General features: G+C 36.5%; 8 protein-coding genes, 2 long non-coding RNA genes and 1 pseudogene across 24 annotated transcripts; 2 read left to right on the top strand and 9 right to left on the bottom strand.

Annotated features, from left to right (window-relative positions):
* Positions 1–9,439: 9,439 nt before the first annotated feature.
* On the bottom strand, positions 9,440–18,802 carry LOC121756993. Of its 12 annotated transcripts, none has more exons than XM_042152443.1 (20): positions 18,473–18,802; positions 18,299–18,394; positions 16,177–16,376; positions 15,689–15,781; positions 15,390–15,457; positions 15,155–15,223; positions 15,006–15,066; positions 14,698–14,763; positions 13,860–14,067; positions 13,640–13,730; positions 13,296–13,400; positions 12,083–12,775; positions 11,885–11,977; positions 11,277–11,629; positions 10,854–10,925; positions 10,411–10,475; positions 10,110–10,266; positions 9,942–10,031; positions 9,768–9,857; positions 9,440–9,687 (listed from the first exon to the last, which is right to left on the bottom strand). In XM_042152443.1, the coding sequence occupies exons 14-20, from the start codon at positions 11,565–11,567 to the stop codon at positions 9,559–9,561; spliced, it is 894 nt and encodes a 297-aa protein (XP_042008377.1). In that variant the 5' UTR covers positions 11,568–11,629; positions 11,885–11,977; positions 12,083–12,775; positions 13,296–13,400; positions 13,640–13,730; positions 13,860–14,067; positions 14,698–14,763; positions 15,006–15,066; positions 15,155–15,223; positions 15,390–15,457; positions 15,689–15,781; positions 16,177–16,376; positions 18,299–18,394; positions 18,473–18,802; the 3' UTR covers positions 9,440–9,558. The 12 variants fall into 12 exon arrangements, with proteins under 12 accessions (XP_042008377.1, XP_042008374.1, XP_042008375.1 ...); XM_042152440.1 differs by having other exon boundaries at positions 11,885–11,934; XM_042152441.1 differs by having other exon boundaries at positions 11,885–12,968.
* Positions 18,803–42,281: 23,479 nt separating this feature from the next.
* Positions 42,282–45,411, bottom strand: LOC121757551 (zinc finger MYM-type protein 1-like). Its single transcript, XM_042153078.1, has 2 exons — positions 43,214–45,411; positions 42,282–42,399 (listed from the first exon to the last, which is right to left on the bottom strand). The coding sequence occupies exons 1-2, from the start codon at positions 45,409–45,411 to the stop codon at positions 42,282–42,284; spliced, it is 2,316 nt and encodes a 771-aa protein (XP_042009012.1).
* A 5,232-nt stretch (positions 45,412–50,643) lies between these two features.
* Positions 50,644–51,937, bottom strand: LOC121757550. Its single transcript, XM_042153077.1, has 4 exons — positions 51,908–51,937; positions 51,595–51,807; positions 50,783–51,499; positions 50,644–50,694 (listed from the first exon to the last, which is right to left on the bottom strand). Exons 1-4 carry the CDS (start codon positions 51,935–51,937, stop codon positions 50,644–50,646), a joined length of 1,011 nt encoding a protein of 336 aa, XP_042009011.1.
* An 86-nt stretch (positions 51,938–52,023) lies between these two features.
* On the bottom strand, positions 52,024–52,698 carry LOC121757549. The gene has a single exon (XM_042153076.1). The coding sequence runs from the start codon at positions 52,696–52,698 to the stop codon at positions 52,024–52,026; it is 675 nt and encodes a 224-aa protein (XP_042009010.1).
* Positions 52,699–55,089: 2,391 nt separating this feature from the next.
* LOC121757548 (troponin C, slow skeletal and cardiac muscles-like) lies at positions 55,090–57,108 on the top strand. The gene is made up of 3 exons (XM_042153075.1): positions 55,090–55,264; positions 55,447–55,557; positions 56,681–57,108. The coding sequence occupies exons 1-3, from the start codon at positions 55,090–55,092 to the stop codon at positions 57,106–57,108; spliced, it is 714 nt and encodes a 237-aa protein (XP_042009009.1).
* Positions 57,109–59,026: 1,918 nt separating this feature from the next.
* Positions 59,027–60,794, bottom strand: LOC121758079. 4 transcript variants are annotated; one of them, XM_042153517.1, is made up of 6 exons: positions 60,677–60,794; positions 59,934–60,161; positions 59,729–59,791; positions 59,608–59,655; positions 59,486–59,526; positions 59,027–59,368 (listed from the first exon to the last, which is right to left on the bottom strand). In XM_042153517.1, the coding sequence occupies exons 2-6, from the start codon at positions 60,093–60,095 to the stop codon at positions 59,230–59,232; spliced, it is 453 nt and encodes a 150-aa protein (XP_042009451.1). In that variant the 5' UTR covers positions 60,096–60,161; positions 60,677–60,794; the 3' UTR covers positions 59,027–59,229. The 4 variants fall into 4 exon arrangements, with proteins under 4 accessions (XP_042009451.1, XP_042009453.1, XP_042009452.1 ...); XM_042153519.1 differs by having other exon boundaries at positions 59,027–59,371; positions 59,485–59,526; positions 59,934–60,158; XM_042153518.1 differs by having other exon boundaries at positions 59,027–59,351; positions 59,485–59,526; positions 59,934–60,158.
* A 1,104-nt stretch (positions 60,795–61,898) lies between these two features.
* LOC121759703 (photosynthetic NDH subunit of lumenal location 2, chloroplastic-like) lies at positions 61,899–62,773 on the bottom strand. Its single transcript, XM_042155380.1, has 2 exons — positions 62,227–62,773; positions 61,899–62,069 (listed from the first exon to the last, which is right to left on the bottom strand). The coding sequence occupies exons 1-2, from the start codon at positions 62,668–62,670 to the stop codon at positions 61,971–61,973; spliced, it is 543 nt and encodes a 180-aa protein (XP_042011314.1). The 5' UTR covers positions 62,671–62,773; the 3' UTR covers positions 61,899–61,970.
* Positions 62,774–66,724: 3,951 nt separating this feature from the next.
* Positions 66,725–68,103, bottom strand: LOC121759702 (annotated as a pseudogene).
* A 6,352-nt stretch (positions 68,104–74,455) lies between these two features.
* LOC121759735 lies at positions 74,456–76,342 on the bottom strand. Its single transcript, XR_006041707.1, has 3 exons — positions 76,013–76,342; positions 74,836–75,899; positions 74,456–74,734 (listed from the first exon to the last, which is right to left on the bottom strand). It is a non-coding gene; the product is annotated as an uncharacterized LOC121759735 (long non-coding RNA).
* Positions 76,343–83,855: 7,513 nt separating this feature from the next.
* LOC121759705 lies at positions 83,856–85,742 on the bottom strand. Its single transcript, XR_006041703.1, has 2 exons — positions 84,236–85,742; positions 83,856–84,134 (listed from the first exon to the last, which is right to left on the bottom strand). It is a non-coding gene; the product is annotated as an uncharacterized LOC121759705 (long non-coding RNA).
* A 47,889-nt stretch (positions 85,743–133,631) lies between these two features.
* On the top strand, positions 133,632–135,388 carry LOC121757134 (transcription factor MYB106-like). Its single transcript, XM_042152634.1, has 3 exons — positions 133,632–134,054; positions 134,132–134,261; positions 134,589–135,388. Exons 1-3 carry the CDS (start codon positions 133,922–133,924, stop codon positions 135,205–135,207), a joined length of 882 nt encoding a protein of 293 aa, XP_042008568.1. The 5' UTR covers positions 133,632–133,921; the 3' UTR covers positions 135,208–135,388.
* The last annotated feature ends 8,791 nt before the right edge of the window (positions 135,389–144,179 follow it).

Below are 144,179 nucleotides of genomic sequence, written 5' to 3'. Positions count from 1 at the left end.
ACAAATTATAATTTACTTTAATGAATATTATACGGAAAACGAAAGGCAAGAGTTTGGGCGGTGATATTAAGAGCATCCACTATAGGGGAGCCGTGGCTCGGCCGTGGCCACCTATAGTGAGAGCCATGGAATTCCATGGTGGGGGGGAGTGCCCAGGAGGGAGCCACGCCGGTGGTTCGGCCGCGGCGCTTGGGCAGGGGCCGCGGCTCCCCCAATTTCAATTTTTTTAAATAAATATTTTCAAATTTTTTATAAATACCTCATTCCACTCTTTTTTTTATCTCACACACATTTTACCCCATTCTCTTCAATTTTTATACAACTTTCGAAAAATGCAAGGAGGAGACGGCAGTGACTGTGTTTTTTCGGTGTTTTGTTAGTGTTTTTAAAAAAATTTCGTTGTATAATGTTACCCCTTTCTATCATACAATGAAGATTTGATTTTAATTTTAATTTTTATTAAATTATACATTTTTTATAATTATTATAGTCCGATAATTTTTATTATAATTAACTTAAAATACCTCAAAAAATGAAAAAAATTAATATTTGGTGGTTTGAATTTGTCCACTATAATGTGAACAAGTATTTTGATGGCCCGGCCAAGTTTTGTGGCTTGGCCCAGGACCACGGGCTCTACTACTGTGGAGACCCTAATTGCTGCATATCCACGCGTTTCATGTCACTCTTTAGTTGACTCTTATAGTCCAAAGTTGAGGGCCAAAATTGTTAATTAGCTCAACTAAGATACTTTTATTTCTTTTATAATCTAGCTAATAATTAATTAATTATTCAAGTTTCTCGTACTCGTCTTCATCACCCAAGAGACATTTCAGAAACCACAATAAATAAATTTCGTGCTTGATATTAACTATAGTCAATAAATGATCCCTTAATTTAAATTACTATATTCTTACCCTTTCATAGTCTCAACAGTTATAATTAATGCAATATTGGAGTATATAAAAATATTGGCCGCACGCCCCAAAACAACCAATCTTAAATAGTTTTATTGTACTATTGTTACTTAACAAGTAACAATTGCATATAATATTAGTCTTCACTGTCCTGCGTAGATGGTGATAGTTCATCGAGCTATTAAACATTTTATCTGTTCCGTAGAAATAGAGATTTTAGAAAATACAAATTTTAATATAAAATTGGTAAAGTATGAGAGATAGAAAAAAATATAAGTAAAGTATTATTTATTAGTAAAAAATGAGATTATAGAATTTTTTTTACCAAATATAAAAATTAAGGGAAGTGATTCAGTAATTAAACCTTCATGAATCCATTTTTGTTCTTTCATTCCAGGTAAAGCCTCCTTGAGGTATCAACTAATGGAGGAGAAACGATATTAGACAACTCACCCCCATATACTTGAATGAGGAAGTAAATCATGTAATACTAAATTTTTTTTTCATTTTATATTTGTAATAGTAAAAAAATATTATCCTACATACTTTATATAAGTATTGTTTATTAGCATCCCTCTTGTTTACTTCATTAATGTTTTCTTATTTTGTTGATATATTTATTTTAATTAAAATTTCTAATAACTCAATATTTATTATTGGTGTTGTTAAATGTTAATTTGACATGAAACTTAAAATTAAAGCTCGATTTACCATTTCTCTATAACTTAAAATAACAAAAAAAAGTAATAAAATGAACTTTAATTTTACATAATTTGTAAAATCAACAATAGGAACATAATTGTTGAGATATATAAATATAAATAAATATATAAACCATAATAAATAACACTAAATGAGGATTAAATGATAGTGTTACTAAGAAATAATAATAGCATAAAATAGTAGCATTACATTTCTACATATCCATTATTTAAGTTGATAAAAATAATATATTTAGTAAACTCAGATATCCATTATTTAAGTTAATAAGAACAATATATTCAGTAAACCCAACAAAACACCAATAAAATCCATAAGGTTGTGGCAATATTAATATTCCATTATGTTACTAATAATCAAACGAATATACACATAATTATGTTGATAAGATGCAAGGAGTATCTAATCTTACCTTTGTACCTTTGTTCACAAAAATAATCTTAGTAATGAACGGCAAAATTGTTAAAATAAGATACTATACCTGTCTTAGAATGTTTCTCACATTTTTTCATTTTCGTTTGTCACATAAAATTTATCATATTTCACTTTTTAACATTTTTAGTAGTGGACTTCATATTCCATTAATTCATTCTCACTCGCATTTTATTATAAAACTAATATATAAAAGTAAGATCCACATTCCACTAACCTTTTCAACTCACTTTCGGTTATATTTCTTAAAATCAGTGCCGAGTCAAAATGTGACAAAATTTATAGGACGGAAGGAGTAGACAAAGAAGAAAAAATGTTGAATTATTGTTAATAACAAATAGAACCCACCTTATTAGAGAGATAAATATATTATAATTACATAGAAACTAATTTTAATCGACCCAAATAGAAAAACAAAAATGTTTTATTATGATAAGCGATAGTGTCTATGTCAACACGTACTATCCCTGTCCGTGATTAGGAGTCCCATTTTTTAATTTCGATCCATCCGCAAATAGGAATCCAGGTTTACTTTTACTATAAATTTTAATAGGCCACGTATTCATTCCACTAACTCATTCTACTCTCATTTCATTTAAAGTTATTGCATACAAATGGGACCCATATTTCCACTAACTTTTTTCTATCCAATTTTCTTAACATTTCTTAAAATTCGTTCCCAAGAAGTGAGACTCCTATTAGTGGACGGAGGGAGTAGCGGGTACATTTGAATAAAGAGTAATTTTGCAAATATATGTCTACCGCGGGATTAAAAATGAGAGATATTAAGAGCATCCACAATGTAGCTCGTCGCTGTCTCGAGCTCGTCTCGTTTGGATGAGACGACAGCGAGCTGACGTTGCGGATGATCTCTCCCGTCTCGCCCCGCGGAGTGTCTCATTCCGGAGAGAAAGATGGCGAGCCATCTCGTGTCCAAACAAGGCGCATTCCTATAGGGTGGTGAAGCCCACCCACCCCCTGCCTTTGGGCTTGTTTTGTCTGATTAAAAAAAATATTTTTAAAATTAAATTTTGTTTAAAAAATATTTTTTAATTATAAAATATTGGTTTTTAATTACCCTCAATCACATAAAAATAAGGGCATTTTTCACTTTTGGATGTCTCGTAAAAATATTATATTTTTGATAACTTCTTTCTTTCTAATAACGTGGGTCTCATTATCCACGAAAAATATTATATTTACTTTTTCTTTCTATATCTCTCTTACTTTACCAATTATGCATTAATTCCCGTATTGTCCTAAATGTCCATATTTTTGTAGGACGGATGGAGTTTAAAGTTTTGATTTTATTTTTGAAAAATCTATTTTTCAGAAAAAAGTTTAAATTAAATAAAACAGTAATTTTATAAAGATCCATTTGAATATTAATTTGAAATTTTAATTAAAATTAATTTATATGTAAATATTTTTTTTAATAAATCTTGTATTTCAATTAAATTGAAAATGTAACTCAATGAAAGTTTTATAATAAATAAATTAAAATTGAAAAAAAATAATGAAATTGTGAGACTCATGAATAACAAGGAGAAGAGATGAGATGAAAAATTGGAGTTGCAACCTCTTAATTAAGAATAAAAAGTACAGTCGGACTCATAAATAATAAAAAGATGAAATGAATAAGAATAAATAAAAGACATAATTGTGGGCTAACCTAACTAGCCTAGGTAAGTCAAAACTCAAAATAATATGCCCCGTCATTTAATGTTGGGCTATATTAATTGGTCTAGCTGAGGGGTTTGGGATCAAATATATTTAAATTTGGAGCTCGAGCATGAGTCGGTAATATACCAATTTGATCATTATCAATACATAAAATGATTTCTTTTGTTTTTGGATACTGTATGACCATAACATTTTTTTTATCATTTGTTTCATTATGTGTTGATGCGTTGGCTCAATAAATTTTTCTCAGATGGCGTGAGGCATTTTTTTTTTTGGCTAAAGTGACTAAAATCTCAAATCTGAGATTATACTAGGGCTCTCAAATTGAAACACTTCCCATCTCCCCAGACTCCTTGATTTCTTTTTTTTTCATTTGTTCTTTCTTTAATAACAACCTTTTTCTCTAATCGCTGTGACGACTTGGAAAATTTAAAAAAAAAAACATTTTTGTCTAACACATTTTTCACACTTTATTATTCTTCATGCTTTGCATGCTTTTTTTTTCTACTTCTCTTTTTTTTCTATCATTTTCTCCTTCTAACCATATCTTCAAAGAGATTTTTCTTAAATTGAAGCTTCTACGAATCCCAACCAAAATATTAGCTCAACAAATAAAAAGGCTTATAGGCTCAAAATTGGCTAACAATGGATTACTAGTACGGGTTAGTGTATTGGTAAAGAGAAGGCTACGAAAGATCGCCTAACGTCTGCTTCTATCTCTAAGGTCACTATGTGGACTTAAGGAGTCTTACGAGCAAGTTCTAGAAACAATGACATAGATGATGATGAATCCCCCATGAACAAATTTAGGCTCAAAATCTCACTCAGGTTACTAGCATGAGGAAAGACAAACAAGCAATTCGCTACGTATGCACCCATTGTTAAAACTTAAGAAATCGATCAAAATAGCTAAAGATGGATGATTCTAACATTAGTAACGACTAGTCATGTTCCCAATGAAAACAAATTCTCCTTTAGTTTATAAATTTCTCCTCTAAACAAAACATCTCCTCACATTCAATTGAACAAAAAACATAAGCAAAAACATAAAAAATTAAGCAAAAACATCAAAAATCAATTAACTATTCAAAAACAAAACAAACCAACAATAATGATAATAAAAAAATGAAAAGCGCAGTAAATGGTATCTCACAAAGACTCACTATCCGTCATATCACTCCCCAAACTTATTTGAAGCAAAGCAGCGAATAAGTTTGCGACGTTGGTGGAAAAGTGAAACTTAGTGGATCACGAATGACCTCATTTGGAGCTTTTCTTCCATTCCGACTCATTCCTCGACCTATTATTGCAACATAAACCTTGTAATAAACAAAATAAAACCAAACCAAAACATAACAAAATTAAAAAAAGAAAACTTAAAAATAAAATGTAGCGTTTAGGGGTTGCCTTCCCTATGGCGCATCTTTTTAACGTCGTTTGCTCGACGTTTCCATGTGAGCTCAATTCTCTATCTTACTCGGATGATGTCGCCGGGCTCCATCTTAGCTAATGCAGCACAATAAAGCTTGGCCAGTCTTCTTCCACCACGTAGCCTTAACCGGTGCCTTGATATCATTGCTCTTGGGTGCAACAAACTCGAGCCTTACTACCTCCTTTTTCTTCTTCTTTTTCATCATTTCTTTGGTTGGTTCATCACAGCTTGGGAGTTCTCCAGTTTCATCGAACATCCACTAAGGAATGGAAATTTCCTTGGAAGGTAGTTTGGACTTGTGATCTTTATGTGTGCACTTTTGTACCTCATGTATGGACTTACATTCCATGACCTTTCCTGGCTCATCCCCGACTATTTTGATCTCTTCCACTCCATAACATTTCATTTTCTTGAACATGCCAAAAATCGCGGACTTGGGCGAAGGGTGAGCTCTCCTTTAGTTATATCAATTAGAGCATTCTCCATTGCGAGGAATGGTCTACCAAGGATTAATGGGAGATGTTGGGATCCTCCTTCATATCAAGAAAAATGAATCCATTGAGAAGATAAAATCATTTACCCTCACCAACACGTTCTCAAGAAGTCAATTGGGATGCTTCAAATATCCATCCGGTATTTGTAGGTGAACCGTAGTTGGGTTCAAAACCCCAATCTTCAATTTTCAAAAAAAGCTTAAAGGCATAAGTGATGCACTTTTTATTAGCACTAAATAAACCTGCAAGTATACAGAGTATATATAGTATAACTAAAGGTTAGTACCGGATATCGAACACGGGGAATAAAGTCACAGACTGGCTACCTTCTACTAAGCTTTGTTCACTATTTGGAAAACCGAGAATTTTGGAATTTTGAAAACTAAAAATAGTTTGAAGGCAATAAAACAACTAATTGCAAATAATTAACGAGGTAAAAGTATGAGAGATAAGAGAATTCCAGGGATGTGCGTTCACAGTTATGGCTATACAAATTCCAACTACAATACCCTAGCACAGTTTATACTTCGATAGAACGAGTCACATAAGTTTTGCCCATGCGGCACAAGCGTAGATTACTAACACTAGGGTTGTCAATCCTAGATCCGTAACTCCTAAATGCTCCTAAGACCCTTGAAAAGTCCTCACTCTCAATTAACAGTGCCGTTTTAAGGGAAGCTAATTATAGTGTCTACTAAGTGGATCTAAGTGCCGTTTTAAGGGAAGCTAATTGTAGTGTCTACTAAGTGGATCTAACTCGTCAACCTCCTCTCACGATTATGTAGCAAGTTATATTAAATCATCACCAATGTGTCACTCAAACTTGAAGTATTATAGAACAACTTAGGGAAGAAACGAAATAAAAACAAAACGGATATTAAATAGCAAAATAGAATTGTGTAACCAAAGTCGTTACTAACACATCCCTAGAATAAGCTAAAAATATAGAATGAAGGGAAAACAAAGTGAACATAAGAACTAAAGCAATAAAACCCAAAGGTTGAATCCTTGTAGCCTTGATCTTCTCTTGATTCCTTCTTCAACCTCTTGCACAACGAAGAACTCTCTCAATTTTATGCTCTAGAATTATAAGGCAAAAAGAAGATCCTAATGAAAAGGTTTGAGGGGATATTTATAGGGGAAAAATCGAGCAGCATGAAATAAGGAAAAAGGTGGCTAAGTTTGGTAAATCTTGGGGAGAAAGTAAGTCAAATTCGTGCGCCGCATTTTCGCAACGGGCCGCTGCACCTTGGCCAGTGGTCGCTGCACAATGATCCGTAGCCTCTGCCTCTTGGATAGCAGTCGCTGCACTGTGTTGCAGCGGTTGCTGTGAATATTCCAGTAGCTTCGGAAACTCTTCGAGCGGACGCTGCGCACTCCCTAGTGGTCGCTGGGCGTATTCTTCGTTTTAGCACAACTTTCTCAGGATCGGACCGCTACTGTTTCGGCGGTCGCTGTGCGTGTTGCAGCGGACCGTTAGGCATCTTGAATGCTCCATATTTCCAAAATTGATTTTTTGCTGTCTTTTTAGGCTCAAATATGCACAAATCTCACAAAACACGTCAAAATACCAAAATAAAGAAAATATGCAAAATATGAACATGAATTATGATTTAGACATTAAAAACGGACCAAATAAAGGCCTTAAAACAATGCAAAATCATTACAAAAGAAGACAAAAACATAGTTGATATCATAAGCCACACCTAATTTTGAGGCTTACAAACACAACTGACAAATTTTTTTTGCTACTTAATCCATTAAAAGCCTAAAGCTTCAGTGATACCTGAAATGTCATAGGCTGAACCAACATTGTTTTGGGGCAGTTGGAGGTATTCTAGAGTGGCCTTAACGATCTCTTCATCAACCTTCAAAGTGATTGGCAGTGACCCCAACCAGGATAACCTCTCTTTATTCATATGTGGAGGTTTATAGCCATTACCCCTCCATACACTTTCATCATCTCAGTTAGACAATTTTGAAGACTAAGAAAGACATAGTTAAGGGTTTGTGCACTAAGTTCTTCGAAGGAACTGTGCACATTCCTCACCAAGTCATCCACTCCCTTAGCCATTTTGTCATCCTGTAGAGATTGGATTGCTCTAAAAAAGCCTAAATCCAAGACGTTAGTGTCTGGGGAATTAGCAGGTTGGCAAATGATCTTGAATGTGATCCTATCTGTGTTTGCAATTGACTGAAAACTTGAATCATTGTGGCTGATATGTGGCCTCACATTGTCTTGTTGAATGAATATCTCCTTGCTTACATTCTGCGGCCATTTGGACTTGATTGCTGGTATGATTTGTACATATATGGTCTCTGTGATGATATTGTCAATGTGTGACAGAAAATTTAAGGAAAAAACAGTGTACCTATTGGATTATGCAATCTCTCATTACTTCCTTGATCACTGATTTGATTGGCTGCTTCCATAGTTGTGAATAAAAATATTCCTATTTTACTATCAAAAATGGTTTGTCCATCTTGTGCAAACTGTGGTCTACACACAACACACATAAATATAACCTTTGTTATGAATCTCTTAGACTTACATGTCCTATAGGGCTTATTCTCATCTGGCAGCAGGTAGTATTTATTAGCACTCTTAATCATGAAAAACCATTTCTCATCAATGTGCACTAAATTGTGCATTGTGTTTTATTTAAGCTTACCATCATTTATGTGTGGTTCAATTTGGCTGAGGCACCATCTCAGTCGTATCCTAATTTGTTTAAATAAGTAAGTGTTGGCTTCACAACATTAGTGTGTGGCCTAATATGCTTTTCCTTCACCATCCTGCCTACTGAATTCTTGCTTATCTCAAGTTGGCAGCCATCTTATGGTAGATCTTTCAAGTACAGAAACAAAGAGTTCTTACCTTGGCAACATTAAGCTTCATTGTATCCATTGTGGTTGTATCCTCTAACACGATCTCGAATGTTGACAGGTAGTCCAAGCTCCATCTGCTCTTTTGCTTCTGCCCAGATTTTGTAAACGGTCCTCCTGCAAACTCCAAACTGCTTTGTTGCCTTCTCATAAGCTCCATATCGTACCTCACCTAAATGGCTTTCTTGTAGAAGGCTTTGAGCTATCATATTTTTGGTGTTCACTTCTACCATGCGCGACTCTTTTTTAGCATCTTCCATAGCCCAGTTATGATATTTTTTCGAGGGCAAGAGTTTCTAAAATGAAAAATTTTGGAGGCTACTTATGCTTTTATAGTTAGTGACAGCTCAAATTTCCTTCCCATATTTTGTGTAAGAAGGCTGTACTTATTTTTGGATTTTCCTCCAACTTTTTCATTAATTAGGGTTGTGATTTTTGGAATTTTCTTCAAAAAAATCCCAAGTGTAATGGATTGGCAGTACCCTTTTGTTAATTTAATGGACTGTTTATTTCTTTATCAACAGTGTTTGCAATTCAATTTATTTTAAGATTAATAGTGATAAAAAAATGTGAATATGAGACCCATATTCCACTACAGACCTCCATTTAATACAAAGTCAAATAATTTCTTAAAACTCGTGCCCGGTCAAACTGTGACAATATTTGGAGGACGGAGGGAGTATTTCTAACACTTGCCACATTACTTAAATATACACATTGGCAGTAATATCCACCACATGACCTTCCGAGGAACATCTAGGCGCGAGGTGCACACCTACTCATCCTACGTGGGACATTGACACGAGCCTTGTAGACCTTCCCGATCATCGGAAAAATAAATTCAAGCTCACTTACCATAAAAATGCGACGATTGCTAGGTTTTCAAGTGCATTATCATATATGTCAATCTGACTAAAAAACATACATATGCATATACACATAGTAACACACTGCAAGGAAATGAAAGAGAAGGTACAACTCCCACTTAAATCAATCAAGCGTTTTCGAAGTGAGGAGTCGCCTGTGAAGCGATTGCGGGTGCAGCTGAGGCAACGAGGAGACCCCTGCTTTGTGCAGCTTGCACGACAATAGCAAACCGAGCAGCTGCCAGAGCCGCAGCCTCCTGTGCCAGAAAAATAGAAGAATTTCATAAATAGAGAGCTCATAGGAATGGAACATGATTTTGGCGTTAGAAGTACTTGCCTGTCTTTGCCTGCGGCGCTGCAAGATACTTATGGCCCAGATCATGATGTAGCAAGGCAAGAGAAAACTGACGGCTCGAAGCAAGAAAAGCTGCATCAATGGGGAGTTCAGACAACATGATACAGAGATTGTGCGGTTACAACATAGATGCATAGTTTTTGCAAATATACTCACCGAGAAAAAGGTGGAAGCGTCATCGTCTCCTTCACCATCTCCATCATCGGTGATGGATAGAGCATGTCTCAGTAGCAGAAGGCCAATCAACTGCCAAAATGTCAGCAGCTAAGTTACAAATATTCGCAGCCGAACGGCAAAGGACAATGTTAGAAATGGTAAGCTTACAATTAGAGCAGCCGAACGGCAAAATGCTGTGCCATTGTTGGTTGCACTGTTATAATCATCATAGTCGGCTTCAAAAAGCTGGCGCTCAGCCTCAGCAATGGCCAGCAGTCGAGGGTCGTGCATATCTAGGGGAGTGCCTGAGATTCGCCAGACACCCCTAGCGAGAGATTAAAACATGCCAAATCAGAATTTGAAATTATACCCTTTACATTAACTGTTAAGCATCGAAAACTTTTACTGAACCACTTTTCTCCTTCTATCTGGTTCAAGTAGCAAAGCTTCTTGCACAAACATTACGCACCCGATATCAATGCTAGTTTCATCCGGTGGAGGACGTGCAGGAGCAGTATAACCAGATTGATATGGCTGCAAATTAACACGAGCCATCATTGAGAGAGAATATTATGCTCCATAAGAATAAAAAAGCATCAGTGAGTAGCAAGGAAACTTACTGTCCTTTTTCTTCGAAATCAACATAGATAAAATTCAACTTCAATTTAGTAAGTGCAGCAAACAAGTGCGTGAGTTAATCACGTCCAAATGAAGAACTAGAAAACTACTGTGATTTCTACTCGATGAATCGAAGCTTGAATGTCTCAAGTAAAATAAAACATACTCTATGGAAACTATCATATTCTTAAAGTTTCAATCAAGTATAGAAAGTTGCGGTGTAATATAAGAAAGTAAGAAACTAAACATACGCTGTTAACTGACAAAAGCGCGGGGTGCAGAATAATCACATACCTGATGGCAGATCTCACAAGTAATGTCTCCTTTCTCATTGCACCAGTGCTGAACACATTTGTGGTGAGCATACTGTGAACAATCAGTTGAAGCAATTAGCTAGGTTAATTTTAACCTCTTGTGAAAATCAAACAGTGCATTTTCTCGATTCCATCCACAACACTGGCTTTAATCTTTTAAATGGAAAATAATGCTACACAATTTTAGAATCATGGGATGATAGAATCAATATTGCAAACAATATATTGAACATTCGAATTGAGAATATCAAGACTCGACTTCGTTCCAAGTTATACATTCGCACTCACTTCACTACAAGGATCAAAACTCGAAGCCCTAACTACAACTAGAAACACATTTCAGGAATATAGTAGTAACACTCAATTTCAACACGGACAATGCGAAAAAGGCCATTGCATTTACCTTGAGGCTCCCGCTGCAAGCACAAGGAGTCTCCAAATGATTTACCGAATCCTCCTCCTGGCAAATCCTGCACTCCCCCATCCCTATCAGAGGCAACTCCTCGTCTGCATCCTCACTCTCCACCACCACTACCACTTTCTCATCCGCCGGTGCTGACAATGATGACGACCCCACCAGCTCAGACTTATTCCCCGCAGAACCACACAAAACGGCATGAGCAACCGGTTGGCTATGTTCAACTACATCAGGTATTGGCAGCTGCTCCATATTCACCACCAAATGCTCACCCATTCACAATTTTTTTTTTACGTTTTCTCTGTTTTTTCTATCTCAATCACCAACCACAAGTATTCCTAAACACAAAATTCACCAAAATCGACCCCTCAAAAAATGTCAATCAAATATTACCCTTTCCTCTAGCAATCATAAAAATGTCATCTTTTTAGCCCCAAAATACAACTTAATTAACCCAAGCCTCAAAATCGAGCCGTTTTTTAATCTTAAATTCAATGAAATCACCTCAACGGAAGACTCTTGAAAGCAATAAACAAAAATTCCACATTAATCAAGATAAAAAAAACTACTGAGACACAAATTGAGTCAATTACCAAATTTTTATAGCTGGGCAGAATCTAAAGCTTCAAATAAAGTGGGCAACCTAGAAAAAGAAAAACCCAATTAAAGAAAATCAACCGATCGCGCTGGAATACGCAGCGAGATCAGAGAAATTCTTTATTTCTTAATCGTAATGAGCTGTAAACGGAATGGAAAATAATGGACGAAGAAAAATACGAGAAAGAATTTACCTGAAAGCAAAAGAAAGAAATGGAAATGAGTGTGCAAAAGAAATCGCGAATTTGTTGCCCAACCACGGGGAAATACAAAGGATTTCTCCTTATCTAGTATACTCCTATTTCTCTATTAAAATTTTCCAAGCGATTATGATATTACTATGAATTTATGCAAAATATCTTCACACTAAAATTCTGTTGATCATACTGACTTATTCACCAAAACTCAGTGTGTACGGATGGAAGTCGATCATATTCTTAGTTTCTTTTTTGAGTAAAAGGTCAATATTGGTCTTAAACATATGACCGAAATACAAATCTATCAATATCTAAAGTGAGAGTTTTTGTGAACTTTTTAAAATGCCATGTTTGCCCTTTTTGACGGGAAACCAGCCATTATAACTGCTGTATTTTGTCATTTTTTTTTCACTTTTAACCTGTTACATATAGCTTGGTTGTAGTATTTTGTGGGAAGTTGTGTAGAGGCAAGCCTATATCTGCCATTTAAATATACTATTCTATTACAATATTTACTATTTACTATTACATTTAAATATAAAATATAACAAACCTCTAAATATATAGTATCATAACAAACTGAAAATGAATTAATATAATAAAAGGATGGGTGGGGGTGGATAATATATGAAATGCTTGCTGCCATTAGACATGCATTATGACCCTAAGCAAACTTTTTGCAATTCATACCTGAAAAATTAAATACATCATTAGATAAAATCTAAGCAAACTTTTAGTATATAGTATCAAAACAAAATGTAAATGAATTAATATAATAAAAAATGGGTGGGGGTGGATAATATCTGAAATGGTTGCGGTCGTTTGATGTATGAATTAATTATAGATGAATTATGACCCTAATCAAACTTTTTGCCATCCATTCCTGAAATATTAAATACATCATTAATTAAAATCTAAGCCAATTTTCAGTATATACTATCAAAACAAAATGTAAATGAAATAATATAATAAAAGATGGATGGGGTGGATAGTAATGTGTGAAGTCATTAGATATGCATTATGACCCTAAGCAAAATTTTTGCAATCCCAGTAGAACTTAGATTCAAATGAAGGAAGACTGTATTGGGAAATATAATTATTCAAGTTGAGTTTGATGAAATTCAATGTGTATATGTTAGTTCTCTACTTATCATGTCTTAAACCAAATAGAAATTCAATTGAAACGACATCAAGTTTGAAAGTCTATTACCTTTTCAGATTATAACTGTTTGATATTTATGTTTGTGCATGTTCTGGAAAGAATTTTTGCTACATCTTCATAAAGCTATGTTGATTTACCTTTAGTCTTTGGTTCCTGTAAGGAGGGAGAATGATGGACTACATGTCATTAAATTTGTCAGTCAGAGATGCTATTCAATGTGCCATTATTTGAAATGTACCTACTACATTTATGAAATGTACATACTACATTTATGAAATGTACATATGAAAAAAGTCATTAGATATGAAAGTCATTAGATATGCATTAAATCCCCTACTTATTAAATACAAATAATCAGTGTAAAACGTATTTGAACAATTATTATTACTTACCTGTTGAAATATATTCTTCTTCTTCCTTCAATTGAATTTCTATTTGGTGTGTAGAGTTGTTCATGTTCTCTTACATTATTATTTACATCATCTGTAAACAAATATGCAAATATCTCTTTCATTAGTATTTACATTATATGTAATCAAGTATGTAATATTAGCATTAGTTGAATCCATATCAAAGTAACAGTAGAGATAATAAATTGAATATATGGCATACCTTTTGTCTGTCTTTTTTCTCTTTTCTTCCTATTTTGAGGTTGTGTTGTAGACCTCTATAGCTCTCATGGTTGAAACAGTCATCAGCAGGCCTATAAAATGATTATATTGTAACCTCCTTTATAATGAAAGATTTCTCTCTCTCCTTTTTCTGCTATAGTATAGGCGGCTCCTCTTTATTAGGGTTTTGTATAAACCTATTGGTATTCCTGCAATAAATGCTATTGTTAAATATTGCATAATTCAAGAAGAAGCTATTTAATTTGGAGCTGATTGGGCATATGTATTGAATATTCAAATGGATTTAGGTTTTAAGTTTCCTTATTATTCAATTAATAAGGATCCGTTTTCTTTGGAATTTGTAGCTTTTTCTAGGTAGTTCATGCCTTTAATTTGATCTCTCTAAAATCTCTCTAAATAGGTAGTTTTTAAATAGTTTATGAAAACAATCTGAAAATGGTTATTTGTTATTTCTTATTTTTTTCATGTGAAAGGGTTTTTCTCATCATTATGTCTTTTTGGGAAGTAGTTTTCTTTTTTTACACGCCACTGCTGCCTAATATTTCTCTATAAATACCCTTTTCTGTTCAAAACCCTTCAAGCTATTCCATTCACTTCATCAGCTCTGTTTATTCGGATTTTAGGTAGCTCTCAAAGATATCAAGCACTGCATTTCTCAAGTTTTGTCCATTCTTAGTTTAATCTTTTTTCCATAAACTTTTTGTATAAATTTATTGTTTTTGGTTTTAAATAGAAACTGTCATTCATTTATATAATCTCCTAACTGTTAATTCAGTTTTGAGCATATCATGCATTATATCTACTGAAAGAGTTCTAACCTCTTTTTATTGCTTTTTTACCATCCTTTTTGACACTCCAATGGGCCTTCTTTCACACCTTAATAGCTGTCAAAAAAATGGTGAATTCATTTACAGACTGAAAATGTATATGGACATAAAAAGTATGAAATGTCTTCATCATTTGTTGCTATCATTTTTTTAATTGGTACTTTGAAATCTATTTGTCACTAGAAAGTCTTTTTGAGAGGTAATAACTTGGCCAACATTTTGAGATCAATACTTTACAGAAATGGTTTTTGTCTAGAAATATTACTAAATGTTCTATAATGAATAGAGGGTCTCATTACCTTTATTTGTATCTTTAATGTTAGAACTTCACTACTGCATTATTGCTATATTTGTATAGACCTGCACGGGTGAGTTAGAGAGTTAAATAATAGAGTTGTATGAGTTGCATAAGTCATTCTAATGTATGTTAGATATCAGAGTGTTTTACCATTTTGCTGAAAGATCCTCTTGGCACCCCTTTGCTTTCACTGATATCTCTCCCGTTGTTGCATTATTTCTGCACAAGTAAAGGGTTTTAAATTTATAGGTTGCTGTGAATGATAAGTGGACTAAGTGCTTAAGCTCTTAATGTTTTACAATTCATATATGAACTGGTACCATTGTTATAGGTTGTTGTGAATGATAAGTGGAATTAGTGTTTTAAAAATCAGTTGGTGTTTTACCATTTGCTGATAGATCTTCTTGGCATCTTCTTGCTTTCACAGATCACCAACCTTTTGTTTCACTATTTCTGCAAAAATGAAGATTATATTGTTATTAGTTGATGTGAATGATAAGTGGACTAAGTGTTTAATCTGCATTGGAAGTTTTTGCTAGATTTATGATTTGAAAGCAACAGGGATAGATGATATATATCATATTAGGTATAGGAATTAATGACACCATGTTGACAACTAACTCCCAATGTAGATTTTTTTGTAAATAGTAGTGAAATAATTACCATGGAAATTTATGTAGTTACCTGATAAGTTTGTCTGCCCTAAATCTCCTTATAATCTTTGCTGATTTATACTGTATGTGTAAACTGTGTCTCTTCCTTAGATGACTTGATAACCTGTGCATAAAAATCGAGTTATTAGTTTTTCAAATATGTATAACTGAAGTTCCACAATTTTATAATGCACACTTTGTTATATGAGTAATATGCAATGATTTACATTGGTGTCCTTCCCCTATTATAGAGGTTGTTTATCTCTAACTCATAAAACTGCAATGGTCTTTCTGACCTATTTCTCTTATAATCACATTCAGAAAGGGTATAGGGATAGTTAGATCTATTTTTTGTGTATGATATTCTTTTGTTTTGCAATATACATTAATCAGATCCAGAAAGGGAATATGATAGTGATATTATAAGTAATCTGAATATTATGTAATCTAATATAAAAAGGGTATTAAGATAGTTATTGGACTTGATTTAAACTAATTATTAGTTATGAAATGTGTTACCTTTTAATGTGCACCGTTTTGGATTTCTTCTAACTTCAGATGCAGAGTTGAAGAGTTGCTTATGGAAGAATCACTTCTTAGAACTTTTGCAGTCTCTGTGTAGGTACCAACCTATGTTAACCTTTTTGTCTCTCTTTTTCTCTTGGAGAGGGTGGCTGACAACTACTCTTTTAGGGTTATAATGAATCCCTTTTGCATTCCTATAAAATTGGATTAGTTTAAATAGAGAAATATCAATCAGTAAACTCATTTATTGGGCAAGTCAAATGGGTCATTCAATTAATAGCTTTTACTGTTTCATTCATTTTCCAAGACACAACTGCCACTCATTTATATTCCTTATTATTAATTCGGCTAATTTAAAACCTAATATTGGTAATGCAGTCTTAACACCCTTTTATTGTTTTTATACTTATTAAAAACTTACTAAAATATTATTTGATATATATTTTAAAGGAGATATGTGAAAGGTTCTAATAATCATTCTGTTTTTTTATGGAATATGTCAGTGCAGGCTGGTTTCCCTCCTCTATAAATACGTTTAATCACTTAGTTTACAAATCAGCTAGCAACACTCTCTTACAAACTTACATCCCACTCCAACTCACAGTAGTTAGCTCAGTTTATTGGTAGTTCTATCTTCTTTCCATTCTTATAAAATCAGTAGACTAAATGTATATTCAAAGGTAGATAATCTTTGTCTATAAACAAAGGATACAATTGATAAGCAATTTTATAGTTTGTAACATAATATTGGTTTTTTCTTTTCAGGGTACTAGAATTCAAGCTATTTTTCTAAACAGTTTGGTCCAGAATCTTGGTTCTAAACTTAGAATATTATTGTGAATGAGAATATGAATGATTGGTGTGTTGAAGGATCTGAACTTCCTTTTGGAGCTGATGTTCATGAGGTATTTCAATTAGTGTTTCTGTTTTTGCCTTTGAATATTTTGCAATTGTTTTAACTGTTTTTTAACTTAATTTCAATATAATTATAGGTTTCTCAGAATGTTTTTGTCACCCCTGATCTGTCCACTGCTACTAAAGGGAAAGGTTATGAATGGGTTGCTGAAGGATCTGTGAAGAGATGCTTGGATTTGGTATTTGAAGAATGTGATGATGTTAATGATGTTCAACTCAAAAACAAAGAGAAAATTGGTGGTCTTAATTAGGAGGGAAGTCAGAAGTGGTCTTCTTATGCTTTTATTTAGTTGTTTTTTTGGTGTCACTGAACTTGGCAATTTTGATGATGTTAGGCCAGTTGCATGTTTTACATGTACTCAAGTTAGTATGGTGGAAGAATTAGAAGAACTTTTTACCAGAATGCTATCCTTTCAGATTATAATGAAGGTTTTTAGATATTTTCCAGCTATTTCCCTCTTATTACATCCTTTATTTTTGACTGAGTTTATTAAGTTCATAATTTAAACATTCTGTCAGAAAACAATTGATTTAAAATGCATTTGAAGTCATTTTAGTACAATTTATTATTACCACATCAGTTTTTATCCTATATGTAGTCTGTTTATAGAGTGTAAGGTCCATGGTTAAGAAGTAGTTCTATACCTTCTAAATCTTAGCTTTTCCATTTTCATTTATTTGTCATATTACCCTATAATCTTTCTCTGGATACACATATCAAAGGAATAATCGATGAAGAAATTAAACAAATCTGCAATACTCAAGAGTTTGCCATCTGAGCACTTAACACGTTCGAGTTCAGGTACTCATCTTCTTATGTCCAGATTTTCTTTGCATGCTTCTGTCTTTGAAATTCTTTTATGTTGAGCTTTTAAACATTGATCCTTCGTTGAAAAAAGCTAATGCATTCAGTATCTTCAACAATGGCATAGATATTGTTTATGTGTAAAATTATGACTAAAATATTGGCACAGGTACAATTTCACTCCATCTTTGAAGCTGTTTAGTAAAAATTTTAAGCATGCATTGAAGAATCAGTTGTGTTATGTCTTCTATAAATAAATTCAAGTTTTTTCATATAGGAGTTTAATAAAGTAAAAATCCTTTCTGAAAGGCTCATATTTGTGGTAATTTTATTCAACATTGGACACTCATATAGAAATATTACTACGATTTAGATCTGGAAATGGATTTAAATTACCTCTTGATTTTTAGGGCCGTTTGTTACTCTACTCTTCTGTCATGTGTTCCTCCGGCTCCAAAAGCGTCCGATTTCTGAATCTATGTTGCCTCATTCCTGCTTAGATTTAGTCGAATTTGTGAGAATCATGTAGAAATATGAATTTGATCGGGTTTTGATAAAGTTTCGGATTACCTTTATGCGTTGACTGCCGTTGATGTTTTTGTGTTTTCACCAGAGACTCCATTGTTTCCGGCGCCCTTCGTTCTTCGCTACCTCTGAACATTGTGTGATTCTCTTCATTTTTCCAGATTTTTGTGTATTTTGAAGTATTAATTTTCACGGATTAGGGTAAATCTAATTGTGCTTTAGGATGTATCTTTGGAGATCTGTTGTAGCGTATACGATTGCCAGTCGACGGCTTTGTTGTGGTGGAGGAAGAGGGAGGCGAGGTTGTGGTGATGGAGGAAGAGGGAGGCGACGGGAGGATAGGGTTTGTGTCGAGAGAGAGAGAGACATTTTCCAAATTATTCATTACTTTACTTTATTAATTTTATATGTAGGTGTAATTGCATTTTAATTACGTGTTAAGATGATTAGTCTTACGTAAGTTTATTATTTAATCATTGAATATTATAAAGTATTGGTATAAATTGTTTTTGGGCTTTTTTGAATTAATAATTGTGTTATGACTTTACTTTATTTAGGTTGTATTGTTTGAGATTTTAGTTTAATTCTTACTTGGGTTGCAGTGTTATATTTATTGGGCTACTTATTTTTGTTATGACCTATTTTTATTTAATATCCTATATTAACTAAATAGAAGACCAGAAATAAATATTTAATTGTTTACGTCGGATAAAGATTGACGGAGTTTGTAGTGTTGGATTCATTGGGTCAATGTTTTTTTGGGAATTATTTGGAATTCTTTTATGGCATAAATTTTTAGTTGTGTTAAATAGTTTATTTTTGAGCATAATCGTATAAGTTAATTATTTGTAGTCTTATTCGTTTCATGCGCGGATTTAAAATCTTAAAAATTGTTTATTGAATAATAAAGTGTGGCTACAAATTATTGAGATTTATGGAGTAGTGTAAATTGTTGTCTAAACGGTTGTATAGTTTTAGCTGCGTTATTATTTTTGACAAAATTAGTCAATTTCTTTATTTTTGTTAATAATATGTCAATTTAGTCCATTATAAATTTAATTATATATTAGTTATTTCGAGTGTACTAACTATGTGTTTGCATTTACTATGTGTAGGTAATGTAGGTGTGTTTGTTCAAAGTTCTTTAGCTACGAGCGATATTGTTTTTGATCAAATTGCTTCACTCACGGGACCTGATAATATCATTTGTTCGTCTGTTGTAAATCAAGTTGGAGGTATGGTTAATTAAAAATTCTGAAAAATTAATAATATTGATCATGAATGGTTTTATTTATGAAAATGAATTCTAAACTCTTTTGAATTTTTTTAATATATTATTAAATTGAATTTTTTTTCTTTTGTAGAATATTGGGATATTGGCCATGTTGTATTAAATTGTTCACATTGTGGTGCGTTCTTTTGGTTTGAGGAATGTATTGGTAAACCAAATAATGTGAATAATCAAGTTGTTGTATGAATGAGAATATCAAGATTCCTAATTTTACCTCCACCTCAAGCATTATCTCTCTTGATGTTCACTAATGACTCGAAAAGTACTCACTATTTGAAAAATATTCGATCATATAATTCGATGTTTGGGTTTACGTCATTGGGAGGTAAAGTTGATAATAGTGTGAACACTGGTAATTCTCCACCAGTATTTCGTTTGCATGGCCAAAATTACCACTTAATGGGTAGTTTGTTTCCAAAACTTATGAACTATTGATGTGTTGTTGTTTTCCTAAGATTTGGTCCCTACATATGAATATTTGTTTTTTTGTTGATCACATTTTGTTCAGTTGTTTAGTTTGTTCTATTTATCCGATTTTTACTTTTTGGTCTTTATTTACACATGTTTTATTTTCATCTCTTTCTATTCGTATTTATTTTTACTACTAATACTTTATTCTAACTAACTAATACTCTTTGATCTTTATTTACACATAGTTTGAAAATCTTATGTCCCGTGCATAGCACGGGTGTTAACACTAGTTTGGTCTAAAACATCACTTTTTGAAAAACGGGTCCATAACATATGAAATTCGTGTCGTTTACGGTCAACCGTCGATTAACACAATTTTCACCCGATAAGGCTTATTTTAATTACTGTAGAATGCATACATACATATATATATATAGGCACATTATGGTCAATAAGTGAAATTCTGTCAAAAATCAAAGTAAATCTTAGCCCTTGGATCCTTAGATTGGATGATTGTAATAAGCTACTCCCTCCGTTCCATGTTAATAGAGTCATTTTTCTATTTTGGGAAGTTCCAAGTTAATTGAGTAATTTCTATTTTTGACAAAAAGTAATTCTCTTTTTTTACTTTATTCTCTCTTCATCTCTCTTACTTTACTCTCTATTACTTTTTCCACCATCCATTTAACACACTATTCTTAAACTCCGTGCAGAAAAGAAATGCCTCTGTTAACAAGGAACGAAGGAAGTACATTATTAGACTAAGATGCTACATTATTAGCCAAACTACATTATTAGACAAAAAAACTACATTATTTTACTAAAATAGTACTCCCTCCGTCCCACTCAAGATGACCACATTCTTGAGTGACATGAGATTTTAGGAAGTGTTGTTAGGTGGAATAAAGTAGAGAGGAAAAATGTAGTTGAATATTTTAATGAGGAGAGATGAGGTTATTTCAAAAATTGGAAAGTGGCCATCTTGAGTGGGACAAACAAAAAAAGAAAGGTGGTCATTTTGAATAGGACGGAGGGAGTACATTATTAGCTAAGTTACAATGTTAGACTAATAATCTACATTATTAGATGACACGTGACATTAATCTTGGTTACATCACAAGATCCAATGACTGAGATTTGCTTTGATTTTTGACAGAATTTCACTTATTGATATATATATATATATATATATATATATATGATTTTGATCTATGAAAACTAGATTTAAATACAGAAACCCAGAACAATATCATACGTAGGCCATTTTTAGGTCATAGTTAGTTTATGTTTAGGTTATGCTAACAAAGCATGACCTAAAATGATCTTAACATGACATTAAACCCAAATCTTATAATATGACCTAAAACTGCTTAATTATGACCTTCCGTGTTTTTGGTTAATTATTGGCCATTAGATCAGCTAATCCTAGGGCCAAGATTTGGGCTGCATTTCTGGATTTAAATGCATTCTTGTTTTGATCATCTCCATATATATATAGGGATATATAGGGATAAATTAATATGACAACCCTTTTTATTGTAACATCATACCACCATTTTCCATTTTAGGCCATTAGATCTGATGATCGTGTGATTCTCAATCAGCCATGTGGCAACCTATTTTAAATAAATTGGAAAATAATAAAACGCTGAAGGGCAAAATCGGTATTCTTTATTTTTAGTCTGTTACCAGATTACAGTCTTACTCTTTGAATATTGCAGTGTTACTCTATGAATATTGCAGTGCTATGCGTCTGCATAATTCGTAATAGTTTTTTACGTTACCAAATTGCAGTACCACTCTATGAATATTGCAGTATTATCACATAGTATTTGCAGTTTATATATTACTAAATCCGTTTCTGATTTAAATTTTTGGGAATTGACTAAAATACCCACGACTGCAATATCTTACACATAAGACTGCAATCCGAACTCTATTTCATCAATTCAACTCTAGGCGTCCCTCTTAAGGGCTAGGATTAGTGGTATGTTGTCACTCTAAATATGGTGCCACTGTGCCACCAATCTGAGCCTTTAGATTTCAAACCAGAATCATTCTTATATTCCCATGTGGCAGTCATGATTTTAAATAAAAAAAACTAAAAATAATGGATAAGGCTATAATTGGAAATCAAAATTCTAGCAGATTCTCTCCAAACGTAAATCACGGTATTCCTCCTCTCTTTCTTCAATTTCAGCAGTTAATCTATCAAGTCTTAAGAAAAAAATCGCCTTCAATCTCTATAATTCTCTCAGTCGCTTGCGCTACTTTCATTCTACTAATTTCAGTCTGTGTAATTCTTCCAAATCGCGTGCTGCCACTTTCAATCTCTTTTTTCTATTTCACGGATATGAAATCTCTGTTATTCTCTCAGATATTCAATCTCTGTAATTCTTCATTAAATCTTCCATCTTCATTGAATTCATGGAGAATGATGTTCCTACTAACGTTCAGTTTACTGATTTTGCAAATAGTAAATATTTACTTATAATCGTGTGATTGTTGAATTGCTTATTACAGTTCATGGATTTTGATATGAGGTTGAATTTCACGATTTTGATATGTAATTGAACTCATAGATTTGTATCTTCACATGTAAATGAAATTTATGTATTGCAAATTGAATTGTGGGGTTATATTTTATGACTTACTACAATTTAGTGAATGAATATTTGTATTACTCCTTACAAATTTCGTATGCCAAATTGCTTGTCTGAATATGTGATAATGCTTGCTCATGTTTACTACATTGCATGTCAGTGTCCGATGTCTGGGATTCCCAGATGATTAAATGACCAATTGAAGAAGTTCTTTGATTTCATGAACTTGCAAATAAAATTTATGTATTTGTAATTAAATTTCACGGAGTTCAAAATTAATGATTGATTGTAATTTATTGATTGATTGTTTCTATTTCGCCATGCTAATTTTGTATGCCAGATTGCTTGTTTAAACATTCGACATTGCTTGCTTATGAATATTAAATTGCATCTCAGTTTTCAGCTTTAATGCTAAATTTTGGGAAAGAGTTGAGAGCAACTCTCTGGCCTTGCCTGATACTGAAAAGAGTAAAAGAGCGGAAGAAGATTTTTATTTGATCCGAAGACCGTGTGTAATAGAAGTTCAGACACCGAAAGAGTTGAGAGCAACTCCTCGGCCTTGCTTGTCTGTGACAAGTTTTTCACATACTGTCACAAAAAATCAATTTAGTGCTTGCCCAGGAATCTATAATTGCTTGGTTGCATGTGTTGGATTGCTTGTTTTGTAATCTGAAATAGCATATCTTGTCATTAAATCCATATTCTTCTTTATAATTTAATTGCATCACATATTGCATTTCAATGTATAATGTATTGCATGTCAATTTATAATTTAGTGCTTGGTAGTACCAAGGATTTAAACAAATTAGTGCTTGAAATTGTTTATACTCAACTCAGAATTTGTATCGCAATTTGCTTGTCAATGTGTCAAAATTTGCTACAAGAGTTTGTCTTGCTTTCCAATGTGTCAGAATTTGCTTACCATTGTAAATCATGCCTTATGCGTGTTTATTCAATGTCTACATCAAACAAAATAGAAATCCAAAAACCATCAATGTATACACCAAAAGAAACCAACAATCATCGACTATCAAGAGTTAGTTTACTCAAAAAGTTTTAAACAAAACACAGTGATGTTCATTCTCCTAAAATAATATCAACGGGCCCTTTCTTTTGCGCCTCTTCAAAGTGGCGTGGTATCGTACTCATTACATCATCCAAGAACTTATTTTGAGCTTCTACAGACTCCTCTTCTACAGGCTTTGCGGTTGCCTTCCTCTTTCTGACCATTGTTTGACTGTGTCCTGTGTTGCTAAATGAAAACCATTACACTTATCATGTATTAACAAACACATTCCTAACCATTAGTAAGCAAATTATACACATGTTTTTTCACACATTTTCAATGCTTTATTAAAGTGAACATTAGTGGAGCAATTAATAAGCTTGAACAAGTAATTCTGACAAACTGAACAAGTAATTCGAACAAACTGAACAAGTAATTCGAACATACTGAACAAGAATTCTAACACTCTGAACATGCAACTCATTTATCAAGCAATTCTAACACTCTGAACAAGCGATTCTACCACGCTGAACAAGCAATACGTTTATCAAGCAATTCCAAAGGTCATACAATTCGAAATAGCTAAATTCTAATGTATTAACAAGCACATTCCCATCCATTATAACACATTGAACAAGAAATGTCTTTTGGCCCACATTTTCAATGCTTATCAAGCAATTATAACACACAGAAAAAGCAATACGTTTATCAAGCAATTCCAACACACTGGACAAGCAATTCTAAAATACTGAACAAGCAATTATCAATCTACTTAATTGTATTGAACAATTATCAGTATTGAACAATTATCAGCATTGAACAAGTGCTAAAGCAGCAATTTCATAACAAAAAGTAACCAACTATTAATACCTTTTTCTTTCTCAGAATTGTCCGCTGATCCACCCACATTTCCTGACCGACTTCCAGCTTCTGCAGATTATCTTTTGCATTCCTCTTCTACCTCAGGCTCTTCGGTTGCCTTCCTCTCTCTCACCATTGTATAATTACGTCCGGCGTTGCACGAACAAAATAATTACAAACAAAACTAAGACTTAACTTGAGAAAAAAAGGTCAATCTTCTAAGCAGATAATAACATATAAACAAGCAAATTTCCAGTTATTAATAAGCAAAAAAAAATCACTTTTGCTGAATATTTACCAAGTGTACTTGAATGAATTGCCAACCAAGCAAACAATATAATATAACCAAGAAATTAATAAGGCTCAATTAAGCGTCATAGTTTCTAGGAACAACACCCAACGACATCCCGTATTTTTTTTAAAAATGACATATATCAGATAACATACCACACCTGACCACATTCGCAGCATAGGAATCTAACCCAATACGAATTAGTTTAAAATGTAGCAACCACAAGAAACAAGAATTCCTTTATCAAGCACTTTTAAAGCCATAACAAAGCAAGCACGGAGTAACACAAACGTAATCCAGGAAGTCATTGATTATACATCAATTATAGACAGGGCTAGACAAAAATATCGAAATACGCACTTATCGTGCCAAAAAAATACCGAAAACACTGATATTTCGATATACCGCAATTTTTGGTACGGTATGATACCGTACCGAAATCTTTCGGTACGGTAACGGTATCAATTTTTCTATACCGCAGTATACCGTGATAAACCGAATATTTGGTATATATCGTAGAATCGATATACCGAATCCTCGGTGCATACCGAAAAATTAGTACATGTTGAACTATTATATATACCCCTATTACATTATATTTAATATATTTGTATAATATAAAATAGAATTAAGAAAAAAAAATCTCAGAAAATCCTACTTTTAAATATTTTGTGTATAAAAGAGATTTTTTTGCATAACGTTACTACGGTGTATCGTACCGTACTTCGGTATACTGTAAAAGTACGGTATACCGCAATAACGGTAAGGTAACGGTATCAAAAATTAACGATACGGAAGTTTCTGTATACCGCATTGCGGTATATAGAAACTTCGGTATGGTATTGGTATGATATTTTATCATACCGCAATTTTTGGTAAGATACGCGGTATGACGTTGTCGGTACGGTATACCGTACCGATCCACCCCTAATTATAGATCCTAAATAGAGCAACTACAAAGAAATAAATACTAGCTAAAAAAGTAATTAAAAATACATTATTATGCAAATCAACAACAGAAGCAATAAGCAATAAGAATTTTCGACTCATGGTGGTGAATTGGAAATTTAGGATTGCTTTAGCACACTTAATGGAGCAATAATTAATGAGTAATCCGAAAATAAGCAATAGAACAATAATCAATAAGTAATATACAACCTAAATACGCAATAAGCAATCAAAATATGCAATAATCAATCGGAAATCAAACTAAAGATCACAAGCAGGAGGCGGAAGCGTCGGACAACAAACAACCAGCGATGACTTGTAGAGTGGTGAACTTCACGCGACGGAATAAATAACGCAAAGTTTCACCGCGATGGAAGACAAACTAGCAAAAAGCGCTGCAGTTCAGTGAAACAAGGCAGGGACCTATGGTTTATTGTTATTTAGGAATAAAATCGGTGGCTAAGCAATGTGGCTAAGCAATGTTTTGGAGAGAGAGAGGTCGATTGGGGAGAGAGAATGGTCAATTCAGTTTTCTAGATAGTGGGAGAGAGTTATTGCAGAGTGGGAGAGAGATTTATGAATCAGCGCCCAAATTTATCAGAATTTCCCAATCCGTTCCAGTTTCAATTTAAGCAAAAAGATAGAATTACCCTTATATAAGCAATCAATTGTTAATAACCAAGCATCCATATTCTATTTCAACAATTTAATCTCAACCATCTATATAGGAGATCAGATGGCTATAAATGGTGTTACATTGTCACTTTAATTAAGGTGACACCATAATGTTCCTATATATATATATATATATATAGGGTCTTGTTAGGTTGAGATTTTTTAGCTTAATTGAGAATTGAGATCATTTTCAGCCACTCATTTTGAAATGTCAACTGCAAGTAGATTATGTCAACTAAGGGGTATTATCGTCATTTCATTTCAATAGCCAGAATATCAAATGTCAACAACTCGTATTAAAATGTCAACAACTAAAAAAAAATTTAATTTTTTTAATTTTTTTATTTTTTTTTATTTTTTTTTAAATTTTTTTAAATTTTTTTTAAATTTTCGCGCGATATCAACTACTGAGACATTATGTCAACTACGATGTGTAGTCTGCACATCAAATGTCAATAGCTCTGCACATCAAATGTCAACAGCTTATAATTGACATTATATATGTGTAGTTGACATGAATTTTATATGTAGTTGACATTATATGTGTGTAGTTGACATGAATTGTATATGTAGTTGACATTACATGTGTGTAGTTGACATGAATTGTATATGTAGTTGACAAAAAAAAATTAAATAAATAAAATAAATAAAAAAATAAAAAATCGAAAAAAAAATAATTTTTTTAAAAAAAATAAAAAAAATATTTATTAAATAAAATATATGATGAAATTACAAATATGCCCTTTCATAATTAATTAATGTAAAAATATTTTCCATGTGGCAAATTCTGGACCACTCATTTAATAAAAATGAGTGGCTTATAATGCATCTCAATTCTCAATTAGGCTAAAAAATCTCAATTGATCACAACCCTATATATATATATATATATATATATATTGGAATGTGATCAAATACAAACTCTAAACTACGATATGGGCCGTTAGAAAATATCAACAGATGATAAAATAATAGCAACAAAAAATGTGAACACAATGTCAACGGTTGATGTTGTGTTGAAATTGAGGTGACATTGTACTGACATTGTGTTGACATCCAAATCTTGAAATTTTACACTGTGTTGACGTTGTATTGATACTGTGTTGAAAAGCTTGGAGTTTGTACAATATATGAGTTTGCATTTTATCACTACTCTATTCAAATGCAAACTCTAAATACTGTACAAACTCCAAACTATGATCTTGACCGTTGAAAAATGTCAACAGATGATAAAATTACATCAACAGAAAATGTCAACACAATGCCAACGGTTGATGCTGTGTTGACATCGTGTTGACATTTTGTGTTGATGTAATTTTATCATCTGTTGACATTTTTCAACGGTTCAGATCATAGTTTGGAGTTTGTACACTATTTAGAGTTTGCATTTTATCACTACCCGGTAGGGGTATATACATAAGGGCGAGTTAAAATGACAACACCTCTTAAGGTGACACTGTGACACCACGTAGCCTGCAATATTACAAACGTTATACTGCAATAGTATAAACACTACACTGCAATCTATAGATTGCAGTCTAGCGTATTGGATATTGCAGACGGGCAAAAATTACAGTCTAGCGTATTGGATATTGCAGACGGACAAAATTTCACCCTTGAGCATTTTTTATGATTGCCACATGGCAGCTGATTATTCGTCCACGTGTACAAAGGATTGGCTAGGAATGGTGGTATAATGTCACTTTAAGAGGTGTTGTCATTTTAACACAAACCTATATGTATATTTTGAATTTTGAAAATGCAGAATTAAAAATCGGCGGATTTGAAAATGAAAATATAAAATTAAAACAAGTTTCTATATTTGAAAACGCAAACAAGTTTTCACTTCGAAATTTTCATCTCTCTCTCTTTCTTCTTTTTATTCCCCAAGAACCCTAATTTTATCTTTCTCTACAACACCACCATAAAACAACAAGTACCTACCATAAAAAACCATTACACACCATCAACATAATAAACGACAAACTAGTCCTTGATATTCATAATCATGATCAAATACGTCCTGAAAATTTTACAGTTGAAATCAAGGCCATTTCCGAATGATGTCAGAAAACAAGTTTCTATGGCACTGGCACAGTCAAAATCATCGTTGATTTCTGGAAAATTGAACGGTGGAGCTCCACAGTCGGAAGAACAAGGGTTTGTCCGTCATCCTCCTTGCATCGTCTTCTTTCTCAGGGACTTCTTCGTCGGGCTCGACTTCTAGAATTGGAGAAAGCTCGATTTTCGTCGGCATTAGGGTTCGCCGACGGACCTTGTTCCTTTTGCTTCCGACAGTATCGGGCTCCGACCGCCCTTCACTTTCACCTTGATTTTCATGCTGATGGTGGCTGGACTTTCTCTTCCTCGAATAAGCCGCCTTGACGTTCACAAGTCCGTCGATGGAGCGAAACTTAGGGTATGATGAGTTCCAACTCATGGCCAACAAGAGATACTCGGCGGCGGCGGCAGAAGTGTTCTTGGTCGGATTCAGAGCTAGGGTTTTTTGTGTAGAACGACAAGGAAAGACAAAAATAGAAGAGAGAGTTGGAGAGTTTGGAGGGAGTATATTAGTTTCTAAGTGTTTGGAGTGTCGTGGGGAAAATGAATGATCTTTCAATTAAAAATGCAAAAGGAATTGAAAAAGAATTAAAATCCATTTAATTAGCAAAATAATTATAAAATAATTAGATGCCTAATAATCCAAGATTAAGCCTAATCGGGTCAAAATTGTGTTAATCGACGGTTGACCTTCAAAAATTGACGGCACCGTAAAAAATGGACGTAAACGACACGAATTTCATATGTTATGGACCCGTTTTCAAATAGTGAATATTTTGGACCAAATTCGTATTTCGGCATATGTTTAGGACAAAAATTGACCTTTACTCTTCTTTTTTTTCAAAATCTAGCATCCCTAGATTTTTTCTTTCTCAAAAGTAAAAATGATTGATATAAAATAATAAATAATTATTATTAGAATAAACAATGAACTATATAAATAGTACCTGATTTTTAACCTTTGCGCATAAATAATATCTGATTTTTATTTTATATCATTTTTTTTAAATCGCCACTAAAATACCCCTTTTTCAATTCTAAATGACATGTCCCATAGGGTGATTTTGGAATTCCAATTAATATCATTATTATTATGCAAAGATGTCCCCACTTCTATTTTTGGATTTTAGCACCAAGTCAAATCAATCTTTTCTCTCTATATATATATTTGGTTGGTGCTCTCCTTTTCTTCCTTTCTTCTTTCTTTTCCTTCTTTCTTCTTTGTTTCTTCATCTGATTTTTCAAAGGTATACGACGACACGACGATCTTCAATGACGTCAATGTCTAGGGTGTAAAGTAGTTATGTTAGTTAGTCAGGTGAAGGAAGAAATGAGTGTCGTTGGCTGAGATTTGAGTACGAAAATTGTTGGTATCACCAAAGAGCAAGTCTCAAAATAGTGGTTGACGCACGACGGGAATCTTAGGACACCCGCAATGCGTCTCGCGGGTGTCCCTTATCTCGTCCCTCCGAGAAGAGACAACCGCGGGACGCGTTGCAGCGTCCCGTCTCGTCCCCAGCCCGCCGAGACGCCCGTCCCACCGAGACGGCGCGCGAGCTGTCTCGCCACGCGCTCGCGCGACGTGGCGCGCTCTGGCGCTATGCGTGACGCCCACTCGCCGGCCCGCGAGCTGGCGTCGTCACGCTGACGCAATAAATCATTTTTTAAAAAAATTTGAATTTAATAAAAAAAAGTTTAAAATAAAAAATTAAAAAAAAATAAAAATAAAAAAATAAAGAAACGGTCATATGACCGTTAAAAGGTAATTTTCAAAATTTTTTTATTTTTTTTCTTTTTTTATTCTATAAATACTCCTCTTTCACAAACACACATCTATTCTTCTCAAATCATCTATCTTTCCTCTCCAATTTTCATCTCAAATAATCTCTTTTATTCTTCTACCAAAGTTAATTCATTCATGGATCCATTTGAGCAAATGCGTCGAATAATGGAAGAATCACTTGAAGAAGATCGATGTAGGGAGGCGGAGGAAGCCGCGTCGCCCCAAAGATGATCCCGTACTTACATCCATCGTAACCGGGAGGAAGCCGCCGTAAGGTTAATACGCGACTACTTCTGAGATAACCCGGTATGGGGAGATACCTACTTCTGTCGCCGTTTCCGCATGCGGCGACCGATATCTCTCCAAGAAGGGTTCGACGCCGTGGAGGGGGTCATACACGAGCGGCCACAAAGGCACCCACCCCATCATTATACTCGAGGCCGTTGCCGACTACCGGCTATGGATTTATCATGCGTACTTTGGGGTCCTCGGATCGAACAACGACGTCAACGTGCTCAACCAATCCGACCTCTTCGCCGAAGTTTTGGATGGTAAAGCTTCGGCCATCAACTTCATCGCTAACAACCGGAGGTATAAAATGGGGTACTATCTTGCCGATGATATCTACCCGAAGTGGCCAACCTTCGTGAAGACGTTCAACAGGCCGGTGAACGAAAAGCAGGCTCTTTTTGCGCAGAAGCAGGAGGCTGCTCGCAAGGATGTGGAGAGGGCATTCGGGGTTCTCCAAGCGCGCTTCAACATTATCAAAGCCCCGGCTCGTACGTGGTTCATGGAGAGTATGGTCGACATCATGTATACGTGCATAATCTTGCACAACATGATTGTCACCGACGAAGGACCCGAGGTGGGAAATTGGTTCGACCCAGAAACCCCCGGAAGCTCTACCGCAAGTAGTCCGCCTCGCAGTGAAGTGTATCCGTCTTTGCAAGATCGGTTGTCTATTCGGGCAAGGACATGTGATTCTACCTCTCACGCTCAACTCCAAGATGATCTAATGGAGCACATTTGGGTAAAATTTGGCAACCGGTTGACGCACATGATCTTTCTTCTGCTTTTGCGCTTTGAGATTTTGAATTTAGAGAGAGTGAGCGGAAGAAATTAAATTATGTATTTTTAAATTTTTTAGAATTTTTAATTATGTTTTTTTAAAATTCTTAAAGAATTTTATTTTGTAATTTTATTTTATTTAATGAAATGTGTTTTTATTAATTGAGTTTGTTGGAAATAAAAATAAAAAATGAAATTGAATGAATAGTAAGTTAAGAGATGGTTAAGAGACGGATACGAGATGGAGGGTTGCAGGTTCTGTCTCTTGGTTAAGAGATGGAGTGAAAAGTACAGTGGGGCCATGAATAGTTAAGGGATGAGACGGTTAAGAGACTGATAAGAGACAGCGTTGCGGATGGCCTTACGGAATGTTGTACTTCATTTGCGAGAAGAAAAGTATTGTTAGGGGTTGTAATTTTTTTCGTTGGTGTTATCCGAAGTCGACAGACAAGGATTCTGTTGGGCAGATTCAACGAGAAGACGTTGACGAAGTTGAATCACAAAGTTGTGTAGATCAAAAGTGTGGCGCGACAATGGGAGCTGGATGGAAAGGGAAAGAAAATTTTGTGTTTGATGTTGTTCTTTAGTTGTTGCAATTGGTGCTATGGTTATTAGTTTGGTAAATTAGATCAGACGATTGTAAGCTTAGTGTTGGTGAATTTTGTTTGGGTTGTAATACAATTGTTTTAAGTGGATATGGGTAAGACAATCACATTTGTTATTATTTTGTTACTATTGGTGATAATAAAATACGAATTAAATTTGTAAATACTTTTATTGAACAAAATGAACAAGTATTCTTACAGGATTATGTAGGCTACATATAAATGGGTCTTCTTCTTGTATGTCAACAGCCCATTCCATTGTGCGATTATTCTTCCAATTCGCTTTCATAGTTGAGTTTGAGACACGTGTGATTTTGCCATTAGTTTTTGAAACCCGAGCAGACAAACGAACCTCAGTAGTTCTTGTTTCTTCTTTCCTATTTTTTGGCCGCTTTAATCTTGCGAGTATGCTCTTCAACTTTTCCTCAGAGATTTTGGCTCCATTAGATATATGTTCCCCTTTCTCTTCCATTTTTCGTAAAATCGAATATTGAAGTTTGCAAATTGTGTATTTATGTTGGAAGAGTTGGATGTATTGAATGAGTTGGTTGTTAGTTGGATTCAATGCGTTGAATGGTTGATGTTGCTATGTAAAAAATATCAATAGTGATACCCGCACATGCTATATTGTAGTGTAACTGGAACTAGAAAATATCATTTTTAGTTTTCGCAACAAATATCGTTTATGATACCCACGTTGTTTGCAAATATCATTATTGATACTCATGTTCGTTATGTTAATATCAATATTGGTACTCATTATTATAATACCATTATTGATACCCCTGCAATCCATGGAAATTTCATATTCAATACCCTAAAATGATTGTGAAAAGAAGAACATATCAAACATTAAAGCCAAAAAATACATGTAAAGTTCATTACCATAAAATATAGATTACTGTGCATATAACAAACGAAAGTTGGGTTATAGATGCACACTACAGACCCGACAAAATTCATCACCAGTCTGCCATTCCCATGGGGATACCATGTCCAAAAACAATCAAAAACCATCTGAAATGCTAGGTTTCAATCAAAAGACAGTCTGTACATTATTTTCACAAAACGAAACAAAACAGCACAACAAAATCCCATAATGAAACCCACAAGTTTAATCGGCATTTCTGCAACGACCACACCTTTGAGCCATTCTGGTGTTGCTTGCTGGACGAGCTGGACCTACCGCTTCCGCTGTCCCCCAAGCAGGCTGCCCTCTCTCCGCTGCTAGTGCTTGACCGACCGGAGCAACCCGTGGTGCTGCAGTTGATCGACTTGAAGATGCCCCATCAGCAAATTGCGGTTGGCTAGAAGATGCCTCACTCCTTTGACTAGTAGGTGGTCGAGGGTCGTTTTGCCAGGTTGTCTTGTTGTGCCCTGTTTGACCGCATCGGCTGCACGTGATCAAGGTGGATCGCATAAGTTCTTCGACGCCGTTCTTAGGAAATTGTACCTTTGTTTCCCAATATTTAGGGGTTGCATTATAAGCTATGTAATGCAACATACAAAATTATGGAAACTTAGTGGTTGTACCTGATTTTGTTCTCTTCTAATCTTACGTGGGCGGCCACATTGTCCTTTTGTGTTTGGGGGATCCAGCTTAAAACCTACTTCCGACGATCTAGGCCAATTGTCCATCCCATTGATATGATACAAGACATGTTCGCAGAGGGAGGACATGTGGATCCGTGAATAATAGTCAGACACATAATCTATGATGGAATCGCGGATCTTCAAGATAGAGGCTGCCGCATGCACACATGGGATACCTTTGAGTTGCCAAAGCCTACACGTGTATGTCTTTGTTCGCAAATTCACCACAAATTGACCATAAGGGCCTGTGACTTGGTATTCATGCTCACCATTCCACAACGATCTCCATGAGGTCGACTGTGTGGCTGCTTTATCAATAATCTCCTTTGTCACAGGTGGTACCGGGAAATCGAAGTTCATCACCCACTAACCTTTGATTTGTATGCGCTCCAACTGCTGTGGTCGAATCTCCTCCATCATGGTTATTATTGGCTTCTCATGAGCAAGTACAATCTTTGAGTTAAACGTCTCGCACATGTCTGGGGTTATACTGCTCAAGCCAAGTTCTCCTCACCCTGATTGGCGGTTGATCCAACGATGTTCTTAATTGTTGTAGCCAGTTTCTCCTCTTCAACTTGGGGTCCGGCCCCGCCCAAGTTATCATCTAGAGGTGCTGCACCAGCAAAGTTTTGTGAAGCTTGAATATCAACTCCGCCCACGTTCTCCTTGAACTATTGCCCTGCTCCACCTTCAACCCAGTTTTCAAGTTTTCAAGGTACTGCTCCTTTTTTTCTGCCAAGTTATCAATGAAAGAGTACTCATGTGCTTCACCCGAATTAATCAAATCGGGTCGATACACTTCATTTTTTGGTTTCCATGCCACTCTGATGCACTTTTTATTAGCATTATAAATACCTGCAAGTATACATAGTAGGAATAGTATAGCTAAAGGTTAGTACTGGATATCGATCACGAGGAAAACAATCACAAATCGTCTATCCTCTGCTAAAACTCAATTACTATTTGGAAGAACTGAAAGTTTTGGAGATTTTTTAAAACAAAGAACAATTGAAAGCAAGTAAACAACTAATTGCAAATAGATCACAGAGATAAAAGTATAGAGATAAGGGGAATTCCAGGGATGTGCGTTCACAGTTATGGTTATACAAATTCCAACTACAATACCCTAGCACAGTTCTTACTTTGATAGAACGAGTCACTTAGTTTATGTTCATGCGATGCAAACGTTGGTTACAAACATTAGGGCTGTCAATCCTAAATACGTAACTCGTAAAAGCACCTAAGACCCTTGAAAAGTCCTCACTCTCAATTAACAGTGCCGTTTTAAAGGAAGCTAATTGTAGTGTCTGTTAAGTGGACCTAACTCGCCAACCTCCTCTCACGATTATGTAGCAAGTTATATTAATTCATCACAGAATGTGTCAGTAAAACGTGAAGCATTATCCAACAACTTAAGGAAGAAACAAAGTAAGAACAAACGGATATTAAATAGAAAAAGGAATCGTATAACCAAAGTTGTTACTAACACATCCCTAGAATCCTATGAATTTAGTTACACATGATAGAATAATCTAAAAACATAGATTGAAGGGAAGACAATGAAAACATCAAACTAAAGCAAATAAAACTCAAAGGTTGAATCCTTGTCGCTTTGATGATCTTGAATCCTTCTTCAACTCCTTGCACAATGAAGTACTCTAACTTTGAATCTCTGGAAAATATGTTGCAAAAAGAGGGTTATAATGATGAAGCTTGAGGGGCTATTTATAGGGGAGAAATCGTCCCCTTCAAATAAGGAAAAGAGTTGCAAAATATGATAAATCTTGGAGAGAAAGTAAGGCAAATTCTGCTCGCCGATTTTTCCCAGCGGGCCGCTGCACCTTGGCCAGCGGTAGCTGTGGGTTGGTCCGAGGCTTCTGACTCTTGGGCGGCGGTCGCTGCACTTGTTTCAGCGGTCGCCGGCTATCATCCCGTAACTTTCTAAACCCTTTGTAGCGGTCGCTACACGTTTCCCAGCGATCGCTGGGCGTGTCTTCATTCCATGCACAGCTTTCCCGGAGCGGGCAGCTACAGACTTGGCGGTCGTTGGGCGCCGGCGGTCGCCGGTGATCTTGTAGCGGTCCCAGAATCTCCAGATTTCTTATTTAGAGTTTTGACTCCCTTTTTAGGCTCAAATATGCACATTTCTCACAAAACATGTCAAAATACCAAAATATATAAAATATGTAAATAATGGACATGTAATGCAACTTTGACATTCAAAACGGACCAAATAATGGCCTTAAAACCGTGCAAAATCCGAGTGTATCACACTCCCCATTCCACTACCTGGTGCATCGGATGACACCTAAACAGGCTACGCCACATATTGTAACACAATCGTTAGTACCCAATGTTAAACCCTAATAGAAGAAACATCAATTTTAGTACAATAATATTACCGTAATCAGTACCTCATCACCAACGGCATCATTATGTGTAGATAGAAGCCTGCTTGAGGCAACCACATCATCATCAACAGCATGTGGTTGTGGCTGTTTAGGTTCAAATAGAACCTCAGAAGTTTTGTCTACTTCACGCGCTGCCACCCCATGCTACAAAAAATACTCGCTATGTCCCACTCAAGATGTTCACATTTCCTTTTTAGCTTGTCTCACTCAAGATGTCCACTTCCTATATTTGGAAATAAATCTCTCTCATCTCTCCTCATTAAAATATTCAATTACCTTTTACTCTCTACTTACTCAACCTAACAACTCCTCCTAAAATCCCGTGTCATTCAACAATGTAGACATTTGGGACGGAGGTAGTATCAAATTAAGTTAGTACACTCATCAACTGTTACCAACTGTTACAATTGTTAATTTCATAATGGAATCTCGGAAGTTTTCTCCACTTCATGCGCTGCCACACCATGCTACAAAAAAATATATCAAATGAAGTTAGTACACTGCTAATTTCGTATCATAACTCCCTCTGTCCCAAGAAAGATGACCCCTTCCTTTGGCGTAGTGCGGTTTTATGTAGTTTTATTTTGTGTGCCATGTGGAGAGAATAAAGCAAGAGAGATGGAATACAGTAGAGGTAAATGAGTTTCTATTTTTAGTAGTGGGTCATCTTGGATGAGGCAAACTAAAAAGAAAAGTGAGTCGTCTTCAGTAGGACGGAGAGAGTATTTATCAAATAAGATACCCACCTCATCATCCATTGTTTCAGTCTGTGGGGTTGGCTGAACATCAACTATTGGTTCTCTTGGGGATAGTTCCTCAACTTGCACAAATGAAGGTGGATCAACTATCGGTGCTTGTGTTGCCTCGGGCTGTAAGGTTGGCTGATCATCTCTCACCTACTAAATGAAGAAGAAGAGGCAGATAAAATAAATTTCAGTTTAGTACAAAAACTATAACACATGTTGTACCCAAAATATTTCAAGTACCTGCCCACGGTTGCACTAAATTCATCCATCATTGTTTTCAAAATTCCTGCTTCTCTACCCCTTTTTCTCCATTCTTCACGTGCTTTAGCCAGACTGCTCACCATATAGTTTTCGAACTCTAAGTCCTGCTCAAACCACTCAAGCAAAGGTATTTCGGGATTGACCTTCGCCTTCTTCCACGACTTAGTTTTGACACAACCAGAGGGGCTCATCGATTTCCCCTATCACTACACCCTTCGACTTAGGATTAAAATAATCCATCGTATATGCCTCTTGGTTCTTATGCTGCCTGGCTCTCGCTTCGGCTGCGGAGATCTTCAAAACATACACATGCACAATTTTCTCTAGTTTGTTAACCAACTTTTTGAATCTCTTCAAGTGTTCAAGCTTCAGGTTGAATATACTCTTTCCACGACCACGGATGTCCCACGTCTCCTTGTCTACGATTATTATGTGTCGAGCTTGAGGTGGAGGAGGAGCCAACCCGGAGCCGGAAGCTTCCGAGTTTGAAGACGACGCCCGTCCTCTTTTTTTGGGGGGGGGGACATTTCTCACCGTTTAACGTGAATAGCACAGCACCGTCTGTGTCCCCAGCGGTCGATTTTTTCAGCGGGGCGGACCTTTGATGGAATGGAAGGGAGAGAGAGTGAGAGTGGAAGATGAAGAGAGGAGGTGGAGGGAATCTGAGTGAGTGAGTGAGTGAGATGAAATTGATGAGGTGTCCACCTCTCATTCAATCAAAACAAAACAAAAAAATGTTACCGTGCATAAAATCAAATCAACAGAAAATTCATTCCTGACACCATGCATTTATGCAAAAATCAAACTTTTTTTATTCCCAAAATTACCCTCGCCTGCCTAATTTTTCCTTACCGTGTAATTTGGGGCGAAAAATATTTAAGGTACCGAAATTGTGATTTATAGGTACAAAAACCGATATAAAATAAAAATCATGTACTATTTTTGTGCAAAAATGAAAGATCGAGTACTATTTATGTAGTTCACTCTAAAATAAATCCTAATTTTATATCAAAACTATGTTCAAATATGAAGCCTTAGATAAAAGATAAATCATGAAGATAAAAAAATAGATGATAATAATCTAAAATTTTCGGGACATTAATTTAATGTGAATAGGGAATTAAAGGGTAAAATGATACAATTGATAGTTGTACTCCCTCCACAATCATTCCACTTTTTACTACTTCTGGTAATGTACCTGCAATGCATCTTCGGCTAAGAATATTCACAATAAGGCATCGATCGGCGGTCCGATTGGCGCCTACTGCAGGGAGACTTCCGATCGGTAGCGATTGGAGCCTATTGCGTGCCGATTGGACCGTCGATTTCTATTTTTTCATTTTTTCCCATATCTATATGTACACCTCATTGCTCTACATTTCATTCACACCCCTCTCTCAATTTTCTCTACTACAAATTTTCTCTCTCTATCAAAAGAATGAATCCCAATAATGACTCCCCGAACACAGGTGAGTTTACCTAGTGGCTACCCTCATTCCAAATTGGCTACCCTCCCTACCGGGCGGTTACCCTCCCTACCAAGGCGGCTATGCCAGTACCGGCAGACCGCTTAATTACTAGACAAATTATGTTTGCTTTTAAAATGTTAAAAAATTGGGGCTGTTCTTTTGTTAGTTGTGAGATTTAGTAGGATCTCAAAATCCAAATGTTTCTTGTATAAATTAAACTACCAGTAATTAGATCCAGTTCAATGCACAGACACAGTTGTGTCTTCGTATGAGATGAGTCTTTTTGTAAGTAACGGACTGTTAAATAATTGAGCACTTGTTGAGAAATATATTAAGTCAATGGTTTGAAGAAAGCAGTATGAAATTACATCCTACCAAAAAAATGTGGACAATGAATTATCATACCAAATTGAAGATTTTAGAAATATTAATGATACATTCAAAGCATTCGTTATACAATTGAAACTAATGGAGTATACGTTTATTTTGGTTTGACCAGATGTGCGTTGAATCGCCAATGATCATATCAAATTCAAGATTTTAGAAGTATTAAATTATACATTCAAAACATTTATTACAAATGAAATTATTTATATATTTTTTTATTTGACCACAGGTGCCATGAATCCGTATAATCATACCGAATTGAAGATAGTATTAAATATTCATTTAAAGCATTCATTATACAATTGAAACTATTTATATATATATATATATATATATATATATATATATATATATATATATTTTGGGTTGACCACGAGTGCCCTGTTCAACCGAGTTTGTGGATTAAAGCCGAAAATCTCCCAACGGGTGGCGGAATTTGAACTCGTGACATCAAGGTCACCATAACTTTGCACTGTCAACTGAGCTGCGACCCATTGGTCAAAACTATTTATATTTTCATGTAATAGCCGCGAGCTAAATTCCCGAGACTTTGAAATAAAGTTGGGAAAACAGAACGATTTCATCTTTTCGAGTAATTAATGTATGACGAGTACGATTCTTAGATTTTTTAGAAACGCAATGTGACTGCTAAGGGTTACAAAGCTAAAGAAATTTAAAGCAAACGAGTATCCGTTTATTCTTAAGCAAATACGATACAACGTTTTACAGCCGAACTACGTCCTAGCTTACAAGTGTATAATAACAAAAGTGAAGGAAAACAACACAAGGAATATTAGGTGCTAATACTTGAGCCTTCCCGAGCCAAGGCTCATCGCACCACAAGCTAGTCTTTGATCGGCCTTCGGGCCAAGAGCAACCGACCTTGACGAGAGAGGGACGTTTTCAGCCAACCACTACTCCCATCCATACCTACAAAATCACCTCAGTTAAAACAAGATATTCAGTGGTTGCTGATAGTATTATTCACGCATAATGGGATTTATGGAAAGACTTAGTGATGCTGGTATCAATGCACAACAGTATTTCATCCTAACTTTGCTTTTGTACAAGCTAATTCATAGAAATGATCAGTGCCACCAAGTCCTACGAATAAGAAGCACCAGTTCATGCCTACATCTCTGATAAGGATGCATTATTTTGTTATGCATATTAGTAGTAATTTTATTCTTCTCAAACAAACACGTAACATAATCGCATGACCAAATAATACTTGAGATCAATCATGCCAACCAAATGGGAGTATTTCACAAATCGAACAGAGTTTTAGAAGAGAAATTAGTCCATAAGAGCATCTCCAGTAACGGCGTCAAAATCGCGACTCCGATTTTTCGCCGACGCCGGTTCTGACGCCGAACCATTGGAACCGGCGTCGGCGAAATCGGCGTCAAAATCGGCGTGGCCATGCCGATTTGCGCGATGACGCCGGTTCCGACGCCGATCCTCACGGCGCCATTGTGGGTCCCGGATAGGCGTCAAACCGGCGTCAGATTTTATTTTTTATTTTTTTTTTCTTTTGAAAACACTATATATACGCGCTGTGAACGTCATTTTCATTCGCACCACTTGTTTTAACGAGTACTCTCTCTACCTTACTTTCTGTTCAAGATCAATAACGAGCAATGGAGAACAACTACGAAGGTACTCCAGTGACTCCCGGGGGATGGTCTCAGACTCCCCCGCCTCCCGGTGTAGGGTCTCAGACGGCCCCGACTCCCGGGGTAGGGTCCCATACTTCCCCGGCTCCTGGGGGAGGTGGTTGGCCTCCGATGACCGGGTACTACAACATGTACCCATGGCAGCAGATGATGCCGGGGTGGGCACCCGGCATGCAGCCCCCTATGCAGATGATGCCGGGGTGGGCAACCGGGATGCAGCCACCGGCGCAGCAGATGATTCCACCGGCGCAGCAGATGATTCCCTCGGCGCAGGGGACGCACGGGGGGGACAACGCCTATCGGCCGACTTTTGATTTTTCCACCGGTTCTTCGCACACATCGACCCCAACGGATGCACAGTATACGGAGACCTTCTCCTTAGCGGACTTGGGTTTTGATATGAACGAGGTTCCGGAAACTCTCATTCAAAGCCAGGGAGTAGGGCGGGGTAAGAAGAAGGGCAAGGCCAAGAAGGTCGGCGAGTCGTCGCAGCCGGAGGCAGAAATCCGGGGCCGGAGGAAGTGGACGGACGCGGAGAACGTTGCGGTTGCCAAGGCGTGGGTGAGTGTCTGCGACGATCCTCTCGTTTCAAACAACCAGAGGATCGTCAACTTGTGGGCCAAGATAGCCGCAGCCTACAGGGCATTTTGCCCTGAAGGGAGACCGTGCACCGGGGAGGAGGTCCGGAAGTGCTGGGACCGAATCAGGTCTGGCGTCTCTCGATTTTCGGGTTTGTACGCCAACGCCCTCCGCATGCAGACCAGTGGCCAAACAGAGGAAGACTGCAGGAGGATTGCGGAGAGAGCCTACCCCGATCCGCAGAAGAAGTACTATGAGTTCACCTACTGGAACTGCTACGTTGTGCTCAACGAGTCGGAGAAATTCCGGGCAGGCGTCGACGCTGGCTGGCCGAAGAGGCAGAAACTGAACTATACCGGAGATTATAGCGGCAGCAGCGGTGGTTCGACAGACCTCCCCGAGACGGCCCAGGAGGTCCCGACTCCTCGTTCGTTCGGTCGCCGACCTCGCCCGATTGGCCAAAGTCGGCCGCAACAGGTTGCGAGGGGGGGGCACCCCGAGTTCCCAGGGGGTCCATTCAACATCCCCCCTCGGCAGGTCTACCGAGGAGCTCAAATTCTTCGCGCGCCAACAAACGCGCGCTCAAATGGTGAAGACCTTAGCCGACTTCCAAGCGGCGGTGGACCCCGAGGTGAAGGATTTTTTTCGTGTATTGCTCCAGAGCCAGCGTGAAGAATTGGAGGCGATGAGGAGGGACACCGGCGGGAATAGCCGCGGCGTAGGTGGCGACAGAGGCGGCGGCGACGACGGTGAAGAAGCGCTGGGCGACGACGGAGACGAGGACGGCGGCGAGGAGTGATTTTGTTTTACTTTTTTAAATTAATGTACTTTTTAATTTTTGTACTTTTTTTTAAATTATTGTACTTTTTTTTTAAAATTAATGTACTTTTTAAGTTTTAATATTATTATTCGAATTTTCCGTATTTGTCTCGTAAATTAAATTTCGTATGTTGATACGAGTGTAAATTAAATTATATAATTGTTATTAGTGATGTGGATAGGTAGTGTGAGGGCTATGTGAGGGCTATTTGATGTCCAGTTGATGTGGCAAGCTGATGTGGCAGGAGAATTGTAGTGCTGATGATGTGGCAGTGTGAAGACTATGTGAGGGCTCTTTGACGTCCTGTCTTACTGGAGATGCTCTAAAGGAGGGCAGCTGCAGCACAGCTGCAGCAGCTCTGCACCCTCTAACGGTACACTCTGCAACACCAGCAAGCAACAGAATTTGCAGGAGTCTTTATTCTCCCTAGTACACATCAGATTTTCAGTTAAAGGATGCTGTAAAATCCCAAAAGAGAGGATTTGCAGCAGAGAAAAATAAAACAAGAAAGTAACAGCTCCATTTAATTTCCCTCACAAGTACAACTTAACGGCCTCAACAATCAAGAAATGCCAAAGTATTCCATAGACTGCTTCGTAGGATTAATAACGGTAGCAGTTAGGTCCCAAAAACATTTAACTCGACAAGGAACAAAGGGTAGGAACTTAGCTACTGGCCGACGAATCGGCATAGCTCACGAACGGAACCGGAATTCGGAAGGGACCGATGCCTCTTTCCCCTACCGATGGTGCGACCCCAGCAGCAGCCAGGCGTAGAGGCGGTGGAGGAGCCGGCTGTGCGACACAGCTCACAGCCGGTCCAGAACGGCGATGGGTGGCGGTGCCGCATCACAACGGAGCCGCCGGAGGGAAGTGCACTCCACCAGCTCCGGGAGGAGCGACGCCCTCGCAGATTCGGGAGATGGCGACGGAAGAACGCCGCTGCGTCCGTCTCCAGGGGCGGAGCCAGAACATTGTACAAGAGGGGGCAAAAATATAAATATATACAAATAAATGAATAAACATAAAACAAAAAGATACTAAAATATATTAAGCATGGACTAAACAATTACAATTGTTCCCGACGAGGTCTCATAACTTGAAAACTATGCAAAATTCTTTCAGCATCAATCTTACAAAATATCTCTCTCTCAATATATGTAACCAAACAATCATTCATCCAAGAGTCTCCCATCTTATTACGAAGACGACTTTTCACAATTTTCATAGCCGAAAAATACCTCTCAACTGATGCGGTCGCAACAGGTAGAACCAAAGCCAACTTCACAAGCAAATAAACCAATGGATAGACAATATGTCTTCCTGTAGCAACTAACCTTTGAGAAAGATCTCCAATACTTTCAAGATTTGAGAACTCTTCATGTGGTCTCATGTCGCGGATATAAGTCTCGAGTTGTTTGTCAAGCAACCGAAAACTAACTTCAGAGAACTCCAAAGGATAACAATGAGCAAGTTCAATCAATTTGGATTTGTTAAAAGCAGCAAAGGAACTCTTTGGGCTTAAGCAAGACACGCAAAGAAGCAAATTTGTGTTAGCCTCATTGAAGCGATTGTTGAGTTCTTGTAGTTGCCAATCGATCACACCATTAAAAAGCTCAAACCTGAAATAATTCAAGTTCGTCAAAACTTCACCTTTCCTTTGAGGACGACCTCGACCAGGAGTCTTATACATGTCCTTCATATATATGATTTCAATATCATTTTTCTCACAAAATATAGATACTTCGCTGATCAGAGACTCCCATCCTTCATCCCGCATATCTTGTAGAGGTTGTTTTGCTACTTCAACTAAGGCCATCGCATTCACAATATCTTGATCTTTCCTTTGCAATGCCAAAGATAGTTGATTCGTGATTGCCAAGATTGTCGTCATCAAGTGCAAAATGAATGCAAACTCAAAAGTTGGCACAACACCTAATAACAAACATGCGTCACCACTTTGTTCTGCAGTACCATCTTCTTCAACGATTTGGAGAACCTCAATAACTGGAGTGAACACCATCGACAAATTTATCAGTGACCTATAATGAGAGCCCCAACGTGTATCACCAGCTCTTTGAAGACTTCTTTCTTGATTAGAACCTGTGCCCGTTGAGAGTTCACCACAATCAAATGCTCCCAAAAGTCTTTCTATTTGCTTCTCCTGAAGTAAATCTTTGCGCTTGCATGAAGCTCCAACTATAGTAGTTATATTGTTCACCAAGTTAAAAAAAACAGCAACTTGTGGTGTTTTCTTTGCCACAGCAACAAGAGCTAGTTGTAATTGATGAGCAAAACAATGAACATAATAGGTAGAAGAGTTCTCTTGCAGCATCAATGCCTTGAGTCCATTAAATTCACCTCGCATGTTACTTGCTCCATCATAACCTTGCCCTCGCACTTTAGACAAACTCAAATTATGCTTCAAAAACAAAACTTCTATAGCCGCTTTTAATGAGGAAGCTTTGGTGTCTCTCACATGAACAATACCAATAAACCGTTCAACCACACATCCTTTTGAATTGACAAATCTTATAGCAAGCGCCATTTGTTCCTTGACTGATATGTCACGAGATTCATCAACTAATATAGAAAAGTATTCATCACCTACCTCATGAAGAATAACATTAGTTGTCTCCATAGCACAAGCACAGACAAGATCTTTTTGAATATCAGGAGCTATCATTTTTTGATTTCCCGAAGCATTATTCAAGACAACCTTCTTTATATCATCATTATGACCGGCAAGAAAACGTAGGAGCATAAGAAAATTGCCTTGATTTGTAGACTCTATTGATTCATCGTGACCACGGAATGCCATACCTTGAGATAGAAGCAAACAGATACAATCAAGTGAAGCCGTCAAGCGAATGCGATAATCCTTTCGTGCTTGTGTTGATTGCTTTGCAAAAGCAAATTGGATATGTTGTTGTTGCTTCATCAAATCCTCACAACTTCTCCATGCTCTATTGTGGGCACTATCTGGACCTCCAACGTGCTCGTTGAATTTTTCTTTTTTCTTCCAATTAGTATATCCATCTGATACAAACACTTCACCACTTGATTGTGCTCTAGAATTTGGCCTATAAAGATAGCAACACAAGCAAAATGCAGCATCTTTTGAAACACTATATTCCAACCAATTTCCATGTTCCTCAAACCATTTTGGAACAAAGCGTCGATATATGTTGCCAATTTTTTTCTGAGGAAAATCGTGTCCCTTCAGTTGACACGGGTCTTGTTGCAGATAATGTCTTCTAATTCTATCACGGTCATTAGGATGATAACTGAAAATATTCTTTCTAAGCCCGGGATCAGAAGGACGGCCTTCCAAATTGATTTCCACATGTCTTCTTTTAGAGTGATCATCACTTGCTCCTTCTCCAATTGATGGTATTCCTTCTACTATTAAATTCTTGCTTTTGAGAAATTTCTCCATCTGTTACTTGAAAATCAAATTTTAAAATTGATTTAGTCAAAGGTTTACAGCATAACCACACATAAATTTATCCGCATAAACAACATTCCTACAATGATCACTCAGATTTGTTACCACAAATAATTTACACAGACTCGGATCAGATCAACAGTAAATCTCAATCTCTAAATTTCACAAAATTATAAGGAGGATGAAAAAAAAATTCAACCAGCACTATTATTGCAGATCAACTGATCAACGATTAAACTAAGAGATGACATTTTATTATATTAAATATATATACCTCCTCGCCTCTCGGCTTCTTCTCCAGCAGCTGAGCAGCTTCTCCTCCACTCCCACAATCCAGCAGCGGCGGACGACTGGCCAATCTCTATTTGGATTTAGATTGAATGAATTTCGTTTCCTCCGAGAGCCAAGTCACAACCTGCAAGAACTTTGTATAGGATTGTGATATTTTCTTTTGTATACCTTTCTTCTCATTTTTCTCTGCAAGTTCAACTGTTCAAGAGCAGATAGAGAGACACGTTTGCTTCTTCAACACTCAAAATGACTTTTTATCTTCCATCTAAAAAACAACCAAGTTTTATTAAATATTATTTAAAATACATGTTTGACTTCCGTTTTTTTTTCAAGGTGGGGCAATAAAGATTTTTCTTAGGGACAAAAGGTGATTCGCTCACCCCAGGCGCCCCCATAACCCGGCCCGACATCGCTATGGAGGGGTTCAAACACTGTACCTCAGCGGCCCATTAGGTGGGAGGAACTTACACTGGTAACCAGCACACAAGGAGCCACCACAGTGGTGAAACTCCCACACTGCGGCTGCCAGCATTCGATCCTGTCTGCTTAGGGACAATCTATTTTTCTGTTAACATACTAAGGGGGCAAAGCTTTACATAATACACATTTTATAATAATATTATACCTATACCTATGTATAAATGAAATGGTGAGGTGGGGCAATTGCCCCTGGTCTATATGCAATAGATCCGCCCCTGTCCGTCTCCGATTCGGAGTCTTTTTCTGTAACAAATAGCGACGGCGGAGCTTCCGCTGATACTAGTCGCCGGTGACCCGGTGGCGACGAAGAACTAAAGCAGACGATGCTCCGACCGCAGCCCGGAAATGACGGCGAATCGACGCCTTCGCCGAGAGGGAGGAGTAGGACTGCTCCCATCGTTTCAATTTGGGGCAAATGTGATCTGAGAGAGAGAAGGGGGGCGACGGATTTGGAGTAGTACTGATTTGGGCCAGATCATTTAGAAGGATTTGGGCCTCTCCCCTTTAATTCTTCAACTTGGGCCTACTGTCAAAAAAGAAGAAAAAGAGGGGGGATTCTAATAGGAACAACACCTTCTAAATAATCGGGCCGCCGAATTAGATGCTTTGGGCCGTAATGCTCGATCGATTGGGCCATGAAAAAGAAGGGGGAATTAGTCATGTTTTATTATGAATGAGTAAATGGAACTTATATGAGTCTTGAGCAAAGAAAGTACTTCCGAGTTAATTAAGTACTTAGATTCAAGAGGATTTAAATTCAGAATTTAGACCTATGAATGATAATATAGATCACAGCGTAAGCCGCAAATTAAAGCATCGGAATTTGTTTACAGACTCCCCTAATGTCATGCCATCTTGAACGATGGATGACCACAGTAAAGATAAATATCGAGAATTTAACCAATACTCGAGAAATTCAGCAATGCCCCAAGTGAAGTAAATCACTCGATTTAATTAATGCCCAAGAATTTTATGGATTTAGAGAGAAGGAAGTAAAAATAAGCGCACGCTTAGGCATGCATTCATGCAAGATGAATAATTACTTAAAGCCTAATTTAAGTACATTATTTTTGTAAAGGAACGTCGTCGCACGACGAGTAATCTCAAGTCAGGGAGCGCCCATTTGAAAGAGTTTGAGCAAACGAGGTGGGCCTCTTCTTTCTTTTAAAGCGTGTTTTATGTGAAAACATGGTTTATTTTGAATGAGTTGTCATGCCATGTTTTGTTTATGATTACCTATCTGTTGGCTATGTCAAATCAGTTTAATCGAATTCGGGTCCCAGTAGGGCTGCAAACCCTACTCGGATTAGTGTACACATAGGGACCGTGTGCTAGCGCCAGGTTGGCCGGTCCAGTGACCGTTGGAATGTGGCCACATTCCTGGTTCACACAGATCTGATATGGTATATCATCAGAAGTTTAAATGACTGCAGTATTTTGTCAGAAAGAAATAACAGTTTTAGTGACCGGGACTTGTTTTCAGAAAAACCCCGCGTTCACCCAGCTTGGCTGACAACTAAAAGAGAAAATGTTTTCGGCATGAGCCCACTGAGTGCATCAAGTACTCAGCCCTGCATATTGTTTTCCTTAATGTGCAGGTTGATCGATGTCAAAGCCGAGGAGGTTTTGGGACAAAAGACTAAATAAGTAGGAAGATAGCTGGTGTAGTATGTCTTCACACATATTACATCTGTCTTGGTACTCTTCCGTTGCGCAAATTTAAAACTTGTTTTTAGCAAAGACAATTTTCCCATAACTACTCTGATTCAGTATGATTTGTACCCTCAACACATTTCAGACAATGTCTTTGAATTAAGTATCTTATGATGAGTTGAGACAGTTTCAGTAAGATTTAGTCGCGATATAACTACACTTTCTTTGACTAGGGAGACTCAACTCGATACACCCATTTACGTCGAATGAAAGTATTGTGGGCCTTTGATTTTGGAGTATATGTTGTTTTACATATGTACTTGAGACCTCATTTGAGCCGATGCAAATAAAATTAACCCAAACTTGGCTATAAGGCAGTAGAGAAAAATTATGGAGGTACTAATCGTCTAAACCAAAGATGATTGAAAAATATTACTACCTCTGTCCCGCATTAAGTGTCACATTTAGTGTGGACATGAGTTTTAAGAAATGTAAAGAAAAGTGTGGTAAATAAGTTAGTTGATTATGGGTCCCACTTATATATATTAATTTTATAATAAAATGTTAGTAGAATTGGTTGGTGGAATGTAGAGTCTACTTATTATTTATGGTAAAAGTGAAATGTGACTCTTATTGTGGAACAAACCGAAATGACAAAATGTAACACTTATTGTGGGACGGAGGTAGCACTTAATGAACTCAATTCTCTTAATCAACTCCTTATAACACTTTGTCATTTCCTCTTACTTTCACGCAAAAGATTGAGTGTAAAATACAGATGTCGTAATCAAATGGAGCAGTAAATAAAAGTCTAAAAGATAACAAGTCTGTTGACAAATAGAAGTAACATTTTCTTATACATCCTATATTTTCTTAAATATTTGAGTGAACTGCACAAAAGGTCCCTAACTTTTCGCCTTGTAACAGCAGAGACCCCTAACATTTAAAAATCCCATCACATGTATCTAACAAAATATATAATCACAAACCTTGTGTTTTTTGCCATTTTCAAATGCCCAAATGGGCTGAAGGGCAGTTTAGTCTCTTTACCTACCAAACCTGCATTTCTGCACACCATATGCTGCACATCTAGTCTGCTGTGTAAGAGATGTCTCTTCAAACATAATAGACTTTCTTTTTCCATTCTCCTATTTTCTTTCATCTTTCCCTCTCTAAATGATTTCATTCCTTTCATTTCATCTTCGTCGGCTTGTGAAGTAAAGTTTTGTTTATTTTTTGTGAAGTTCTCTCTCTAAACATAATAGACTGGCCGAACTTCTGTTTGTTTTTTATAAGTTATAACGGGTATTTTATAATTGTGGTTTGTTCGGCAAGGGTTTATGGTTGTAGGGTTACAGTGGTATCCACATTTTAGGGGATTTCATTTGTTCGGCATCTGGAATTTAGGGGATTTCATCTGGAATCCCCTAAATTTAGGGTATCCACAAGGGTGTAGGCGATTTCATCTGGAATTTTATTTTGCAATTCTTGGTTGAATTTTATTGTTGTAGGGTTACTGTCGGGCATCTGCAAAACTATTTTGCAATTCTTGGTCGAATTTTATGGTTGTAGGGTTACAGTCGGGGCATTTGGAAAATTTTGCAATTCTTGGTTGAAGTTTACAATTGGGCATCTGGAATTATGATTTTAGTTTTTGTGCTATGTGCTATGTTTCGGCGAAATAGCATTGCTGATTTGAATTTTGTACTATTGAATTGAATTCAGGTCGTGTTGCAATGTCTTCTTCTTCTTCTCAATCTTTCGGTTCAAGCTTCAATTGGAATTGGCCTCATCCCGAAATTGTGAATTGTAATCACGATCTTGAGGCTGAGCTTGTGGCATCTAGGACGGCTGCTAACCCGGGTAGACGTTATTATCGCTGCCCAATATGGAAGGTTAAAATCATGTATTTTGTTCGTTTTTCTATTAATTTTGTTGGCAGAAAGTTTAATGAGAAAGTAATTTTGTTGGCAGAAAGTTTAATGAGAAAGTATTATGCAGGAAGATGATTGCAAGTTTTTTCGATGGGTTGATGCGAGTCTATCCCCAAGGCAAGACAGTTACTTTCAGAGAGTGAAACTTGAGCGAGACCAATTCGAATCTGAACTTTGAGCCAAATCGCTACTTGAAGGTGTTCTTCAAGAGAAATTGTGCATGAAAACTGTGGAGTTTGAAGCCTTGAAGTTACAACTGGGCATGAAAACTGAAGAGTGTGAAGCATTGACGCTAACAATTGCTAAAACGGCAACAACTTTCCGAAAGTTAAAAATCACAATCTTGTTCTTATGCATTGTAATTTTTCTACTTTTATAACAAAGCTATGTCGTGTTCACTCCTTCGTTATCTTCTGATGTTGATTGATTACGTTTTGTTTTCATTCATTCTTTGTCACGGATAATGAAGTTTCAATGACTTAAGTTAGGAATGAAGAATTATTCAACTATGCCTTAAATCACGAATGAAGTTACTCATCTATGCCTGAAATCACGAATGAAGTTACTCAACTATGACTGAAATCACAAACTATGTACACAAATGAATACAAACCGACGAAGTACTCTGTCAAATGCCACCAAAATATATCATGATATCATTGCCACCAAAATACTAGAGTAATTTGTTACAAACTAGTCTGTAACAACTCTTCGTTAACATACATATCATATCATCACTGCCACAAAATATTAACCAAAAACAAGTATTTTTGTAACATACGAACGGTTCACCCATCCCAAACAAACACCAAGTTTTTAGAGTAAGTAAGGCCAGTCAATCTTGATCACCACGGCGGCCACATATCTAAGGCTGAGTCTTGGTCCGAGTGCTAGGTCCCGGATCCGAAACATTAGGCTGCAACAATTAATAGTATAGTAAGTATATATGAGAAAGCACTGTGTACAAGTAGAGAATATAGTTTCAGATGCTTATTGAATAGTACATCTTGGCGTCGGCGATTGTTTGACGATTCAGGCAAAGTACTCTCACCACGCTCACGCGACCCGTTGTGCTGCGAAGTCTCCCCAACCTGAGAACGAGCATCTGTCCCAGGATCATTGCTGCATGTCCTCCTATTATGACCTTCTTGACCGCACCGACGGCATTTCATCACGAAGGTTCTTCGCAATGACTCACCTCCGTCCGCATGAAGATGAATCTGGGGCTCCTCGCACCTCAGTTTCTTCGGCCTACCACGCTGTTGCTTTGACCTCGGGGGCGCCAGTTCCAACACACCATCAGAAGTAGTCTTAGGCCAATTGTCCACCCTATTGATTGGGTAAAGGACATTCTCGCACAGCATGATCATTGTTGACTTCAAATAATAGCGGGAGACGTATCGCGTCACATCATCGCCATGCTTGTTGATTGTTGCGATAGCATGAGTGCACGGGATTCCGGATAGCTGCCATGTAAAATTGCGCATGTTGACAACATATTGGCCAGACGGCCCAGTTACTTGGTACAAAGACTGTCCGTTCCATGTAGCCCTCCACGATGAAGCCCACGCGTACCACTTATCCACAAGCTCCTTGATAACAGGAGGGACTGCGTGATCGTAGATTTTGATCCACTGGCCTATGATCTGAATCCTTTCCATTTGACTTGTTCGAATGTCCTCCAACATGCTGATAATTGCTTTCTCTCGAGCCAATGCAATCTTCAAATTGAATGTCTCACAAATGTTGTTGAGGAGCACATCACAACAGGTATGTGGAGAGAAAAATGCCTTGACCACTTTTCTTTGGGAGCAACTCCAGAAAGCCACTGATGTGCTTGGGGATACTCGGTCTGCAGAGCATCCATCTTGTCGACGTAATGTTCGAGGGTGGTACTCACGGCAATCTCCCACAACCGGTCTTTGAAATTTTCTCCGACAAATCTCTTCTTGAAATTGTTGTATATGTGCTGAACACAGAAGCGATGCTCGCTCTCTGGGAATTCCTCAACAATCAACTTTACAAGGCCCTGATGTAACACAACAAAACAAAAATTACCACAAAATCACAGTTCCAGTACATAATGTATTGATCAAATCACAGATAAAATTAAATCACATACCAAGTACAGTATGTAATATTGAAATCACGGCGGCCATACCTTTTGTTGGTCAGACATAAACACATATCGTGGGCCATTTGCATGCAAGTTAAGGTCATCAGACAAGTACTCCACGAACCACTTTCACTGGACATAACTCTCGGCATCAGTCACAGCCCAAGCAATCGGCCACCAGCCATTGTTGGGATCAATTCCCATTGCTGTCATGAGTTGTCCTTTGTACATTCCTCGCAAGAAACAAGCGTCGAAGAAGATAATTGGCCGACATAACTGCATCCATCCCTTTTTCAATGGTCCTAGACAGCAGTAGAACCTCAGGAATCTCAAACCCACGGTGCCAGAATCCCTCGTATTCTCATAATGTATATGTATGCTGGAATCAGGGTACGTCCGCTCCAATTTGGCTTTGTAGTAGAACAAGTTTCTATATTGGGTTGCCGCAGAGCCGAATATGCCTTCCAGTGCGTGCTCTCTGGCCCGATATACCTTCATCCTACCTATCTTCAGCCCAAAATCTTCATCGACACACTGTCGTATAGCTGCCAGTGGAATGTGAGGGTTGACTTTGATCTTCTCCATGTAACGCTCACCTAGCCACTTTGCCGTCAGCCACTTCGAATCCAACACCTGAGAGCATGTGTGCGCGTGATCGCGTTGCATATTCATCACCACATAATCCTTACCGGTGTGTGTTTCGAGCTTCCTCAAGTACACATACCACTCATAGACTTGCCCTTTACAAATCGCACGAAGTTTGTCGCCGTCATTTCTTTTCACGTGCACCCGCCTTCTGGTCATTATTGCGTACTACCTCAACACGTCATAGAAGAAATCTCTATGCTTAAAAACATCACCAGGCCTCCACAACGGAAGCTCATTAGGCATGAGCTTGAACGGGGTAAACTTTATGCCTCTCTTCTTCAAACCCAAATCTGAAAGGTCATCAATATCTTGTAGCTCGTCCACAAATTCTTCCTCGAAAAGTGGGTTATCTGTCATGTTCCTCTTTTCCACATAAGGTGAATACTTCCTCCGCCGTTTATCCCCTGACACCCCTGACCCCGGCTGGTCTTCGCCTTCACCCGGCTGGTCTACATTCTCTGGCTCCTGACTCGCATGTTGTTGTTTGAAAATGGATTCGTAATATGAAGTAAAAAGCTGCTAATCTTGGCACATGTGTGCCAACGAGATAAAATGGTCCATCTCATCATCTTCATCATCAGTCGGCGGTCCCTCGCTATGGAGATAGCAGCCGTCCGGAACGTTCTCAAACGATGGAATGTATACCTCCTCTTGAGGTTCTACTTCCGGCCCATCATGTACTTCCGGTCCACCCTATACTTCGGGTCCAGCTTGTACTTCCGGTCCAGCATGCACTTTAGGCCCATCATGTACTTCATGTCCAGCATGTTCCACATCACGTTCAAATCCGGACATTAGCAATTCATCCGAAATCTCCTCGATAATGGGAACTTCCGACTGCAGTTGACATTGAGGTTCGTCTGAAAAATCCAGGGTCGGGTTGTACACACTGTCTCCAACATGTTGAACATCTTGGCTATGAATTGATTGCCCCATCTGATTTAAACATAAAATCACAAATGAACACCATACATACAAACATAAATCACAACTCTAGTACAAATGTGTGCACTAACCTCTGCCACGCTATCAGGGTCTACAATTGCTTCATCTTCATGTTGTAATTCTTGGAAAGAGTGATTTGATTACCCAATCTGACAAAAAGATGAATCACATATGAATACCAAACATAAATAACAAAATACAAACATAGTCCACAGTGGTGTACTAACCTCTGAAGGGTTTACAACTGCTTCAATCTCATGTTGTAATTCTTGGTGGGTGTGATTTGAATGCCCCATCTGACCAAAAGATTAATCACATATGAATACGAAACATAAATCACAAATCACAAACATAGTCCAAAGTGGTGTACTAACCTCTGAAACGCTTTATGGGTCTACAATTGATTTAACCTCAACCTCAGGTTGTATAACTTGTTCACCATGTCTAACTTGTTCAACTCCATCTTCTACCTCAACCTCAGGTTGTATATCTGTCACAGAGGGGTGAATTGGAGTAGGCAATGATTGCCTAGTAGGATGTCTTGACATGGGGTGAATTGGGGTTGGGACATCTTGCACCACAACAGCTTCGCATGCATGGACCTCTCCTTGTCCAACAACTCCATCGACTGCATCATTCTCTTCAACCTCCACCACAACAGCTTCGGCTTGTTCTGCACTACATGATGCAAATGCATCCATCAAATTCTTACGTGCTGCCTCATCTTCCCTCTTCCATTCCCGACGTTTGTCTTCTAAACTTTTGGTCAAATACTCTTCAAACTCGACATCCCTAGGGTACCACTCATCAATAATGGTGCCGATGGTTTCCTCTGCTCCTCGTGCTGATGTTTCTTCCTTTTCGGTTTACGCTTCGGCACAATTGCTTCCGGTTCGTCAATCTCTTCAATGACCACAGTGGTTTTTTACAAGCTTTCACAAATTTTAGAAACTTCTCCGCTTCTTCCTTTCGCTTCTTGAGTAAGGTGGCCGCCTCTGTCATCTCCACGAGATAAATGTGAACTAGCTTTGTGCTAGTAGCCGCGACTTTGAGAAAAGAGGCCAGATGTGGATCGTCAGTAATGGGCAGCAATGGACCTCCTATGTCCACGCCCATACAACCATCACTGTACCTTAGATTAACGTAATAGAACTCATAAACGGTTTTCCTATCATACCTCAACCACAACACCATACTGTAAAGATCTAAGAGCTCGAATTGGAGAATATTGCAAAAGTCAAAGAATGTCAATTGCCCCCCCAACATACTTTTTCTGTCCATTGATTTCGAAGATTAACCCTCCGTGATGAAAAGCGACGGAAAACATCCCGAAACGGTCCCCTGTTAGGGTTTGTATAGAGTTAGAAAAATTCCAAATTTAAACCAACAAATTTCACATATAAAGTCCTAAATCACAGTCAAAACAATTTCCCAAACGCGACGACATCAAAACAATTTCACAAAACAACCAATTTTCGGAGCCCTAAATCACAGTCAAAATCGCTTGTTTGGATTTAATTAAAGTGAACGATTTGTGCAATTTTAAATTTGAACTTACTATATTCTTCTTCCGGGACAAATAAATCCAACCGAGGATCGCGAATGCTGCATGTTTCTGGGTCTACGTCGATTATCTCCGGTCCTCGACCGTATCTACCGTATGTAGGTGATGCCGGAGGTGATGGTGACGAAGACAATGGCGTTGGCGGCTTCTTTTTGCGCCGTGAAGAACTACGGGAGAAGGACGCTCCAGCGGAACTTCGGTTCCGTTTTGAAGGCATTGATGAAAATGGCGTGTCGAAAATGGCATCGGCGTTTTCCGAGAATGAGTAGAAAAATGTAGTGAGATAGGGTGTGCGACACGAAAATGATGAAGTGAGAGTGAATTGGAGGGAAATAGGAAAGAGAAACAAAAAGCTAAGTGTTTTGTAATTTACATTAACTAAAATATCAATGTAGGTCTGAAGGTGAAGAGGCGTCTACAGTGGGAAGAGAAGAGAGAGGACAAAAGACATGATGTTTCTGTCACATCAATTAGGATTGGTGTCTCATCCACAGTACATGCAGCAGGTGGGATGCAGTGGCGGCGTCACAAAAGGTCGAGTTTGCCCTTTCAAGCTCTGAGGGTGTTATGGTCCCAAAAAATAAGGTTTGTGATTATATAATTTGTTAGATACCTGTGATGAGATTTTTAAATATTAGGGGTCTCTGCTGTTACAAGACGAAAAGTTAGGGACCTTTCGTGCAATTCGCTCTAAATATTTAATGTATTTAGCTAATCAATCAGCTTCTTAAAAATGTTGATTTTGATAGTTACTATTTAACTTTTCTACCACCTATTGCAAAACTAAACTAAAAATCCATATATTATTGATAAACACGTAGCGAAATTAAAAAGTGGATGATAAATCATACTCCTATTATATCAATCTCACAAAAACCATTCAATTATCAATGCTTTTCAATCATCAGAACCAAGAACGAAATAAAATGAAATAAAATAAAATAAAATAAAATAAAAATTGAATACGTGTGCGGACAGTGTAATTTTCCACTTAATCCACGGAGAAGTTTCTTGGAATCTTCGTATTAATTCATTAAATCATATAGTAATTTCTAGGAAATTTCTTCAACAATTTCCATAACCTAACCATGTTCCTTACACTTTTCTACCACTGCAACTCATTGTTTTATTTATTCACACACATATTACTTAAAATATAATATAGTGCATTTCATGTCGGCCTAAATCAAATACTAGTACTTCTTAATTGCCAACACATATACAACATATATTTTTAAATATAAATACTGCTCAGTCCATTTTCACACTGTCTAACCCAAAAAAAAGTTTCTTGGAAATTTTGCGGAATCCAATCCAAAGTTTACCCTATATTAAATATAGCATTATTTCACGCCACACGACACTTATTAAAAATTGCTGTCAACCATTTTGTATGTTTATAAATACTAACATTACTTAGTATCGTCTTATCCCAAACAAATTTAACACACCCAACCAACCCCACTCCTCACAAGAAAAAAAAATACTAGAGTATTTTAATGGAGTTGAGACTGGCAAATATTTTTTCAAATTTGCTAGTGTTCGGATTCAAAATTTTCATCACTGACATCGAGGATTGTTTTTCAAGAATCCAATTTTTCCTCCATGATTTCCCAATTCTTTTATCAGGGAAATGGAATAATTTGTGGGGAAAAAACAGAGAAAAATCCAATCTTTCAGAGGCAGTCCACAGCTGCATAGAAAACTCTGAAAAAATCCCATTGGCAGAAATCAATTCGATTTTGAATAGAGTTGGAATGGTGGGATTGGATGATTGTGAGAATAAGAGCAATCTAGGTGAAGAAGATTTAGTGGGGCTGTTTGAGGAGGAAGAGCCCAGTTTTGAGGAGATTAAGGAGACATTTAAGGTGTTTGATGTGGACGAGGATGGCTTTGTCGGCGCTGCAGATTTGCAGAGAGTTGTCCGTAGCTTAGGTTTGAAGGAACATTGCAGTTTGGATGAATGCAGGGAGATGATCAAACCTTTTGATCAAAATAGTGATGGATTCATTGATTTTCATGAATTTGTCACTTTCATGGAGAAATGTCTGTGCTAGATATATACTCCTATTTGTTTGATAAGGCTATTAATATGTTTTTAGCATGTAACTACTACTTTTATATCTAATCTCTCTATAAATTAAAGTCTAAATATATTACTAGAACATCATATATATACACTTGCATAAAAATATTACTCATTAATTCATTATTATATCACACGCTAACATAAGACGAATACTAACATGGTGACATGAATTTCCTTTTTTTTCCTAGGGTTCGAATTTCATGATCCTGTACAAGTTGCAATTGAAAAACATAATAATATCGTATATTTTAAACTAAAGAAAAACGCAATAGGTAAAATACAATTTGGGACAATTTTAATTACTTGTTTATTACTTTGCGTGTAAATATATGAACTTTTAGTATTTTCTAATTTTCATTTAATTTAATTTTTTAAAATACGAATACAGGAGTTTTTGAATTTTCTCATATTTGGCATGCCAAAAATCAAAATTAACATGCTAAATTAAAATATATTGGTAAATCCATTTTTAGGTCAACCAATATTTGTGCAACACAAATACATTAGAGCATCCACAATGATGGCGAGCGGACCGGCTAGCCGATCCCCGGCGCTCGCCGGTCCGCTTGCCGAACCATTGCAGCAGGCGAGCGCCAAATCGGCGAGAAAAACGGCGAGCGCACGCCGATCGACTGGTCGCCATTGCAGGCTCCCGATCGGTGAGCGGATTTTTATTTATTTATTTAATTTTCGAAACACTATATATACTCGATTTGCACCACTTGTTTTAACGAGTATTCTCTTTATCTTAATTTCTGTACAAGAGCAACAACGTGAAGTGGAGCACAACAACGAGCCTACTCCAGGGACGAGCGGGTGTCAAACTCCCACGGTACCCGTGGGAGGTGGATGGGGTCCGATGGCCGGGTACTACAACATGTACCCTTGGCAGCAGATGATGCCCGGGATTGCATCCGGGGGTGGTATGCCGGGATGGCAGGGATGCCGGGGGGGCAGACGATGCAGGGCGGGCCGGCGATGCCGGGCGGGCAGGGGGTACCAGGGATGCAACCCGGGATGCAGATGATGCCGGGGTACCAGGGGATGCAGGGGACGCCGGGGGGGGGATACTGCTTCTTCGCACACATCGACCACATCGGAGACGCAGTTCACTGGGTGTGATACTTTCTCCTAAGAGGAGTTGGGGATAGATCTCGGGGATGCGAACACCCCCGTTCAAACGGGGGGCGTAGGGCGGGGTCGGGGCGTGCCAAAGAAGAAGAAGGGGAAGGGCAAGAGGGTGGTCGGCGAGTCGTCGCAGCCGGCTGATTACGACAGCCCGGCACGGAGAAAGTGGACGGACGCGGAGAACGTCACGCTGTCCAAGGCGTGGGTGAGTGTTTGCGATGATCCCCTCGCCGAGCTCCTCTTCTTCGCGCGTCAACAAACGCGAGCTCAGATGTACAAGATCTTAGCTGAATGGAGGGCGGCAACTGACCCCGAGGAGAAGAGTTTTCTTCACGCAACGCTCGTGAGTATGCGGGCCGATTGAATCTTGCCGCGGCACAGGTGGGGGGCTCAGACGCCAGCTCAGATGCCGCAGATTTGGGGGTCCCGGATAGCGGCGGCGACGGCGACGAAGGCGAACAGTGAGGCGGAGGCGGGGGGCTCGTGTGTGGCGGAGGAGTTTTTTTTAGATTAATGTAATTTTTGTTTAATTAATGTATTTTTTAAAATTAATGTACTTTTTAAAATTTCAATATTATTATTGAGTTTTCCCGTATCTGTGTCGTAAATTTAATTCCGTATTTTGTGTGATGGTTAATTATTTGTTTTTATAATTTTGTTTATTGTGGCTAGGTTATGGCTGACCTATTGCTTGTCCAGTTGCTTGTCCTGATGATGCGCAGGAGGAGTTTTTAGTGCTGCTGATGTGACAGAAGGAGTTTGTGGCTATGCTATGGCTGAGCTATTTTTATTGGAGATGCTCTTATCTCAATGCATTGTCCAAATTCCTCATATTTTCACAACCACATTCCTCTGTTCTTTCCATCACTTATTTGTCACAAATTCGTCTTCAAACACCACAAAATGCAAACACCATCTCTGTTGGAAGCTTAAAAACATCGGTATCTTGAACTCGAAGATCTCATCCCTGCACATTCTCACCTGCCTCTAAAGAAATGCCGCTGTTCACATCACCATCGTCTTGTTGATCGATGCTGTCACCTTCAGCGTCGTCTGCAGGGGCACAGGGTGACCTTGCACGCGCTTGGTGGTGAGGCGACGGCATTAAGATTTGAACAAACATCTCAAAATTCATACTAATGAAATATGCTAAATCAAGAGATGGTAAACTGCCTGAATTAAATGGAAAAAACACACTACGGAGAGGATCGAATACCTGCAGTTTAGGTCGAAGAGCCTCGATTGGTCCTTTACTCTTCTGCAGTAACATAAAAAGGCATGATTGTGATATCTATATTATATATATGTATCAAACATACTAGACAACAACACTACTTACTTTGCCCAAAGCCCAATCCGCGGAGTCAAAGAAAGCGCGTTCATGATCCTGTCAATACGTCGAGAAAAAGCCATGTTGCGATAAATCACCACAAACTCTTGAAGCAACGAGGGGGTGTTACCTTAGAGATCAAAGGGGGCTTCTTCGCTGGCAAGCCACCATACTTCTTCTTGATGATCTCCTCCTACCAAAAGAGTGAGAGACTCATTGCCAATGATCAAACTGAACTACATCTACACAATGCTCATCAAACCATAGCTCTAAAATTCAATCAAGGCCATATATACCTAAACTACACAAGAGAGAGAAATGGAACATAAGTATACCTCCTTTTGCTGTGAGGGCCTTTGGTTTTCAACACACATATCGACATCTATTGGCGCTTCTATCGGCAAATTCTCAGCCTCCTCACCTTCTTGAGCAGTAGTGTCCACAATATTAGTAGTGTCCACAATATTTTTCTTCTCTTCATCGTCTCTCTCGGCCATGTTTCTATGCTAGCCCGCCCTCGTAGAGCCTTCCACTCCACACCCCACAAACAAATACACCTTCTGCTGGGAGAGTAATTAACACTATCAACTCCAATTAAGAAACCAAAAATTAAACAATATTTCTATCAAAAAATTGATTCTGCACAAATCACCCCATCTCAATTTCCCTTTTTTTTATAACTTGTGTTCATCATCATCATCATAGATTAGTCATTAAATACAGTCTATTTCTTTAATTAGATTTAGTTATGGATGTAACAACAATCCAATAATCCTCATATTTCAGTAAATAATGCAATCAAGAATCTTGAGGCCTTTTCCAACTCTGCCAATTTTGTCTTCAAATCATTCTTTGATCTCCGTCAAGAAAAACAAAAATATGCATAAAATCAGCTAATTAATAACAACAAAAAAAGGTTACTAGTGATCACAGCATACAAGAGAAGAATATGCTTCATTTTACCAAAATAAAAGGATATAGCTTCGATTAGTATAAAACTTGATCCATAGAAGTAAAACAAGTGAAAAATCAAGAGAAGCATATAACTAAAGCGAAGAAATGATGCTGAGGAGCGTACCTGAAACTGGAAGTGCTGAAAAAAGTGTAGCTAATTTTTGCATGAAAAGAAAGATTGCGTTCGAGTTGAGTTGAAGCTCACATGGAATAAGGAATCATTTGGTAGTGGTTGTTTTGGGCTTGGGGCCATTTGGAATCTATTTGATTAATGGGTCCATTTAACTTCTAAGGGTGGGACAGGCTAGTCTGAGCCCGACAATTTAATTTAGAATGGACAAGTCCCGTGCCACTTGACCACACCCGATGTTTTCTATTGATTTCTTTTTATAGTAATGCACTATAATTAATTAATTAGGAACACTACTTTTTGTCTTGATTTCTTAACAATACACTTTAATTAGGAACACTACTTTTTCATCAAATGAGGCTCTTGTAGCTCCACACACAATATATATATAATCAGATTATGTTGTAACTCATCGATTTTTTGTTGAAGAAATATCGACAGAATTATATAATACTAACACAATATATAGTCGCAATTCGCACAACACAACTTAATCAAATTAGGCCCTAGTTGGTATGATGGAATGAAATGGAGGAATTAAATGACATTTTTAACTTCATTTCATTCCTTTGCTTGGTAAATTTTTTTCATAGGAATCACCATTCCATTCCACATAGGAATAGCCATAGAATCCATTTAGCTAAGGAATGGTCATTCCATTTCATTTTCCTTTCTTCTTATTTTAAATTTTAACAAAATTATATAAATAATATTTTATATTATATTTAAATTAAAAAGTATCATCACAATTTTATAATAAGATTAAAATTTTTAATAATTGAAAACACACACGCACACTCACACATATGCGCGTGCAAACACACCCCCACCACACACACACGCACAGTAACACATGCGCACACACAACATCACATATACACACACACACTACCACCACATATGCACACACACAACACCACATATACACCCACAAGAAAATTGGAGTATTTGGCAAAAGTATTTTTGAATAAATATTATTTTTGGTAGAATCAACATATTAATTATTCATATTTCATTCCATTTCATTTCTATATTATTTGTAGTTATCAAACATAGGAATTGAATCAATCAATGAATAACAATTGCATTCCCTTTGCATTCCCTGTGCTTACCAAACACAAGAATGGAATGAAATTGTCATTTCATTCTCACGTTCATTCCATTCCCTACTCATTCCATTCCATCATACCAAGAAGTCCCTTAAAGTTACAACAACTAAAAACAAAAACACATTTTTTTTCCAGTTCTCGTATTCAATATACACAAATTAAGAAATTACTACTAGTAATTATGCTAAAAATGCGACAAGGTCATCTATAGATTTCAATGTCTTCTCGTAGTATACATACGACTCATAAACCTTGGGCGTCCGAACGTAGTAATCAAACTGCATTTACCAAAACAAAACACGTCGTCAAAATAATTGATTAATCCAAAATATGCACATTAATTAACCTAACAAGGTCGCCAAATTGTGATAAAAGTGGGATCTTAATCAAACTTCTTGCTAATAAAAAATGAAATTGATCCGAATGAAGACATACCTCAGCCATGTTATCCACCAACTCATTAGCTTTTTCGACATACGACTTTCTTTGAATTTCGGGCACCATTTCCATGGCCGTGGGCATGTCCTTAGAGAGATAAGATTGTTTAACTCGAATGTAGAAAATGACGTACCTCCACGACATGCTCTCGAGCATGCCGCGGAGGTCGTGGAGGCCCTCGGCCGTCTGCCGGATCCGGGCCACCGCGTCCTCGGGGGACAGCCCGGGCTCAAAGTACTTCTCCCAGAGAAAGGAGCGCGTGCCCCAGCTCTGGGCGACGGCGGCGGGGGGCTGGAGTTGCAGGGCCAGAGCTAAGGATGTGACGAATGTGGTGATGATTTTGCGCCGTGGGAGTGGTGGAGTTTCGTGGGAGGAGTGGATTGGTCGGTGGGCGGCGATGCGGCAGAGGAATGCGGTTGAGTTTGGGATGGTGGTGGCCATGGGGAGGAGGGGATTGGGTTGCTATTGAATTTGTGGATGATTTTTTGGCTCCAAAGATAGGTCTTTGCTTTGTTTTTGTTTTTGTTTTTTTCGTCGCATGTCAACAAATTACTATCTTCTATTCTTTTATGGTGATAATGGAAACCAAGACAAATTCCTTGCGTTTTAGTGATTTATTTGATTTCTTAAAAATAGAAATTATTTTTATTTTTATTCGTCTTTTAAGAATAAAAAATTTCTAAATTTTCTATTTTAGTAAGTAGATCTTATATCCACAACACTATTTTTATTACACATTTTTCTTTTTTTCTCACTTACTTTAGCAATTCTGCTCTTTTATTTTATCAATTGTATATTAAAACACGTGTCATTTCAAAAAAACCTATTTTTCAAAGAAGGATAGAGTAATAAAATTTATATGGAGTTAATTTGATTAAAATTTACATTGAGATTGAATTATAGTAGTAGTATATTTTTAGTAGTATATTATCGAAGTAAAAAAAAAAAGTTATCTGAGATATTGATATGTAGAAGAATCATCTTGGAGTATCTTTTTTGCTAGTTCAATAAATTGAAGATAGTTACGTTGGGTTATGATAGATGATGGAATCGATTTATAAGTAGATCGTAAAACGATTCTTGTTTGGTTTGTTTTAAATATCCTTTTATCAATTTAAATATGCTATTAATTAATTAACATGTTGTACCGAGAGTTTTTAGTTGATAATCATATTTAATTATATATTAACGGAATATATTTCAGTTGATCATAGTTTCGAATAATAAAATCTTCTAATGAACTCATCCTGAGGATATATTATTAAAACAGTATTTTTTTGGTCTCACAATTAAGTGCTATAACAATCTTAACCCGGTAGAGTGCTAAGTCAAGACAATATATAATCAATCACATAGTGAATGTTATATACATTTTTTTAAGAAATACTCCTTCCGTCTCATTTTAGGAGTCCCAGTTGAGTTCGGCACTAGTGAATTATATTAAGGATAAATTTTATCATAATTTATTTTATTTTTTTGTATTTAAATTTAAAAGATAATACTTTATTTGTCCCTTAAGAGTATGAATTATTCCCTTTTCTGATAATCTCTAAAAAAATATGAATTTTCTAAGAAATACTCCTTCCGTTTCATTTTAGGAGTCTCAGTTGAGTTCGGCACTAGTCAATTATATTAAGGATAAATTTTATCATAATTTATTTTATTTTTTTGTATTTAAATTTAAAAGATAATACTTTATTTGTCCCTTAAAAGTATGAATTATTCCTTTTTCTGATAATCTCTAAAAAAAATATGAATTTTCTAATTTTGAAAAGTTAGAGTAAAATTTAGGAAATTTTAATTTTATCCCTTCTTGTAGCTACTATTTTGGAATTCAAGGCTCTGCTTTGCTTTTGCAATTTTTTTCTTGTCTTCTTCTCGATTTCAAAGTTCAACGGATCACGACAATCACGGAAAAATTCTTTTTTTGGTAAAGCATGTTAATTGCATTCCATTTTAATGAAGAAGATTAGATTTATTCCAAATGGGGGAGTGACGTCCAAGGGTTATGCGTCGTTATTAATGAAACGCACAACCCTTATGCGTCTTTGGTTAATGACGCACAAGGGTTATGCGTCGTTGAACGACGCATAAGGGTTATGCGTCTTACCCCAATGACGCATAACTCTTGTGTGTCACACTGGTTAGTATTCCTGTCTGTCACACGGGCGACCTGGGTTCGATCCCTTGCAACAGCGCATTTTTTAAAATGATTAGTATTTGATAAAAATGAGTTATTCTAAACATTTGTTTTTGGCAAATACATATTACTCTTATTGTCTATGTTTATCACCCTCGATTACTTTAAAATCAACACAAACTTTAAAAAGTAACTATAATTATAACAAAACCATTAAATGAAATATACTTAAATTCATAATTAATCTTATTCCACAATACTATAATTAATTTCTGAAGTTAATAAAAATTATGAAGTTTGATTCCATTGAAACAAAATCAAAAGCATGCCCTCTTTTAAATAAAATTCCCACAACGTGTAAAAAAAATAATGCAAAATATCTTATAAATGCAATGTTTTAAAAACCGGACCGGTAAGTGAACCGGCGACGTTACTGGTTCACGGTTCAACCGGTCCAACCGGTCGAACCGCCGGTCTAACCGTTTTACTGTTGCAAATATATATAAAAATATATTAAATTTAGTAAATGATTTACAACTAATAATATATCACAAAACATTAAACCTTATAGATAATTAGTGATGTATAAATATAAATAATATTAAAATTTAATAAATATATTAAGATATATATATATATATATTTAATATTAGTTAGTCTAGATAAAAAATTTAATATTTCATGTATTAAAATAGATAATGTTTATATTAATTTAAGAAAATTTATTTTATAAAATAATATAAAACTAAATACGAATTAAGTACTTATTAATTAGTTTAGATAAGATTATTCATTAATGTCAATAGCTAGGGTATATAAATTAAGTATGTAATAAAGAAAATTTATTTATAGTAAATAATGAATCTTATATGGTACTAATAATAATATAGGTGGTAAGTAGAGCATCATTAAAATATAAAGGATGATAATTATATATATATTATAATTAACAATTATATTAAAGAATAAGAAAATTAAAATGAATTATTAGTTTTTGTAGATAAAATTAATGGTTAATGTATAAAAATATTTAATGTTCAAATTGTTCAATTAGCCCATGTGGCGGAGTGGTAGAGGTCTTCTTAACTAGAAGAGAGGTCATGAGTTCAACCTCTACCAACAACAAATTTTAAAAAAAATTGAAGAAAAAAATAGAAAATCGGTTTCCTGTTCACGGTCCGACCGGCCGGTTCCACCGGTTCAAGGCGGTTCAATGTAGTGGTGGTTTAAAGGGGTGAACCGGACCGGACTACCTACCGGTTCGCGGTCCGACCGGTCGAACCTGCCGGTCCGGTCCGATTTTTAAAACATTGTATAAATGCATTAATATGACACAAAAACTTGTGTGAGTCTATTTAAGCATTGAAATAGATAAAACATCGGTGACTCCAAAAATTGTTAGATTCCATTTATTCTGATTTAATACTATTTCATTTTAAATGGAGCTTGGCCAAGTCAAAGCCATTATACAAATGAAATTATTTGAGACATGTTTGTAACAATAGAAGCTTATGCGAAGTGTCTATCAAATTCGTAAAATAATTCCAATTAACTTCTTTAATTAATTCTTTTATAAGAGTAATATGTATTTGCCAAATTAATTCTTTTATAAGAGTATTATGTATTTGCCAAAAACAAATGTTTAGAATAACTCATTTTTATCAAATACTAATCACTTAAAAAAACACGCCATTGCCGGGGATCAAACCCGGGTCACCCACATGACAGGTAGGAATACTAACCAGTGTGACGCACAAGGGTTATACGTCATTAGGGTAAGACGCATAACCATTATGCGTCGTTTAACGACGCATAACCCTTGTGCGTCATTAACCAAAGACGCGTAAGGGTTGTGCGTTTCATTAATAACGACGCATAACCCTTATGCGTCACTCCCTCTTCCGGAATAAATCTAATCTCCTTCATTAAAATGGAATTCCATTATTCGGCTAGAACAAAAGTAGAAAGACCTCCGACAATCACCCAATTGATACCGATATATAAGAGCTTTATTGATGGAAAACAATAATAAGAAAGCATCGAAGACGAAAAAGCCGCTGAAAATTTTTATTTAGTTTAGAAAGTGTCTTTTGGTATATCGTCCAATATCTTTCTCAAAGCCCCTTTTCTTCGTTCCATTGAATCCCTCCTCTCTATATTTCGATTTTTGACAGCCTTTTTGTTTCAATTGCGATTCTCAAAGCCCTGGATATTTGAATCAATTTCATGAAAATGTATGGATATGTTTTTATATATAAATTTGAGTTACATATTTGGACTATATCAGATCTGTGTACCTTAACGAAAATCTATCCCGATCCAGTTGAATAAGTCACTTTTATGAGTATCCAGAGATGCTAAATTATCTGAATTCATTTCTCATGTAGTGTGTGTTGTAGTAATACAAAATACGGATTTGTATACAACATGAAACAAAACATTCATGTGAGAGCCATGCACGCATGGACATCATTCTCTGTACACCTGGTGTGAACTTAGTCCCTTAATACAATGTTGTTCTTATTTACTGCAGTTGTGACACTGGATTCACAAATTTCGACTCATGGACTTGAAGTTTCACGGCGCCTGTGTAAGGTAACTGAACTTGCTCTGGCTGATACTTTTGGTCCCAATTTTCGTCTTTCGATTTTTGATTGTTAAAGGGCACAATGTATGTATTTTCATCCGGGAGCTGGGAGATCGAGGTCTTGTATTCACACTCCCATAAATGAGTTAGAGAACAAGTTCTGGGGAACTTGTGTATCTGTGAGCCTATAACATCATTGATGATTGCAGGCTGAATAAGCAAGTCTTCGACTCTTTGCTCAGGAGGCTTCGTTAGATTCTTTTTCTTGTAGATCCAACATAGAACCCAATCATCCAACTGCATACACAGCAAAAGATAACATATTCATTCTCTCTCAATCGTGTCTATTTCATGTTTCAAAAACAGAGAAAATTCGATATAGTAATTTACCCGCTTGGAGCCATTCTGCATGCTCGGGTGTGGCCTTGATTCGCCTAGTCTATATTCATGCATGATCCAATCAGTCTTGATGCCCTTCGGCGGCTTCCCCTTGTAGAAAACAAGAGCCTTCTTCACACCCACGAATTTTGATATGCTATAGATCACTTTGTCTGTGCCTGTAGCCTTCCAGTATCCTGAAACAGCTGCCCGATTCGGGCGTATCCCGTTCGGATATTTCCTATCTCAAGGGCTGAAGAAGTACCACTCACTCTCTCCAAATCCTGCTTTCTCTATGACATGGAAAGCAAACTATTAGTAATAGTAGTAGTAGCACATGAGAAATCTTTATTTTCAAGAATCTTATTTGTTTACCAGGCAATTCCCATGGTTCAAATTTGTAGATATCGACTTCGGGGATTATCGAAACCGGGCAGGTTCTTGACATAGCCTGGTTTTTGAGATAGAACATGATCAGCTCTTCATCAGTGGGATGGAATTGGAAACCTGGAGGAAGATCAGTGCTATATGTGTCCAGCATTTTCTTTTGGGTAAGTGTGATTTTTATTATTGCAAGAAAATAACAGAAATGGCAGCTTAAGACATATTTATGATCACTATTTATATGTCAACATTTTTGTCACCTTGTGAGGTATATATCACTTCTGATTGGCTGTTTTCTTGACTTTAAACTTGTGTGTGTTGTTTTTGTGTTCGTGTACAATGAATTATGCCATGCTGCACGAATTGCAATTATTTGGAATACTACTTTCTTTATTCGTTGCTTTTGAGCCCCTTTGTGTTTTTGTTTTTTTATCCTCTGGATAACAATTGGGAGTATTATTAATAATATCCTTTTCCTGCTTAAGATTTCTTGATCTTTTGTGGTGCTTTAACCAACTTCAATAATTTAATAAAGTAAGAAATTTGCTAGTCAAGAAGTTGGAAATGATGGAATTTAGGGATGAGAAATTTAGAGAATTTTGAGTCTGTTCAGTTTGGTTCTTCTTTAGTATACGTCAATTGTTATTAAAAAGTACTCCCTCCGTCCCACCGAAGATGACTCATTACTTAAACTAGAAATTCATTTATCTCTACTTTATTTCCTCTCTTATTTTATTCTCTCACCTAATACACAAAATAAAATTGCATAAAGTCTCGTGCCGCCCAAGGAGCGGTCATCTTCCTTGGGACGGAGTGAGTAGCACTCATTATTGACATGGTTGTATGAGTGTGTGTTTTTATGTAATGCTGCATTATCTAATGGAATTAGGATGATGTTGAGTTACTTGCACGGTAGTATTTGGATATCAAGTTCGACAAAAGCTTATTTTATCTGACTCAAAGTAGGCTTATCTAATTTGGGCTAGCTAGTGATAATTTGACACGTTAGTTCGTAGGAAAAAAGTTAATTATTGATATCGTCTGAATTTTGTTTTATACGTCCGTAATATAACTATGAATGATCAATAACATTATTTTTTACTAATATAACAAAGAATAAGTTTTAGAAGGAAAAATGACGAATATAAAAAACAAATAATTTATTGCCCTAAAGTTTATTTTGACTCGATCACTCAGACGATAGAAATCATAGAATATCAAGTTTTACATTAAATTTATAAATAAAATCAATAAAGAGTTGAGATTGAGCGATTAAACTCGTATCATACAGCAAACGTTTTTGACAGAGAACTATACATTTAGTTCTTCAACTATCCGGTACAATCAAATGTGGTTTCCATTCTTTCAAAAGTAGTGTGTGAATTACAAAAACAGTTCCTGAATTATAAATTTATTTTACTGAGTAGTCTCTGGACTTTAAAAATATCCTCAGTGATCCTTGAATTAGGGGTTTATTTCACCGTCGGTCCTTTTTCACTTTTTCATACCAAATTTCACCCGAAAATATCCCCAAAAGCGAGATGGGTATTTTTGTCCATCCACAATTTCGCCTTTTCAGACTTGTGACTTTCAAACTCAATATGATATTAATTCAAACTACTTGCACTGCATGCGTTATTATTTTTTAGTATTGAATCTGTTATGCATTGCTTGTACTGAATCTGATATTATTTCAAAACTATCTCTTCTTCTCTGCCCTCCTCCACTTTGTTTCTGTTTTTTTTCTTCATTAGTTTGAATTTATGATTTTAATGTTATTTCTTTCTTTACCAAAATAATCCAGAATGTTCAATGTTGGGCTAGAATGATAATTAGGGTAGCAACCTTTTCTCTAAAAGCTGTGACACCTTCTTGCGCTTGAACAACTCTTCCTCTAGAATTTTCAGGAATTTGTTACGAATTTCACAACAGACCATCTGAACCATCATAAACAACATCAAGGCTTGGATGTCAGAGTTAACTATCCAGCACTCGACCCCCTTCATCGCACTCTCTATCACACGATTACAGCATTCGATCCACCGCCTCGAATCCCAAATCCTTGATCTGGATTCAGTACAATTGTTGAAAGAAGGCCAGTCTCTCAAGACTCTCAGTAACATTTTCACCTCTAAGCATCCACAATTTTGAGTTACACCCGAAAATCCGACCACCAACGGACAATACATTAATCTAGCATAATATTGAACATTTTGGATTATTTTTGTAAAGAAAGAAGCAACATTAAAATCATAAATTCGAACTAATGAAGAAAAAAAAAGAAACAAAGTGGAGGAGGGCAGAGGGAAGAAGAAGATAGTTTTGAAATAATATATAAGATATAATTAGAGCGAAAGCATTGACTATGATGAAACCTTTTTGCCAGTTGCTAAGGTCAAACTCATTAAGATATTACTTGCAATAGCTTCATGCTACAACTATGACATTTTGACAAATGGATGTCAAAACCTCGTTTCTCAAAAGAGAATTAGATGACAATGTCTGACACAATGTGAATGTTTTGTATCCAAATAAAGGTTGTATGTAGTGTGCAAGTTGAAGAAGTCCATTTATGGACTTAAGAAAGCTTTCAGGAGTTGGAGCATTTGATGTGATAGGACAATCAAATCGTTTAGTTTTGTCAGAAGCAAAGAGGACCCTTGCGTTTATACTCTCTGTGTCCCGCAATAGGAGTCCTATTTGATTATGATACGAGTTTTAAAAAGTGTAAAGAAAAGTGGGTTGAATAAATTAGTGGAATATGGATCTCACTCATATATATCTATACATATATAAAAGACGAGTTTTGACCATATTTTGAATATTTGTGAGTTTTGGGCAAAATTTTAAATATTTATAAATTTAGGATTTTGATTGTAATTTTGTATTTAATTTGTGTATCATTCTTCCTTGAATTAAGTCATGATATTGTAACCGCCAATTACTCATAATTGTATTAGTTATAATTCAATTTAAAAGTTTGACTGTTGCGAGCTATAGCATCCTCATACTTAAACCATATTAATGTGGAAATTATACTAATATTTATGTTGATGGGTGCATAAATATTTAAATATGGAAAGAATTGTTTCAATTCGTTTGACCATGGAAAATGGGCTACAAAATTTATTTCCTTTTAGCATCCATTTAAAATTATGACAATTTAACCTAAATTTCTTAATAATAATAATGATTATTGTAACTGTTCTCCACTAATTAAAATATTAAATTACATAAAGAGAATTAACCTATCTTATTTAAATTTATGGCTATAAATATATGCTCCATAGGTGCAAATACCATATTTTGTATTCCACAAAATTCTTACCACAAGTTTGGGAAAAGAGAATGGCTGTTAAAGTTATCTTCATTGCAATAGTTGAGTATTGTAATTATGTGATAAGAATCTTCAAACAACCGGTATATTTCATTTTCTTTGATATGTTGGAGGGTGTATGTAAAAAGTAAATGGTGAGATTATTATGATGGTCTTTGGGTGTGTAGATTGTTGGAGGGTGTATGTAAAAAGTAAATGGTGAGATCATTATGGTGGTCTTTGATGTGTAGATGGCCCTAATTGCTCAGTTGTAGTTCATCGTCAAGTAATCAACAAAAAATAACATTTTGCTATTAGTTATTATATATATATATATATATATATATATATATATATATGGATGTATTCATTTCCTTTTTGTATCTTTTGTTCTATTGTTTTTTTAATCTCAGCCCCACGATTTTGTCATCCGACGGTTAGATTGATGCCACGTGTCATTTAATAATGCAGATTTTTAGTTGAATAATGCACACCGACTAATAATGCACCATTATAGTGTAATAATGCAGATTTTCAGTTGAATAATGCACACCGACTAATAATGCACCATTATAGTGTAATAATGCAAATCATCACAACCATCCAATTCAAGGATCCAAGGGCTGTGATTAAAAAGAAACTTGGACTGAAAAGCTGCAAAGGACCTTAACACACCCCTATAACCCTAATAACCCTAATAACCCTAATTTTCGTAATAACCCTATAACTAAATCTGGACCACACTGGCTGTGATAACCCCAATTTCCGTAATAACCCTATAACTAAATCTGGACCACATATTTTTAAAATCACGTGGTCTAGATTCAAACTTAGATTTACTTCATAAAAAAAGCGCGGGGGTAAATATGTCATTTCGCTCATGATAAAATTTACGTACACAAATTTCGCTCATTTAATTTCTGAATTTCGCTCATTTTATCATTTTATCAGTCAGTCAAAAGTATCATTTTATCAACTCAGAGTATCATTCTATCCGGCAAAACTATCATTCTATGCAATAAACCTAATATATATCATTTTATTAGTTTATCATTTTATCAGTTAGTCAAAAGTATCATTTTATCAACTCAGAGTATCATTCTATCCGACAAAACTATCATTCTATGCAATAAACCTAACATATATCATTTTATCATTTTATCAGTCAGTCAAAAGTATCATTTTATCAACTCAGAGTATCATTCTATCCGGCAAAACTATCATTCTATGCAATAAACCTAACATATATCATTTTATCATTTTATCAGTCAGACAAAAGTATCATTTTATCAACTCAGAGTATCATTCTATCTGACAAAACTATCATTCTATGCAATAAACCTAACATATATCATTTTATCATTTTATCAGTCAGTCAAAAGTATCATTTTATCAAGTCAGAGTATCATTCTATCCGGCAAAACTATCATTCTATGCAATAAACCTAACATATATCATTTTATCAGTCAGTCAAAAGTATCATTTTATCAACTCAGAGTATCATTCTATCCGGCAAAACTATCATTCTATGCAATAAACATATCATTTTATCATTTTATCAGTCAGTCAAAAGTATCATTTTATCAACTCAGAGTATCATTCTATCCGACAAAACTATCATTCTATGCAATAAACCTAACATATATCATTTTATCAGTCAGTCAAAAGTATCATTTTATCAACTCAGAGTATCATTCTATCCGGCAAAACTATAATTCTATGCAATAAACCTAATATAATCGGCACAATACATAATATACAAACCTACAAAGCAGTAAACGTATCATTTTATCAACTCAGAGTATCATTTTTATAAGGTTACTGTCATTTTATCAGCTTAGATTATCATTTTATCAGGTAAAAGTATCATTTTATTAAACAAAAATGTCATTTTATACACCAAATATACCTATCATTCTATCGGCTGAAAGTATCATTCTATCAGGCAAAACTATCATTCTATCGGCTGAAAGTATCATTCTATCCGGCAAAACTATCATTTTATGCAGTAAACCTAATATTTATAAGCTAAAAGTATCATTTTATCAACTCAGAGTATCATTCTATCCGGAAAAACTTTCATTCTATGCAATAAACCTAACATATATCATTTTATCAGTTAGTCAAAAGTATCATTTTATCAACTCAGAGTATCATTCTATCCGGCAAAACTATCATTCTATGCAATAATCCTATCATTTTTATCATTTTATCATTTTATCGGTCAGTCAAAAGTATCATTTTATCAACTCAGAGTATCATTCTATCCGGCAAAACTATCATTCTATGCAATAAACTTATCATTTTATCAGTCAGTCAAAAGTATCATTTTATCAACTCAGAGTATAATTCTATCCGGCAAAACTATCATTCTATGCAATAAACATATCATTTTATCATTTTACGTGATATTTGGCGAAATTCAGAAATTAAATGATGGAAATGACAGTTTTACTCCCGCGTTTTTTTTATGAAGTAAATCTAAGTTTGAATCTCAAAACTATCATTCTATGCAATAAACCTATCATTTTATCATTTTACGTGATATTTGGCGAAATTCAGAAATTAAATGAGGGAAATGACAGTTTTACCCCCGCGCTTTTTTTATGAAGTAAATCTAAGTTTGAATCTCAACCGCATGATTAGAAATATGTGTGGTCCAGATTTTGTTATAGGGTTATTACGATATTTAGGGGTTATCATATGATCACGACTCTATATATATATAGAGTTGTGATCATATGATAACCCCCAAATCACGTAATAACTCTATAACCAAATCTGAACCACACATATTTTCTAATCTTGTGGCTGAGATTCAAACTTAGATTTACTTCATAAAAAAGGCGCAGAGGGTAAATATGTCATTTCCCTCATTTAATTTCTGAATTTCGCTCCATTCTTTCACGCCCTCTCAGTTCGATTCTCTCTTCTCAGCGATTTTGTTTCCATATTTCTCGCCTATTTTATTTACATAGGCTCCAGATTTTCTTCCGATTTGGTTCACTATTCCATAATCTCCAGATTTTGTTTCCATATTTCTCGCATAATTGTGACCGGGAAGATGTTTTCAATTTTGCATATAAGTTGATAAAATGATACTTTAACCTGACAAAATGACATATTATGCATTGCCGATTATGTGTTAACATGATACTTTTGGCTTATAAATGTTAGGTTTACTGCATAGAATGATAGTTTTGACGGATAGAATGATACTCTGAGTTGATAAAATAATAGTTTTGCCGGATAGAATGACACTCTGAGTTGATAAAATGATAGTTTTGCAGGATAATGATAGTTTTGCCGGATAGAATGATACTCTGAGTTGATAAAATGATAGTTTTATTGATTTGTAGGTATGTTGTAATAGCCGAGACTTAGATTCTCGAGAGTTATGAAATAAAATGCTAGAATTTTATTTAATAATGAATGAGTATTTTATTTCTCGAATAAGAGTATAAATACATTTTCCGTTTTTTCTCAAAGCTACAGATTTCAACAGAAGCAATGCTCGTTTATTCGTAGACGAATAAAGTACGATATACTACTTTCAAGGCTATTGTCTTAGCTTACAAGAATGATAATAAATAAAATTAGTCTATTACAACTTGGGAGTGTAGATGAGGGCAGAGCCAAAGGAACCAGCGACTAAGACCGTGAGCCGGCCTAAAGGCTGTACCAACACAGCAACCGGAGCCTGCCATGTGAAAGCACATTAGCAAGACAAGGCAATTAGATAAGCCAAACCAAATGAGAATGGGAGGCAATACCATGTTGATGGGAGAACCGAAAACTCACCAAATTAGGCAAGGCTGAAGGCTGCCGCAACCAGAGATGGCCTGCCCTTCCAGCAGATTGTCCAGCAAGTACACTGCGCAGCGGCAGGTGCATCCCACCCAGCTCACCAGCCCTGCCCAACAACTGCAAGACTATTTTGGCAGCTCATCAGACAGTATTACATACCTGCAAATCAGTTAAAGGTGTTGCAAAATAAAGGAGAGGGGAGGGATCTCTGCAGTGGGGTACAATGGAGGGAACGACACCATTTAATGCACGAGTACACCTTGGTGCTGCTCTCACAAGGCCAGCCAACATAGGGGCAGCCTTAAGCCCTTTTTCCAGCAACACAACCAGCTTTTGCAAGCTTTCAGTTACAAGAAAACCTGTATATATATGTGTGCCTCCACCCCAAATACCACTCCTTCACTTCAACCTTTCAGATAACCACCGAGGGAGAGAGTAAGCTTTGTAAAAGGGGCTGTGAACAAGCAAGAACAACTTCTTTCCTTTTGGCCTTTCACCACAACAGGTAAACCACCACAACTCTCCTTAACACATCCTTTCCTCCATGAGAACACACACACAATCATGTTATCAACATCATTTCATCCTTAGGACACCATAACAGTAAGCAACATGAATTAGCGACGGCAGCCAACAACTGTCAGAACCAATAGAGTTTGTGTTCAAATGTCTTTAGTGTTATTTGAACTATAACGTAAGGATTTGCAGTTTAAAACTCTAGTTCGAGCCTCTTAACCGAATCACAATAACCTGCCTAATGCTAAATCGTGTAATCGGAACCGGTGTCGTCTAAGGAAGTCGTAAATTAGCTAAATAAGGAGACTTAGCTTTAGAGACAAGGATCTGCCCGGAGACCACCGACGACGGCAAGGCCGCGAAGGCAGCCACGGAAGCTCCTGGTGCGAAGGCGGCACCGCTCTGACAAGCTTCATGAACGCCGGGTGAAGCCGTGTCCATGGAAGAAGGAAGTGAGGCGATGCCTCGGCTCTTTCTCCGGCGGCGCAAGACCAGCGACGAAAGGAACGGCGACGGAGGCTGGAGCGACTGAAGGAGGCTGTCTGACCGAGTAGAGAACAACGTCAGTCACCACTGAAGGGTTCACTCCGAGCACGAGGTCGCCGGAGAAGACGAGGGAAGTGTGTGCTGACCGAAAAAAGAGAGAGAGATGTACGAAGGCCGAGACTTCTGGTAGACTCCGGGACGCTGAAGAGCTGGAGCCGTCGACGCTCCGACGTCCGTGTGGAGTGGCGATTTCGTCAAGGAAGGAGGACGAGGAGGGGGCGAGCTCCGACGGTGCAGAGAGAGCGCCGACCGGAGTAGTGATACACCGAGAAAGAGACGCCGAGAGGTTTCGTCGGTGACGTTCCGGCAAGCCGAAGGAGCGACGGGTTTCGATTTGGAGACTTCTAATCTAGGGATTTCCTCTTCATGATTTGGGTTTTGAGAAATTGAATTGGGGAGAATTCTCTTGAGAAGGAGGCCAACGGTGGAAGGGAGTATTTTTCTTTATTTGGGCAATGCCCATTTAATTTTTGAGTGGGCTTGTTAAATAAAAAGAATTTGGGCCACTGCCCATTTCTTTTAAGTTGGGCCATCAGAAATTATTACACATTTGGGACTTGTCATTAATAATTTGATCTGGGCCGTATTTCTTTAATTGTTTCGATGGGCCACAACTCGAAATAAATTCAGGTTTAAAGAAGAGAATTAATTCCTAAGCCACGGGAGGAAGAAACTACTAAGCCGTGTTAAATTAGTACCCAGAAAATAAATAGATGAGAATTTAATTAGTCACAGAAAGTATTCTTAAAATACATAAGATAAATCGGGAATTTAGTGTACCCGCACAGTTCGGCCAGTTTCCGAATAAATTAAATCGCCGATTTAATTAATGAGTTTAGCTTTCTAAATATAGAAAGAAAAGAAATAATAAGCACACGCTTAGGCATGCATTCATGCAAGATGGATAATTTTTTTAAAGCCTAATTTAAGTATATTCAACTTTGTAAAGGAACGTCGTCACTCGACGCGTAATCTCAGGTCAGGAAGCGCCCGTTGAAAGAAGTTTAAGCAAACGAGGTGGGCTTTCTTTCTCTTCCTTCTTTTAAAGCGTGTTTTATGTGAAAACATGATTATTTGAATGAGTTGTCATGCCATGTTTTGTTTTATGATTGCCTATCTGTTGGCTATGCCAACCCAGTTAAATCGAATTCGGGTCCCAGTAGGTCAGTAAATCCTACTCGGACTAGTGTACACATAGGGACCGTGAGCTAGCGCTAGGTTGGCCGGTTCGTGGGTCGTGAGCTAGCGCCAGGTTGGCCGGCCCAGTGGTCGTGGAATGTGGCCACATTCCGGATTCACGCAACTGATATGGCATATCATCAGAAGTTTAAGAGACTGCAGTCTATTTTCAGAAAGAAATAACAGATTTTAGTGACCGGGATAAATTTTCAGTAAAACCCCGCGTTCACTCAGCTTGGCTGACAACTAAAAGAAAACAGTTTTCGGCATGAGCCCACTGAGTGCATCAAGTACTCAGCCCTGCATTTTGTTTTCTTTAATGTGCAGGTTGATCGCTGTCAAAGCCGAGGAGGTGTTGGGACAGAAAACTAAATAAGTAGGAAGGTAGCGGGTGTAGTATGTCTTCATACATACTACATCTGTCTTGGTACTCTTCCGTTGCGCGAGAATTTAGAACTTCCATTTAGCAAAGACAATTTCCCATAACTACTCTGATTCAGCATGATTTGTAACCTCAACACTTCTCAGACAATGTATCTTTTGATTTAAGCATCTATGACGAATTGAGACAGCTTCAGTATGTTGTAGTCGCGGTAAAGCTACACTTCCTTTGACTAGGGAGATGTGGTCGTGACAGAGTGGTATCAGAGCAATTTTCTTTCGCTCTGACCCAAGAACCTTCCTTCTAAGCCTCAGTCCAGAAAAGATAGTACTAGGCTAGAAGATGAACAGAATGTTAAGTACAAGATCCCAACACCTCAGCTCGACACGATCAACTGCAGCAGAAACAGGGGTCGACGCCCGCTCGTCCAGAAAAGAATTTTTTTTTTAAAGAAAGAAAAATATTTTTTCCATTTAAGAATGAAAATGAATTTCATGGGATTTTCAAAAAAAAAAAAAAAAATTTTCATAGCCCTAAATGGGAACGAAAATGTTTATTTGAAAAGTTTGCAAGACGCAACGTGCTAGCTGATACTTTGCATGAGATATGCTTAATGTATCTGTGATTTATGTTCAAAGAGCTTGACATGAATGTATAGATGTCATGGGGACTATGTATGTGAACCTAGAGTGCTTTAGAAAAGTACCTTAGGTGAGACATGCAGAATCAAGTACTAGCAGAACGAGAATTTGTTACCGCCTTCCAGGGCGACGAGACCAACTAAAACCCATCAGTTTGGGCAAGCTTCAAATTCCAAGGAATTATGAGAAAGAAAAGACGAGCCAAAAAGTACTATTGTACTACTTATAGACAGCAATTAAAGGAAGTCCATTCTTTTAAGCACACAGATAGTATACATATATATATGTATACTAGACGATGAACCAAGAAGTTCCCAATGTCTTTACAAAGACCAAGTTATAACGAAAATAGTTTACTTTCCAGCCTGTTCGGGAGATGCATCCCTACACGGAAAGAGATCGTACCCGCGATCTAGTAAAGTGATCTAATGTGGCGTAACAAGCCCAAGTGGCTACGTGATCCAGAAGCGATACTTATAGCGTGCTACAAAGCACGATGGAGAATGTAATGTTTTACCAGAATCAGCGTTCTAAGTTATCGAGAACGATATGAAAGTATGACCTCCAGCTGCGGTTATCAGTTTAACAGCACGAGGAACCCCATCTTGGAATGTATGGTTTCCCAGAACGCGTTTATCATGTGCGAGCTCCACAAGAAAAACCAGGGAGTGTCACATAACTAGAACCGATGATTATAATCAATAGTACTTACTTGGATTCCCAATGAAATCCCTTCCAAGAGTCCTTCCAAGGACGATACCCTCGTCTATTCAGACTCTAGTTTTGACTCGTAAGTACCATGTCAGTGTTCCTTTTTCTGTGCGAGGTTTGACTCATTTCCAGCTTATGGACTGCAGTCCTTTTGACTCATCGTACATAAAGAGTAAAGTTTTGACTGTTTAAGCTCCAGTCGTAAACCCTAAATTCTACAGTTGTTCATATCTATGATCTTCGGAATAAGCGTATTCTTCAGACATTCTTTGAACCTCCGGGACAACGATGTCCTGTCGGCTATTAAGACCTTTGATTGACTCACGTTCTGCAAGTAGTACGCCACTTTCATTCTCTTCAGGAAAGCGGTGACTCAGTTTCGGTTCCCAAATTTGGGATACTCTTATGTTCCAGGCATCGTTATTTGTTGTTGCCTCCTTTGAGCCGCAATATTGGAGATTTATATCTCGATTTCTTGGACCTATGCAATGAAATTTCATTCTTACGATGCTTACGTTGTGATCCCCAGAGTGATCAAGACAGTTAAACATTTTCCTCAGGGAATTTCATGTGGTGCTGGAACTTTTTACCTCCCTATTTTGAAATCCTACAAAGGTGAAATTTTTCGACCTCGATTCCAGTACATGTATTATTCCTAGTCTCGGAATTTTTTCTGCAGCTCGAAGTTAAGGCAAGCATATTGCACCTTTCCCTAACGAGCTTGCCCTAGCTGATTTTTCTGAATAGTTCATTTCAGTGCGTTGCCTTAATAAACCTATGAAATCATTGATGTGATTTTGTTATTCCATATCAAGATGCCTTTGAAACATGATCAATGTTCCTTCATTGCAATCGCCTACGTTTATAAATTTTCGTGGTTGATCATCTTAGGCGATGACATGTTTGAACCACTGTCCTTGATGCAGATCCTTTCAGTTTAATTGGACAACTGTATTGTCCTATTTTGCAGCTTACTATGGGAATTTACAGTTAATTCATTTCCATCCAGTTTTCATGACCTATCTCATGATTATTTCTAGCTCCCACCAGGGGTGAGCCTCAGCTTCTATGAGTTTACCTGGAAACCAGTTGAGTTACGTAGTTCTTTGAATGAACTCAGTACTTACCTTCAAGGTCGATTATCGACGAAAATTCATATAAGTTGAACAAGGGATGTTATTCTTGTCCAGTTGGGTATTCAGGAGCCCTTCAAATTTTCAGTCATACTCTCTTGTGTGAATAATAATCCAAGTTAAGACTATTAGATTAATCATTGAGTTATTGATACGAGGCTAGCAGAAAAAGGCATGGTCTCAGTTTCTTTCAGATACGCATAATAAATACGTCCCCATGGAGACACGTGCAGGGAATGATGCACCAACCAGAAGCGTCGCATAACCGACAGCAAAGCGTTAAATACTTCGAATCTACGTACCGCTTGTGACCAGCAGGTGGAAGATCGAATATTTTGTTGTATAGAGAAGCAACTAGCCTTGAGTAGAGAAATATCAAGGAATATTTGTGGATTAAATGATGTCCGAAGACGTAAAAGACCTATATGGTAGTTTGAACGATCGAAATGCTTATCCCGAGTAGGATAAGTAAGCCACCAGAACAAAGACTCAACCATGAGTATGTAATGAAAGCCATGGAGAAAATGCAAGCACTTCCGTAGCTTATGTTTGACGAAGCAAATCCCATCAGCAAGAGGGATTCGCCTGAGAGGTGTCCAGGAAAAGCTAAAGCTGGAGAGACATTCGGGGAGAGGAACGCGTGATAGCATCGCTACCCTCATCATCCCCACTATGAAAGAAAGAATCGAAATTCTTCTTTAAAGAGTTATCGCAAGAGAAACCGATTTAGAGCCCCATAATATAGAGCAAGGGCAAACGTTAGCATTAAAACGCGAATAAGTATTCTACGATATGCCACGCCCCAAGTAAGCGGCCAGGGAGGAGCTGTCGATAGAGTTTTGTGTTAATCTAGACACGAGATCTAGATCACTTTGGAAAGTCATGCTAGATTATTTCACCATGAATAGCTCAGTCGAACCAAAAGAACATGGAGACAGTAGCGTTGGGAGAAAGAAGCCAACACCTCCACATGCACAGATCCAGTATTCAAGGTTTAACGCGAGTGGAATAAAGTCTGTACTAAATCATGACGAAAGAGTCGCAGTAAGCACAAAAGCACCTTGAAAGCGGTAAAAGTAGACTACCTCAACTGAGCGAGAGGTTACGAGATCATTAGGCCAGCTCAATGACTACGATTACGATCGATACAAGCATTTGAGAACTTAGTTTCTGACGATGAAATCTAAAACGAGGAATGACTTCAACAGCTAGACGAAATGAAACGTCTAATGGATGACTTGAATCAGTCATATTATCTCAGTCACCAGATAGAATGGCGCTAAAGGAACAGCAAAACTTAAGATCTAGATACAAGAACTACTAGATCCTCGTGTTATTAGACTCAGTGTGTGACCATGTGGTACACCAGAATCCTTCATGAAGAAGGATAGAACGTTGAGAGTTGAACAAGTTGACACTCAAAAACAAGTATCCTTTACCGAGAATCGATAATCTTTTCAATCAGCTGCAATGACTAGAGTCTTCTCGAAGAACGAGAAGGAACACAATGGAACATTTGAGGGCCACTTTAGAAACGTTAAGAGCCGAGAAACTCTATGCTAAGTTTAGCAAGTGCGAGTTCTGGCTTAACGAAGTGAATTTCCTTGGACACATAGTGACAACGGAAGGGATCTAAGTGGACCCTGCTAAAGTTGAAGCCGTGCAATGTTGGCAGTCACCAGCAACGCCTAATGAAATTCAAAGTTTCCTAGGACTGGCGGGATACTACCAAAGATTCATTGAGGGATTTTCTAAAATAGCAAGGTCGATGACTCAATAGCTCAAGAAAGAAGTTAAAGTCAATTGGACCCCCGAATGCGAAGCAAGCTTCCAGTTGCCTAAGGAAAAGTTAACTACAACACCAATTCTAGCCGTGCCAGAAGCGGGAGTCGACTATGTGGGGTATACAGATGCATCGAAGGTCGGACTCGGGTGCGTGCTTATACAGAAGGGCAAGGTGATAGCATATGCGTCACGCCACTTGAGGCCGCACGAGTTGAACTACCCGACGCACGACTTGGAATCAACAGTAGTGGTACATGCTATGAAGATTTGGAGACATCACCTCTATGGAGTCCGGTGTGAGATCTTTACAGATCATGAGAGTCTCAAATACTTCTTTGAGCAGAAGGACCTGAATATGAGACAGCGCAGATGGCTAGAACTAGTCAAAGACTACGACTATGGTATAAATTACCACCCAGGCAAAGCAAATGTTGTAGCAGATGCCTTGAGCAGAAAGACTGCGCTTCAAGTGGCTACTTTCCTCACACAAGAGGAAGAGCTTATCCGGGAATTCGCCAAGATGCGACTGGAGATAGTAAGAGCCCCGGAGACAGTGGACAACAAGATTTCCACCTTAGTCAAGGAACCAGATTTAAGAGCCAGAATCATCGAAGCCCAGAGACGCGATGAGGCCCTAGAAAAGGTCCGTCTCAAAGTGAGGACCGGCAAAGGAGATAGTTACCGCGGATAGGCGGAAAACGCTCTCACTTTCGAAGGAAGACTATGCATACCCAACGATGAGGTACTTAGGAACGAGATCATGAGTGAAGCTCATGAGACGCCCTACACTGCCCATCCTGGAAGTACGAAGATGTATCAGGACTTGAAGAAGCAATTTTGGTAGGACGGCATGAAGAGAAGCATAGCATCGTTTGTAGAAAGATGCCTGGCTTGCTAGCAAGTGAAGGCTTTACATCAACGGCCCTATGGGAAGTTGCAGCCTCTAGAGATTCCGGAATGGAAATGGGAGCATATAGCAATGGATTTTGTGACAGTATTGCCGAAATCACAGAGAGGAAACACTGCCATCTGAGTGATTATAGACCGCCTCACCAAAAGTGCTCACTTCACACCAATTCGTATCACATACGGATCAGACAAATTGGCATAGATTTACGTGCAAGAGATTGTGTGTCTACATGGCATACCAGTAACAATCACCTCAGATCGAGATTCAAAATTTACTTCCAGATTTTGGATACGCCTACAGTGAGAGTTAGGCACTCAGCTGAAATTCAGCACAGCTTTCCATCCACGGACGGACGGACAGTCCGAAAGGACGATTCAGACATTAGAGGATATGTTGAGTGTCGTAGTGCTCGACCGTGGAGTAAGCTGAGAGCCAGTACTTCCACTTATAGAGTTCGCCTACAACAATAGTTACCGGGCTACTATTAACATGGCCCCATATGAGGCACTCTATGGGAAAAAGTGTAGATCACCACTTTACTGGGATGAAGTTGGTGAGAGAAGGATTCTCAGACCAGACTCGGTTGAGGAAATGATAGAAATTGTCCGACAGATCCGAGGGAGAATCAAGGAAGCTCAAGATAGACAGAAGTCCTATGCAGATGCTCGCAGGACGGATTTACAGTTCAAGGCAGGAGACAAGGTCTTTCTGAAAGTATCCCCATCGAAAGAGATAACCAGATTTGGCGTCAAGGGCAAGCTAAAACTGCGTTTTATCGGACCTTACGAGATCCTAGAAACAGTCGGCCCTGTTGCGTACGGATTAGCACTCCCGCCAAGCTTCGAGAATGTTCACAATGTGTTTCATGTATCACAGTTGAGGAAGTACGTGTTTGACCCTAAGCACATAGTGCACCAAGAAGAGATGTTAGAACCAGATTTGAGCTATGAAGAAAAAAAAACAGAAGCAATTCTGGACAGAAAAGTTAAAGAGTTAAGAAATAAGAATATTGCAACAGTGAAAGTCCTATGGAAGCATCACGGCCGCGTGGAGGCGACATGGGAACTCAAGGACCAGATGAAAGAGAAGTACCCACAGCTTTTTGCCTAACCGAGACAAAATTTCGGGACGAAATTTTCGTTAAGGGGGGTAGAATGTAATAGCCGAGACTTAGATTCTCGAGAGTTATGAAATAAAATGCTAGAATTTTATTTAATAATGAATGAGTATTTTATTTCTCGAATAAGAGTATAAATACATTTTCCGTTTTTTCTCAAAGCTACAGATTTCAACAGAAGCAATGCTCGTTTATTCGTAGACGAATAAAGTACGATATACTACTTTCAAGGCTATTGTCTTAGCTTACAAGAATGATAATAAATAAAATTAGTCTATTACAACTTGGGAGTGTAGATGAGGGCAGAGCCAAAGGAACCAGCGACTAAGACCGTGAGCCGGCCTAAAGGCTGTACCAACACAGCAACCGGAGCCTGCCATGTGAAAGCACATTAGCAAGACAAGGCAATTAGATAAGCCAAACCAAATGAGAATGGGAGGCAATACCATGTTGATGGGAGAACCGAAAACTCACCAAATTAGGCAAGGCTGAAGGCTGCCGCAACCAGAGATGGCCTGCCCTTCCAGCAGATTGTCCAGCAAGTACACTGCGCAGCGGCAGGTGCATCCCACCCAGCTCACCAGCCCTGCCCAACAACTGCAAGACTATTTTGGCAGCTCATCAGACAGTATTACATACCTGCAAATCAGTTAAAGGTGTTGCAAAATAAAGGAGAGGGGAGGGATCTCTGCAGTGGGGTACAATGGAGGGAACGACACCATTTAATGCACGAGTACACCTTGGTGCTGCTCTCACAAGGCCAGCCAACATAGGGGCAGCCTTAAGCCCTTTTTCCAGCAACACAACCAGCTTTTGCAAGCTTTCAGTTACAAGAAAACCTGTATATATATGTGTGCCTCCACCCCAAATACCACTCCTTCACTTCAACCTTTCAGATAACCACCGAGGGAGAGAGTAAGCTTTGTAAAAGGGGCTGTGAACAAGCAAGAACAACTTCTTTCCTTTTGGCCTTTCACCACAACAGGTAAACCACCACAACTCTCCTTAACACATCCTTTCCTCCATGAGAACACACACACAATCATGTTATCAACATCATTTCATCCTTAGGACACCATAACAGTAAGCAACATGAATTAGCGACGGCAGCCAACAACTGTCAGAACCAATAGAGTTTGTGTTCAAATGTCTTTAGTGTTATTTGAACTATAACGTAAGGATTTGCAGTTTAAAACTCTAGTTCGAGCCTCTTAACCGAATCACAATAACCTGCCTAATGCTAAATCGTGTAATCGGAACCGGTGTCGTCTAAGGAAGTCGTAAATTAGCTAAATAAGGAGACTTAGCTTTAGAGACAAGGATCTGCCCGGAGACCACCGACGACGGCAAGGCCGCGAAGGCAGCCACGGAAGCTCCTGGTGCGAAGGCGGCACCGCTCTGACAAGCTTCATGAACGCCGGGTGAAGCCGTGTCCATGGAAGAAGGAAGTGAGGCGATGCCTCGGCTCTTTCTCCGGCGGCGCAAGACCAGCGACGAAAGGAACGGCGACGGAGGCTGGAGCGACTGAAGGAGGCTGTCTGACCGAGTAGAGAACAGCGTCAGTCACCACTGAAGGGTTCACTCCGAGCACGAGGTCGCCGGAGAAGACGAGGGAAGTGTGTGCTGACCGAAAAAAGAGAGAGAGATGTACGAAGGCCGAGACTTCTGGTAGACTCCGGGACGCTGAAGAGCTGGAGCCGTCGACGCTCCGACGTCCGTGTGGAGTGGCGATTTCGTCAAGGAAGGAGGACGAGGAGGGGGCGAGCTCCGACGGTGCAGAGAGAGCGCCGACCGGAGTAGTGATACACCGAGAAAGAGACGCCGAGAGGTTTCGTCGGTGACGTTCCGGCAAGCCGAAGGAGCGACGGGTTTCGATTTGGAGACTTCTAATCTAGGGATTTCCTCTTCATGATTTGGGTTTTGAGAAATTGAATTGGGGAGAATTCTCTTGAGAAGGAGGCCAACGGTGGAAGGGAGTATTTTTCTTTATTTGGGCAATGCCCATTTAATTTTTGAGTGGGCTTGTTAAATAAAAAGAATTTGGGCCACTGCCCATTTCTTTTAAGTTGGGCCATCAGAAATTATTACACATTTGGGACTTGTCATTAATAATTTGATCTGGGCCGTATTTCTTTAATTGTTTCGATGGGCCACAACTCGAAATAAATTCAGGTTTAAAGAAGAGAATTAATTCCTAAGCCACGGGAGGAAGAAACTACTAAGCCGTGTTAAATTAGTACCCAGAAAATAAATAGATGAGAATTTAATTAGTCACAGAAAGTATTCTTAAAATACATAAGATAAATCGGGAATTTAGTGTACCCGCACAGTTCGGCCAGTTTCCGAATAAATTAAATCGCCGATTTAATTAATGAGTTTAGCTTTCTAAATATAGAAAGAAAAGAAATAATAAGCACACGCTTAGGCATGCATTCATGCAAGATGGATAATTTTTTTAAAGCCTAATTTAAGTATATTCAACTTTGTAAAGGAACGTCGTCACTCGACGCGTAATCTCAGGTCAGGAAGCGCCCGTTGAAAGAAGTTTAAGCAAACGAGGTGGGCTTTCTTTCTCTTCCTTCTTTTAAAGCGTGTTTTATGTGAAAACATGATTATTTGAATGAGTTGTCATGCCATGTTTTGTTTTATGATTGCCTATCTGTTGGCTATGCCAACCCAGTTAAATCGAATTCGGGTCCCAGTAGGTCAGTAAATCCTACTCGGACTAGTGTACACATAGGGACCGTGAGCTAGCGCTAGGTTGGCCGGTTCGTGGGTCGTGAGCTAGCGCCAGGTTGGCCGGCCCAGTGGTCGTGGAATGTGGCCACATTCCCGATTCACGCAACTGATATGGCATATCATCAGAAGTTTAAGAGACTGCAGTCTATTTTCAGAAAGAAATAACAGATTTTAGTGACCGGGATAAATTTTCAGTAAAACCCCGCGTTCACTCAGCTTGGCTGACAACTAAAAGAAAACAGTTTTCGGCATGAGCCCACTGAGTGCATCAAGTACTCAGCCCTGCATTTTGTTTTCTTTAATGTGCAGGTTGATCGCTGTCAAAGCCGAGGAGGTGTTGGGACAGAAAACTAAATAAGTAGGAAGGTAGCGGGTGTAGTATGTCTTCATACATACTACATCTGTCTTGGTACTCTTCCGTTGCGCGAGAATTTAGAACTTCCATTTAGCAAAGACAATTTCCCATAACTACTCTGATTCAGCATGATTTGTAACCTCAACACTTCTCAGACAATGTATCTTTTGATTTAAGCATCTATGACGAATTGAGACAGCTTCAGTATGTTGTAGTCGCGGTAAAGCTACACTTCCTTTGACTAGGGAGATGTGGTCGTGACATATGTACATTCCTGCATACAATGATAGATTTGCCGGATAGAATGATACTCTGAGTTGATAAAATGATAGTTTTGTTGGATAGAATGATACTCTGAGTTGATAAAATGATAGTTTTGCCGGATAGAATGATACTCTGAGTTGATAAAATGATAGTTTTGCCGGATAGAATGATACTCTGAGTTGATAAAATGATTGTTTTATTGATTTGTAGGTATGTACATTCCTGTTTGTGATGATGCTTTGAAGCAAATGATTGGTATGAAATTTAATACATTAGGAGAAGCAGCTGATTTCTATGAACATTATGCTCGTTCAGTTGGTTTTGGCATTCGTAAACTAGGCAACAAATCAGTTCATGAATTATGTAATTATATTATGCATTGCCGATTACGTGTTAACATGATAATTTTGGCTTATAAATGTTATGTTTACTGCATACAATGATAGTTTTGCCGGATATAATGATACTCTGAGTTGATAAAATGATAGTTTTGCCAGATAGAATGATACTCGCAGCATATAATATGCCAATAACCTGATAAAATGATACTCGCAGCAGATAAAATGATACTTCTGACCTATAAAATGACAAAATGATAGTTGCAGCAGATAAAATGATACTTTGAGTTGATAAAATGATAGTTTTGCCGGATAGAATGATACTCTGAGTTGATAAAATGATAGTTTTACTGATTTGTAGGTATCTGCATTCCTGTTTGTGATGATGCTTTGAAGCTAATGATTGGTATGAAATTCAATACATTAGTAGAAGCAGCTGATTTCTATCCCTGGTATCATTTTATTATTTGAAACTATCATTTTATCCCCTGAAACTATCATTTTATAATTTAAAACAATAATTCATCATGGAATAAGGTATGAATTGATGATACAAAACCAAGTATAAAGTAAATTCAAAGTAAATTCAAAGTAAATTCATCATGTTGTCATATGTAACTCTAAATCTACACTAAAAAACTATAGAATCTAAAAAAAACGAGAATCTCTGGCAAAATGATAAAATCGATCAAAAACAAAAGTGAAATAAGTAATAAACTTCATCCAGCCTTCCTTCGCTGATGCTTGAGCGTTTTCCTTTCGACATATTCCACAATTTGGATGATTTTTCCTTCAAAACTGAAGAAGCAAGGGTTTGAAATGCGATTCGGAGGGTTTGAGTGTGAGAGAAATTGAATGCAGCGTTTAATGCACGTTTTCTTCTTACCCGGCCAATTTTATAATGAAATGACAATTTTGCCCTTAATATATCCGAAATATGATAGTTTTATTTGATAAAATGATAGTTTTGTTAGATTAAATCCAGACCACATATTTTAAAATGTGTGATGGAGATTTAGTTATAGGGTTATCACACAAATTGAAGTTATCATTATAATGATAATTTGATATATATTTCCATTTAAATTAAGATCCTAATTCTTTTTTTGGATGATAAAAATATGGCATGTGGTAGTTATAAATTCACTCACTCTTTATTTTCTATTTTCTATTACATGTCATTGAATTTCCGATTAACTTTATTCTTTGGGTTCATCTTTCGATTGGATAGATTTGATTAATTATCATTATTTATGTAATTGCAGGAATCTCAAACACTATGTAGATTGTGGTATTGGAGGTAATTGTTTAAGCATAAATTTTAAATCATTTCATGTAAGTATGAGATTTGTAGTTTATTTTGATAATTGATATTGAGCTGCCAATATTTTCTTTATTTTAATTATTAATCTAAATTTTAAAATAATTCTACATCTTTTGAGATAGTGAAATTTGATGTCGAATCTCCAATTGATCGAGAATAAGGAGGAAATGAGATGGATATGTAAGCTGCATCAAAATTATATTGCAGAAGAAATTAACATCTGAGTGAAGAAGAAGATTTGACAATGTGTTTATGTTTGGTTAATGTTTTATTTATTTATTTAATTTGTAGTAACTCTTTTTAGTCTTGGGTTTTGAGTTTTAAGTGTTGGACTTGACTTTGGAAATAATTTTCATGCACAATTATTAATAAGAAATATAGTAGGAGTATGTTATTCGTGAGAGAGATTGTGTGAATGTTTTGAAAATTTTAATTTGTATATCTAGGAGGTTGATGCAAATAAGTTTTCCAAACCTTATGAACGACTATATTGTTATCATATAGTAAATTTGTTTTATGCCGCATACTTATATTTTATTGACTCTTTAGTATTGATGATTATCTCTACTTTTTGATGTGTATGGTATTGAAGCATTTATGTTGTCTATTAATACAATATTAAATTATGATTGTTATTTTGTGGTAGACATTAATATAATATAAAATTATGATTATTGTTTTGTGATAGGGAATAAAATGATCATTTAAATTGTTTTACACATCTGTGATTCTTAAAGCACTTTGTTGATTTATAAAGTTGTTTAATTATATGTTTTGGGGTTGTTCATTTAAATTTTTTTACACATCTGTGATTTTTTAACCATGAGATCATATAATTGTATCTGGTTTTATGTAATTAGTTCAAAATATGATATTATTGTGATGAAATTAAATCGATCCTGCATCGCACGGGCGTGATACTAGTTAGTTATAAAATGTGAGCGGGATAAGTTTGTGATATGTTGACCTACTTACCATTTATGGCCAAAGTGAAATAGGACTATTATTGTGGGATGGATTGAAATCGCAAAACAAGGCTCTTATTGTGAGACAGAAGGAATAGTAAACACAAGAATGGAAACGTTGTCTACCTTATCATATATGTTAATGCCATGGGGAGCGATTGTTCCATGATGCAATTTGTGAAAGATTAGTTGTCTAGTCTTTATGATGAAGGATCTATGTGATGTTTCCTACATCCATGGGATAAAGATATCGAGATAGACCAAATAGTATGTTAGGATTATCACAATCCACTTGCATATACAAGTTCTAAGGCGCTTCTCAATGGAGAATTCAAATAAAGGTGTTCTTCCTTCGGAACATAAAAGCTATATTGAGAACAAGTTTACGTAGAAACATACGTATTGGTGAACGTAAAAGTACATGTAAAATGCCAAAGGGAGTTATTCATGTTCAAGCAAGTTTTAATAATACCATCGTCACAGTTACTGATGTACGGGGTCGGGTGGTTTCCTAGTCCTCGGCTGGTACTTGTGGATTCAATGGTATGAGAAGAGGGACTCTCTTTGCCGCTCAAACTATAGCAGCACATTGCTATTCGTATTGTCAGAAAATGATTGTCTTTCGAATGATATAGAAAGAAACAACATGAAAAGGATTCCATATGCTTTGGCTATATGATTTATTATGTATATCATGATATCTACTAGGCCAGATGTGGCCTATGCGGTTAGCATGACAGACCGATCTTAGCAAAATCCCGGTGAGAAATATTGGAAAACTATTAAGACTATTCTTCAGTACCTTAGAAGGACTAAATGTTAGAGTTTGTATACTAGAAATCACCTTTCGAGTGATTGAATACTTTAAAACTCTCTATGATATTTTCCAAAGGAATGAAACAGATTATTTTTGTCATAATGTTGTTATGTTTTACATTTAATGGATGTTTATTGCATATTTAAATGTATATGCAACATAACAAAGTCTAAGTCTTTGTTTTAGTAGACTGGTAGTGAGCGTCGTTCACTTTAAGGTAACACGGTCAGTTCTAAACAAAATAAAATAAGAATTTCACAACCTAGATAGGCCTAGACTACCTATCGTGAAAGGTTGAAATGTTAGTCCTCATATTTCTAAGCCTTACTGAAATAAGATGACATTGGTGAGGTATAACACTGAATTGGATCTAACAGCAAGACGAGTCTTTATGCTATCTATTGAAAGACGAGGTCTTGATAATTAATTTCTTAATCAATGTACGTTAGCATTGAGCATACGGTATTGATTATGCACTACTTTGACTTACCAAATGGTGCGAGTTTTTCACAACCCAAGAATCCTGGTATATTGGGTAGTGGTGATTGATATCTAGCGGTGCTAGGATTGCTATTATATTGAATCGTGCGCGAGGTGAGTCTCGTTTGATAACGTCCACAAGAGGAGCTCGAAACAAGGTTTTATTATTTGGAACCTAGCTAGTTGAAGTTTGATTACTCTATGAATAATAAATAAGCGTTTTCTTGGTAAGTCCACTATTGGAGTTAATAATATGTTAATTAATTAAGTCCATAGCAGACATTAATTAATTAATTGACGTTTCTATCTTAAGCACGAGAAATAGATGACAAACAAATGGAAACCCGAAATACTTGTAATTTTGGATTTGGATGGGCAGTGCAATATTACTTCTATAGTGGCTGCTCGTAATATTCCAATATAAACTTATATTAAATTGTGGGTTCAATTTTATTAGTAAGAAGCTAATTGGGGGAGGCCATATCCAAATTCTTCCATAGATCCCTGACTGGGCCCAATATGTGACTTATTATAAATAGGAGAATTAAGGCCATAGAAAAGACACATTATTTTCCACAAAATTTTTGTCCAGCTCCTATCCATCATAGGGGACGATTTTTGCTCTCTCCGTGAATAGTTTCCGTCTTCTTTATTTGAGTCCTAAGTATTCTGGTGAGATCAGCCCACACTGATATCAGATTACAGTCCGGGAACCAGTCAGAAGATCCGTGTTTAGTACTCAAGATCTTCACGTGAAGAAGACGCGAGCTATCTTCGATTCATCAGTGAATCAATGAGGTAAATTGGTTTACTCCGTAGCAGACATGTTTTAGGTCATAATTGCGCTAAAGCATGTTTAAATTCAAGTTATGAGCATGATACATGTGAGAATTGCGCGAATAGAATTTGTCTAAATAATTAGCTACATAGATCATGATTATTATGTGATCTGTTAGAACGCACGCTTCCGCTGCCAACCCCAACAATTGGTACCAGAGGCAGTATTTGGCTATAATTATTTGGATTTAAATTTCGCGAAATTCATGTATGCATGTGTAATTTGATTGCGAAGCATGTTCTTGGTGTTTTTGTTTATATTTTATGCATGATGAACTCAAGAACTAACGAATCAAAGAACTTGAATTTTTCTATCGTGCGAGACGTGCGAACCATCAGCGCTCGCACCGAGATGGATCGCACCACGCGCGATCGAGATAGGGTAATCAAAATAGTAGGAGCCGAGGGATCACGCTCACGGGGCGACGCGCAGATGAGCATGGGCTCGGGCGCGCCGCCGACCAAGACCGAGGACCCTAGGCGGTCCCCACTCCAAGTTTGACGGAGGGAGGAGGCGTGGCGGAAGGTTCATCTGAGAACTACCCAGGCACCGCGAGCTTCACCCCGAACCCTAGGCGGAAGATTGAGTCTGGGCTCCAGCAGCTGGCCGATAGCGACGCGCCTCATCGCGCGACAACGGATGGAGCAGTGGGAGCAGCCGGAGTCCGGGCCGAGAGCAGCGGCGCTTGTGCGTGAACTGCTGGCTAGGAGCTCCATCACTGAGGCTCTATGCCTGGTGTGCTGCTGGCCGAGAAGGGAGGTCGTCGCTGGCCGAGAGGAGCCGCGCTACCGCACGTGCCCCTAGCGGAGAGCTGTCGACACCGACTGGCCGAGGGACCGAGACGGGAGGTCGCCCCTGGCTGAGAACAGCATCGCTTCCGTGCGCGCTGCTGGCCGAGAGGAGAAGGCGCCCGACGGCCTGTGATGCCGAGACACAGGCACCACCCGACGAGCCGCTAGCCGAGAGCTGGCACGTCTACGTTCGCCGCTGGCCGAGACGCAGGCTCGACAAATTTCTGACGATGAACTTGTCGGATCTTCATCGTCGTTGATTCGAGCAAACCTCGAACAACGAGATATCGATGATGGATTATTTTAATGATTATTTCATTTATTAATTAAAAGATATCATTAAAATATTATTATTTAATGGAAATAAATATTTTGGGAAGATTTCCCTATATTTTAGGAATATTTGAATTATTGACTATATCTATGAAATAGATAATATTATTTTCATTCCTAGATGATATGTATATGGACAAGAATAATTTAATAGTTTCCTAATTATTTATATATCTAGAATCCTAAAAAGGATAGATATATAGGAATACATTAAATAATACGATAATATTATTTCTCTTCCTTATCTTGAACATGGAAATAATATGAATTTATTTTTTCATGTCTAATTAAGATTTAAATAATTTCTTTATTTTAGAATATCTTATAGAAGACATAAATAAGAATTAAATTCTAGAACAATTAATTTCCTAAAGTAAGATACTAAAAGATAACGAAAGATTTAATTATCCAGTCAATTAAATGCCAACATAATTTAATTAAGCCTTTATCTGCCTCAAGGCTAAGGATAATTAAAGAAAAACCATAACCCAAATATCTAAGCTATAATTACGAACTTAATGTTTGTATATGGTCTCCATCGATTGATCTGCAATTTGTGAAGCTAATTTCTAATATTATCGTCACCCATTATGTGGGGACAATAATCCTAAGAAATAGTAAGTTCATGAGGGCGGACTTCTCAAATAAAAATAGTATGAACTGGAATGTGGTTTCCAATATTATTGCCACCCATTATGTGGGGATAATAATCCTAAGAAACTACGAGATTTAGGAGTTCACACAGAATTTATGAGATAGCTTGATTTTATTAACAACACATAAACATTGTTATGAGAGTGTGTTGTAGAAATAAGATACTATAATGCTAAATCTGGTGGTCTTGCTTAGGCAACATTAGGCGGCCATGTCATTATGTGGTCTCTGGACTATTCGTCGGTGTTGTAACCATTGAAATTGTAAAATTTTAATGCGTATTGACCTCTTTTGGAGGGTGCAAAATTTTAATTTTACAGTTGTAAGATTTTGAAAAGTTTTATGGTTAATCTACTCAAACATCTTACATAAGTTTATGACAAATAGTAAATATTCTGTTTTACAGTGCAAACTAAATCGTCAAGATGTCATTCAATCCTCTTTCTGCAAGCAATTCTTAAAGAAAACAAACTCCAGGGCCAAAATTACATAGAATGGAAATAAAACTTGGACATTGTTCTCACAGCGAAAGAGTACAACTTTGTGCTCACAACCCTACGACCTCCAGTGCCGGCGGCTAACGCCGCGGCAGGAGTTAGAGATGCGTATAGAAGGTGGCATAAGGCGAATGAGATGACTAAGTGCTACATGTTGGCTTCTATGTCTTCAGTACTCAAGCATCAGCATTCTGCCATGGCGACTCCCACTGAGATTATGCAAAATCTCACAAATCTTTTTGGTACTCAGAATCGAACGGCTAAGTCTCAAGCCTTTCGAAGTATCATGACGAAGATAATGAAGGAAGGCACGTCTGTGCGGGACCATGTCCTCGAGATGATGGGCCACCTCAATCAAATTGAGGTTTTGGGAGGGACGATCGATCCCGAGTCCCAAGTAACAATTATCCTTCAGAGTCTTCCCCCTAGATGAACAAAAGGAATTACACCTTGGCAGAATTGTTGACTGAACTTCAGTCGGCGGAGGACCTTATGGTTCAGGCTAAGGCAACCATGTTGAGTTTGGCGCCCCGATCCTCTGGCTCTAAGCCTGGCGTACGAAAGAAGAGGGCACCGAACTCTGTTACGACTAAGATTGCTAAGGGAAAGAAAAAGAAGAAGGCTAACAAGAAGCCTACGGGGAAGTGTTTCAAGTGTGGAGAGAAGGGGCATTGGAAGCCAAATTGTCCTAAAAAGGGCACGACTACAGGTATACACCAAGCTCTAGTGGTCGAGTCATGTTTGACTTTGACATCTACTCATACTTCGGTCATAGACACTGGAGCCACTGATCATATTTGTTTTGATCCTTACTTATTGCAGGTGACAAGACGACTATATGATCGTGAGATCGAAGTCTAGCTGGGCGACGCTACAAAAGTAGCGGCCGTTGCAGTGGGAGTCGTTTATTTGCGTTTTAGTAGTGATAGATTTTATATTTTGAAGAATGTTTTGTTGATACCTTCTTTTAGAAGAAATTTAATTTCAGTTTCTAAATTGGTTTTTGATGGATATTCGATTTCTTGTAATGACAATTGTGTTATTAAGAAATATGGTTCTTATATCTATCGTGGTATCATGGAAAACAATCTGTACACAATCACATCTACACAGTTTAATAATCGCAAATCAGAACTCAATACAACATCAAAAATTTCAAAGAAAAGAAAAGCACCTTCAATTTCTATGAACGAAACGTACTTATGGCACCTTAGTCTTGGTCATTCCAATGAAAGGAGGATACATTCTCTTGTGGAACAATACCTTATTAAAGTTCTAGAGAAGGAACCTTTTCATAAGTGTGAATCATGCTTAGAAGGCATGATGACCAAGAGGTCTTTTAAGACTAAGGGCAATAGGGTCAAGGAAGTATTTGAGCTTGTTCATACCGATGTATGTGGACCAATGTCAACAGAGGCAAGAGGTGGTTTTCGATACTTCATCACTTTTATTGATGACTTCTCAAAAATCGGATATGTCTATTTGATGCACCACAAGCCTGAATCTTTTGACAAGTTCAAAGAGTTTAAGGCATATGTGGAGACGTGTCATGGAAAGAGTATCAAAAGCCTGCGATCTGATCGCGGAGGTGAATACCTCAGTACCTCGGTGGTGGGAATTGAATCCCAACTGACCGCGCCGGGCTAGGGCTGGCAATTTTTGACACGGCACGATAATCCGACACGAATCCGCACGAAATAATTGGGTTTGGATCAAGTCTTATTGGATACGGGTCATTATTGGGTTGACCCAATAAGAACACGAAAAATTCGGGTCGGGTGCGGGTCGGGTGCGGGTCGGATGCGGGTAACCTGTTAAAAATTAATATTTTATTATTTTATTATTTTTATTTTTTATTAGATTTAATTTAGTAACTTTTACTTAGGAAAATAATAAAAAAATAGATTAGGGTTTAGAAATTAGAATTACCTCCCAAAGCGGTTCGTGTCGCTATCGTGTTGTTATCGTGTCGGGTCGCTATCGTGTTGCTATTGTGTCGCTATCGTGTCGCTATCGTGTTGCTATCGTGTTCAGGTCGATATCGTGTTGCTATCGTGTCGGGTCAACCCAAAGCGGTTCGTGTCGCTATCGTGTTTGGGTCGTGTCCGGGTCGTGTCCGGGTTTGGAGATGGCGGGTCGGATTCGTGTTCGGGTTTGGGGTTTCCTTAACAGGTTGGGTTCGGGTTTGGCCTTATTGGGTTGGGTCGTTATCGGGTCAACCCGATAACGACCCAATCCGCACGATTTGCCACCCCTACGCCGGGCACGCCCCCTGCAGAATGGTGTGGCTGAAAGAAGGAATAGGACCTTGTTGAACATGGTCCGGTCGATGATGAGTTTTGCACGACTACCTATTTCGTTTTGAGGACATGTCTTGCTTTCTGCAAGTCATATTTTAGACAACTTACCGTCAAAATCCGTGCCTACTACTCCTTATGAGTTGTGGACTGGGCGCAAGCCTAATCTAGCACATCTCAAGATTTGGGTTGCCCGGCTCATGAATTGGAAAAGGATCCAACTAAGCTGGGATCAAGGACGGAGGTATGTGTGTTTATAGGGTACCCTAGAGGATCGAAAGCTTATGAATTCTATAGTCTCCGAGACAAGAAAGTCATTGTGAGTACTCACGCGACATTCTTAGAGGAAGATTACGTAATTAATCATAAACCCAGCAGTGAAGTGGCTCTTGATGAGCTAACTTCTGTCACAAGTTCCATTAACCAAAAACCCGTACCTAGTGTACAATCAATTCCCGAAATTTCAACTTCTACTCCAAACATTGTAGTGCCGCGCCGCAGTGGGAGGGTCTCTCATGAGCCCGATAGATACATTGGTTTGGGGGAATCTATGGATCACTCCTCGGACAGCAAAGCATTAGATCCCTGGAACTTCGCAGAGGCGCAGGCAGATATCGATCATTGCGAATGGGTGAAAGCAATGGATTAGGAACTACAATCTATGATAGACAAAGACGTGTACGATTTGTCCGTCCTATCCGAAGGCTGTACTGTCAATGAGAGCAAGTGGATATACAAAGGGAGTACACTTATATTAGATGAAATCAAAATTAAAGTTAACACCATTTCAATAAATGGATACCAACCAGAACCACAGAAATGGTCGGTTTCGTAATGAATACCACTATTATAGTTATGGAGTAGTGATAAATGAACATGATTGTATGTATATGAATTTTTTTTAATATTTTACATTGAAAATCAATTTATAAACATTAATTGATTTAAAATAAATTTCATACTAATCGTTTTGCAACACTTCGAAAAAGAATTGAAATTTTAACTTAAATATTTGTATATTTTAAAAAAAATATTATCTTAATAAATATTTGAAAGCTTGCTCTTTTTATTCTCCGAATTCTTTTCAATTCTCCTGTCGTTGTGGACTGTTCAAGCTAGATTGTCAAACTGATCCGGCTGGCCAATATATGCCTTTTACCTGCAGATGCCTGTGAGTGGATCCAGTGGAAATTCAAACTGATCAACTTGACTTAATCCAACCTTAAGTGCGCATATGGAGGAACTCAGGGCTTTCAAAACCTTAACCCACAATACTATAGACTAGTAAAGGGAAGTAAGGATCGATCCCACAGAGATGATGTGTTCTATATTTGTTGAGGACAAAATGGGAATGGCTGCTGCCACGCTTTACAGGGTCGGTTAAGTTAACCTACTTGATTGAAAGAATCGGGAGAGTACGCTAATTAAACTGATCCACTTGCTAAACGAAGCTAAAATCTACTTGATCAACTCATACTGTAATTTTCGGAAATGGCCAAACAAAGTAAAAACAAACGAGTGTCAGTCTTCTGCAAAACGTACGATAAAGTAAACTTTTCCTAACAACCTCATCTTCCTCACAGAATCAAAAGAAAACAAAGCATAATCAGATCCGAACACTTCTGAACACTTGTGACCTAACAATTTTAATGTAACAAACTTGTAATTTAAAGTCTACCCTATGAATTAAACTACATCTACGTAAACAAACAACTAAGCCATAACCATGTAGAAATCATAAATCAACTCTCAGATCTACAACTTTCGAAGCTGAATCCGACATAACCACACCTTCAATCAACATAAACATACTCAAATCTACTCTACCATACTGCAAACGACCAGATCTAAACATCCTAAAACTTGCTATTCAGAAAATTTTCAGCAATCAGACAGAAATTTGTAAACAGCTACTCAGATTCATAATAAGCGAGATCATGCATAAAGGAACTAAACACGTTGATGTAAAAACGGAATTCATAACTTCAAGGCTTCCAAAAACTACCAAGTTGATAATCAACAAACAACCAAAAGTAAATTGTAGCAGCAAAAACAACGAAATAAAAGATTGTATCTTCGCTCCTTCACGGAACGGTGTTACATAGCTTCAAGTTTAACAAACTACCACCCAACTAAACTAAACTAGAACCCAAGTGTGTGTATGACAGAAATCAGAATATGAAGTGCAAGGAGCTCCCATTTCAGCCCTAGAAGAGAGCTGAATTCTAAAATGTATCTCTGTGTATCTCCATCCTCTCAAAAAGTCACTTCTGCCCTTGGCTTTTGGGGTCTTCGGATTACGCTCAATCTTCCTTATGGGGAGGGCTCCTGCTGGCTCCACTCAATTCTAGCTTGACCAACTCAGTGCTGGGGTTTGGTGCCCCTTGCACAGCGGAAGTCATGCATTCACAAATAAATCATACATGGATCTATTTGACCGATTATGGGATTAATTGATTCAAATGTTAAACATTGAAATGCATACAAGAACGCACAAAAATCATGCTTAAGGAATTAAAATCCTAATTCATGATATTCTACGGTTTAGGATTACCGATCTGATTCTCCAAAGAATCGACGATTGCTTGCGCCTTCTCCACGTGATGATCTTTGTACTCAACCACGAATCTTCTAATCTGTATCCCGAACTCAGATAATGACCTTTGGGTGGGCAAAGCTTGTCAGAATCGAAAAGGACTTAATTAGAAAGTAGACAGAATATCAGTTTTGTCAAAAACCGATTTTTTCGTCCATTCCCAGAGGGGAGCACGAAAATTAACTCTTAATTATCATTGAATCTCCTTTCTAATCTCCTTTTATATAGAGTTATGATGGGCCAGATTAGGGATCCATGGAGGTTGGACTTGGGCCAAACCTGTTGGACTTTTACTAATTAAATTGAGCCCCAATTTAATACAAGTCCAATAGAATATTATTATCATCCACTATAGTATAATAATATTGACTGCCCGTCCAATTCCAAATTACGAGTAATCCGGGCTTTACCTCTTTAATTTATTATTTCCCGTGTTTAAGATATAAATATCCATTAATTAATTTAAATTACTATCTTTTTCCAAGAGTTGTCTAGTTCAAAATCTTTATTTACTATTCTGGAATAAATTCCAACCGGCCGGGTTTCTGAATAATAAAACCTTTTTCGATCACCTTTTGAGGATATTATCAAACTGGACTCACCCAGCACACGATTCATTGCAATAATAATACTAGCACCTCTAGACATTGATCACCACTACCCAAGATACCAGGATTCTTGGATTGCGAAAAATCCGCACCATTTGATAAATCAAAGTAGTGCATAATCAATATCGTATGCTCAATGTTATGTCAATAATGATTAATAAATAACAATCACCGAGACCTCGTCTTTCAGTAAATAGCAAGAAAGACTTTTCTCAACTGTTAGATCCTTCAGTGCTATACCACACCAGTGTCGTTTATTTCCTAAGGTAAAGAAACATGCGGACTGACACTGCAACCTTTCACGATAGGTAGCCAAAGCCTATCTAGGCTGTGAAATTCTATTTCTCATCTACAAAGAACTGACTGCATCACCTTCTGTGAACGTCGTTCACGACCAGTCTACTATGTAGAAGAATTAGACTTGTTTGCTTCTTATACATTTAAATATTTGAGAAACATCTCATAAATGCACAAGCAAACACCAATGCGATAAAATTACTTCCTCTCGCCTTGGGTTAAAAGTGGATTGTTGAGTTTATTGTATACAAGCAATTCTATCCGTGCAACATGCTCGAAATATGTTTTTCAGTATACCAATCCTAACAATCTCCCACTTATACTCAAAATCATGCTTTCGAGTATACCCACTGCCAAAACTCTCTCACTTATACTCTAAGCAGGTCTTTGGCCATGATACATCGAACTACCGTACTTTTCATCTCATGTGTAAAACATGTTTCCATATAGGCATTTTGTGAAAAATTCTGCCAGGTTGTTCTCTGATGATATCTTGGAAACCATAACGTCTTGCTGCGCACTTAATCCTTAATTAATTTCATACTTCCTCTCTATGTGATTGCTTAGCTTTATCAGATCGTGTTTCCCTCGAGTTAGACATATGACTAGAGTAATTATAACAAAATATAATACTCATACACATACTCGGAATCACGGTCAAAGCTATTAGGAAGTTACTGAGATTAACAACTACCTTAGTAGTTTCTGATGAAACCACACTCGTAATTTTCATGATAGAGTCTATGATGTAATCACACTCCTTCATGACTCAGTTTTCAACTCCTAACGTTAACACATAGTCAGAGGATAACTCGATCATCAATCAATTATAAAATCGAGTCGATGTAACCTAAAGGACATAACATGGATGTCTGGTAAACTAGAGCATACCGTTTAGTCTTCTTCAAGTACTATAGTATATTCTTTACCCAATCTAATGTCCTTGGCCATAGTTAAAATGATATCATGCTTCTATGCCAACGGCAAAGCTAATATCTAACTTAATACACATCATAGCATATATAAGACTTCCAATTATGGAACTTGTCTCATTCTTCTTGATCTCATTCAATGTCGAAAAACACTTGACTAGAGACAAAATAATTCCCTCTAGAAAAAGAAAAACATTTTCTTGGAATTTTCAATGCTAAAGTGTCTAAGTATTGTGTAGATGTAAGATTCTTTAAGAAAACATACATTCTTTTTCTAGCAACCTAATGACAGAGATGCTTAGAATCTAACTAGATAATCTTAAATCCATCATCCTTAAACTGGGTAGACGACCAGTTTCCTACGCTAGATAACCCTCTTAGTTGTTTATCAACTTTTATAGAAGTCATCATCGTAGAGTACCAAAAATACCAAATATAGTGCACTTTCAACTTTCTTGCCATGTATTACATAACCATTAAGATGTTCCATGCAGATGATCTCCTAAAGACTTCTACTTAAAGAAAACTGTCTTGACAATCATAGTACATACATCCTAATTTATGTAGGCTACAATAGACAATATACAGATCGACTTAGGCAAAAATGGCAGGCGAAAATATAATTCTCTCTGGGTATAACCCTTTGCCATTTTTCTAGCCTTCTGAGATCCATGCTTACACTTGCAGGTCCACTAGCTCCCATTGACTTAAATAGTCTATGGGTAGTATCGCAAGTCTTGCAAACATTCTTGTCTATTTAAGATTGTTATTCAGAATCTATCATCTTATCAAGAATGATTATCTGAATAAGTCATTGCGTCCTTGTAGTTACAGGGATTATGTTCAAGTTGATCTAAGACTGAGTTTTAAGACTCTTTTAGACCCATGAACTTATTATGTTCGCAAAGAACGCTCCCACTACGACACGACTCTTTTAATCTTAGGTACAAACGTTGATTTTCTTAGTGCATAAGTTTCTAATGGTATGACTTCTTGGTTAAGATGGAAAATAGATATTCTCATTATCTTGAGAATTATCATGTTTGTTAGGCTTGTAGTTCTCCTCATAATCTTCATCAAAGAATCTAGTATTCGTGTAAACAAACACATATCTTGCTATGAAGATTATAGAACCTGTATCTTTTCTATCATTTGGGACAACCTTAAAATATACCTCAGTACACAACTCCAATTACTTGGATACCTTTTCCAAAACATGTGTTGGAATAACTCCACACCTTGTGATGTGCTGGACTAGACTTGCCTCTAGTCCACAACTCGCATGTTGTAGAAGGTACTGATGTTATGGTAGTTTCTTTAAGGTATAACTCATTGTTTCCAACGTATATCCCATCAATGATAAGGTGTTATTGAGTAAAACTGTTCACTTATCGAACTTCTCTTCGAGAGACTTCGATATCTTCTTATATGACTATCCCATTCTTTAAAAGAATGCTTGGAGTAGTCAACTAGGATTTAACTCCCACTAATGATGTTAACTCATTTGTTCGTCTCCTATGGTGTAAACCATTGAGACTTACTAGTATTTCTATGTTGCATCTCTATAAGTATCTGAATCCCTTGAATCACCAAATGATTCTAACTTATAATACATCAACCAGACTTACTTGACCTTTAAGCTATTTAACAAACAAATTGTTAAAATCTTGATAGTCACTTGAGTTAGACAAAATTAGTTTGAACAATTACTAAGTATTTTCTTGGCCTTATGTTTAAGTACCATAAATACTTTATCATTCATTGTTTAAGAAGTTGAACTGTCGTTTTAAACTCAATCTTTTTACAATTATATTGTTTAGATACTATGATGTATAATTTATTTTTCTATTGTACTATGATAGATATTCGATCCACATTTCTCAATAATGCAAGCATTAAAAAATGAAATTGAACATCGTAGAATCATAAATGAGTTTAGAAACTGAATATAAATTCATTCTAAACAAGACTGTACCAATAAAACAAAATCTCTAACATCAAATCAAAACAATAAAGTGAGCATAAATAAATAGCTCCCAGTGCAACAACTGCCCAACTGGATGTAGATCTCTTCTTTAGAAGTTGCATTGTTATCTAAGCCATTGTCCTTCTATATAAGAGGTCAATCCGACTTATAATGCATCTTCTCTTTGCCTTTTCACCAAATTTTTTTTTCTTGCCTTTCTTGCTTTCAGCAGGCATTGATGATAATTCAGCTCTTCCCTCTTTCCATTGCTAGTCTTCTGTTCAATTGAACTAAGACATAGGAAAGATACAACCTTAATGAATTTGTCAAGTATCATATTATCTTCCTCCAATAGTAATAAAGTGAATATAATGCCAAAGGTTTCCAACTTTTCAGTAACAAGCTTCATATAATCACTTCCTATTACATTTGGCGATGAACTGAGTGTAGAAACTATTTGAGTAACTGAATCAGAAGATACATCAAAACTTTCTATCTCTTTTGGATGTTCCAATAGAATCTGGACAACGTCCTCTTTGGATATTCCTTTATCATCGGTATAAACCAAGACTTGTCTCACTACTTAAAAGAAAATAGTTTGACCTTCTTCCTCAAAGAACTTATCGAGTACATGCATAAAATGCATTCTCAAACTTTCTTTGTAGAATTTTGTCGAGGAAATGGAGGACATGAATTAGTGAGTTCAAACTTTAAGTTTTCAGCAATGAGAATCTTATCCATTTAATATTTCCAGTCTACATAATTTTGGCCTTCGAGTTTGATTTCTTTAAGGTTCGCAGACATTATTAAGAATTTGGCTCAGAAATAAAACTATTTATCACATACTATGCTTAATACATAATCGCAAACAACCACAAAACAATTTATGTATCTCGCAACCGTGAAAACCAAAATAAGTACGCCTCTAGGGAGGTCATACAAATTCGGATTCCAACAATTTCCTAGTCACAATACCGACGGATAGTCCAGAGACCACTAAGGTGGCATGGCCGCCAAATATTGCCTAAGCATTTACCATAAATATTTGCATCTAGGAATTTCATTTCTGTTTTGATACTCCTTCTAGGGAAGGTCGTACGCCACTAACAAAATTCCGTAACTATCTTATAAATATGCTTAAACATACGAACTTGCAATTTCGTAGGATTATGGCTCTCACTAGGGTGGGTCGCGATAATATTAGAAACAAGCTTCTAGTTTAAGCAACCTACTATAAAGAAGTCTAATCTTATGAACTTGCTATTTCGTAGGATTATTGCTCCCACTAAGGTGGGTCGCGATAATATTAGAAACTGCTTCATATATAGACCAATTTATGGAGACCATATACAACACACTGTTGTAATTATCGCTTAGTCATTTTAAACATGGTTTTTGCATAATTATCACACAAGCAGATAAGGCAGATAATCCACTTAAAACATATTAACATCAAATAAATAGATAAGTCCATTTACTTCATGGTAATTAATCACACTGGATAATTATTGAAATTATTTAATAAATATAGGGAGATTTAATTAAATAATTAATTCTTATCTTATCCAAAATAGGAATATCGAATTTGATAAGATTTTTCTTGGATAATGATTATCCAAATTAATTTAGGATTTATCTAGATAGAGTTGAATCTATCTAAATCCATTTAAGATTATTCTAGATTTTATAACAATAAAACCAAATTCAAAATTCAAGATAAAACTGACCTTGAATTATCCTTATCTAAATCATACTAGGATATTTCAGGATGAAAATAAATTTATCCAAATCCATAAGATAAAGATAAAACCCAATCGTTCCAAGATTTAAAGAAATCTTAGATTATTTAGAATGAGAACCTAGAATATGTCATATTTATTAGGATTTATTCTAGATAAAATTCATTTTATCAAAATCCAATCAGATAAGGATTATCTTGTATTATCTTTATCCAAATCAATCTAGGATATTTTCTAAATAGAAATAAATCTATTTATATCCATAAGATTAGGATAATCTAGAATTAATATTAATTTAATTCAACTAGGATTTATCTTGATAGAACTAAATCTATCTTAAATCCAAAAAGATAATTACAATACTGGATTAATAATTATCTAAATCTACTAAGATATATTCTAGATAGATATAAATCTATCAATATCTATAAGATATAGATAAATTTAATTATCTAAATCTACTAGGATATTTTCTAAATAGAATTAATTCTATAAATATCCCCAAGATAAAGATAAACATGGATTTTAATTATCCAAATCTACTAAGATATATTCTAGATAGATATAAATCTATCAATATCTACAAGATATGGTTAAACATAATTAAAATTTATCTTAGTCTATCTAGGATTCATCAAGATAGAATAAACTCTATCTTAATCCACATGACGTAAATAAATTTAAATACTATCATCCAAATTCATCTAGAATTTCTCTAGATATAATTAAATATATCTAAATCCATAAAATGAGGATAAAATTCAAATATAATTAATTATTTATCTAGTCTATCTAGGATTTATTCACATAGAATTATATCTATATAAATCCATAAGACAAAATAAAATTAATTATTATCCTAATTTATCTAGGATTTATTTAGATAGAATTTAATTTATCTAAATCCTTAAAATAAGGATAAAAATCCATAATTTAATTAAAAAAAATTAAATTTTAGTTAATCCAATTAAATTGATATATTCAAATATTATTCTAAATTATATCTTGAAAATATCCAAAATTATTCCTAGGGTTTAGGAAACCCTAATTCAATTTTGGAAAGGTTTGTCGAGTCCGGAAGACCACCGTAGCCATAGCTCCCACTCAATTCGAACCCCGTGCAACTGCTGATCGGAATTCTACCGTCACAGCACTTCGAACAGCTCAATTCGCACAGCTAGGCCAAATTCCCAGCTCGGCCAGTCTGCTGTGCAGCTGATGCACAAGGTCGCCCAGCTGCCGCCGGTGATGATCACCGCAAACTGCCGCTGCTGCAGCAAACTGCCCGACGTCGCAGCTTGTCTAGCTGGTCGGCCTTCCCAGCATCGTAACAGCCTACACCGCGCTGCTGCCCCGTGACTTCATATTCACGCCGCCATCTTGGTCAAACAGCCCAGCCCGATAGCTAAGGGCAGTTAGCGTCTTTCTCTCGTCACATCCGGCATGGACGACGCAATCCGCCATGACGTCAAACAAATTGATTCTCGTATTTGATGTTATCAACAATAATAATATTGTAATTCAATTCATACATCAAATAATCAATATGTAATCATTATATGTTAGAAGTCGACGATTCAAGCATATCGATTCACAATTCGAAAATTACGGCAACAATAATTCAAATCCATGTAATCATTACATGTATATAATGAATACAAATTGAATATTAAGTATACTCATTACAAAAATATAATGAATTATACAAACTAATTCACGTGATTGAATTGGTCAAGCGTCATCGTCGCTAAAACATGAATTTCGTGATCTTAAAGTTCGAACTTTGTTTACACGTTAAAAAACACATCAACAACGAACGCCAACGAAATATGCGACCAAGCAATTCACATAACATGAAATTAATCCACATAATCAGAGCCAAAAATTGGCTCTGATACCAATTGCTGGGGTTTGGTGCCCCTTGCACAGCGGAAGTCATGCATTCACAAATAAATCATACATATGGATCTATTTGACCGATTATGGGATTAATTGATTCACATGTTAAACATTGAAATTCATACAAGAACGCACAAAAATCATGCTTAAGGAATTAAAATCCTAATTCATGATATTCTACGGTTTAGGATTACCGATCTGATTCTCCAAAGAATCGACGATTGCTTGCGCCTTCTCCACGTGATGATCTTTGTACTCAACCACGAATCTTCTAATCTGTATCCCGAACTCAGATAATGACCTTTGGCTGGGGAAAGCTTGTCAGAATCGAAAAGGATTTGATTAGAAAGGAGACAGAATATCAGTTTTGTCAAAAACCGATTTTTTCGTCCACTCCCAGAGGGGAGCACGAAAATTAACTCTTAATTATCATTGAATCTCCTTTCTAATCTTCTTTTATATAGAGTTATGATGGGCCAGATTAGGGATCCATGTAGGTTGGACTTGGGCCAAACCTGTTGGACTTTTACTAATTAAATTGAGCCCAATTTAATACAAGTCCAATAGAATATTATTATCATCCACTATAGTATAATAATATTGACTGCCCGTCCAATCCCAAATTACGAGTAATCCGAGCTTTACCTCTTTAATTTATTATTTTCCGTGTTTAAGATATAAATATCCATTAATTAATTTAAGTCTACTATTTGACTTTAATTAATTACTATCTTTTTCCAAGAGTTGTCTAGTTCAAAATCTTTATTTATTATTCTGGAATAAATTCCAACCGGCCGGGTTTCTGAATAATAAAACCTTTTTCGATCACCTCTTGAGGATATTATCAAATTGGACTCACCCAGCACACGATTCATTGCAATAACACTAGCACCTCTAGACATTGATCACCACTACCCAAGATACCAGGATTCTTGGATTGCGAAAAATCCGCACCATTTGATAAATCAAAGTAGTGCATAATCAATATCGTATGCTCAATGTTATGTCAACAATGATTAAGAAATAACAATCACCGAGACCTCGTCTTTCAGTAGATAGCAAGAAAGACATATCTCAACTGTTAAATCCTTCAGTGCTATACCACACCATTGTCGTTTATTTCCTAAGGTAAGGAAACATGCAGACTGACACTGCAACCTTTCACGATAGGTAGCCAAAGCCTATCTAGGTTGTGAAATTCTATTTCTCATCTACAAAGAACTGACTGCATCACCTTCTGTGAACGTCGTTCACGACGAGTCTACTATGTAGAAGAATTAGACTTGTTTGCTTCTTATACATTTAAATATTTGAGAAACATCTTATAAATGCACAAGCAAACACCAATGGGATAAAATTACTTCTTCTCGCCTTAGGTTAAAAGTGGATTGTAGAGTTTATTGTATACAAGTAATTCTATACGTGGAACATGCTCGAAATATGCTTTTCAGTATACCAATCCTAACACTCAACACAGTAGTTTTTACTTCATTCCTCTCGTTCCTTCTATCCGCAAAATTGATCCGTTCATTCTCTGAATATGGCAGAATTCACACACACATGACTCACATTTGCACGTTAGATTACAGAATTGGGTGTAGTTTAATCACAGAACACATGCATGAAACAAACCTTATCAATATTGTATAATTAATTTGAATCAAGCTCGAAATCATGTTACGAATTGACACAAAATTCCTATTACACTTCTTTCTTATTGCTACATATAATAAAATAAATAACAAAATTAATTTCTAACTAAATTCAATTAAATTTATAAATTTAAAGATATTATGTACATGTACAATTTATGTACATTTATATGTATACCATGACGGTATTTTACATGTCGGTATCGTTCGATTCTTTAGACGAAATAATAATGTGAACCTGAAGTAGAAATGTATATATGGAATAAAGTAAAATGAGTTTTGTCTATAATTAAATTAATAATAAAGATACAATATGAGAATTATAAAAACGGACCAAGATAAATTGATGAATTAAAATTTTGAGAAAAAAAGGACTACTGGACAATAAATGAAATTAGATACTCTATTTGTTCCAATTAAACTGAGCTATTTTTTTGGTAAAAAAATAAAACATTTAATCACTCTTTCTTTTTTTTTCTTTTTTTTCCTACTCTCTCTTATCTCTCCACTTTTTTCTCTCTTCTATTTTATTGTTGTTGGATACAAACTCATACCACATCGGATGAGTGAGGGAAGTTGGATTAGTATATAAGTGTTATCCACCTAATTAGTTAGAGGCCTTTTGGGGGTGACCCAAAAATAAATCTGTGTGAGATTGGCTCAACCTAAAACGGAAAATATTAAACTAGTGTGTAGTCGACGATCTCAATAATTTTATCTTCATTTATCCCATTTAACATAAATTATTAATCTTTAATTTTAAAAGATATATCTCAATTTGGTTGGGACGGACGAAATATAAGTTTTAATTACACATAAATATAGCAACATCAAGGACCCGTTGAAATTTATGAACCTGACCCACAATAAATGAATAAACCGCTTTGTCAAATAAATGTTTGCTTTCTGATCCTCAAATAATGAATTTGGGTGGTGCTTTAGAGCATCTGCAACGGTGGACGGACGACGTCCGTCCATCCGTGCCAGCGGCACTGAAGACGTCGTCCGCCGCTGCGCTCGCACCGCTGGCACGGCGCTGCTCGATGCATCGAGCACGTCCGTGCCAGCGAGCAGGTGACGTGGCAGCGTGTGATTGGCCAACGACATTCCCGTTGGAAAATCTTTTTTTTTTTAAATCGAAAATAATACCAAAAAATAAAATAAAAATATTTTCCCAATCCCAAAAAAATGCCCATTTTTTTGCCCATTTTTCTGTATTTTTTTATTTTTTCCCCAAAATCATCTATAAATACACACATTCATCATCCATTTTTCACATCAAATCATCTCTCATTCATATTTTTCATACAACTTATCTACACATCCATCTCTCACTCAAAACCTCAAATGGATTTCACTCATCTCATTGCGGAAGCGGAGCGCGAAGAACAAGAATACTACGAACAACATCGTGCCGCTTATGAAGCATATGTCGCAGCGAATACCCCCCCGCCCCTCCTCCTCAACCAACTAGATCAACTCGCCGCTACATCCATCGTGATCGGGAGGGAGCCCACGAAAGGCTCGTTGCTGACTATTTTGCCGACCCGCCGCGGTTTCCGGCAAATTACTTTAGGTGCCGTTTTCGCATGTCAAGAGTCCGCGCGGAGAGACGTCGAAAGAGACTTTGGGGTCCTTCAAGCCCGATTCAATATTGTGAAGGTCCCGGCTCGGCTGTGGTATGTGAATAATATCGCCGACATCATGTACACGTGTATTATCTTACACAACATGATTATAGCCGACGAAGGACCGAGGGCGGCTAGCTTCTACGACGAGGATGAAGCCGGAAGCTCAAGCGCGAGGTCTCCCCCACGCCGAGGTGTGCATACGACGGTGGGTGAGAGGATCGAAACAAGGCACACAATGCGCGATACCCGAACCCACGTTGAGCTACAAGAAGACCTAATCAAACACATGTGGGCGAAATTCGGCAACGTGTAGTGGGTTTTTTTAATTATACGAATTTAATTATGTCATTTTTAATTTTTAAGAGTTTAATTATGAAAATTTTAATTTTTAGGATTTTAATTATGTAATTTTTAATTTTTAATGTATTTTGTAATATTATTTCGGGTATGTGTAATGTATTTTAATTTTGTGGAAATATTTTTATTTAAATTGAATAATGAAATGGTGGGACCCTTGTGCTCGTCCTTGCGGAAGAGCATAGCTGTGGGTGTTGTGCTCTTGCCTAAGAGCAGGCAGAAAAAGTGGCGCTAGGCCTACAACCGTGCTCGTTGGCAAGAGCACGGTTGTGGGTGCTCTTAGAGACATAATGTCTCTATGCCATAATGCCCCTATATCATTTTGTTATAAGCTTAATATAAATACGGACTAATATACCCTTTGGAGAGATATATCTTAGATTATAATAATTAAATTATAGCATGCTTATTATGCTCATATTTATAGTATTCTTGGTTTTAATTAAAGTACTTAAGTCTTAATTTAAGTATTTATAGTTTTAATTAGAGGATTTTTGTACATACTATTTAATTTTATGAGAAAATACTCATGTGATTTAAAAACAATATATAGTTAAAAATGATTGTTCTTACAAATAAAATTTACTAGTTTATTAATAAAATTTATAAATCTTGCGAATTTAATTTATTAATACTATTATTTTATTTAATAGAATTTATTCTTTTTTTTAATAAATTTATTATTTAATATATAAAATATATTGGTATTTTCAAGAAAAGTTATTGTTTTTAAATAAAAATTATTATTGTAATAAATAAATTTTATTATTTTAAAAGGATCAATAATAGTTTTTTGATTTAACCTGTGATTACTCGAACCCTTTGACCTATTGGATAGTCAGCTTGTTACTTACTCAATTGCACTTCATCATCGAATAAATAGTGTTGTTATTGAGGATAAAATTTACATTTATTATGAAAAATTATAGTGTTTAATATATAAAATGTATTACTCTAATATAGTTTGTTGCAAATAAAAGTTATTTATTGTTGACAAAAGTTATTTATTTCTGCTATTTTACAAGAGTTATTATAATTGTAAAAAAAATAATTATTTTAATTAATAAAATAATATTATTATTATAATAAATAAAAGCATTATTTAACAAATAAAATTTATAGTTCTAGTAAAATAAAATTATTGTTCCAGTAAATAAAGGTTATTAATCTTATGAATAAAATTTATTATCCTTGTAAATAAAAGTTAATGTTTTGTGAATAAAAGTTATTGTTAGTGCTAATAAAGGTTACTATTTTGTAAATAAAAGTTATTATTTTTATAAATGAATAATTTTGTTCTAATGAATAGAAAGTTATTAATTTGGTGAAAAAAGTAGATACAAAGCAAAGAGAAATAATTAAATGTGTATTGTAATCTGTATGTGATAAATGATATAAATAATTTTTTTATTGTTATAGAAACTTAGAATTGAATAAATTGGAAAAGAGATAATTTGTTGATGGAAAACTACGACTAGAGATAAAGAAAATGAGAATTTGTTGATGGAGAATTATAATTGGAGAAAAAAAGTGAGAATTTATTAATAGATAATTAGAGAAGACGAGAAAGAACTTGACAAAAAAATGAAATAAAAATCTTTGAAATATAATTCAATGCTAGGAACAAATCTCATTAAGATACTCACCTTCCTTAATTAAAGATAGTATACATGTAAAATATTAGTTGAAAAAGTTGGTGGCATGTGAGTCTACTTTTATATATTAGTTTTATAATATAATGTGAGTGTAATTGAGTTAGTGGAATGTAGGTTCACTATAAAAAAATGGTAAAAGTGAAAGGTGAAAAATTTTTAGGGACAGACGAAAATGGAAATATGTGACAAATTTTCAAGGACTAAGGGTGTAATAAATACAATACAGTAATAATATAAAATTACTATTTTAACCCTATTATTGCAATGCCATAATGTTACAAAATCATTTCTCTATTTCAAAACGTATCTCAACAAGAGAAATGTTTTAGAGACATAATGGCAATGCCATAATGGGTAGGGCTGGCAATTTTTGACACGACACGATAACACGACACGAACCGGCACAAAAATAATGGGTTTGGGTCAGAGCTTATTGGGTTCGTGTCCTTATCGGGTCGACCCGTTAAGGACACGAAAATTTCGTGTCGTGTTCGTGTCGTGTTCGTGTCGGGTTCGTGTTATCCGTTAACAATACGTGTTCGTGTCGTGTTCGTGTCGTGTTCGTGTTATCCGTTAACAAATAATATTTTAATATTATTAATTCTTATTATTTTCATTTTTAATAGGTTTAACCGTTATCAGGTCGTGTTGTTATCGAGTCGTTATCGTGTCATCTCGTGTACGTGTTGTTATCGTGTCGTGTTGACCCGAATTGGTTCGTGTCGTTAATGGGTTCGTGTCGTGTTCGTGTCGTGTTCGTGTCTAAGGGTTTCGTGTCGTGTTCGTGTTCGTGTTTGAGGTTTTCTTAACGGGTCGTGTTCGTGTTTGTTGTTATCGTGTTCGTGTCGTTATCGTGTCGACACGATAACGACCCGACACGCACGATTTGCCACCCCTAATAGTGGGGATTAAATAGTAATTATATACTGTAATTTTATTTTTAATTAAATTTATATTTTGTATATATACTTAACTACCCTTACAGTAAATGATGTATTAAAGACACCTATTTATGGACATAATTCTAACTTATGCGTGTAAAAATTTTTTGGCATCATAGTAACCACAAATTTAAGATTAACAATTTTTTTTCTCTCCCCTTTTTATTGCATCTATTTAATGACTTATCTTTAAAATTTTAAAATATTGTAATTTTATTAATTATATATATTTGGTGCACATTTGTCTATAAATAAATAATGTTTATTAGCAAACAAATAATGATGGATTTTTTTATTAAACTAGTCTTTACAAATTTAAATTTAAATAATGTAATATAAAAATAATTATTAAGAGTTCTTAGCCCAATTCATATAAAATATGGCAAAAAAAATACTTTATAATTGAATTGTAATTTTCAATATTGATAAACTTATTTATTTTGTCACTTTTGATTCACAATATTCTTTATAAATATTAAGAGTTCTTAGCCCAATTCAATATTTATTTTCTTAGCTCAATTCAATATACTATCATGTACAAACAGATAAAAATAAAAATAAAATAAAATAATAATTAAAAAAATGTTTCATCATATAACTATATTATTTTATCATACAATTCAAATTTGAATAAGAAAAATATTTTTATTTTTTTAGTATATATTTTCATATTATATGATTTCATTGTTTTGTACTCCATTTTAAAACATTTGACAAAAATGAATTAGCTATGAAAGAATAATACAAAAGAAAAAGGAAAATTTTAAAATATCAAATAATTAAATAAAAATTTGTTTGAAAAAACACATAAGTTATCAAATTATTTTATAATTAAATATAATAATTTGGTTATATAGTGTGTTAATTAATACTACTATAATAATATTTATAATAGAAAATAATGATTTTTTAATTAAGTGTTACGTACATTACACTAAAATTTTTTGAAATCCATTTATGACTTTGAACCATGATTCAAGTTTATCTCTAATTAATAAACATGCATTTAGATATAGGTAGGTAGAGTATTTAATTTGATTTAATTTTCCTAAACTAGATATATAGACATTTAATATGACATTAGGATAAATTAGTCATAATATTAAATAAAATTATGGCAAAAAAAACATAAGGGTGCTACAGCATAGATAAATTATGTCTCTAAATCACTAACCTCTCAACAATTACACTGCCCCATCTAAATACTCATGACAGTTCGGTCGTTATAATTCAAATGCAATTTACTCGCTTGTAGGAAAGTTAATAACAGCAAAGTATATCTTTTACGGATATAATCATTGTTTATTTATGGTAAATTTAGTAGTTCTCACTTTTATTTGGTGTTTCAAATGTTGGAAAGGTCATCCGACTCCTATACTTAATCTATCGCGCATGCACTTTTATAGGAATTTTAGAGACTAAGTTTGACCTATTTTGCAAGTATAGATGTTACCAATTTTTATTAAGCAGTTTGATCATATTTTTTTTTGGCTTGTTTTAAGGTGGTTGAGTCATTTTTTTTTATAAAACTTTATTATCAAAAATATTTTACTCTTTTTTATTTTATTCTCTATCTTACTTTACTCTCTCTCTCCACTTTAATCTTTAACATATTAATTTCTTAAATCTATGCCCATAAGAAATGTTCTAACTATCTTTGGGACATAGATAGTACAAAACTAACGGCCAAACTCTTTACCCATCATTATCTAAAATTTACCGTGGCATGCTTGACAAGAATCACCTGTTTGAAATTTTTAAGAAGACATTTCGTATTAATTGAAGTTAGGCCATGTGTGGTTGGCGGGAAAGTAAAGTTGGCAAGGAATATGATTCCTAGGAAAATGAATCTCTAGAATATGATTCCTAATAACTTTACTTTCCTGTGTTTGGAGAATACCAAGATTTTAAATTTTGTATTTCATTTAAACACCAAACTAAAGATAAACTTATTATTATTTTATTTTTAAAAAGAATAATAATTTTTTTAATAAATTATTAATTACAAATGACGACAATTATATTATTATTATATATATTATTATGATGGATAGTTTAAATATGAATCATTCATCACAATATATAATAATACAAGTATAATTATAGTTACATGGAGTATTATAATCATAAATGATTATAATAAAAATATAATAATAATAATAATTATTATTATTATTATTACTACTACTATTACTATTATAATATTTAAGGATATTATAATTAAATAAATTTTAGAATTTAGAATTTCACTACGATTTTATTAATTATTTATTTCTAAAATAATAATTAGTATTTATTACAATATAATTTATATTATATAATTATATTTTAATTTTTTAATAAGTTATTAATTATTATTATGATAATAAAAATTATATATAAATATTATAATACAAAGTTATAATTATGATCATTTTAATTATAGTTATTTATTATTCTGAAATTAAGTATGGTTTGTAATTTAAAATTATTTTTAAAACATTGTAATAATAATAATAATAATAATAATAATAATAATAATTAAATATGTAAGAATCCTAAAACTGGGAAAAAGAATACCTAAAAAAAGTGAGGATTCAGAATCCTGGAAAGTTGTACTAACTTTCCTTGTTCTTGGGATTTTGATTACTTTCCCAGTTTGATTAAAAATCGAAACAAACACAGGAATTTAAAATTTAAGGAATCAGATTACTTTCCCAGGCAGAATCCTGACAACCAAACATGGCCTTAGTTCTATCTATGTTAATCCACTATAATAGCTAAGTTGATATTTGTAGAACAAAGTGACTTTTTTTATTTATAAATTAACTCCTATATAAGGGAGGAAATTACAAATAAACTCTTATACTATAGATAGGAGGAAATTACAACTGATGTCAAGAGGGCTCGAACTCGGCACCTCATGCAATAATGTCTAAGCTCCTTGCCACTAGGACAAAGGCTCTGGACTTGTAGAACAAAGTGACTTATACAATATTAAGTTTCGACATATTCGTTAAGAGCATCCTCATCCGTGCTCTTGCCAACGAGCACGAATGTGGGCCTGGGCACACTTTTATAACTTTTTTACTCCTTGTTCTTAATCAAGAGCACAACACCCACATTCGTGCTCTTCCGCAAGGACAAGCTCAAGGGTCTCACCATTCTATTATTCAATTTAAATAAAAACATTTCCTTAAAATTAAAATGCATTAAAAATACCCCGGAATAATATTACAAATTACAAAAAAATTAAAAATTGCATAATTAAAATTTTAAAAATTTAAAATTACATATTTAAAATCCTAAAAATTAAAAATTACATAATTAAACACCTAAAAATAAAAATTACATAATTAAAGGCTAAAATACCCCCGTGGAAGACTATTCATCCGACTCTACCCCCAATGTTCTTTGGAGACCCCGTATCATTGCCACATGCGATCGAAGTTGCTCGGGGGTTATATTCGACCTATCGGCCAAATTGAGTTGGACCAAAACCCCCCACAATAGTTGGTGGGGGTTGAGGTGGCACAAAGGGAGCGGGGGCGATGGAGTCGCGGAGCGACGGCGGTTGGCCGTTGCGACCGGCGTTGGAAATTACTCGGGCCGGCGTCGGGGCTACCCAAGTTAGCTCCGGCGAACTGGGTGGACACCTCATCGGAGCCGGCGTCGGATAGGGATACTGACCTCGACCGTTTGCCGGAGGAGCTAGAGAAGGATGCTACGCCTCCCCTATACTTCGGATGCCCACGCACCTCCTGCCAAACATTGAGGTACTTGAACGGTTTGTAGTGTTGGGATTGGTAGGTCGCCGAAGCGGCACTGATGATGTCGACCTCGCTTCGGCCGCTCCCCGCCTACCGCTCTTCCTGGAGGTAATACCCTTGGAACTTTTGGATTTCTTCGTTTGCTCTGTATATGGCATTGCATACCATACTCTCGTTGCGCTCGATTGTTCCAGCCGGTCGGTTTTCATTGTACCGGCGACAGATGCGCCACCAAAAATGGTCCCCGGATTGGTTCATGCCAATCTCCAGATCTTCGAAGATAGACAAAAACACTTTGAGTAATTGCTACATCTCCCCCGGAGTGTATGGGGTGCGGACACCACGAGTAGGAAGAGTAGAAGTTTGAGAGTCGCCGCTCCCTCCCGCTCTAGGTACGGGTGGTTCGGGTGCCCACCCGTATTGCCCATCGGGGGCATCTTGGTCGTCGACCGGTTAAGGCCGGTAGCCACCCGGAGCTTGCGAACTTTGGGTTTGAGGAGGGGCCAAAAATTTTGTTTCCGGACTAGGAAATGGTTGTGAACCGAACCATTCGTGGTTCCAACCGTGTGAGCCGGAGGGGTGATCGCCGAAGCCGGACATTTTTTTTGTTAAGAGTGAAAGAAAGATTGAGAATTGTAAGAATGAAAATGAGAGAATTTAGATGAGAATTATGTAGTGTAGTGTGAAATTTTTTATGTGGAAGTGGGGGTATTTATAGATGAAAATGTGTATTTTTGGAGAAAAAAATTAAAAAATAAATTAAAAGTGGGGAGAAAACGGATATAATTTTTTGGGAAGTGGGAAAATATATTTTTTTTTATCGGATTTTTTAATTAAAATCCAATTTTTTTTAAAAAAAATTTTAAATTCCAACGGATTTGCCGTTGGTCAATCAGGAGTCGCTACGTCAGCTGCTCGCTAGCACGGACGTGCTCTTAGGTAAGAGCAGCGCCGTGCCAGCAGTAAGAGTGCAGCGGCGAGCAGCATTCCGCCGCGCCGCTGGCACGAACGGACGGTCGCCGTCCTTCTACCGCTGCGGATGCTCTAACACAATAAGTCATTTAATCACAACAAATGTTATTTTGGTTACATGAAGTAACTGGTAATCTAGAGGATCCATTAGTCAAATGATAGAATCAATATCAAATAAATAAATTGCTTGAGAGAATGAGTTTGAAATCCACAATTTATGAATTATCATAGTGGTAATCTGACAATGATAACTTGAGATTCCAAGAACTTTGTTCAATAGTTAACCTAAACTATAAGAGTATGTGTAAAAAATACTCATTTATGCCTTTCTCCTAGAGAACAAAAGAGAATTGAAAGTTTTTCTAGCGGTGGAATTAAGTTTATGAGTTTTAATGATTCCTAAAGATCTCGTGTTGAGAATGACTTTGAGTATGTGATATTAGATGCGCTTCGTGGTAAAGGTTAAAGCAAAGAGAGTAAAGTAAGAGAGAGTATAAAGTACAAGAGATAAAGAGAGGGTAAAGTATGAAAAAAATAGATTATTTACCAGAAAAGGAAATGATTTAACACTACCTTATGACAAACTAAAAAGGAATACGACTCAACTATCTTGAGATGAATGAAATATAACCTCTCATTTTTGAATGTTCGTAAAATTTTTAAATTTTTAAATATTAATCCCTCCGTCCACCAATAAATGTTCTATTTTTCCATTTTCGTCCGTCCACCAATAAATATTCTATTTGCTTCTTTACTACTTTTGGTAATAGACCTCATAGTTCTCTAAGTTTATTTCACTTACATTACACTATAAAACTAATACTCCATTCATCCCACCATAAGAGAGTCACTACCTTTGGCACAAGATTTAAGGAATTGGTATTTAACGAGTTAAGGGCATCCACAATGGGGCGCCCTATGCTCCGCCACATCATCATTCTATCGTCCTACCCTTCCACCTACAGTGGGACGCCCTAAAGTCCGCCCTATAGGTTTCACTAATATTTTGTTAATTAATTTTTTATGTCTTCAAATATGTCATACAAAATTATCAAAAAACACTACGATTAAAGGCAAATCCTACATTACTAATTAAAAAAAATTACAAGAGTTAGAAATAAAAAATACTACGATTATAGGCAAACACTACATTACTAATCCTTCATTCCCAGCTTGCGACGCAGATCAACGATCATCCATTTGAGGTATTCGGCTTTGCCCGGGTCCTCGAACTGCATGAGGGCGTGGTGTGTGTCCAAAAACGTCCTCCGGTTGGCGGCCACCACCAACTCCGCGTAGGCATATCCCACAACCGAAGACGGGGCCGGGGTCGAGGTCGCGATCGGGGTCGGGGCTGTAGCTTGTGAGGATGTCGCCTTCGCCATGCCCTTGTTCTTGGCAGCCTTGACGCCAATGGGACGCTGGGAGGACATCGGTGTGCCGGAACTCTCATCCTCGTACATCGACTGGTTGAGGTCCATCGGAGGTGCGCCGCTGTCGCTGCTCGTATAATCACCGGCGGCGGTGTTCTTCGTCCTCTTCGCCGCAGCCGATAGGGGCATAATCCCTCCTTGGAACTTCTGCTTGTCCATCAAGAGGAGTCAGGAGTTGTAATGCTTGAAATCGCCGTACAATGAAATGTACGACGCAAGCGCTTTATCGCGCACATCAGTCAAACTCTCACCGCTACCCTGCTCCCTCAAGCACTTCTCGTACTCCGATGAGAACAAATTGACCTGCTTCTTCACTTGATCCCAGTGCTTGCGGAGCTGCTCCCTATGGCGCTTGTAGGCGGCCGCCGGCTTGGCCTCATTGTAGCGATCAGCGATGCGCTCCCAGTACGCTATTTGCTTTTGGTTGCTGGCAAACACCGGGTCCTCTGAAATATCAATCCAACACCGGGTCAAGACGATGGTTTCATCCGGGTTGTAGTTCGTCCTCCCTAGGGAGAACTCTTCATTCTTCTCCGGAGGCGGCAACTTCTGGGCCCTTTGCCTGTTCCGCTTCTTATTAATGGCGGACCCCGAGGCGGCGGCGGCGGCAGAGTCGCGGCGAGGTGGGGCGTGGGCGCGGGTGGGAGACGGCTCCATGTCTGACAGCCCGTACGAATCCATACTGAAATCGGGATCGTACTGGGTGTTGGAGTCAAAGGGCCGGTATTCATCAGGGTCTGTACCCGGCCACCGTGCACCACCACTGAACATCGGACTATTCGGACTTGGGTAATCATCGGGATTCATTTGTAGAGAGGAATGGAAGAGTGAATGGAAGAGGAAGAGTGAATGGAAGAGTTAAAGTGGTGTATATATATAAATTTTGGAGAATTAAAAAAATGAAAACGTGTTGCATCGTCCGCGGTATCGTCTGCGTGACCCGCAGTGGAGCGGACGATGCGTGGTCGAAGGCCTATCGTCCGGGGACGATTCATAGGGCGCGGATGATGCATCGGGCATCGTCCGCATGGCTACAGTGGCGGTCGATAGCCTGCCCGATGCATCGGGCGGACGATGCTCTAAAGTGAGAGGGTAAAGTATGAGAAAGATGAAAAAAAAGAGGAGTGAAAAGAATAAAGTATGTGGAAAAATAAAGTAAGAGTGAGAATTTTTTGCTTTTAATGGAAATGGCTCACTTATCACTTATGGTGGGACAAATGAAGTATATAAAAGTAGGATCCACCTTCCATTAACATTTTTCACTCCCTTGTACTATATTTTTTAAAACGTGTGTCCGATTAAATTGGCTTTGTATTGGTGGAAGGAAGGAGTAATTTTGAAAAACTGGTTGATTTGGACCCAAACAAAGATGTTCGTACTAGAAAAAACTTTATCGAAAAATAAAGTGTACGCTGATAAGGGTGTCCACTATGGGGGCGGCGCGCCGGCCGCCCCCTTCCCGCCGCCGCCCTGCCGAGTTATAGTGTGGAGGACGTCCGCCCCGAGGCGGGCGAATTTTCCGGGGCGGACAGCCCTTCGGCGTGTTTTGTGCGAGGACACGCCGGTTCCCGATCGCCGCGCCTATAGTGCGCCGGCGATCGGCGCGCCGGCAGCCCCCTTCGAATTTTTTTTTTAATTTCGACAATTTTTAGTAAGAGAGAGGGAGATTGGAGAAGGAAGGAAGGAAGGAAGAGTAGGTAGTCAGGCTTTTGGAGAGAGAAAGAGGGGCATTGCACGTTTTTGGAGATAGAAATTTATACATCCTTTTTATTCGGTTCCAATTGTTTACGAATATTCGATCCCAATTATCTCGTTTTCTAATAATTTACATTCCGATAATTTTAATTATAATTGATTTAAAATAAACTAAAACATTAAAAAAAATTAGTTATAAAATTTGGAGCTATTGGAAGTGTCCACTATAGTAGCGGAAATAAAATTTTGGAGCTATGGACAATAAAATTGGGGCTATGAACAAAAAGGGGCGGGGCTATTGGAGTGTCCGCCTTACAGTGGACACTGCTGTGAATTATATTGCCTACTGCACTAATAATTTTTGAATGGTCTACTCATAATTAATAGAGGAAGCCCAATTCTCATACCGTCATAAGAGCATCCACAATGGCGCCTAGCGCACTGCCTAGCCGAGCGCCGGGGCTAGGCGGTCGCTAGGCGAACCATTGGAGGAGCCGAAAATCGCCGAGCGGTTTTCCGGAAATCAATTTCGCCTAGCGCTAGGCGGTCAAAATCCGCTGGGCTATGCGTTGGGCGATCCGCTCGGCTCCATTGCAGCGCCCGGATCGCCCAGCGCATAGCCCAGCGGATTTTTAATTTTTTATTTTTAATTTTCGAAACACTATATATACGCGATTTGCACTTCATTTTCTTTCGCACCACTTATATTAACGAGTACTCTCTCTATCTTAATTTTTGTACACGATCAACACCGAGAAATGGATCTGAACAACGAGCCTAGTTCAGGGACGAGCGGTTCTCAAACTCCCCCAATCCCCGTTGGAGGCGGATGGAATCAGATGCCCGGGTACTACAACATGTACCCGTGGCAGCAGATGTTACCCGGGATGCCGACCGGAGTGATTTTTTTTAAGTAATGTACTTTTTGCGATTTTGAATGTAATTTTTTTTTATTAATGTACTTTTTTTAATTTATTGTACTTTTTTTAAAAATTAAAATAGTATTATTAATGTTTCCCGTATATGTCTCGTAAATTAAATTCCGTATATTGTGTTATTAGTGATGTGGCTATTGATGTGGCTGGGCTATTTATGATATGGCTAGGCTATGGCTGAGCTATTTCTGATGTGGCATGAGGATTTTTATTATTGATTATGTGGCAGGAGGTGTTTGTGGCTATGTGGCAAGAGGTGTTTGTGGCTAGCCTATGGTTGTGCTATAACCACTGTGATGCTCTAATATCTGAGTCTCTACAGTTTATGTAATTAAATGCACTACTACTTGTCAGTTATTCGGCTCTTACTTTTTTCGCTGCATAATTGGACATCATATATTAACTGCACAAAAGTAACCTTTTTCAACTCTGATGTAAATGACGTCAACTGGCTAAAGATCTACATATGATGCATACTACTCCTCGTCAAGACGGAATACAATGATACCAAATCTACTGTAAATATTTTCTTTAAAATTTTTGTCTTTTTACCTATCGACAAACAGTCACAAACTTTACACAGTAATTAAAATCATAGGTACTACAACCTCTCGGAATGAAAAGTATAAACATTTGAAACACCACAAGGTGTAATACATACTCCCTCCGTCCTACTTTAGAACTCCCGATTAATCATATTTAGGTGTCCCATTTTAGGAGTCTCGATTGAAATATTCCATAAATGGTAATAGGCATCACATTACTCACATTTTATTATAAAACTAATATATAAATATAGGACTCACATTCTACTGTCCTTTTTTCACCAACTTTCCTTTACATTTTTTAAAACTCGTGCCGAACTCAAATGTGACTCCTAAAGTGGGACGGAGGGAGTAATTGGTAAGAGAAAAGAATTGGTAAATAAGAGAAAAGAAGAGAAAAATGGATAAAGTAAGAGAGAGGACGAGAAAAAGTAATTAAAGTAGTATTAGAGTGTCCACTATAGGGCGGCCGCGGCGGCCGGCGCCTCCTCGGTGGCACCACAACGCCCTATCATCTGGGACGCGTCCAGCCACGGCCGAGGGCGCGCTGAGTAGGTGGTGAGGACGGGGCGGTGGGACCGGGGCCGCGGCGCTGCTCGTGGCGGCCTATTGCACGGCCCGGTGAGGCACGGCGGAGCCGGTCACCATTTTTTTCATTTTTTCTCCTATAAATATACCATATTCTCCTCATTATTTTCACACTATTCCAATCTCCACTCTTCTAAATTTTTCGTTTTATTCGAATTGAACAAAAATATACCAACAATTGATAAAATAATGTGATTTGTGGCTATGGATAACTTTTTGTAGCTGTGGACAACTTTTTGTGGCTGTGCCACCGGTCTTGTCCACATTATTGTGGACACTCTTAGTGGATTGTGGGGGTCCACTTCCTAAATAGAAAGTTTAGAAAGTTTCTATTTTTAAAGAATGAACCAGGATAGAAATAGAAATAGTTTCTATTTTAAAGAGATGGAGGTAGTATACAATATCCGTAGGTAAGCGATTAGGAGTCACAAATAGAGTTTTGATTCACTTTTATCATAAATGGTAACATATTTCATAAACTAATTCCCCTCACATTTTTATTAAAACTAATATCATTACACTTATTTTTTACACCTACTTTTTCAAACAATTCTTAAAATATGTAAAAAAAACGAGATTTCTAATAATGGACGAAGATAGTAAATTTAATGCATAGCTAAACTATGACTGTAATCTATATAAAATTATTTGCTCATATTATCATATGTGACTGGCCACATGTAGGAGAAAATCGTATAAGGCTGAATTAGATTTTATAACAGATTATTCGATATATTAATTTATAATAGCGTTATTGGCATCTAAAATCGTGATTTGTTTTTTTAAATTGATTTTTCTACAAATTTTAAATTTGATAAATAATATCACGAATTTTGATTGAAGGGTCAATTCCCCGCCCACCAGCTGATGTGACCAAATAGTACTTCCTGCACATGAAAAAATGTTTTTTATATGCACCAAATTCTCAAACCGTTAAACAGTGGTGAGCAACATTTCCTACAAACTTTAAATTTAACAAATAATATCACCGATTTTGTTTGAGGTGTCAATTCCCCGCCCATTAGCTGATGTGACCAAAGAGTACTTCCTGCACATGAAAAAATGTTTTTATAAGCACCAAATTCTCAAACCATTAAATAGTAGTGAGCGATATTTCAGTTGAAATAACAGCTGAAAGCCTAAAACAAGGGCACATCAACAAAACATTACAACAGATAAAAGATATTCTCTTCTTCCAAACTAAGATAACACACTTCCTTTTTAGTTTGTCCTAAACAAGATAACACATTTTCTAATTTTGGTAACTTTCTCTCTCCAATTAATATACCCAACCTCATTTTTTTTCTTCTTTCAAATATTCAACTATCTTTTTCCCTCCTAGTAATACTTACACTCACTCTTTCTCTCTGTAATTAACTACATTAACCAACAATTCCTAAAACCTCGTTGCCAACTAGGAAATGTGTCATCTAAGTCGGACGGAGGGAATAGTAGATTGAAGTGGTTCGATGTCGCAACACATAGACAAAACATAATACACCATTGGGTGACGCTAAATACCGACAGAGATTTTTCTTCATCAACACTCGAAGTTGGTGGTGGTGGCATCAATCATGGTCCTAATGGAGGCCTTCTCGGGGCCTTTTCTACTCCACTTAGTGCATCGTCGAGCTTCTTGCTCTTATTCAAGGCTTCCCACTGTTTGGATTGAGTATTTGGATTGAGATAGACTCAACGACTTTTGTTTCTACCTTATCGTCTGGACAGTTTGATGCGGTGAATTTCAAGCATTCTATGGTTATGCTTCACAACATGACCTTACAACGGGAGGTTTGATTCTCACACATCTATATAGAAGGAAACCGCGCTGTTGTTTACCTTGTAGGTAGAGGGTCTCATCCTCTATCATATCCTTCTATTAATCTAATTTTGTACCTCGTTACCTGATGCCGCTTGTTAGGAGAACCAGTTGGGATTTCCTAACTTCCGCTTCCGGCACAGGGATGATGATTGACATATATATTTTATTGGTTGCTTATATTGATTTGATTTGCTTAGTATTCCATCCATCCCATAAGAATTTGAACTTTGGATTGAACACGAGTTTTAATGCACAATTGGTAAGGTAAGAGAGATGTAGAAAAAAAGTAATTAAAGTATTGTTGGTGGAGATGGGTCCCACCTCAATATAGAGAAAAGAGTTTCCAAAAATTAGAAAGTGCATATTCTTGTGGGACAGACTAAAAAAGAAAGATTACATTTTCTTGTGGGGCAGAGGGAGTAGTTTCTTATGTTGATTATAGTTGTTGGTTAGTTTTAAATTTCATAGCGGCACCCAATTTGTGGGGCTTCCAGTTTTTGTTTCTTATTTGTTGGGTTCAAGTCACTTTCGCTTTCCACTGTGATTTGGAACGATCGAATTTTTTTTTGTGTGTTGGGTTTCAGCCTAAACCTCACCCATAAGGCGTTTTCATTAAAAAAATACACCATTTATCGAAGATCTCAAGGGAAGAAAATGATTACAACTCAAGAACCACACAAAAACATATGACCACATAGATTGCCAAATCCATCCTCGCTTCAACACATCGAAGGTTTCTCACGGAAAAAACTCTCACATAACACTCAGGAACAACCTCCGATTCAACACATAACGTTGGAATCTTCTCCAACTTGTGAATCAGAACCACAAAGTTCTAATTCAGCGTTTCACTCGTCAGGGTACCCAAGAGGTTACCTCGACTAGAAGATTTCTCCACTCAACACTTATGACAGAGGTAAAAAGATTGATCAAAGAAGGCTATTGATTTCTAAAACGAAGAGACTGAGAGTTCTAGAGAGAAGGTAGATGATTTCTCAGGGAGAGAGAAAGAGAAAGGTGAGAGAGCTAACAAATCAAAATAAATGAAGTGTGTGAGAGAAAATAGAAATAACGACTCCTCGTTAACCGCTTCATCATCAACGGCCAAGGCTATGATCCGGGTGGAGCAGACACGTGTACGGCAATCTGACCGGATCCAAATAAGTGTGGGCTGTAAGAGAGGTGGGCTCACATACTTGGGCCTCACAAAAAATTGAAGTGGGTCGAATAGTATACGGTCCATTACATCACATGTATGACATTATACATAGGCAAAAACGATATTCTGCTATTCAATTTTGTTAAATATCATAATGTCCTTTTTAAAAGGAATTGCAAATAAAAAAACATTAAGTGAATCGAATGAAGCATCTGCATTTTTGTGGGAAATGAGTTCAGCCCCATATGTGACGCCCTCCCCATGATTGTACAACCCCAAATACCTAAAATTAGGCCTGTCAAATCGGGTACCCGCAGATACCCAATCCGAAATTTTCGGGTACCCGATCCCGAAATTCTCAAAATCTCATACCTGATACCGTACCCGAATTTTATTTCGGGTACCCGGATACCCGACTCAGGTATCCAGTCCCTGAAAATTGGGTATCCAGTCCCGATTGTGATTGTGATTTTGTTAAAATAAAGTATTTGTTTTTGTAAAGTCAATGGATTAGAAAAAATAAATTGCACATAACAACATGGATATGATATTATTCATTTCTGATAAGCATCCTATATTCTTCAGTTAAAGATGAAAACATTGCATAGGTTTGGATGTATTAAATTTTATCCAAAATTTTAGGTGATTAATTCTTGCGCGAATGTAAATAAATTCTTATAACTTATCCGTGCACTTTAATTTATCAATGCGAACAGTACTAAGTATTTGTTGTGGCATACATATTTAGATCATACAGATTTAGAATTTTTAAAAAGTGAGTTGGCTTTTAGGAAAATATGCACATTAACTTTTAAAAAAATACAACCCCCAAAAAAGTTGGTTTTAAAAAGATACAATTGATTATGGAACACATGCAATCACTATTTTAATATTTTAATTGCTTAAATATTTAAACATATGTAAAAATCAGAATAAATACATAAATCATAAATTTTAAAAAAATCGGATAATTCGGGGATACCCGGGTATCGGGTAACCTGATATCCGATAATCCAAAATTTCCCTACCCGATCCCGATCCGAAACCCGAAAAATCGGGTTTCGGGTATCCAATTACCCCATTTTTCGGGTTTGGATATCGGGTATTGGATACCCGATATCCATTTTGACAGGCCTACCTAAAATTTAGCTCGATTCACTATACAATAGTTTTCATTTACCTTCTCGTATTTCGTTGTTATTTACGCATTATTGATGGACCCTGCATTCTTTTCAATAAATGTTCATTTCAATCATTTTTTTTTATCAATGGACCCTATATTCATTTAACTCATTCTAGTACTCACATTTTATTATAAAATTAATATTCCTTTAATCACGAGCTAGTCAAATAAGGGACATTTAATCATGGATAGAAGAAGTACAATAAAATTAACAAAATTTATGCAGAAAATAATTATGTAAAATAACGATATATATGTGGGGATAAAAATAAAAGACGATGGGTCACATGCATATTAAATCATGCAACCCAAAAACATAAAAAAAATGGCAGGAGATAATCTTTAATATTGGTTGTTGGCTGTCTGGGTTGTATATACGTAATACATGCGTGGCTGTGAAAATTGCTTGGCGTTAGTAAATTGAAGAGGGGGGCACTCATAATTAAGTGCAGCAGACCATATTATTTATTTCATGGCAGGATGGAAGATAGAAAATAGGATTTTTGCCTTTATAACGCTATCCTGCTTACCTCTCAATTACATCATCCACACTTTCATTCACACCCTCTAATTAACCATAATTAATTAACTTTTAATATGCATAGCTCTAATTAATTACTACTATTTTCTTAACTACTACCATATTTTTGGTGCCGAAGTCGCTGGAACATAACGATTGTGGGAGAGAAATAAGTGCGGGTGAGTGATAAAAACTAAAGATACATATGATTGTTATTGTTAAAGTAGACGTCGAAGAACAATCAATTTCAATAAAACGGCAATGTCTCCTCCATAAATAACTTTATAATATTTTTACATTTTCTAACTCTCCATATATAATTGATATTAATTATTTGATATTTAATAATATTCTTTTGATAATTTAATAATAATATTTTTTTTTCACCTATATATTAATTTCCTGTATTTCATGAAGTTTATCCGATTACTTCATTTTGTGTTCATCAACGCACAAAATAATCATTTTCTGATTTAGAGAGAAACTAAAAATAAAAATAAAAATGTATTAAATTACTGAAACTCATAAGTGTTTTTAATTTATTAATAAATTTTTAATTTTATTTATTTAATTCATCAAACATCAAACTATTTATTAATAAAAATGACATGACTGATGACTGAACACTGTATATTAGCTAGACTTTGTGTATGAACAGCAGAATGGCATGGCCAAAATCTTTGAAGTAGTATGAAATTGCTGTCGGTTAAGTTCTTGGAAAATGAAGTCCTCTGTAACTTCAAAAAATTATTAATATACATCGTTACATTACATAGTTCCAATACATTTAATCAGATTGAGCTTATTAATTTGAACATATTAATTTGTTTTTTTCCTCGACTCCATTTTCTGAGTACAAAAATACCTTACACACACTAACAGAACCCAACATGAAAAAAAGAATAACTAATTATTTTGATTTGACACGTATTTTAATAAGTTAGTTGATTATTTAAAGAAAATTGGATATAAAAAGTAAATAAAATGTGAATTTTTTTATATTAATTTTATAATAAAATATAAGTGTAATGATTATTAGAAGTGTTAGCAAATAAGTCTTGGGACATCCCAAAAATAATAAAACGGATTTTAAATCATGGATGGATGAGGCATATGTTATGTCTAAATTTATAGTTTTCGACAACAGTTCCACAAAAATAAAATAAAATATATAAATATAGCTAAGTTTAATATACAAATGAAATATATTGCAAGCCACGTATGTTTTTTGAACGTAATTGATTTAATGTGATCTTACAAATAATTGCGCATAATGGCGATTTGGCGGACCGGCCGTGTGCAGCCAAATATTAATGCATATTTAATAACGAATTGAATCCAATATACCATTTCAAATTCATATATAAATTCTTGGGAGGCTTAATTTATTACATGGTTGTATGAACGTCTCCAAAAATTAATATAGTACAAGTAGTATAATATTAAAAGTCAAATTAGACCTAGCTACGTCAAATTCATGCTCGATTACGGTTTTCAAATAAACAATTTTCAAATTCATGCTCGATTACGGTGTCCACTATGGGAGCGGCTCGGCGGTCGCCGAAGAGGGGTGTGGGGCGAGGCGGGAGGCGCGGCGGTCATAGTGGCTGGGGTGGCCGTCGCGCCTGAGGACGGGGGAGGGCGGCGGAAACGGCTTCGCCGCGTGCGGGGCGAGGACGCGGCTGGTGGGGGTGAGGCGCGCCTATAGGCGCGGCTGTCATAGTGACCGCAGCTTCCGGCGCGGCGGTCGACGCATGCAAAATTTTTTATTTTTAAAATGAAAATTGATTATAAAATTTGGGGGCTATTGGAGGTGTCCACTATAGTGGCGGAAATAGAATTTTGGGGCTATGGACAAAAATCCGGGGCTATGGACAAAAAACTGGGGCGGGGCTATTGGGCGTGTCCACCTTATAGTGGACACCCTAAGATTTTCAAATAAATAGTCTGACAAAGTAAACTGTTATTTTTTTTTAAATCTAATGCTTGAGATATTTAATTTTCAAGAGCGGTCAATAAAAGAAGTTACTGTAAGAAGAATATATTGAATTTATTATTCTGAGAATACTGTTAAAACACACACACACAAACATCGGTAATGTAACACTAAAGCAGTAAATAAGTAGTATATGGTGACGCAATAACAGAATATTGATGGCTCCATAAAGATGGAAAGTCATTTTCTTCGGATCTAGTACAAGTATTCATACTGGTGTCCCAATAAGTGTAGTAAAAATTCGTATAGAAAAAAGTAGTCCAATTTCTCCTATATATTTTACCCGATTTTACTAGGGTTGGGAATAGTGCATGTTCGTATAGTATAAAAAAATTTATGTACTACTATTAACGACATGATAAGTTCGAATACAAATATGACTCCGTTCCGGACTACTCGCACATTTCCTTTTCGGCACGGAGATTAAGGAATGAGTGTATAGCAAAGTCAACAATTGCGGCTGTAGGTGATAATTTTTACTAAAAATGGAAAGAGTGCAAATAACTTAGGACGCCCAGAAAGGAAATAAGTGCAAGTAGTCCGGGACGGATGGAGTATAACACTATAAAATTTGATATACATAATTAAAACAAGATCTACCACGATTACAATTTTATAACAATTTAAATCTAAATATTAAAATTAAAATATTAAAGTAAGAGAGAATAATGTTGAGAAGAGTAATATTTTTAAAACTAATTGAAATAGTAATACTCTCGCCGTCCCTCTATAGTTGGGTCGTATTCCTTTTTTTATTGTCTCACTGTAGCTGAGTCATTTCCTTTTTTGGCAAAAAACAACAACTTTTCTTCTCTCTTACTTTACTCTTTCTTATTTTATTCTCTCTTGATCTTTCCACCTTTTTCATTTCCTACTTTATTATTCATTTACTTAACTCACTTAACACAATTTTTCTTAAATCCCGTGCCGAAAAGTAACGCCTCTACTACAGAGGGACGGAGGGAGTAATATTTTTTAAAAGGTTATTAGAACGCAACTTGAAACCATCAAGTTTTTTTGGATCGATCCGATAAGGACCTAAACTCAACTACTTCATGTGTATTCAAATCAGATTTTCATTATATGTCAAAAATTGACATCCCTGTATTTTTTTATGACAAATCTAGCGGACTAATTGTAAATCAAACTTCTAGGAAGATTTAAGACATAGAATACCATATTTTCTCCATCCCTGAAAATTTTTCATATATTTCCATTTCCGTCCGTCCCTTAAAATTTATTCATATTTCACTTTTTACAATATTTGGTAATAGACTCTACATTTCACTAACTCAATCTCACTCACATTTTATTAAAGTAGGACCAATGCAATCAAATGCCCGGTATATAAATGTGAAAAAAATTAAAGGATAGAGGGAGTAATTGGTAAGAAATTAAGAATAGAAAGATATGGTATTAAAATCATGAAACAAATACATTAAATAAAAATGGTAGTACGCCGATTTTGCAATAAATGGCTCAACCGCTTGGGGTGTAAGTTGACATTAGAGAGAGGGCAGATAGTGTGTTGAAATCATTTATTTGCGGCTCAATATTGCGACATAATTTGGTCTAATAATTAAAATTTAAATACATAATTGTGTGGTCGGTTAAAAACTGAATGCTAGGTTTTCATCATGACATGTGACAGCTGCAGAAAATATTTATTCTCTTCTAATCAAATAACCTGCCAAGTAGTTGATGCCATTTATAACTTTTTATTATTATTATTATTATTATTATTATTATTATTATTATTATTATTATTATTATTATTATTTATGTATTACTTCATCCGTCCCATGTTACTCGCACTTTTTTTTCGGCTCGTCATAAACTCCTTACACTATTTATAGTTTAAGTTAGAATTAATGCATTTAATTAATATGTTAGATTAAGTTAAGAGCTCTTTTATTAAGTGATATCTTATTATACTTAAAATTATAATTTAATTATACTAAAAAATTAATTTCAAATTTACAGCTTAAAATGAAAAGTGGGAGTAACATGGGTCAGATAAAGTATTTTTTTTTTTTTGCACACTGAATGGGTCAGCTTCAGTGAATCTTTTTTATTTGATGAAGTATTTTTTTAATCTCCTTTTCAACATACAATGCCATACTTATGAATGAAACAACAAACGGACTACCCAAAATGGGCCCCTTGTCTGCACATCGTGACGATCATTTGCGTTTTAATTTGCCTTCGATTCATCTATTGTACTTTTACTTTTATCATATCTGCTCAGTCTGATACATGCATGTAATAAAATCAGAAGAAAGTAATATATGTATTAAATGCTGGGTCCACTTCAAATGCTTATAATATTATAATCCAAAATTAAGATTAAATCTACCCTCTTAAATTTTGAAATAAGTAAATGAGATTAAAGCTCATAAATTTTAATAAATAGTAGACAAAATATCAACAAAATGGTAATATTGTCATTATGTTATCATATGATAATTTTCGTGGGTGTTTTTTTATATCAACATAGTGCATTACAAATATCAACAATATGACATGAGAATATCAACACAAATATAAGAAAATATCAACACGGTTTTATTGATAATTTACCTACATTATATTGAGAATTTGCATACACTATATTGAGATTTTTTTTGCATTTATTGATAAAATCTGTTTATCAACATGTACGAAAATTGAAATATAATTTATCAAATTTCATCACCCGAACATCGTCGGAACATATGCAATTGAGATCTCGTTGGAATCCTTATAAAATTATCTTTAATTTGATATATTTTTTGCGAAAAATGATTTAGATCGAGAGAGTTACGTATATTTAAAGTTTTAAGATGCTTTTGATGAGAGATAATTTACATTAATACCCTTTAAGTTTATTTAATAATTTTTTTAATTTAAAATATAATCTATGTGACATTATTTCAACCACTAGATCTTCTAATCTAATGGCTAAGATTTAGTCTTAATTTGTGATTGCTAATTAGTTAACAAATGATCACTCCCTTGACAGACGAAATAAAGATAATTGTAATAATATTTTAAATTGATGCAAAGAGATAAATAGAAATTATCATATACTCCCTTCTTAGGCTTTTAATTGTTGCAAATTGATCTGACTTGGGTTTTAAAAAATAATATATAAGAAAGTGAGTAGAAAAAGGTAGTGAAATGTGAATTTTATATACTATTCCCTTCGTCCCGTAAGAATATGCACTCTTTCCTTTTTAGTCCGTCCCACAAGAATATGCACTTTCTAATTTTGAAAACTTTCTTCTCTGTAATGAAGTGAGACCAGTTCTCCACTAACAAACTTTAATTACTTTTTCTCTCTACATCTCTCTTACTTTACCAATTTTACATTAAAACTCATGCTGAACCCAAAGTGCATATTCTTTGGGGATGGAGGGAGTAATAATTTTATAACAAATATGAATGAAATGATCAGTAGATTGTGATTCTATTACTAAAAGTAGTAAAAAGTGAGTGACAAATTTTGGTGTGCGGACAGACCGAAAAGGAAACTAGTAACAAGTAATGGCGGACGAGGGAGTAAGTCTTATTATGGGATACTTCTCCTAACGTCAATTGTCTTATGATGGAACCCATTCAAAATCCTATCATGGTATAAGAGCGTGTCGTCGACTATGAGCGATATGTTACTGAACCAACGGTATATTTGAATTGAAACTATAAAATAACTGACTCAACAGTACATTTGAACTTAATTTGGGTCAGTTTAATAGATGGTTCATCTAACATAAAAAAAAAGTTCAATCCTTCTATACTTTACCTTGAACTGATAAAAAAAATTTCAATCCCTCTAAGCTTACCTTTGAAGAGTTGAGAGAGTATTGACAAATGAAATTCTATTCGTGAGTATGATGAAACTGTCTTAAACATGTTTTCGACTTTTTACTTAACGTGTTTACTTTCGACTTTTTACTTACTTGACAATGGCATTTATACTTGTCATCTAACCTCACCTCTCTCACTTTTTTTCCCTTCCACTCATTCTAAAAAGTACACAAAGACACACACACAACACACACTGTTTAAAATCTCACGACAAACTCTAAGTGGCCCTCCCATTTTAAATCCAAAAAAAATTGACAACTGCACACAAATTAGCCATAATGTCCAACTCTTCATTTATTTCCTCTTACGAGGCTGCTCTCATCCTGACGTCATTACACCATTAATTTCTCCGACACTATAATGACACTAATTTAATGTTGTCTAATATTATTTTTTTTACGCAGCCACAACACTACAAAAGCATGCAGTATCTAATGCTGAGTGATGAATGATGACAATTTAGTCACTTATATACAATTTCACTAAAAAATCAACGTAAAAACACGCCTTATTTTCTGAAATCACATCCCCCACATTCTACTTTTAGCATACTAACCCTATTTAATTCTTGGCACTATATATGCATGCCTTCATATTTCCCAAAATCCCATCACCAAATATTTATCCTACAAAACTCTCTTATCAGTTATTACTCTCTCTCTCTCCCCAAATCCTAGGTTGCAAATAGATTTGACTAGGGTTTTAAAGTTAGTTGCTACACCACCCTTTTTTGGAAATTAACTAATCAAGAAATGGTGAGATCCAACGGCCATGAGAAGATAGAGTTGAAGAAAGGTCCATGGACTCGTGAGGAAGATCAGAAGCTTCTTGCCCATATTGAAGAACATGGCCATGGAAGTTGGCGTGCCCTCCCTGCAAAAGCTGGTGACTTATTTTTTATTTTTAGGTGTTTTATTAGATTATTATGAAGACATATTGATTATCTTGTGTAAATATTTTAGGGTTACAAAGATGTGGGAAGAGTTGTAGATTGAGATGGACAAACTATCTTAGACCAGACATCAAGAGAGGCAAATTTAGCTCCCAAGAGGAGAAGGCCATTATTCGACTCCATGCCCTTCTTGGCAACAGGTCTCTAATCTCGATTCCAAAATTGAAATATAATCATAAATTGGAATAATTTATACTCCCTCCATTCCAAGGAAGATGACCCCTTCCTTGGGCAGCACGAAATTTTATGTAGCTTTATTTTGTTATGTTAAACGGAGAGAGTAAAGTAATCGAGACAGAAAAAAGTAGAGATAACGATGTTTTCAATTTTAGTAATGAGTCATCTTGTTTGAAACAAACCAAAAAGGAAAGTTGATCATCTTCAGTGGGACTGAGGGAGTAACATTTTAGGGTTTCATAAGTCAAAATTGAAATAATTTTATAATTTGGGATGTTACATGATTTTAGGTGGTCAATAATAGCAGCCCATCTGCCAAAGAGAACAGACAACGAGATCAAGAACTACTGGAACACCCGCCTCAAGAAGCGATTGACCCGGATGGGGATCGACCCGGCCACCCACAAGCCAAAGGAGAACCTGGGCGGTTCGGCCCAGTCGAGGCAGGCGGCCGTGGTGAGCCACATGGCCCAGTGGGAGACCGCCCGCCTCGAGGCTGAGGCCCGCCTGGTCCGGGAATTGAAGCTTCTGTCGAAGCTTCAACTCCTCTACAAGATTGCGGCGCCAGTGCCTCCTCAGCAGGCACCAGCGCCCGTGTGCGTAGACGTGCTCAAGGCGTGGGAAGCCTCCAACGGCGGCGGCGGTAGCGGCGGCCTATTCATGCACGACTCACCGACTTCAACCCTAAACTTGGGGAGAGTAAACGAATACGTGCAAGAGAGGGGCAATTTGATGCAGGATAATTGTTGTTTGAATTCTATTAATAATGTAGAAGGATCCTTGGATGCTACGTTGTTGAGCTCCGATTGCTACAACAGTTCTTACGCCGGAGAGTTTGAAGACAACAAGAATTATTGGAATGAATTGCTTAATTTAGTGAGTTCACCTGTGGAATCACCTACGTTTTAGTGTTTGTCAGTAATTATGTAAGACTAGTGGGGTTGCATTTAGTGTATGTGATTAGTAGGGTATGACCTGCCTTGGTTGATTATCATCAGAGAACTGCTACTTTTCTTCATCACCATATCTGTTGGTTGTTGTGTTTTTTTTGGGAAATTGAAATCAACCTTTTCTTATTTAATTTACATTGGAATTACATAAATATTTGAGCTATCTAGCTTGTAACAATTATGTACTCCAAGGTTTGATTTCAGGAGATGACTAGTTTTAGATGGAACGTTTAAACTAGATTTTAACCAATAAATTGAATATTATGTCATCAAAACTAGGGGTTGGGTAAAACACATAAATATTGAAGTACCAGTTTTATCATACTGAAAAATACTGAAAAATATCATTTTATTTTGTATAATGCGGGACACTGAAATTTCGATATACACCGGAAATTACGGAGTATACAGTAATTTATGGTATGTCGTATAGTATATAACGACATCGATGAACAATAAAACGTAAAACGGTATATACCGTGAATACCAAATATAATTTATATACTCCCTCTGTCCGCGAATAGGAGTCTCGGTTCACTTTTACCATAAATGAGTAATAAGGTCCCACCTTCCACTAACTCATTTCACTCACATTTAATTTAAAACTAATATATATATAAGTGGGACCCCTATTCCACTAACTTTTCTTAACATTTCTTAAAACCCATGCCGCACATAAATGGGAGTCCTAATGGTGGGCGGAGGGAGTAATACTTAACATTATACTATAACGGTATAATAACGGGATTGCAGTATATGGTTCCCAAGTCCAGGAAGTCCTAAAATTCGTACCGAATTCCTATATACTGAAAATTTCAATAAAGTAACTGTACAATTTTTTCTCATACCAAAGTTTCGGTACGACATATAGTATGACAGTTTTGGTATGGCATACTGTAACGATCTCTCCTCATTAAAACACCGTTATTTTGATGCTACAACTAAATTAGCATTAAGTCGTTGGACCTAGATGTTACATTGACGTCGTTTGAGTAATTACTTTATTTCAATGTGTATTCAACTTGACACATCTTTTGGTATGCCGCATAGGAGGTTTGTGGTCGGAATAGGGGTGGGAAATTATACCGAAATACCGTAATACCGGACTTACTGTACCGAAAAAATACCGAAAATACCGATTTTTCGGTATACCGCAGTTTCCGGTACGGTATGATACCGTACCGCAGTGTTTCGGTACGGTAACGGTATCATTTTTTCTATACCTTGGTATACCGCGGTGTACCGAATCCACGGTATACCGAAACTTCGGTATATACCGAATCCACGGTATACCGGTATACCGTGGTATATCGAATATTCGGTATATACCGAAGATTCGGTATACCGATATATATATATATATATATATATATATGGTTGTGATCATATGATAACCCCTACTTTATGATGCAAAAGTATCATTTTATCATCCAAAAAATCTAAAACTATCATTATTAAACAAAAGTATCATTTTATCATTTCAAACTATCATTTTATCCCCTCAAACTATCATTTTATGATGCAAAAGTATCATTTTATCATCCAAAAAATCTAAAACAATCATTTTAAAACAAATGTATCATTTTATCATTTGAAACTATCATTTTATCCCCTCAAACTATCATTTTATGATGCAAAAGTATCATTTTATCATCCAAAAAATCTAAAACTGTCATTATTAAACAAAAGCATCATTTTATCATTTGAAACTATCATTTTATCCCCTCAAACTATCATTTTATGATGCAAAAGTATCATTTTATCATCCAAAAAATCTAAAACTATCATTATTAAACAAAAACTATCATTTTATCCCCTCAAACTATCATTTTATGATGCAAAAGTATCATTTTATCATCCAAAAAATCTAAACTATCATTATTAAACAAAAGTATCATTTTATCATTTGAAACTATCATTTTATCCCCTCAAACTATCATTTTATGATGCAAAAGTATCATTTTGTCATCCAAAAAATCTAAAACTATCATTAATAAACAAAAGTATCATTTTATCATTTGAAACTATCATTTTATCCCCTCAAACTATCATTTTAGGATGCAAAAGTATCATTTTATCATCCAAAAAATCTAAAACTATCATTATTAAACAAAAGTATCATTTTATCATTTGAAACTATCATTTTATCCCCTCAAACTATCATTTTATGATGCAAAAGTATCATTTTGTCATCCAAAAAATCTAAAACTATCATTATTAAACAAAAGTATCATTTTATCATTTGAAACTATCATTTTATCCCCTCAAACTATCATTTTAGGATGAAAAAGTATCATTTTATCATCCAAAAAATCTAAAACTATCATTATTAAACAAAAGTATTATTTTATCATTTGAAACTATCATTTTATCCCCTCAAACTATCATTTTATGATGCAAAAGTATCATTTTGTCATCCAAAAAATCTAAAACTATCATTATTAAACAAAAGTATCATTTTATCATTTGAAACTATCATTTTATCCCCTCAAACTATCATTTTATGATGCAAAAGTATCATTTTATCAACCAAAAAATCTAAAACTATCATTATTAAATAAAAGTATCATTTTATCATTTGAAATTATCATTTTATCCCCTCAAACTATCATTTTATGATGCAAAAGTTTCATTTTATCATCCAAAAAATCTAAAACTAACATTATTAAACAAAAGTATCATTTTATCATTTGAAACTATCATTTTATCCCCTCAAACTATCATTTTATGATGCAAAAGTATCATTTTATCATCCAAAAAATCTAAAACTATCATTATTAAACAAAAGTATCATTTTATCATTTGAAACTATCATTTTATCCCCTCAAACTATCATTTTATGATGGAAAAGTATCATTTTATCATCCAAAATATCTAAAACTATCATTACTAAACAAAAATATTTGTAATCAAAATAATCCATAAATATATATTAAAAGATACCTAAAGATCAACATCATCGGCAACAACAAATATAATATGATACTTGATAACATGCCAACCAAAATATAAAATTAAATAGAGTGATGGACGAATTACGGTATACCGTTACCGTTACCATACCGTTTTTACGGTATACCGTACCGTACCGTGTTTCGGTATACCATTAAAAACGGTATACCGAAACACGGTACGGTATACCAGAAAAACGGTATGGTAACCGGTATCAAAAAATATCATACCGAATTTTCGGTATACCGGAATTTCGGTATACCGATAATTCGGTACGGTATCGGTATTGAATTTTTTCATACCGTACTTTCCGGTACGGTATGCGGTATGGCACGGTCGGTACGGTATACCGTACCGACCCACCCCTAGGTCGGAAATCGAACATGTAACGTAAAAGTAAAACTTTACCACTTCAGGATGTTAATAATTTCCTATAGATAGCAAAACAATATTCAAAAAGTCAGTAATTTGAGTATCGAAGTGTATTCTTTTCGTTTTTGATGCAAAAGTGGGGAGATAGACATCTAGGCCATCGGCAACACTGTCTCTCATTCATCTCTTAACTACACTATTCATAGCTCGACACTACTTTTTACTCTCTTATTCAAGAGACAACATCTGCAACCACCAACTCCTCTGTAAACTATTCATGGGTCCCACTATTATATTTCTTTTCATTTTCTATTTAAATTTACTTATTATAAAATTTAATTATTATTTTTTCAATTTAATTAAAATATGAAATTCATCAAAGATAAAATGTTCACATATAATTTAATTTCAATTAAAAATTTATATTAAAATTCAAATGACATTTACATTATAACAAAGTATAAACATGCTATTTAAAAAGAAAAAAATTTAATAGGAATCAACATATGGATTATCTCTCGATTCCCCACATGCCAATAATTCAATATGATGTGTCACTCAACTTTAAGCATTATAGAACAAAATTGAACGAAGTAAATACAAGTCTTGGATATAAAAAATAAGAATAAAATAAACATGAAGAGTTACTTTCTAATCCCCAAAATTCAACAAATTTGTTACCCATAGACTAGGTAACAAAATCCATACTCCCTTCGTCCAATAAAAATAGACAAGGTGATGAATGACATGGGTTTTAATGTATAATTGATAAAATACGAGAAAGATAGGAAAAAGTAAAAGAGAGGGAGGAAAAAGTTATTGGATGAGTGTTATTGGATTATAGAGTCCACATTTAGAATGGTGTGTATGGTTAGTATTGGTTAAAAACTTTTCATTTTTAGACTTAATCTAATTTTGATGGACACCCCAAAATGGTAAAACTAGTCTATTTTTTGTGGACGGAGGAAGTAATAAAGTATAAAAACTATCTATGACAAAACCCGAAGGTAGAATCTTTGATGGCTCTAGTCTTCTCTTTATTCTCTTGCTCCAATCTCCAAGTGCAACATAATCTTTAATTTCTTAGTGATGAATCTCTTTGAGAGGAATTCTCAGGTGTGTCAGTCTCTAACTTCAATAATGAAGTAGGGGGAATGTTTATAGACTTGTAGGCGTTCTCCTCCATAACGTAACAATTCTGGCTCAGAAGGGCAAGTCTTGGAGATATATAGAGCAAACTGCTTACGCCGCCCGAATTCAACGGGCACTGACTCCTATCTCTACGGACCGTTGAGAGTCTTCTGGACTCCTCGTATTCTTCTCGGCGGTCGCCGGTCGTAACTTTGATGCGGGCACAAATTTCGAGACGTACTGCTGGTTTCTCATCGATCGCTGGTTTGCTCGGCGGCTACTGACTTTGTCTCAGCGGACTGCTGACTAGGTCCATTTCCTCCAGTTTTTATGTTTGACCTTTTTCTAGCATTCTCTATGTTTTATTTTGCACATTTCTCAAAAAACACGTCAAAATACTAAAATGTACTCCCTCCATCCCACCGAAGAAGAGTCACTTTCCTTTTTCATCCGTCCTAACCAAGATGACCCATTTTTTATTTAGGTAATATTTAAAATACTTAATTATCTTTTCTCTTTCTTACTTTATTCATCTCTCCTACTTTTATCTCTTACTTTTTGCGTCTCTCCAACTTTTAAATAGCAACAACCTTTTATCTCTCTTACTTTTTGCATCTCTCCGACTTTTAAATATCAACAACCTTTTATTTCTCTTACTTTATTAATCTCTCATACTTTTAAACATCCAACAACTTTCTCTCTCCCTTCTTAAACATTTTCAAATTAACATACATAAAATCTCGTGTCGTCACAAGAAGTGGTCATCTTCCTTGGGACGGAGGGAGTATAAAATATGCAATTAAAGGAACACGGATGCATAAGCGCTAGACTTCATAGTTGGCTCAAATAATGGAAAAGATACATTTGAGCTTAATCGAACACAAATCAAAACAAGCAAGATTATTATGCACTTTCATTACTAGCTCGTTGATCATCTTGGAATAATGAACTCACAATTGTTTGGAAGTGTGTTTATCACTCACTCTCAAAGTGTATATGGAAATATAATAAAAAGCTCTCAAATCCTGCATCATGCAAAGTTTAACCATAATCTTTCTCAGAGTCTAATCACTCCTCCACTTGTTAACTCCTTGACAGAACTCTAGACTCTGTCTAATTTCATCCAACAACCCAATTCTTTGATGGAAATTTTTGTTCAAACTTTCTTCATTCATTTTTTTTTCTTTTTTTCCTTTTTTTTTCCTAAACACATCCATCCTATTTTTTCTATTATTTTGGCTTCCAAAGAAAAGGCTTAAAGGCTCAAAATGGCTAGCAAAGTCAAAATAGAATTTAATTTCGAGTAATGTCATAATTTATAGATCCATAAAAGTAGCTAAAAGGGATGGCCTATGATAAGGCTCGTTTCATGCATTGGTTTTGGGTTGAATTTTGTGTTTTCGGAACACTAATGTATGTTTCTAAGTTCAGGTGCGTAATAAATCTGTCGGACCCAGGAATTTGTGCTAATTGACCTGGTAGATGCAAAAGAGATGGATTTTGAAGTGAAACATCAGAAGTCGTTGCTCGGACCTAGGAGAATCAGGAAGTTGGCGACAGGAGCCGAATGGAGCAAGAGCAGACTTTAAAGGATCCTATGCATGGGTACAAACATCAATACACCGAGAAGATGCCCTAGGGATCAGAGCCCTACCTATATAAAGAGCTCAACATTGAAGAAGATGGGGATCACTTTTAGGAGGCACCTAACATATTTTCAGCTCACTCACTTAGCTCCACACTTCAAAAATACACTTCAGTTTACTACGCACTTGGACATAGGGTGATTTCCGGCTACCGTGGTGGTTTTTAGTACGTTTTGCTGCTGTGTAACACCACCCTGCATGGGCGACGAAACAATATTTTACATTCTCCTTTAGTTTACTTCTCATTTTTTAAGTATTTGTTGATTTTTAGCTTAGTAGTTTCTGTTTCTGACTTGGATCTGCTGGAGTCGAACTTAGTTCTAAATATTATGGAAGTTTCTGTTGGTTTTTGTTGGATCTTGTCGAGTTGATGTGTGTTTTCTGCTTTTCTATTTCGTATTTGCTGTTTGCGGATGTTCGGAGTTGGGAACTGTTGGATTGTTGTTGGATTTGGTGGATCTAATTATGGAGACATTGGGATTTTGTGAATCGTAGTGGATCTGGAGTTTGTTGTTTAAATTCTGCATGATTATGGTGGTTTACTGTTTGTTCTCATATCTGCTAGGCATACTAATTTAGATCTGTTGAGTTTAGTCTTTAATTTCTTGTTTAAATTCAGATATGGAACTTGCTCTGTTTTCCTGGTGTTTTATACTCTGTTTTGCTCTGCACTTTCGTAGGATTCTTGAAGAAGATGAAATTTGTTAGTAGTTAGGATCAAATCTGCAATCTATCTGTTCTCTCTGCTTTGTCCTTTTACTTTTCAGTAGCTTTTCAACACCTGACTAGTTAGGAAAATTGGTCCCCACTTTCTGTGCTAGTTTGTTTGGCTACTTTAGGAAAGTCAGTTTAGTCTCCAGTTTGTTTGATTTTGTTTCTCAAGTTAATTTTACATTTTGAGTCATGCATGTGCCGTACGTGTTCGTTTCCTGGACCCATGTCACGACCACAATTCCCTAGTCAAAGAACGTATAGCTATTTCGCAACTAAAACTTACTATAAAAATCTCAACTCATCATAAAGAGATAGACAATTCAAGAGAAACATTGTCTGAATGTGAAAGAGAGTACAACCATACTGAATTAGAGTAATTTCTGGTTCGTTGTTTCTTCCTCAAATTCCTTAGAATTAGGGTTTCTCCCTAACTGATGGGTTTAGTTAGTCTCGTCGCCCTGGAAGGCGGTAAAAAATTCTCGTTCTACTAGCACTTGGTCGCATGTGTCTCACCTAAGGTACTCTTCGAAAACACTCTAGGTTCACATACATGGGCCCACATGACATCTATACATTTCTGTCAAACTCTCTGAAAATAAATCACAGATACATTAAGCATGTCTTATGCAAAGTATCAGCTATCACGTTGCATCACGCAAACACTCCGAACAAACTTTTTCGTTCCCTAAAGGCCTTGAATATATATATATATATATATATATAGGGGTGTGTTAAGGTCCTTCGCAGCTTTTCAGTCCAATGTTCTTTTTAATCACAACCTTTGGATCCTTGAATTGGATGGTTGTGATGATCTGCATTATTTGACGAAAAATTTGCATTATTAGTCGGTGTGCATTATTCAACTAAAAATCTGCATTATTACACTATAATGGTGCATTATTAGTCGGTGTGCATTATTCAACTGAAAATCTGCATTTATTAAATGACACGTGGCATCAATCTAACCGTCAGATGACAAAATCGTGGGGCTGAGATTAAAAAGAACAATAGAACAAAAGATACAAAATTGAAATGAATACATCCCTATATATATATAAATTTTTTTTCTTTTTCTTAAAAATCTCATAAAATTCATTTTCCTTCTCAAATGGAAAATATTTTCTTTCTTTAAAACTTTCTTCTGGACGAGCGGGCGTCAACCCATGTCTCTGCTGCAGTTGATTGTGTCGAGCCGAGGTGTTGGAATCTTGTACTTATCATTCTGTTCACTTCCTAGCCTAGTACTATCGTTCTGGACTGAGGCTTTAAGGAAGATTCTTGGGTCAGAGCGAAAGAATGATGCTCTGATACCACTCTGTCATGACCACAACTCCCTAGTCAAAGAAAGTGTAGCTATTTTGCGACTAAAACTTACTAAATAATCTCAACTCATCATAAATGGATAAACAATTCAAGAGAAACATTGTCTGAATGTGAAATAGAGTACAACCATACTGAATCAGAGTAATTTCTGGGCATTGTCTTTTCTAAAAAAAACAAAGTCTAGATTCTCGTAGCGGAAGAGTACCAAGACGGTGTAATATGTATGAAGACATACTACATCAGCTATCTTCTTTCTTGCCTAACTTAATTTACTTTCTTTCCTAACATCTCATCCGCTGCGACAACGATCAACCTGCACATTAAGGAAAATAATATGCAGGGCTGAGTACTTGGTAAACTCAGTGGCCTCATGCCGAAAATATTTCTCTTTTAGTTGTCAGCCAACTTGAGTGAACGCGGGGTTTTTCTGAAAACAATTCCTGGTCACTAAAAGTGTTATTTCTTTCTGAAAGTAGACTGCAGTCATAAAAATTTCTCATGAAATACCATATCTGATATGTGTGAACCGGGAATGTGGCCACATTCCACGATGGTCACTGAGCCGGCCAACGCTGGCACTAGCTCACGGTCCCTATGTGTACACTAGCCCGAGTAGGGTTTGTGGCCCTACTGGGACCCGAATTCGATTTAACTGGTTGGGCATAGCGAACAGATAGGCAATCATAAATCAAAACTGGGCATGACAACTCATTCAAAATATTCATGTTTTCACATGAAACACATTTCTGAAAGAAAATAAGCCCACCTCGTCTGCTTAACTCTTTCAAACGGA

The sequence above is a fragment of the Salvia splendens genome, chromosome 12 (assembly GCF_004379255.2).
Source record: "Salvia splendens isolate huo1 chromosome 12, SspV2, whole genome shotgun sequence".
NCBI classification, from domain to species: Eukaryota; Viridiplantae; Streptophyta; class Magnoliopsida; order Lamiales; family Lamiaceae; genus Salvia; species Salvia splendens.
Note: the sequence above shows the minus strand (reverse complement) of the source record. Positions and strands in the feature narration are given on the sequence as shown.

Bases quoted from the DNA above. Each gene is read 5' to 3' on its own strand.
- LOC121756993 (XM_042152439.1), bottom strand. From the start codon at position 11,567: ATGGGTGAGCATTTGGTGGTGAATATGGAGCAGCTGCCAATACCTGAT. The intron at 10,267-10,410 runs GTGCGTAATGTT...ATCTCTCGCTAG, and splicing joins GAAACTAGCATTGATATCGG to GGGTGTCTGGCGAATCTCAG. The intron at 9,858-9,941 runs GTGAGTATATTT...CCATTGATGCAG, and splicing joins ACGCTTCCACCTTTTTCTCG to CTTTTCTTGCTTCGAGCCGT.
- LOC121757551 (XM_042153078.1), bottom strand. From the start codon at position 45,411: ATGGAGAAATTTCTCAAAAGCAAGAATTTAATAGTAGAAGGAATACCA. The intron at 42,400-43,213 runs GTATTTTTCGGC...GATGTGTACTAG, and splicing joins GCGACCGCATCAGTTGAGAG to GGAGAATAAAGACTCCTGCA.
- LOC121757550 (XM_042153077.1), bottom strand. From the start codon at position 51,937: ATGGCCGCCGTGATTTCAATATTACATACT. The intron at 51,500-51,594 runs GTTGCTCCCAAA...TTCAATTTGAAG, and splicing joins CACATCAGTGGCTTTCTGGA to ATTGCATTGGCTCGAGAGAA. The intron at 50,695-50,782 runs GTACTATTCAAT...TAATTGTTGCAG, and splicing joins ACAATCGCCGACGCCAAGAT to CCTAATGTTTCGGATCCGGG.
- LOC121757549 (XM_042153076.1), bottom strand. From the start codon at position 52,698: ATGACCAGAAGGCGGGTGCACGTGAAAAGAAATGACGGCGACAAACTT.
- LOC121757548 (XM_042153075.1), top strand. From the start codon at position 55,090: ATGCTGCATGTTTCTGGGTCTACGTCGATTATCTCCGGTCCTCGACCG. The intron at 55,265-55,446 runs GCATTGATGAAA...ATATCAATGTAG, and splicing joins ACTTCGGTTCCGTTTTGAAG to GTCTGAAGGTGAAGAGGCGT. The intron at 55,558-56,680 runs GTGGGATGCAGT...TTCTTTTATCAG, and splicing joins ATCCACAGTACATGCAGCAG to GGAAATGGAATAATTTGTGG.
- LOC121758079 (XM_042153517.1), bottom strand. From the start codon at position 60,095: ATGGCCGAGAGAGACGATGAAGAGAAGAAAAATATTGTGGACACTACT. The intron at 59,792-59,933 runs GTATACTTATGT...CTCTTTTGGTAG, and splicing joins GGCCCTCACAGCAAAAGGAG to GAGGAGATCATCAAGAAGAA. The intron at 59,369-59,485 runs GGTATTCGATCC...AATCTTAATGCC, and splicing joins GCTCTTCGACCTAAACTGCA to GTCGCCTCACCACCAAGCGC.
- LOC121759703 (XM_042155380.1), bottom strand. From the start codon at position 62,670: ATGGCCACCACCATCCCAAACTCAACCGCATTCCTCTGCCGCATCGCC. The intron at 62,070-62,226 runs GTATGTCTTCAT...TGGTAAATGCAG, and splicing joins TGGTGGATAACATGGCTGAG to TTTGATTACTACGTTCGGAC.
- LOC121757134 (XM_042152634.1), top strand. From the start codon at position 133,922: ATGGTGAGATCCAACGGCCATGAGAAGATAGAGTTGAAGAAAGGTCCA. The intron at 134,055-134,131 runs GTGACTTATTTT...TAAATATTTTAG, and splicing joins TGCCCTCCCTGCAAAAGCTG to GGTTACAAAGATGTGGGAAG. The intron at 134,262-134,588 runs GTCTCTAATCTC...ACATGATTTTAG, and splicing joins CATGCCCTTCTTGGCAACAG to GTGGTCAATAATAGCAGCCC.